This window comes from Gossypium hirsutum, chromosome D07 (assembly GCF_007990345.1).
Source record: "Gossypium hirsutum isolate 1008001.06 chromosome D07, Gossypium_hirsutum_v2.1, whole genome shotgun sequence".
Lineage (NCBI taxonomy): Eukaryota > Viridiplantae > Streptophyta > Magnoliopsida > Malvales > Malvaceae > Gossypium > Gossypium hirsutum.
Genome location: NC_053443.1, coordinates 39,712,702 through 39,856,880, shown reverse-complemented (window position 1 = coordinate 39,856,880; position 144,179 = coordinate 39,712,702). Strand labels below are relative to the sequence as shown.

Below are 144,179 nucleotides of genomic sequence, written 5' to 3'. Positions count from 1 at the left end.
ATAAAAGCAAGATTAAATACGATAACATTTCACCAAGAATTCATTAGTACTTCCATAAAACTAGAAATCAGAAAGTAATCACCAGTATTTAGAAAGAAATAAAAAAGACTCAAATAGAGAATACTATCCCTAGACAACTCGACTGAATCTCTCTATTCCCTCTTGTCGTGAACTTAGGTCTCCTCGTCAGGAGCTAGTCTGCATCTGGTTTTCACGTTGGCCACTAGCTTCAAGGTCAGATGATGAAGATGATAATGGAGAAAAACCACTCAATAAGGCATGTTTTTCTTATTTCTACGTTTTATGTCCTCCCCCACAGTACAGGTGTTCTTTCCCTAAAATTATTTTGTCATTTTTCGTACACGTTGGTTATACCAGACCGGACAACTCATGTAATTTTGGTTCTTACCCGGACAACTATCAGGTGCGACGACAATTCTGAACACAATCTGGAATTAACCCATGCAATGACATGTGGACATTTATCAGGTACATCAAAAATTCTGGATGCAATCTAGAATTAACTCATGCAGTGACATTAATGCAATAAGATAGAAAAATTAAGGATAAAATAGGCTAGTATTCATTGAGTTATAAAATGCAATTTTCTAAACTGAAAACGCTAAAATGTATGCTAAGGATAACTATTTGGGAACAATTTAACCAATAAGTAGAGGGAAAACCTCTGTTCTTTCTATTGCTATAACACCCCCAAACTTGAGTTTTTACTTGTCCTCAAGTAAAACAGAAACTAGCAAGGCTACAAAATTTTTTTTACTAAGGCAAATGATCATTCTAGCAACTTGAACCCTCTAAATTCTCAATGGATGAATCACTTTCAGATGAAAAAATATTGCATTGACAATTCATACACATGAATGAATAAGGTTACATCTTCATCAATGCCAGCATCATGCTTCAAACCCTAAGTTCTATCTACCATTACAACATTTATTGTATAATACTAAGTATATATATACATTTTTTTTAGAATAAGGGATATCGTTGCATTACTATACCCTTGTTCCTGAGATGTAACGATGGGGTGCAACAAACCCTTAGGGAGTACGTAATTGCGCCAACACACACTCATACAACAACAGCCTTTGGGCAGATTGATTTTTCTAACACTTGTATTGGAGTTTTCCCTTTTTAACATTCCATACTACAACCACTTTGGAGTGTCTCTAATTTACAACTATATATATATATAAGCAGCTGTACAAAGCAGATTCATTCAAGATTTAAAGAATGATAACGATCGTCCTTTACTAATGCAACCTAATCCATTCATCGAAGAATTGAAGCTACAATCTTCTATTAAATTTATCCAACTTATTCATTGCTAATTTACATGATTCAAGAATTAAGCATCGAATGTAACCAACAATTTTTTTGAACAATTTCCATTAACTATAATTAAACCTTGCATGCGTCATTTTTTAAAACAAAAATTTTGAAATGTGGGTGCATTTCCAAGCCCCATGTGCATTCCCTCAAACTTAAAGTTTGCATTGTCCCCAATGTAGTAACACTAAAAATGCAAGGATAATGAAAATGCAATGACAATGTATACTTATCAAAATAAAACCTATAGCTACATGCAATGCATGAATACTATAACTAAAGCTTAAAACAAACTAACTCAGTTATTCGCAGTCATTGATGTAGCTGCATGATGTTTCTTTCTCCTCATTTTATTCTCCTCATTCCTTTATTGTTTATTCTTAAAGCGCTTCCTTTTCCTTTCTTTGGGCTTTGCGCAATCTTCGAATTGCTTCTCAGTTCTTAGCTCAGCCCCGACATCAGCGACTGTTGTTTGTGTAGGAAATGCCACTTGGAGTGGTCTACTGTGAACCATTATTACCCATGAATTACATTTCTCCTTACTGGTGACTTCAATAACTTTCGCCGTTCTCGCTCCAGTTTACACCAAATTATCAATATTTTCACCTACAGACTCGGGTGTGGTGACAACCTTTTCAACGAAATCTTCTTTTTCTTTTTCTTTCTCATTTTCAATAACTTCCTCTTCTTCAGAAACAACTTCCTCTTCTGCAACAACTTCCTCTTCTGCAACATCAACTTCCTTCTCAACAACAATGTCTTCTTGATCAGCAAAAATACCATCCTCAAACAAGCTATCAATCTTTCACAAGCATTCTTCGATGTCCCTAGATTCCTCTTCTTTCCCATTAGAGACCTGCACAATGGGTAGGGATGCCACCAGTCTATCTCAATCTTTTAAGTCGTCATCCGAGGAAGAGAGGTCATAATTGTGAATGGTTGGTGGAAACACAGAGAATTTCGGTAGTAGGATGGGCTCAGTTGGCCTAATGTGGCTACAATAAAACTGTTCCAGTCTTTGGTATAAGCGTAAAACAAATTTTGGGATCTCTCCATATCTTCTACTGTAGCGACAAGTTTGATCTTCCTGTTGTTTTTGGAATTTACCATTTTTTTTGACATCCTTTAGTTTGTGCCATAAAGATGTCTCTGCATTCCGGTTAATTCTTTTACTGTTGGCTTTGGCTTTGACCTTTCTTATCTTGCTAGTCTCTACCTCCTTTAGTATCGGTGTGTCCTTACCTTGAGTCATTTTTTCTACAAAGGCTTCATTGATTGGGCCCTTATTTTCCAAGATTTCCTCAAAAGCACGGGGCACGATTCCTCTTTGCTGAGACAATAACATCACTAGTGATGGGAAAACTAAGATCCCAGTCTGCCTTGTCGTGCAGTCAGCTATTTTGTGGTAAAGTGTTACGCCCACATCAATTTTTCGACCCTTGACGATAGAATGTATCAGACACATTCTGTCTAGGGTGACTATGGTGATGTGAGTGGAGGGCTTTAGTTTGTAGTTGACAAAGTGAAACCAAATTTTACTTTGCAACATCAAGAAGAAACGGTGCATCGTATAGTTCTTTTGATGGGAACCCGTCCAAACTACTTCCTCGATACACAAGTCTCTCACCAGCATGTCTCGTTTTTCATCTATGATGTTATTCATGAACTCAGAGTGTTTGTCGACATTGACCATGGTTTTGTACAACTTGTGGATGTTTGCAGTATCCCATGGTATTAAGCCTTCTCGAACGAAAATAAATTCTAACTCATAATCGTAGAGATTAGTATAAAACTCACATACCAGTGAAGGCGAGTAGCTTTCAGGATGGTTGCAAAATGTTTCCCATTTTAACTTCGAGATGATTTTGGAGACTTGTTTACCCAAGTCTTGTTGTGGTGAAAGAGAAATGCCTTGCTTGGGATGAAAGTTGCACTTCAATATGTTATTGTGAAATCGTTCCTTTGCCGCTTTATTCAAAAAGACTACTGGCTCATTTGTCTGCACTAGCTTGGGGGTTTCTAATTCACAGACTGTGGGAGTAGAGGATGCATGTTCCCCAGTAGATTTGGTGGCTTTTTTAACTGAGTCTCTTGTTTTTGCCATTTTTTGTTGAGGAAAAACATTTTAAAGGTAAAAGGATAGGACCTTTAGAAAAGAAAAGAAATAAAAATGGTTGCTTGAATGCGTTACAGTTAGTACAGTGAGGGAGAATTTATAGTGAGTGAAAGAGGAAGATGGAGAGGCATGTTGTTTTGTTGAGAGATATAGGGCTAGCGGGAAGAGTTGTGTCCAATAGAAATTGTTCTCGCTTATAAGGATCAAACAGCTAAGTGAATTTTGATCCAACGGTGTAATCTGACTTTCCCTAAATTCTAAAGAACTATAAATGGTAGTTCAGACATATGTATTACGCTAACAGTAAGATTTCAATGCGTCGACAAACTTTAACAAACCATAAACAAAATAAAATAAACTAAAATCACAGAGTACTGATGAAAAAAATTAAAACTTTTCGACCAATTTAATAGTCTCTGCCTGCTTTTGATCATTGTTGCCAAAATAGTGTTTCAACCTCTGTCCATTTACTTTAAAGTGGTATCCATCACGTAAATCTCGAATTGTGACTGCACCATGAGGAAATATAGCGACAAATTCAAAAGGTCCAGACCAACGGAAATGCAATTTACTTGGGTGCAATTTGAGACAAGAATTGAATAATAAAACCTGTAAACCCGTGATAAATTATCGTTGAAAATAATCTTGTCATGCCATCTTTTGGTCTTTTCCTTGTAAATTGCAGCATTTTCATAAGCATTTCTCCTAATCTCCTCTAGTTCAGTGATATCCAACAATCTTTTCTTTCTAGCTGCTTCATAATCCATGCTCACTTGCTTAATTGCCCATATTGCTTTGTGTTCCAGTTCGACTAGAAAGTGGCATGCTTTTTCTAAAACCAATTAATACGGTGACATCCCTAAAGGAGTTTTCTTATGTTGTCTACAATGCCCATAAAGCGACATCCCTAAAGGGTTTACAACCTTCTCAAGAATGTTCTTAATTTGTCGATTCGATACTTCGGGATATCCATTGGTTTGCGGATGATAAGTAGTAGCCATTCTATGATTAACTCCATATCTCTTTAGTGCAGTCGCCACTTGGTTGTAATGAAAGTGAGTACCCTGATCACTAATCAATGCCTTTGGTGTGCCAAATCAGGTGTGTATATGCTTGTGAAAAATTTTAGCGCTATCTTTGCATCATCCTTTGGGACAGCAACAGCTTCTACCCACTTCGAGACGTAGTCAACAACTACTAATATATACAGCTTTCCAAATGAACTCGAAAATAGTCCCATAAAATCCATACCCCAAACATCGAATAATCCAACTTCTATAATTAGCTGATGTAAGATTTCATTGCGTCGAGATATAGAACTGGTGTGTTGACACCTATCACATTGATTCACAAAATTGTGGGCGTATTTGAATAATGTCTACCAGTAGAATCCTGATTGGAGAACTTTAGCAGTAGTTCTCATATCACCGAAATGACCTCCATAAGGAGCATCATGATAATGCTTCAAGATTGAAAGCATCACCTCTTCCAGAACACAACATCGAATAATGTTGTCATTGCATACCTTGAATAAATACAATTCGTTCCAATGATACTTCATTACGTCATGAAGAAATCTTTCATTTTTATGGCTTGTGAAACCCGATGGGAGTTTTCCACACACTAGATAATTAACAAAATCTGCATACCAAAAGGTAGCAAATAACTTCTCATCTGGGAATGCGTCGACAATTTGAAGTATGTTTCAATCTTTACTGCCAACTTTCAATCGAGATAGATGGTCTGCAACTTGATTTTTTGAACCCTTACGGTCTTTTATCTAATGTCAAATTCTTTCAACAGTAATATCCAATGTATCAGTATTGGTTTGGTATCCTTTTTCACAAATAGATATCTCAACATCGAATGATCAGTGAATACAGTAACCTTTGCACCGAAAAGATAAGAACGAAACTTGTTGAAAGCAAATACGACAACCGGCAATTCTTTCTCTGTGGTGGTATAATTGAATTGAGCCTCTGTAAGGGTTTTGCTAGCATAATAGATAGTGTGAAAATTTTCCCTGTCATTGTCCTAGCACTGCACCCACAGCAGAGTCATTTGCATCACACAAAACTTCAAAAGGTTGAGACCAACCGAGTGCAATGACAATGGGTGCATTCACTAGCTTCTTTTTTAACTAAATAAAGGCATCCAAACATATATCGTCAAATAAGAATTTTTTATTCAGTTCCAGTAATGAGCATAAGGGCTTTGCAATTTTTGAAAAATCTCTAATAAACCGTTGGTAAAGCCCCGCATGTCCCAAAAAACTGTGAATACCTTTCACGTTTGTTGGTGGAGGTAATTTCTCAATGATTTTCACCTTCACTTTGTCTAATTGAATTCCTTTACTAGAGACATGGTGCCGTAATACAATGCCTTCAGTTTCCATGAAATGTCATTTTTCCCAATTCAAGACAAGATGTGTGTCCTCACATTGCTTTAGTACTTTATCCAAATTGTCAGCGGAATGATCAAAATTATTCCCATAGACTGAGAAATCATCCATAAACACCTCTAAAGAGTCTTCGATCATATCTGAGAATATTGCCACCATGCACCATTGAAATATGGCTGGTGCGTTGCAAAGACTAAAAGGTATACTATGAAAAGCAAAAATACCAAAAGGGTAGGTGAAGGTTGTTTTCTCTCCGGTACAATAGCAATTTGATTATACCCAGAATAGCCGTCTAAAAAGAAATAATAGGCTTCTCTAGCAAGTTGATCCAGCATTTGGTCGATAAAAGGAAGTGGGAAGTGATCCTTCTTTGTGGCCGCATTCAATTTGCGATAATCCATACAAACTCGCTATCCTGTGAGAATGCATGTAGGAATTAATTCATCCTTATCATTGTGAACCACAGTGATGCCACTCTTTTTAGGCACGTATTGCATTGGACTTACCCAATTGTTATAAAAAATCAGGTAAATAATTCTAGTATCAAGCCATTTTATGATTTTCGTTTTGGCAACTTCCTTCATCTTCTCATTTAATCTTCTTTGTGCTCAATCGATTGCTTGCCTTCATCTTCCACCTTTATCTTGTACATGCAAAAAGAAGGACTAATATCTTGAATATCGACAATGCTCCAAGCAATAGCTCTTTTTATGTTGCTTAAGAATATGAACCAATTTCTTTTCTTGAGTTGCATCCAGTGTTGCAGAGACAATAATTAGGAGAGTATTATGATCACCTAGAAAAAAATTTAAGAAGAGGAGGTAGTAGTTTCAATTCTAGAGTAGGAGCTTCTTCAATAGATGGTTAGAAAATAGAGGTTGTTCTATTGGCTAGGTCTAAAGATTCAATCAGCCATCAATGCTTGAGTTCAAGATTATGAGCTTCAACCATGCTGTCACAATCAACTAAGATTTCGACATCAGATGTCACTGCAAACTCTTCAAAGAGTGTTGTGCTTTGGCTATTGAATTCTTCCTCAATTAGATCATCTAACACATCAACAGTATGGCATTCTTCTTTGCCTTTGCATTAAACAAATTCAAAAACACTGAAGGTGACTTCCTCATCATTAAGTTGCATGGTTAGTTCACCTTTATACACATCAATCAGAGTTCAAACGATGGCTAAAAATGGTCGTCCCAATATTATGGGAACCTACTTGTCTACCTCGCAGTCAAGTATGATAAAATCAGTCGAAAAAATGAATTTATCTACACGAATAATGACGTCTTTTATTTTCCCTTCAGGTTGATCCAAGGATCGATCGGCGAGTTTTAATGTCACTACAGTAGATTTCATGTAACCAATTCCCAACTTTAAGAAAGTAGATAGTGGCATTAGGTTAATGCTAGCTCCCAAGTCGCATAAAAACTTACCCAAATAATGATTGCCAAATGAAAATGGGATGGTAAAGGTCCCAAGATCCTTCAATTTAGGGGACAACTTGTTCATCAAAACAACACTATAGCCTTTTGTGAGTGCAATAGTTTCAATATCAGTGAGCTTTTTCTTCTTGGACAAGAGGTTTTTCATAAATTTCTCATAAATTGGAATTTGTACAAAAGCATCTACTAAAGTAATCTTGATCTGCAGTTGCTTCAGTGTGTCCAGGAATTGCTAATATTGCTTGTCATGCTCATTCTTCCTGAATCTTTATGGGAAAGTAAAGGTATGGATACATCTGCTTGTGCCGACACCTTCAATTACGTCGATAGTTTTGAAGGTCGGACAGTAGGCATTTAAGTTACAATTTTTGGAACTTCTTTGTTTGATACATTGACAAATTCTTCAGATTCAACCTTCTCACTAGTGATCACTCCATCCACGTCTTGAGGTGCTATAAGAGAGTCAATAAATGGTTAGCTAGTTTGTTTACCACTCCAAAGAGTGATAACCTTACAATGTTCTTTCCCCCTCGGACTAGGATTTTTCGTGTCACTATATAATAAACCTGGTGGTCGAGTAACTGTACCCCCAATGCTCGAATGGAAGGTGAATTCCCTTGGATGATAGCTTTCGTGCGAGTAATATGCTCTAGCATTAATGCCTCAAGATTTGCTAACAGGTTAGAAGTAGAAGCTTGAGTGTACAGTTGTAACATCCCGATTTTGGGCCTAGTCGAAACAATGGTTTCGAGACCACAAATCCAATGAGGAAAAATTTATTTTTACTATATTTTTATGGTTTACAATTTTACGGAATTATTTCGTGAAATTTTCGTTCAAAAATTTTGACGTTTGGGCACTCAATTTAGTCAAAAGGACTAAATTGTAAAAAGTGAAAAAGTTGAGTTCTACATGTTAGAGGTGTCCAATTGTTATGAAAATTTAAATTGGAGGTCTTTATATGGTAATTAGACCATTGGTTAAGTTGTGGACAAAACTGGACATGAGATAACTGAAATAGGAAATTTTTAAGTTAGGCGCATTTTGGTAATTTGGTAATTAAAAGGGAAAAAGATGGCAAATTGTGCTCATCTTCTTCATTTGGACGAAATTAATAAAGGGGGAAGCCATAGTTAGGGTTTCCAAACTTTCAAGCTCCATATTAAGTGATCCCAAGCCCCGTTCTTAATGTTTTTTACATTTTTGGAGTCCCGATAACTTGATTTAGCTTATTGTAACAATAATTTAACCTAGGGTTTATATTTGGAAAAATACCCATGGTTGAAATATGTTTATTTTTATGTTTTATGATAGAATATGAAGCTATAAATTATGTTAAACAACTTTTGCTAGTCGATTTTAAGTGAAAACGAGTAAATTGACATAATCGGTAAAATACCTAATGTTCATAAGTGTTAGAGTAAGAATTTGATGTTGTCATTGAAGGGAGAAATGTTCATCATGTTATAAAACATAAGAATAAGAGATGAAGTTTAATTTCCAAGCTTTGGGGAAAAAGTGTAATTATGTAAAAGTTTAGGGGCAAAATCATAATTTTTCCAAAGTTAGAGTCGAGGGAAATTTTGGTAAATGTGAGTATTAAATAAACTAAATTTTCTATTATAGATCAAGAAGAATGGAATTTGATGTTAGACAAAGGAAAGAATAAGTTTGAATACTAAGTGGGTGGATTTGGCTATATTTTGTACAGAGGTAAGTTTACGGTAAATAAATACAATATTTCAAAAATTATTATTAATGCTGCTATTTTCCAGAAATTATGTATTTATTGTATGAAATTATTTAATGTTGACTCAAGTATGAGACGATAGAGAATTAGTATTAAAAAGTCCCGTTGAAACATTAGGAATGTATTGGATACAAATGTCATGACATTTGGGGAAAGAGATCCCATGTAAGACCATGTCTGGGACATGGCATTAGCATCATTGAGGTTATGAGAGGTCCCATGTAAGACCATGTCTGGGACATAGCGTTGGCACCGAGATGAGAGTTCCCCCGTAAGACCATGTCTGGGACATGGCATGGGCACCAATATGAGAACTCCCATGTAAGACCATATCTGGGATATGGCATTGGCAGTACAAGAAACATCTCATGTAAGACCATGTCTGGGACATGGATTTGGCATGTTATTATCAGAAAAGAGACCCAAGTATCCTTATTATTCCAATGTGGCTCAACGGGCAAGTAAACAAATTATGTTCCATGAAAGTTCAGGTAAAAGCATAAATAGAAAATTCAGGTGAGTTATAAGAGTTAAGAACATATTATGTTATCAATTGAGAATCAACATTTCAGCAAGAGAAGAGTAAGTTATAATCATGAGTTAGCTAAGTAAACAAGCAAGAGAACGAGTAAGAGATTAAGTAAAGAGGAAATTAGGGATCATGTTACTTGAGTATAATTATTTGTGTTAAGTGTTGTTATTTATTTACTTGTAAACTTACTAAGCTTTATGCTTACTTATTTTCTTTTTCTTTCTTTTATAGTATTGCAAAGCTACTTCACAGATCTTAAAGACGTCAGAGAACGTCCACACTATCAACCACAACTCGGTATTTTATGATGATCAATGTTGAACTATGGCATGTATAGGGACTTAGCCAATTTGAATGTATGTCCTTATGATAATGCTAAAGGATGATGTGTAAATATGTGATAATTTTTAGCTATTAAAATGGCTAAGTAAGAATATGTTTGGTATTATGTATGCCTAGGTGATAGTTTATACCTAGAAATTGTGAAAAAGTAAAAATTTGCAATGAAACAGATTTCAGACAGCATCAGTGACGTGACTTTGAAAAATCATCAAGGATAGTATAAAATGAATTAAAGGGTGAATGATATATATAATTAAATCTTATTGAGTCTATTTTCATAGAAAAAAAACGGTGTAGAAAAAGGAATTCTATATTCTGAGATATGTGGATTTTAATTAGATATGGTCAGAACTGTTTTTGGAGTCCCCTATTTTGACTTTAGAAAAACATTAAAAATTGTACAAAAATATTTATGAGTTGTAATTTATATTTATATATTCCTTAATGAGTCTATTTTCTTTAGAAAGAAGTGAAAACACCATATTAAAATCATACAATGACAAAATTTAATTTTAGTGACGAGAGGTCAGAACAGTCAAACAGTGAAATGGGGAAGACTTTAACTAATAAACTGTACTAATTGGATAAACCAAAAATTCTGAAAATTTTATGGTAAGAAGATATATGAGTCTAGTTTCAGGTAAAATTTACAGATCTAAATTTTGAGTTTTGTATCTTGAGTTATAATTAATTTAGTAACTGCTATGCAATTGGACAGCTTTGTTGTAAATAGTGAAATTAATTTTAAAAGCAAATTTTTATGCCTCAAACTAGTAAGTTAAGTCAAGTAACGCCTCGTGCTCGACTCCAGAAACGGTCTCGGATAAGGGGTGTTACAACAGTTGCTGTCGATGGCCTTGAACTTGTTGATCTGGTATTGAAGTGTGTTGTCGCTACATCAGATTTTGGTGTGGATGTGTCTGGCCTTGTTGTGGATGCATCTGAGTTTGCTGATTGTAGTTCTACTACTGTTGATTGTAATTTCCTTGTCTGGGATTATAATTGCCCTGAGTAGATGTATTCCCATATCTGAATGTCGCGACTTTTTGTCCAGCATTATGAGTGGCCCAAAATGGTTGGTTGTGTGCAGAGTTGTTGTAAGAAATTCCATAAGAATTGTTGCAGATGTTACTAATATAACAGGTATTCTCTGCATGTTGTGGACAGTCTTCATAACTATGGTTGACATTACAAATCTCACAAGAAAAAGTAGGAACATCAATTTGTTGACCGACTTGTATAGGTGCAACACCACTTGTCCCTTGCATATTTTTAATCATGTTTGTGGGAGAAGAAACTTGAGCACTTAGTATGGTTATTGCATCTAATTCAATAACTCCTGGAGCAATTTTTGCTTGTGCAACTCTGGAGACAGGGTATTGATAATTATTCTGAGCAATTCTCTCAGGAATTCTCACAACATCATTATAAGTACAATCCAATAAAGGTCCATTGGCTGATGTGTCGACAAGATTTCCTATATGTGAATTCAGCCCATTATCAATTTGCATTTCTGGTTGTAAGTCATGCATGAAACGATGTCAGAGTAAAGTTTTATAATGTTCCCATGTTGTGTGAATATTTTCATCATCCAGCTGATGATAAGCAGTAATATCATTTCAAAGACGAGCATTCATTATCGGCAGGTTAAATCCCAAAACAAACTGTGTTGCTAGTGCTTCCCAAGAAGTAATTAATCTAGCAAGTAGTCTAAAAAACCAAGTACGTGCTCTTCCCTGTAAGGAATAAGAAAATAATTGCATCTTCAAGGTGTCATCAGGAACACCTTGTTGAAGGCAACATAGATCAATAAAAAGGATTTAAGATGTTCTCTCGTATCTTCATGTGGCATTCCAACATATTGTCTATTAGAATTCAACATTTGAAACATTACTAGCTTTAGTTCGAAATTCCCGACTTGGATTGTTGGCCTAACAACTCCTGGTTGCAAATCATCCAAGATAGGTACTACAAAATCTCGTATAGTCCTATTTTGTATTTGAGCATCTTGCGGCAATAATGGGTTATTAACATTTTGCTGCTGCAACGAAGGTGTGGCTGCATTGTTCCCTGGTAGAGCCATATTTCTTTGTTCTTGAAGTCTATTCTGAACAGTCCTTTTAATTTCTGGATCAATAGTAGCAAGAAAGTTCGAATTTCTTCGGGTAATAAAACACCTAAAATGACGTTAAAGAAATAACAATAAAGAAAAAAAAGTTAGTGAATACGAAAAATTTTATAAGGAAAATAAAGTGCAAAAACACACAAAAAAATAAACATCAAACAAACACCATCCCCGACAATAGCACCAAAAAATTGATCAACTGTTTAACGTCATAGCAATAATGTGCAAGTATACACTGTCGATGCAAGTATAATAGACAGATGTGAGTCTGTAAGATATCGATCCCACAGGGATGTGTGTCTTTTGTCTATTAATGTCGGTACAATAACTGGATATAAATGAGATGAATTGTGAGGATAGTTGTCGATGCAATAACTTTAAAAAGAACAAAATAAAATATGATGATAATAAACTGGGATCCCCAACATGAATCTTCAGCAGAATACTAAGTGCTAACAAGGTATAAAAGTATAGGTGATTATCAATGCAATAAAATTCAATGTATATCTTACTGAGAATTACTCCTCCATTTAATCTCAGACTTAACTATGCCTAATAACCTCACCTTCTGATGATGGCAGAATGGCACTATTAAGAACAAGTGGGCTAAATTCCTCTAATCCTCACTTAACTTCCATTGTAATACTTGTTGGCTCAAACTGTCACTACACTTTCCAGTGTCACTGACTGTAATAACATTCCATGTAAAAAAATTCAAACCCCAATATTAAACAATAAAAGAAAGATTAAATAAGATAACATTTCACAAAGAATTCATCAGTACTTCCATAAAACCAGAAATCAGAGAATAATCACCAGTATTTAGAAAGAAATAAGAAAGAATCGAATGGAGAATACTATCCCTAGACAACTCGACTGAATCTTTCTATTCCCTCTTTTCACGAACTTAGGTCTCCTCATCAGGAGCTAATCTGCATCTGGTTTTCACGTTAGCTCACCCGTGAGAGGTTTAAGCCACCATACCCACCAACTTCAAGGTCGAATGATGAAGATGATAATGGAGAAAAACCATTCAAGAAGGCCCATTTTTCTTCTCATGTCCACCTTTTATGTCCTCCCCTATAGTACAGGTGTCCTTTCCCTAAAATTATTCTATCCTTGTTCGTACAGGTTGGTTATACCAAACTGGACAACTCACGTAATTTTGGTTCTTATCCGAACAGCTGTCAGGTGCGACTAGAATTCTAAACGCATTCTGGAATTAACCCATGCAGCGACATGTGGACATCTGTCAGGTGTGGCGAAAATTCTAGATGCAATCTGGAATTAACTCATGCAGTGAAATTAATGCAATAAAATAGAAAAATTAAGGATAAAATAGGCTAGGGTTCACTAAGTTATAAAATGCAAATTACTAAACTGAAAATGTTAAAATGTATGCTAAGGATAACTATATGGGAACAATTTAACCAACAAGTAGAGGGAAAACCTATGTTCTTTCTAGTGATAGTGTTATCACTAAGCTAGGTTCTCATGTAACTGAAACCTTTAACATAACAAACTTAAAACTCAAATATATCCATCTATACTTATTTTTTTTTTTGCCTAAAACCAATTTCTCTCATCTTATTATTTACCTACGACTAATTCCCAACTTTTAAACTACACAGAAATACTTAGTTCATAATAAAGACTTTTTCGACATGTTTATGGTAATTTTTTGAAAATTTATTAAAACTCAAGAAATATTTAACAAAACTTCAAATTAAGTTTAGAAACCTCTTAATCATGTCAAAAAGAATTGAAAAATACTTTGAAACCATTTTTTACTCAAAATTTCGAAATCCACCATTAACAACCTAATTTTTTTCTATTATTTAAAATATGTGATTAAATGGCTAAAAACTTAGTTTTAAAGACTAAATAACATTTAAAACTAATGGGAAGATGTATCATTACCTTAGTTGGTGAAAAATTGAGTGTTTGATCAAAATCTTGGAAAACCCTACAAGCTTGACAATGGATGAATCTATGGTGTTTTTGGGTGTTTTTCTTGAAGTATTATGGAGGCTTAATGTTGTAAGGATGATGGAAAGGCATAGGTTTGGAATAAAAAATCGAATAGAGAGGGTGAAGAAAGGCATAGGGACAACAAAAAGAATAGAAGGGGAAGAAAATAACGTGAAATATATGTAGGTGGGGGAATTATTAGGTTGAATTTTAAAATTTGGTTTAATTACTTCATAAAGACTCAAACTTAGACCTTTTTACAAATTAGTCCTTTTTCTAAACTTATAAGTTTCTAAAACTTTTTTTAAAAAATTGATTTAATTTTCTAAAAACCATAGTAAAAAACATTACCGATAATCCATGCTGCAAAATTTTGAACACTCTAAAGCTAAAATCCCTAAAATACCCTTAAAACTCCTAGGCCCTATTTTGGGGTGTTACAATTCTCCCCCTCTAAAAAGAATTTTGTTATCAAAATTCCTTGCTAACAAGTTACTTACTTAATCAAAAAATATGCTATTTCTACTTTTAAACTAACTATCACACTTTCGCTACGCACTCTGATTCTTATTCTATCTAACTTTCTACTAATTTTCTTAACGACCACCTCGATTCGTGACCCGATTTTCGGGTCCAAGTTACAAGATGTCACATTCGTTGCTAGAGTAACTACGATCAATTTCATTCAATTTATATAATTAAACTTTCATTTACTAGTATTATAAAAACATGATGCAATACACAATCATTTTTGGGTCTTATATGAGTTTACAAAAGCTCTGGTACTAACACGAGGTAGAATTAGGACTAGATTGTAAAGATTTTAGGGAATCGAGTTGACGTCATGAATTTGGGGTCCTCGTTGTGACGCACTATTTACTAGATTCGTCACAACCTTGAGCATGAGTCATCGCTACGTAACTCTCTGGTTGATCTCATCGCGACATTGAGAATATGTTGTTGCGACATGACTTACTGCTACAAATGTTGAGAATATGTTAACGAAATAAGATTGTTGAGAACTTATGTATACATTGGTCTTCGAATAGATTGACAGTACAATATGGGTGCATGCACTGGTAATACTGCTACATACACACATTCATGCATATTTTGCTTGAGGAGAAGCAATAACTTAGGTTTAGGGGTGTGATAACTCTTGAAAAGAGTTGAATTTCATGCATTTAGAGCTAGCTAATTGTTTGTACTAAGGTACACTTAGTGGAACTTTAGGACATTTTATTAGTATTTTTATCATTTGCATTAGGAGCTTGGACTGTGTTTACATTTTAGATACTTTTAATTGTGTGTGGATGGGTTGTGTTTAGTGGTTTGGCAGGTGTAGGCTAAGGATAAAAAAATAAAGGAGTAAAGGTTTGTCGGGGCAAAATGCTGGACAGTTTGCAACCTTGAATGTCGTCACAATTTAGGAGGATGATTGAGCCAACATTCAACACATACCAGTCTCAACCCAACTTAACTTGTACCAGAAAAATCTACTTAAAAAAGAGGAGGGATATCGTGGGCTGTTGGAGATACCCTAAGATGAAATGCTTATAAAAAGCCAAAGAATGAAGCCCTAAGGTTAAGGCGAGAGAGAGTCGAAGGCAAGAATAGAGGGTAGCGGTAGAGTAGAGACAGAAAAGAGGAACTCGAAGGCAGTCCCTCTCAGCCACCATAGGACATTGTGCTGCTAGATTGCAGATTGATTTGGCGACAGACATCTGCCTAAGTTCTTACTTTATTTCTTAATCTATTCTCTCGTGAATTAATTTGAGCAAAATGATGTTGGATGTTATTTCGAACTTGAATTTTAATCACCAATCCATGAGCTAAATCTCATAGTGTTGGGATTACATGATGAAAACTTTTTATTTTCTGTAATGGTTGAAGCATATATTTTATTGAATCTACTATTTCATTAAATTATTTTTATTTTCTAAATGTATGCATATATTCTCTAGACATATATAAATGTGCAGCATGCCCATAAACTAAATCAAATTCTGAAAAGGATGGATTAGTTGAACCAAAATTGAATGACACAAGTGGGTATTTGATTGAATACTCACAATAGACTCTAGACATAGAGCAACGTTTGTATAGAATGAACATAAAACAGTGTAGGGTACCGTGATAAAGCCTATAGACATAGGCCAGGTAACTTGAGGCCTTACTCTCGAAAGAAGCAGGTCACTTTAGGTCTCTTTTGAGTAGTAGATTAAGTACAATTATGCTAAGGCATTACTGAAAGTAATGGCAGATTCTTAGTAATCCCAACCTTCCAAATCAACATCGTAGACCTTAAATCCAGTGCCACAACATCTTTTCCCCAACATTCTTAGTTATTTATTTATTCACTCAATTATTCTCGTAATTGCCATTGCATTTTTACTCTTGCTTTGCCTTAGCATTTTCCAATACTAGTCAGTATACATTTCACACTCATCCTTATTATTTTAATTTATCACTGTGTACTTAACTCGGTTTTGCCATAACATTAATCATATCATAACTTGACCATTTATATACCTAATCTAATCCCTGTGGAGACGATCTTACATATCACTTTATTATTTGATTCGACGTGTATACTTGCAAAATTCGCATATCATATTCGCATTCGACAATGCTTAATTGTAGGACGTTTCCAACAGAGTTCCATTAGCTAAGTGGAACGATGGAAATGTGACTGTGCAAACAAAATAATTATGAAATGCAAATTAAAACACTTTGGTGATTAAAAATTATTTTGATTTTAAGGAAGAGGTTAAAAACTAAGATTTAACTAAGTAAAATAAAAAAAATAAAAGTTCCAGTGCAAGATTTCAAAAGATGGTTTTAATCAAGATGACATAATTATGTTAGATTAATTACATTTCTTAACTTAGAATTACTAAACTCATGTTCATGTTGTTACAAATAAATTCATGACAACTTGGTAATTTGCTAACTACTGCTCATATGTACATATTAAATTAACTAATCTCTTGAACATTTTTAAATGCCAATTCAAACAATTAATTAATCTTCATAAGCACATAAAAGATTAAGTAAGGTAACAAATAATCCTAGATTGAAATAATTTAATCACAATAATCTTGCAAGTTAAGCAAGGCTAATGTACCATTTAATACTGTCACTAATTTAACCCTCAGCTACCTTAGAAGATTAAACATGAACTGATTAAGTATTGTGTCAATTAATTACAATTTCAACACGATTTAATAATTAATTCATTAGCTATGTTACAATTATAATGCAAGAATAGCTTAATCATGATTTTACTTAATCAAACAGTTTACCAAGACCTATAACAATACAAACATAATTTTAATAACTTAAGTGGACGAAATGCAATCAACCTAACACAAATTAAATTTAAGTCATATTAATTAATTTAAACATATCAACATAAGAAGTATTCATACACATGTTCATAACAATAACAGTAAAAATTAAAAGATAGGAAACTAGAATCAAATCTGATGTTTCTCTGAAGCATGACTAGTTTGCTCTACTCCTCCTTCTTTACTTGTTCTTATTGAACCAAGACTTCTATGAGCACTTGAATGCTTCTTCCAATGGTGGTTTAAGGGCTCTTTTCCAAAAAGGAAAATTGACAAGGGAATGGAAGGAAAAAAGAAGAACAAAGGAATGGGTTTGGAAGAGAGAAATTAAGAGAGAAGTGAAGAATGAAAGGATAAGAGGTGTAAGAGGTGTGCTTGAAATGAGCAGCCAATGGGGTATTTATAAGTTGGATAGGCTGCTAAAAATAGCAAAAATCAGTAGCCATAGGCTCCTCCCATGCTGGCCACACCTGTGGCAAGTTTGAAGCTTTCAAACTTGCTAAATTTAGCTAGGGGAAGTTCTACAAAAGCATGATAAGTTGAGGGGTTTGAATGGAATTTCAAAGAAGCTTCAAGGGTTATTTTGCAAGCCAAATAATCAACTAAACAAGCCGGTTGGGTTAGCAAGTGCTACAGTTTTGGGCAGCCCATTGCTCTGTTGGATCAGTTTTCTCAGTTTAGCACAAGTGGGTCTCCTCTCATAATTAATTCGCATCGGTGCTTCAAAATTGCTTCTTGGTTTTGTGCTTCTAGTTGTAACAACTATTTTTAGTGAAATCAGAATAGTGGTTTTGGGACTACAAGTCCAATGTGAAATATTTATGTTATTATTATTTTAATGTCTACAGCATGTTAGTATTACCGTATAAAAATTTCGTTAAGAAAATTTACCGTTTACATGCTAAATTTGATAAAAAGGACTAAATTAAAAAAGTTCAAAACTTGAGTGCTATAAGTTAAAGGGATTAAATAACTATGATATTTAATGGTTGGAGGGTTTATGATGTAAATAAACCATTAATATCATGAATGGGCTATTATGGACACTTTATTAGGTGATTTAATGGTTTTATAACAAGTTTAATTAAGTAATTTAATAAATAAATTAAGTAAAACAAAAACAAATTAATTAAGGTATCATCTTCCTAAGCTATACTTGACTAAAATTAGAGAAGAAAATTCCATTCTTAACACCTTGAAGATTTGACAATTGAAGTCTTTGAATGAGATCAATTTTGAGGTTAGTTTTTGATGATTTTTATGTTTTCAGGATCGTTGTAGCTTAATCTAGATAGGCTGAGGACTAGCTTGTAAAAGTATTAAAAGGTTAGGGTTTTTCCATGAATGAATATATATGAGTTTTGATGTTTTATGGAAGAAAATGGTTAGTTGTTGATAGATAAACAAATTTTGTTAACTGATTTTTGATGAAATTGTCAAATAGGGATTAAAGTGAAAAATAGAAAATATTCATGGTGAAATTGTGAAATAAATGAAATATAGTGCTTGCTAGGGACCTATATGAAATTCAGCTATGGTGGGTTTTGGCAAAATTGCATGAATTTTTATTTTGTGAGCTAGGGACTAAAGTGAAATGAAATCAAAATTGTAGGAGAAAAAAATGTAATTTTGCTAAAATAAGTGTTTGGGTTAAATTGAATAAGATAAGTACTGAATTGAGCTGAATAAATCAAGACAAACCTCGTACAACTTTAGATCGGGACAAAGATAAAGTTTTGGAATAGTCGCCTCCGTATTTATGTTTAATCGTCGAGGTAAGTTCATGCAATTATATTGTATTTATGTTCTTTTAATTGAATTATATATGTATTGTGAACTGCCATATATATATACCAATTGCATATACAATGATGTTACATCGACTACCAAGCCCTGTTTCAACCTTAGGAATTTGTAGGATACAAATGACATGTCATTAGGGTTTACATGATTCGGTTGCTAGTCTTAAACATCCTATATTGATGGCTGAGGTCCGGTATGTGTTACGGATACTCCACAGCTCGTGTGAGTAGCATCGTGTAGCTATGTTTTAACCCACAGCTTGTGTGAGCAGTATCGTGTAGCTACGTTTCGACCGACAGCTCGTGTGAGCATTGTGATTCACAGCTAGTGTGAGCATACATGTACAGGAATTGATGGATTATAGTTATACGAGTTAGCACACTATGTGTGAGCTATCCCGAGTATCAAACAGATTCTAAAGGGTTTAATGGGCATCATTTGAAAGAGATAGGTAAGAGTTTAATACGAACTAAGACATGAACACATGTGAATTTCATTGAATGGGTGATACATGGTACAATGGAAGTTGAGATAGATGATATATGCATATGATACATGATTAAATCTTGTGGTCATCCATGATTAAATTGTTTATGTTTTATGCTTATATGGCTAGCATGTTTGGTGTAAATGCTTAGGCTTTGGCCAAGTGTGGTTGGATTATGCCATGTTTAATTTACTTAATATGTGATGAAATGGTAAGTTGAGTTTTACATTATACAAACTTACTAAGCATTTATGCTTACTCTATGTTATTTTCCATGTTTTATAGTGAATCAGAAGCTCGTTCGGGTTGGAAGCTTGTTGGAGTTATATCACACTATCCATCGGCTAAATCGGTAGGTTTTGGTATTTCTAAGTTTTGGTTATAAAGGCATGTATAGGTATTTTGCTTGATGAAGTAGCCATTTGTTTTGGCTTGTGTTTATGGTATTATGGGTGATGAAATGGTACTAATTTTGGTATCTATATATTTGGTCTTAAAATGGTTGATATATTGGCTCATAATGCTTGAATAATTGAAGATGGAATGGTAGTTAAAAATGCATGTTATAAATGGTCTTGTGATATGTTTGAACGTGGTGATTTGGTATACCTGTTATAGATTATATATATGGATATTGGTGCTAAATGTTAAATGGTATATTTGGTACTTTTGGTGTGATATTTGATACGTAAACAAAGTGTAAGTTTTATATAAATTTAGTTATAAGTTAGTTAAACTTTTAGCCAAACTGTGCATATAATTATACATGTTTAATTGTCATGATTTAGGTGCCTTTTGGGCATATTGGTTGTATGTATATGTACCTTATTTGAATAGCTTATTATGGCATGGTTTGGTGCACTTTGGAGTACTTGATTATATGCGGAAAATTGGTTATAGGTGGATGCATGTTTGGGTGTGAAAAATGGCTTGGAAATGGTCTATTCTTGGTCCACATGGCCAGAGATACAGGCGTGTATCTCAGCCGTGTGACACAGCCATCTGTCCCCTATAGCTTACAAAAGGGTTGTAAGTCAGGTTGTTAAACAGCTAGGCACACAGTCTGGCACATGGGCCTGTGAGGCCATTTCGAAGGGTACACGGCCTAGTACATCGGCGTGTTACTTGGTCGTGTGACCCAAGTCAGTGAGTTACACGGGCATGGACACGGACAGGGACACAGTCGTGTGTCCCTACTTTAAATGTCCACATGGCCCAAGACACGAGCAGTTTGAAATTTTTCATCTTTTTCTGTAAAATTCTATATGTTTCTAATTTAGTCCCGACTTATTTCTAATGTGTTTTTTGGGCCTTGAGGACTTGTATAAGGGATAATATGTGTGTTAATGATTGACTTTGCTATGATTGATGTTGTGATATTAAATGTGTAAAGTTTTTGGATAGTTTTGAAGTGTAATCTCCGATAATACTCTGTAACCCTATTTTAGCGACAGATACGGGATAGGGTTGTAACATTTATTGGTATCAGAGTTGTATTTTAGTTGATTCTCAGACTGAATGTAGCATGTGTGAGTCTAGATATACATGCCAATATATAACTTGTGATAGTGTGATAACTCATGACCCCTTTTGGAACATGTTTTCTTATAGCAATGACATCCAACCAAGCAAACTCCGATGAAGTTGAGAGTAACGTTCAAGCCTCTGTTCACGGAGTAGCGTCAAGTGGTAGAAGACCCGTATCTGAGGACCAGGGAGGAGAGGCTAAGGAAGCCTTCTTCCAGATGATGAGTGAATAGTTTACCGGGTTTGTACGTACAAACCCGACTACTCAACAACCTCCACCCCACCTGTTCCCCAACCGGTCCCTGTTATTCCTAAAGGTTTCGAAACTTTATGAGTTAATAAGCAGCCTGTTGATAAGATTCGTAAGTACGGGGCTGAAGAATTCAGAGCCACTATTGAGGATGATCCTGAAAGAGTAGAATTCTAGTTAGAAAACACGAATAGGGTTTTCGGCAAACAATCTTGTTCACCGTCCGAATATGTTTAGAGTGCAGTATCTTTATTCAAACACTCAGCCTACTAGGGGTGGATGGAAACACGGAAATTTACACATTTTTACATACCTTTTTTAAATTAAAATCATACAGTTTTGATAAAAATCTTGTTGAAAAATAATTAATTTTTACAAAATAATTAAAGTGCACGTAAACTATGTAGGTATTTTGCTTGATGAAGTAGCCATTTGTTTTGGCTTGTGTTTATGGTATTATGGGTGATGAAATGGTACTAATTTTGGTATCTATATATTTGGTCTTGAAATGGTTGATATATTGGCTCATAATGCTTGAATAATTGAAGATGGAATGGTAGTTAAAAATGCATGTTATAAATGGTCTTGTGATATGTTTGAACGTGGTGATTTGGTATACCTATTATAGATTATATATATGGATATTGGTGCTAAATGTTAAATGGTATATTTGGTACTTTTGGTGTGATATCTGATACGTAAACAAAGTGTAAGTTTTATATAAATTTAGTTATAAGTTAGTTAAACTTTTAGCCAAACTGTGCATATAATTATACATGTTTAATTTTCATGATTTAGGTGCCTTTTGGGCATATTGGTTGTATGTATATGTACCTTATTTGAATAGCTTATTATGGCATGGTTTGGTGCACTTTGGAGTACTTGATTATATGCGGAAAATTGGTTATAGGTGGATGCATGTTTGGGTGTGAAAAATGGCTTGGAAATGGTCTATTTTTGGTCCACATGGCCAGAGATACAGGCGTGTATCTCAGCCGTGTGACACAGCCATCTGTCCCCTATAGCTTACAAAAGGGTTGTAAGTCAGGTTGTTAAACAGCTAGGCACACAGTCTGGCACATGGGCCTGTGAGGCCATTTCAAAGGGTACACGGCCTAGTACATCGGCGTGTTACTTGGTCGTGTGACCCAAGTCAGTGAGTTACACGGGCATGGACACGGACAGGGACACAGTCGTGTGTCCCTACTTTAAATGTCCACATGGCCCAAGACACGAGCAGTTTGAAATTTTTCATCTTTTTCTGTAAAATTCTATATGTTTCTAATTTAGTCCCGACTTATTTCTAATGTGTTTTTTGGGCCTTGAGGACTTGTATAAGGGATAATATGTGTGTTAATGATTGACTTTGCTATGATTGATGTTGTGATATTAAATGTGTAAAGTTTTTGGATAGTTTTGAAGTGTAATCTCCGATAATACTCTGTAACCCTACTTTAGCGACAGATACGGGATAGGGTTGTAACATTTATTGGTATCAGAGCTGTATTTTAGTTGATTCTCAGACTGAATGTAGCATGTGTGAGTCTAGATATACATGCCAATATATAACTTGTGATATTGTGATAACTCATGACCCCTTTTGGAACATGTTTTCTTATAGCAATGACATCCAACCAAGCAAACTCCGATGAAGTTGAGAGTAACGTTCAAGCCTCTGTTCACGGAGTAGTGTCAAGTGGTAGAAGACCCGTATCTGAGGACCAGGGAGGAGAGGCTAAGGAAGCCTTCTTCCAGATGATGAGTGAATAGTTTACCGGGTTTGTACGTACAAACCCGACTACTCAACAACCTCCACCCCACCTGTTCCCCAACCGGTCCCTGTTATTCCTAAAGGTTTCGAAACTTTATGAGTTAATAAGCAGCCTGTTGATAAGATTCGTAAGTACGGGGCTGAAGAATTCAGAGCCACTATTGAGGATGATCCTGAAAGAGTAGAATTCTGGTTAGAAAACACGATTAGGGTTTTCGGCAAACAATCTTGTTCACCGTCCGAATATGTTTAGAGTGCAGTATCTTTGTTCAAACACTCAGCCTACTAGGGGTGGATGGAAACACGGAAATTTACACATTTTTACATACATTTTTTAAATTAAAATCATACAGTTTTGATAAAAATCTTGTTGAAAAATAATTAATTTTTACAAAATAATTAAAGTGCACGTAAACTATGAACATGTTGAATTTTAGTAAATTTTATAATTGATTTTGATGAATTTTGGTTATTTATGACAGATTTGCACAAAGGGCGAAAAATGGCTCGGCAAACACTGCTAGAAACGCAAAACCGATAAGCAATTTGAAGTATCGAAGCGAACTAAATTTTAGCCTAAGATGGACCAAAATTATATGCATTAATTCATAATATAATTAATTTTAACTTATATCCAATTTAATTTGGGTTAATAAATTATTATTAATTAATTATGAAAAAGTGGTCCAGTTGAACTGAACCGAGTGAACCAAACCGACCAAGAAATGGACAGCCCAAAAACCGTCGCAAGAGTTGACCCAAATCAGCTTATTAGCTGATTATTTAAGCTTGCAAAAAGGCCCTTGAATACTTGTTCAAGTTGCATTGAAACCCCTCCACAATTGTTGGCTTTATAGATTTGCCCCAAGCCTAAATTAGCAAAGTAAAAACTATCAACCTTGCCACATGTGTGGTCGGCCAAGGGAGGGCTCTTTGGCTGATAATTTTAGCTATTTTTAGCAGCCCTCCTTAGCTATAAAAACCACGTTAGGCTAGTCATTTTAGAGACGCACCTCAAGCATTCACATTTTTCCTCTCCTCTTTCCACTTTCTCTCTTCTTTTCCATTCCAAAATTCCCTTGCTCTCTTGCTGATTTCTCCTCTTGGAAAAGGGGCATTCATCAACTATTTGGAGCACTAATTAAGTATTCATAGCAGCCTTGGTCAACGAGGACAACGGAGAAGGAAGAACGGAGCAACTAGTCAAGCCAGGAAAAAACACCGAATTTGATTCTTGTTCCCTATCTCTTTAATTTCTTTTGTTGTTATGCTAAACATATCTATGAATATTTAGGTAGTTGGAATGATTAATTTAATCATTTAGCTTGAATTTAATTCGTGTTAGGTTGATAGCATTTCGTTTGTTAAAATTATTGAAATTGTGTTTATATTTTTATAGGCCTCAGTAAGATGCTTGATTAAGTAAAATCATGAATAAGTTAGTCTTGCATTACAATTGTTAGGTAACTAATGAATTAATTATTTAAACGGATTCAAATTGTAATTAATGGACACAGTACTTAATTAGTGCATGTTTAATCATCTAAGGTAGCTGAGGGTTAGATTAGCAACGGTATCTGACAATACATTTTCCTCGCATAACTTGCAAGATTATTGTGATTAAACTATTTCAAGGTAAGGATACTTTGTTACCTCACATAGTCTTTTTTGTTCTTATCAAATCGAGTTAATTGTTTGAATTGACATAGGGATATGTACAAGAGATTATTTCAATTTAATAAGTATGTATGTGCAATAACATATTTTCCTATTAAGATTTGTTTAATCGGTTGAATTGACATAGTGATATAGTTAGGAGATAAATGGATTTTGGTAGGTGAGTATGTTCATAAGTTACCAAATTACCGAGTTGCCGTGAACTTATTCGTAACAATATAACCATGAGTTTAATAATTCTAAGTTAAGAAATGTAATTAATCTAACACAATTATGTCTTCTTGATTAAAATCATATTTTAAAATCATGCATTTGAGATTTATTTATTTAGTTCATTTAGTTTAAAATCTTAGTTTTTAATCACCCTCCTCAAACAAAATATTTTTCTTCACCAAAGTTTTTTAAATAGCATTCATAAATAATTCTTTTCACAGTCCCTGTGGGTACGATAACTCGACATTTACTTGTCACTTTATTACTTGTTGCGATTGTGTACACTTGCACATTTCCGTCGTTCCAAGTTTTTGGCTCCGTTGCTGGAGACTGTGTTTTAAAAAAGTCATTATTTGTGAACTTGTTAGTTTTGCATTTTGGTTTATTTTTCTGTTCAAATTTTAACTTAGTTAATTTTTCTGTGGTTATTTCAGGTGTTTATGAGTATTGACCGAATAATCGGTTTACTCCCTATAGACCTTGAGATTGAACGAACTTTTCGATAGCGAAGAAGACAAGTAAGTCAGAGAAGGACTGAAGAGATGAACTTCGAAAATTCGAATCAAGGAAACGGAGCAAACCTTGCTCAAAATCCTTTCCGTATTGCTAATGATAGGGATAGAGCTTTAAGACAATATTCCCTCCCAATATTTCATGATCTTAATCCGAGTATTAGGATACCCGAAATTGAGGCACAACAGTTCGAGTTGATGCCAGTCATGTTCCAGATGCTTCAGACAATGGGCCAATTCAGTGGAATGCCTACCGAAGATCCTCACTTACACTTAAGACTGTTTATGGAGATGAGCGATTCTTTCAAGTTAGTCGGAGTACCCGAAGATGCATTACGATTGAAGTTGTTCCCATATTCACTAGGGATAGAGCTCGAGCTTGGTTGAACTCATTACTACCAAACTCAATTTCAACATGGCAAGAGTTAGTAGAAAATTTCCTTATGAAGTATTTCTCGCCTAGCAAGAATGGTAAGTTGAGGAACGAGATCACTGCTTTCCAACAAACAGATGATGAGTCATTGTATGAGGCATGGGAAAGGTAAAAAGAATTGTTACGAAAGTGCCCTCATCACGGAATCCCACATTGCATACAACTTGAGACATTTTATAATTGTATCAATACTCACACGACGATGGTAGTGGATGCTTCTGCTAATGGTGTTCTTCTTTCTAAGTCTTATAATAAGGCTTATGAAATCATTGAGAGGATTGCCAGCAACAATTATCAATGGCCAACCAATCGAGCAATGTCAGGAAGACGAGTCACTGGAATAGTGAAGTAGACGCTCTTACTTCACTCGCATCTCAAGTATCATCAATATCCTCAATGTTAAAAAATATTACTACTAATGGGTGTAATATTTTTGCAGCACAGCCACTGAATCAATTTGAAAATGTAGCCTATGTTTATTATGGGGAAGGAAATTTGTTCAAAGAATGTCCATCAAACCCAGAATGAGTGTATTACATGGGTAACTAGAACCAAAATCGAGGAAGGCAAGGGCTGCAATCAAATTTCTATAACCCATCATGGCGAAACCACCCGAATGTTTCCTGGAGTAACCAAGGGGTAGGAACTAGTAACAATTATGTCCAAGCTAGATTGACCCAGCCACCTAGTTTTTCCCAACAAGCTCAGAAACTAACCCAAGTTGAACCATCCAATAGCCTAGAATATCTAATGATGGCATACATGGCGAAAAATGACGCCTCTCTAAGGAATTTGGAGAATCAAGTGGGCCAGCTTGCAACTGAACTCAGAAACTGACCACAAGGTGCTTTACCTAGTGATGCGAAGAATTTGAGGAATCCAAAGAAGGAGCATTGTAAAGCGTTAACATTGAGGAGCGGAAAGACTTTAGAGCCCAATTCCATCGAAGTTGAGAAGGAGCCAATTGATGATCAAGACTCAAAGAAAGTTCAACCGAGTGTTGAAATTCCAGTTTCATCAGAAATTGAATCTGTAAAATTCGACAAGGTAACTTCTGAACCAGCTAATTCTGATAAACTAATAACTCCGTTAGATGCAGAATTACCATAGAAAATGAATCAACCAGTTCTAGTAAAAAAACCTCCACCACCCTACCCTCAAAGACTTCAGAAGTAGAAGCAGGAAATTCAACTCAAGAAGTTCCTAGACGTACTCAAGCAAATTCATATCAACATCTCGTTGGTTCAAGCACTTGAACAAATGCCGAAGTACGTCAAATTCGTGAAGGATATCATGTCTAAAAAAATGAAGGCTTGGAGAATTTGAGACGGTAGCCCTAACGAAGGAATGCAGTGCATATCTTCAAGACAAACTACCCCCAAAATTGAAGGATCCTGGATGTTTTACCATACCTTGCAATATTGGAGCAACATATTGTAGTAAGGCACTATGTGACTTGGGTTCGAGTATCAACTTGATGCCCATGTCAATATTTAGGAAGTTGGGGATAGGTGAAGTTAGACCTACAAAGGTTACACTTCAATTAGCAAATTGATCCTTAGCACATCTAGAAGGAAAAATCGAGGACGTATTGATATGTGTAGACAAATTTATCTTTCCTGTTGACTTTGTGATTCTAGACTTTGAAGCAAACAAAAAGGTGCCAATCATCCTAGGAAGACCATTCTTAGCAACAGGAATGACCCTTATTGATGTGCAGAAGGGCGAGCTTACTATGCGTGTTCAGGATGATTAGGTAACATTTAATGTTTTTCAGTCCAAGCGATTTCCTGACACAATTGATGATTGTTCTGCAGTGTCCAATTTTGAGGATTTAATCATGGAGAAGGAACTCAATTATGTTGAGGACCCATTGGAACAAATTTTGACATCAGATCCTCCAAATGATGAAGAGGAGGATGAATACTTAGCTTTGTTAGAAGCTAATCAAAAAGGATTTAATCTGGAATCCCGCTTTGAATCTTTGGAGTTAGAGAAAATGGATTATGCCCAACCAAAAGCGTCAATTGAGGAGCCACCTAAATTAGAACTGAAGGTACTTCCCTCACATTTGAAATATGTTTATTTAGGTAACTCTTCTACTCTGCTTGTGATTATTTCAGCAGAATTAACTACTGAGCAAGAAGATAAACTCATCCTAGTGTTGAAATAATTCAAGAAGGCTATCGGATGGACTATAGTCAATATTCGTGGAATTAGTCTATCTATATGCATGCACAAGATTATCTTAGAAGATGGCGAAAAAAGGATGATTAATGGGCAACGAAGACTGAACCCCATTATGAAGGACGTAGTCAAGAAAGAAATCATCAAGTGGTGAGATGCGGGTATAATTTAGCCCATCTTATATAGTTCATGGGTAAGTCCGGTCCAGTGCGTGCCAAAGAAAGGAGGTATCAAGGTCACTGAAAATGAGAATAACGAGTTAATACCGACTAGAATGGTTACGGGATGGAGAATTTGCATCGATTACCGGAAGTTGAACAAGGTAACTAGGAAAGATCACTTTCCTTTTCCATTTTTTGACCAGATGCTGGATAAACTTGCAGGGCGAGATTATTACTATTTTCTCGATGGATACTCGAGGTATAATCAGATTACAGTAGCACCAAAAGATCAGCACAAGAAAACATTCACCTGCCCGTACGGTACATTTGCATTTAGGTGCATGCCATTTGGTTTATGTAATACACTTGCTATATTTCAAAGATGTATGATGTCTATTTTTACTGGCATGGTCGAGAAATATTTGGAAGTTTTTATGGATGATTTTTCAGTATTCGAAGATACATATGATGATTGCATAGCCAATCTAGCCGAGGTACTAAGGCGATGCGAAGAAACAAACCTTGTACTCAACTAGGAAAAGTGTCATTTCATGGTACGAGAAGGTATTGTTCTAGGGCATCGAATAACAAGAGATGGAATTGAGGTAGATAAAACAAAGGTAGATGTTATTGAGAAACTCCCACCTCCAATATCTATAAAGGATGTAGGAGCTTTTTGGGCCACACCGATTTCTATCGAAGATTCATCAAGGACTTCTCCAAAGTTGCTAAACCCTTATGCAAATTATTGGAGAAGGACAGGACGTTTAAATTTGATGAGGAGTACTTAAGAGCTTTCAACGATTTGAAGAGTCGGTTAGTCTCGGTATCCATAATAGTCACACCAGACTGGAATTTTCCATTTGAATTGATGTGTGACGCAAGTGACTTCGCGATCAGATCTGTCATTGGTCAGCGAAGGAACAAAGTTTTTCATCCTATCTACTATGCAAGTTGGAATCTGACAGGAGCTCAACTAAATTACACAGTAACAGAAAAATAGTTACTTGCTATTGTGTTTGCTTTTGACAAGTTTTGATCTTATCTTGTAGGTACCAAAGTGATTGTTTATACGGACCACTCGACAATTAAGTATTTAATTGCCAAGAAAGACACTAAGCCGAGACTGATCCGATGGGTACTTCTACTTTAAGAGTTCGATTTAGAAATTCAAGATCAAAAGGGAGTGGAAAACCAAGTAGCAGACCACTTGTCCAGATTGGAGTCGCAAGAAAGGAACTCTCCTCTTATACCAATTCGAGAGACGTTTCCAGATGAACACATACTGAAGGTAAATCATGTCCATAATACCCCTTGGATTGCTGATGTTGCTAACTTTTTAGCTTGTGGTTTGTTGCTGATTGATAAGACGTATCATCAAAAGAAAAAGTTTCTTCACAATGTAAAGTACTATTTTTGGGAAGAACTGTATTTGTTTAAAAGGTGTGTAGATCAAATGATCAGGAGATGCGTGGCAGAAGATGAAGTACATAAGATTTTATACCATTGTCACTTAGCTCCGAGTGGGGGACACTTCAGAGGTGCACGTACTACAGCCAAGGTATTGCAAGCCGGATTCTTTTGGTCAACACTATTCAAAGATGCAGGTGCTTACCTAAAGAGTTGTGATCGATGTCAAAGGGTTAAAAATGTCACCAACAAAAATGAGATGCCTCGAACAAACATCATTGAGGTAGAATTATTCGATGTTTGGGGTATTGACTTTCTCGGTCCTTTCCCTCTGTCTTTTGGTCACAAGTACATATTAGTAGCAGTAGACTATGTGTCTAAGTGGGTTGAGGTAGAGGCATATTTGAGAAACGATGCTAAGGTTATAATAAAGTTTTTGTAGAAACATGTGTTCACAAGGTTTGGAACCCCAAGAGCCATCATCAGTGATGAAGGGTCCCATTTTGTGAACAAGTGGTTGAAATGGTTATTAGATAAACATGGAGTGAAACACAAGGTCGCTATAGCTTACCATCCGCAGACGAATGGGCAAGCTGAACTGGTAAACAAGGAGATCAAAGGCATACTTGAGCAGGTAGTTTGCCTGAACCGATGAGATTGGTCCAAAAGACTGGATGATGCTTTATGGGATACAAGACACCTTTAGGGATATCGCCCTATAGGTTAGTCTTTGGGAAAGTCTGCCATCTACCCTTGGAGTTAGAGCACAAAGCTTACTGGGCTCTCCAATAACTTAACTTGAATCTTAAGCTTGCTAAAGAGAAATTGATGCTTCAACTGAATGAGTTAGAAGAATTCTGAATGTCTTCTTACGAGAATGTCAAATTACTTAAGGAGAGACTCGAGAAATAGCATGACAAGCACCTTTGAGTTCGAGAATTTGAAGCAGGTCAACAAGTCTTGTTATTCAATTCCAGATTAAGGTTCTTTCCAGGTAAGTTAAAATCACGTTGGTCCAGTCCATTTATGATTCATCATGTCTATCCATAAGGAGTTGTTGAACTTTAAGCTAAGGGAGGTAATTTTCGAGTTAATGCTCAACATTTGAAACATTATTGGGGAGATAAAATTGAACAGACTCAAATCTCAATCATTTTATCAGATATTTAATTTTTCTTGTTCTTCTATTTGAATAAATGATTTAGGGTATATTTTTGGGATTAGTATGTTTAAATAAATTCTGTCTAGGAGTTTGGAACTTAAGCAGAACCGCTTGTGACCTTTCCAATCTTTCCTCTGAATTGATTTTAACATAATTTCCCAAGAAATTATTCCCTAAATGACAAAATAAATTTTTAATTTTTCAAATAAAAAGGTCAATTTTGATCCAAGTTTTATGCTGCAACTAGTTTTGAATTTTCATTAAGTCTAGGAACTTAATTGAATTATTTTAAAAAAATTTGGTTACTCTTTTTGTAAATATTAAAAATTAGATGTCTCTTTTTGTAAATATTTTCAAAAAGCATCTAGAATAAATGTTTTTAGTTCAAAAAAAAGATGATAATTATTAATATATAATTATATCCATTATAATATATATTAATTCTTATCAGCTTTATTTAGAGTTAGAATTAATTTTAATTTAATCATATTTTATTCGATAAGTTTTTATCTTAATAAATTAATAGCAAATAATAATTTAATATGCATTATATTAATTATTAATTGTTATTTACTTTGAGTAGAATTAGAACTTAGAATTTTTAAGAATTCTACTCTAGGAAAAATCATCCTGAGGAAAATGCAGAATTGTTCCATTAGACGTTCACGTTCTAGCTCAGCTTACTTTCCCTTTATGATAACAATTCTGTGCTTGAAAGCTAAAATTCTTGCAAACGTAAATAAGACAGGCTATAGCCAGGGCACAATCACAGATTGGGACCTCTATCGAATAGCTAGAGACTCTGTTCTACAGCAATGAGTTGAAGAAAGTGAGGATCTCGAAAAAGAAGAAGAAGAAGATCCTACAGAGATTGAGCCAGTTTAATCGGCTAAAGTCCCTGATAAGGTCGAACCAATGGAACCAGAAGCTGAACCTGATATCGAGACGCCAATATTCAGTGCTCAACCACCTCGCCCAGATCTTCGAGATGAGCTATCAACGTTGATGGACATAATGTAACATATGTAGTGGCACCAACAAGCTTACTGGAAATACTCAAAAATAAGGGATGACTCGATGAGAAGTGCTCTTATGAAAATTTATAATGACCCATTTATTTTTGTGCCTTAGCTTCCAGATTACATATTTGAACCATGGAGCCCATTATCAAAAAAGAAGCGAAGCGATTCATGCAAAGACAATAATGATGGAGCAAAAGATGAGTCAAATTCGAAAGGATCTATAAATAAATAAAGGGGGATCTCGACTTTATTTTATTTATGTTCTTAGGTTATTTTAGGATAAAGTTAATTAGAAATTTTTGCATAATAAAACAAGAGATGAAAATCATTAATAAAATTAACAAGTTGCGAAGTATAAAGTGTGACAATAGATATATACATGTCTAGGATTGGATTTAGAAAGAGCTTGGTACTTAAGCAGTCAAATTGACTCACCTCCTCTTTTCTAGAATCCTACCTGGTGTATAGTATCTATTCACTTTAAACAATGAGGACATTGTTCATTTTAAGTGGGGGGATTGAAAAATTGAAATTATTTCCACTCAGAATAAATAGTTCTTTTAATTATGATTAGTATATATTTTGTTCAATAATTTGAAATTTTGTTAAGTATGTTAAACTTCAGTATAAATAAAGTTCTATTATTTCAATAAATTGTTATGTTAGCTGAATAATTATATAAATTTATTTTTTAATAAAGCATTCAGATCATACCATAAAAATTTTAGTTCCTTAAGAAAGGTAGGCATGCATGAAAGTTTAAGTCTCTAGAATTAACTTAGTAGTTTCTTAAGGTGAAATCCTAGGAAGCATGATATGTTGAAAATGATTTAGGCAACTCTTGTTTGGACCGTTTGAGCCTTTCAAGCCAACCATGATGAAATTTTATTCTTTGAAACCCAACTTTGAGACTATATGGCCTAATTTTATTTGAACCCTTGCAATATTTAGCCATCACTTCTCTCTTAATTATCTTTAAATTGTCTCAAACACTAGAACTATTTAGAATATTCTTTAAAAATAAGTTTGGTGGAGTTGAAAGAAGTATCTAATGCTCTAAAAATTGTAGTACATATATTAAAATGCTCAAAAAAAAAGAGCACATGTACTTGAAAGAAAATAGATATACAAAGGAGCACGTGAAAGTAAAGTAAGTTGGTGTATTAAGGGGAATTATTCCAAAGGTCCGGTTGAAGCTGATTCTAGGGTTTAAAAGCCTAAATTTATCTATCTTTTACCTACCTCTAGCCTAGCTACGTTAAAACCTTTTTAAAGACATTTTGATTTAAGTTTTCTATGCTACCTACATTAGTGGAGAGAAACTGCTATGTTCAACATATGAAGACATAAGTTAAACTTAATGATTGCAGCTTAATCTTGAATAAGGAAATAAAATCAAATTGGTAAGGGTTAACATGTCTTTTTAAGGAAGCATTTAGTCTAATTGTGCTATCATAATATTTGTTGAGATTAATTTGAACGATATGTATATTAGCATAACTATAAAATTTCTTGTTTTTGAGCGTAAGTATATTAAATTCATATTTCTGGGAAGAATGTTATTCTGAAGGAATTTTTCAAAGGTGTTTTCTAAGTAATTCTTTTTAATTTGTGCATTACTCGGGGTGAGCAATGAATTAAGTTTGGGGTGTGGAAACACGAAAATTTACACATTTTTACATACCTTTTTTAACTTAAAATCATACAATTTCAATAAAATTCTTGTCGAAAAAATAATTAATTTTTACAAAATAATTAAAGTGCACTTAAAGTATGAACATGTTGAATTTTATTTAATTTTATAATTAATTTTGATGAATTTTGGTTATTTTCGACAGATTTGCACAAAGGGTGAAAAATGGCTCGGCAGACACTACTAGAAGCGCAAAACCAAGAAGCAATTTGAAGTATCGAGGTGAACTAAAGTTCAGCCTAAGATGGTCCAAAATTATATGTATTAATTCATAATATAATTACTTTTAACTTATATCCAATTTAATTTGGGTTAATAAATTATTATTAATTAATTATGAAAAAGTGGTCCAGTTGAATTGAACCGAGTGAACCTAACCGACCAAGAAAAGGACAGCCCAAAAACCGTCCCAAGAGCTTACGCAAATCAGCTTATTAGCTGATTATTTAGACTTGCAAAAAGGCCCTTGAAGACTTGTTCAAGTTGCATTGAAACCCCTCCACAATTGCTGGCTTTATAGATTTGCCCCAATCCTAAATTAGCAGAGTTGAAACTATCAACCTTGCCACATGTGTGGCCGGCCAAGAGAGGGTTCTTTGGCTGATAATTTTAGCTATTTTTAGCAGCCCTCCTCAGCTATAAAAACCCCCTTAGGCTGGTCATTTTAGAGACACACCTCAAGCATTCACATCTTTCCTCTCTTCTCTCCATGTTCTCTCTTCTTTTCCATTCCAAAATTCCCTTTCTCTCTTGCTGATTTCTCCTCTTGGGAAAGAGGCATTCCTCAACTATTTGGAGCAGCAATTAAGTGTTCATAACAGCCTTGGTTGACGAGGACAACAGAGAAGGAAGAACGGAGCAACTAGTCAAGCCAGGAAAAAACACCGAATTTGATTCTTGTTCCTTATCTCTTTAATTTCTGTTGTTGTTATGTTGAACATATCTATGAATATTTATGTAGTTGGAATGATTAATTTAATCATTTAGCTTGAATTTAATTCGTGTTAGGTTGATTGCATTTCGTTTGTTAAAATTATTGAAATTGTGTTTATGTTGTTATAGGCCTCAGTAAGATGCTTGATTAAGTAAAATCATGACTAAGTTATTCTTGCATTAAAATTGTTAGGTAACTAATAAATTAATTATTTAAACGAATTGAATTTGTAATTAATGGACACAGTACTTAATCAGTGCATGTTTAATCATCTAAGGTAGTTGAGGGTTAGATTATTGTGATTAAACTGTTTCAATGTAAGGATGCTTTGTTACCTCACATAGTCTTTTATGTGCTTATTAAATCGAGTTAATTGTTTGAATTGACATAGGGATATGTAAAAGAGATTATTTCGATTTAATAAGTATGTATGTGCAATAACATATTTGCCTATTAAGATTTGTTTAATCGGTTGAATTGACATAGGGATATAGTCAAGAGATAAATGGATTTTGGTAGGTGAGTATGTTCATAAGTTACCAAATTACCGAGTTGCCGTGAACTTATTCGTAACAATATAAACATGAGTTTAATAATTTTAAGTTAAGAAATGTAATTAATCTAACACAATTATGTCATATTGATTAAAATCATATTTTGAAATCGTGCATTTGAGATTTATTTATTTAGTTCACTTAGTTTAAAATCTTAGTTTTTAATCACCCTCTTCAAACAAAATATTTTTCTTCACTAAAGTATTTTAAATAGCATTCATAAATAATTCTTTTCACAGTCTCTGTGGGTACGATAACTCGACATTTACTTGTTACTTTATTACTTGTTGCGATTGTGTACACTTGCACATTTCCGTCGTTCCAGCGGAACACGTTGATTTCAGTGGTGCCGAGGGAATGTATAAGCTGGGAATTCTTCCAAACCGAGTTTCGAAAGAAATACTTTAGTTAGAGATTTCTTGAGCTCAAACAAGGTCATATATTTGTGTCAGAGTATGAACAAGAGTTTGTCAAACTGAATAAAAATGCCCAGGAATGCATTCCAACCGAGACCGCCATGTGTAATTTGCGGAAGGGTTAAATGAAGATGTAAAGCTTTTAGTTGGGATTCTTGAGTTGAAAGAATTTTATATTTTAGTTGATCGGGCAAAGGAATATCACAACCGTTCTACAACTTCAGTTGAGTATTCTAGTAGAGACAGAGGTAATCGGTGTTCGAGCCCAAAGCCTTGAGCAACATCTATGGCGAGTGTGGGTAGTGTTAGAGATAACATGCCCGAATGCAAGTATTAAAGTGACAGCATCTATATATACAAATATCTCATATCTTACATTACTTAATAAAGCAAAGGAAATGAAAATTTTGGTCTATATAAATGTTTGTTTTGTAAGTTTTATTTTCACAATAATAGGTATCACCAAAAAATAAAAATAAAAATTTGATGTTGTTATTTTTAATACTGATGTGACGAAAGACATTTTCAGCTGAAAGTATTTTTTTTAACAGTATGTTACTTAAATCAGCCTATTCCTGTAAATTTCAAAAAAAAAAGGAGAGATTTTTTGGTATTTTAATAGTTTTTAACGTTAATGATAAAGTCACTAAATAGCCACATCACCTTGGCAGCATTAATAATTTCCAATAGCACGTTTTCTTTTCCAATTGAGAAGGCACAGGTACTACAATTATTGTTTTGGTAAATTATTAAGCAAATAATTAGTAAGCGGCACTTTTACCATTACCTTTGGCTTACAAAAAACAAAAATTTAAGGATTTATTTTGGTAAATTTTTAGATATTTTAGTAAAGTTTTAGAAATATTTTGATAAAAGTTTTTCCTAATTTTTTTTAAAAGTAAAGTTGACCCTAAAATTTCTGGGCATATAAGAATTTGTTTGATTCCTTATTAAAAAAGTTGACTGATCCACTTTTTCCAGAAGAAGATATCAATAATTGATTATTGAATCCTCTCCTGTGTATGGAGGATTAGGTTGCATTGACGCTTCCTTTTTTTTAAAAAAATTGTAGAACAAGGACCAGGTTTAGAGCCATCTATATAACCTTTGCAGTTAGTATCATAGATATAGGGACGTGAATTGAGATTTCAATAGAGTAATTTGAACTCTTATTTCAAATTTTGGTTTATCTCTAACAGAACCCATTTTGTCACCACATCCCTGCTATATAAGATTTACAAATTAATCATACTGAGTTTTATCTATATTTCTTTTTGAAACTAAGATATTCATCATCTATAATATTAATCAATTCTCTCGTCGGTATTTTTTTTAAAGAGATAAACAACTAACTACAAACCCCAAACACATAATTACAAAACTACCTCATGATTAGTTTTACCTATTTATTTATTACTAGTATTATGCAATGAAGGACCATTAATACCATATATTCATGGCTAAATATATCAAGCAAAAAGGGAGGAAAAGAAAACCAGCTAGGCCCGGCAATATAATCAGCGCAGTCTATTCATAATCAATTTATTTTGTTTTTGTACTTTTTTTAAAAAAGAATTTTGATAAATATTCACTATCAAAATATATATTTATGCACTCATTATTTATATTTAATATATTGTTATTAAAAATGAATTATGCAGAAACGAAACTAAACTCTCTTTATAATACCTTCATTTAAAATTTTATTTATATCTATTTATATCTATAATAACATTTGGATGCTATAAAAAGATTAGGTTATACATCTATTTTTTCACCTTATAATAAAGAAAACTATATTTAAATTAAAATTTTTAATTATATTCATATTTTATTAATAAATTAAATCAAGCTACTTAATTGTTAAAAGTAAAAAATTTTAATGATAATTTCTTCGGTAGATTTCATTCTCTTGGCGTTGATGAAGAATTTGATCCATATCATCACTAAGAGAGGCTTCAGAGGTGAATCTAAAGGGGTTGGTAGGCCCCGGCCCCCCTAAAACGAAAAATTACTATTTATGCCCTTTAAAAAAATTTAAATTTTAAATTAATAAAAGTAAAATTGCACTTTACCCCCTTAAAATTATAAAAAGTTGAATTAATCCTTTAAAAATTATAAAGATATAGACTATTAAAAATTAAAATTTCATTCGGACCTCCTAAAGAAATTTTCTGGCTTTGCCCCTAAGAGGCTTCAATAACTTTTCCTTATAGGCTATACATGATTAATTTTATTGAACTACCTATAACATTTTATTCAAATACCTATAAAATTTTATTGATAATTAATATCATTTATTAAAATACCTATAATAATTTTGGTTGTTATAAAGAAGAATGATTGTATTTCTAAGGAGAATCGAAGAATACACATATTATCACCAAATACTTTTATTCAAATACCTATAAAATTTTATTGATAATTAATATCATTTATTAAAATATCTATAATAATTTTGGTTGTTATAAAGAAGAATGATTGTATTTCTAAGGAGAATCGAAGAATACACATATTATCACCAAATACTTATAAAGTATATTTATTTCATTTTAATTCTAAAATATATTTAAAATTATAAAAAATTGAATATTGCCCAATAATGGAAGCTTGGTATGAATTTGTATATTGGGTGGGGTGTTTTTGATGATGGATCGAGATTGGCCCAAGTGGGTGCCGCTGACAAAGGGAAAGCTATAGTGATGGAAAAAGTGGAAATTTCGGCTAATTTAAATAAGAAGAAACATGCAGCGGTTCGTATTTTGGAGAAATAAAAAATGGGAGTTAATACTAACAAAAAGAATGAGATTTTTATGTTTGGTAAAATGATCTCTCCCGTAGCGCAACAATTGCGCGCTAACACTACTCGCTATAAACAGCGAGGGAAACCACCCAATGAGACTCTCGGGATCCAGGAGCAGCAATCGGTTCATCTCCAATTAGCAATGGAAAGGTTGATTTGTGATCTCAAAAGGAATCTAGACAAATATGTTATGGTGTCGAATCCTCAAGTTGTTGAGGAAGGTATGATTGTGGATGACATTGATGGTGTTGAGGTTAATTGTCAAAATTTATTGTAGTCTTATTTTGGGTTTGGCTTGTAAATTTCCTTATTTTTTATGAACACTAAAATAATTTGTTGGAATTGCCAAGGAGTGGGACATCATCATTTTTACAGTTTTGTTAAAGAATACAAGGAGTTTTTGACAGATTTGTTTTGTCTGCTTGAAACCCGGGTTAGTGGAGCTAGGGCCAATGGTATTATTGTGAAAATTGGATTTTCGAATTCTTTTAAGGTGGAAGCGAATGGTTTTGTTGTGGAATTTGGTTGTGAAGGAATGAGGATGTAATGGTGGATATCTTAAATATACATTCTCAAGTGATTCATGTTAAAATCCATAGTATGATGAGCTCCGATCATTTCTTTTGCTCTATTGTCTATGCAAATCCTCATGCTGCGAAGGGAAGTGAGTTGTGGCATTTTCTCAACTATCTGGCTGGTTCGGTGGAGGGACCTTGGATGCTTTCCATTGATTTCAATTCTATTCTTGATGGAGGTGAAAGACAAGGTGGGGCTTCTATCTCACGTGTAGGTTGCAAATGGTTTAGAGAGTTTTTATTCGACAATGCTTTGCAAGATTTTGGTGCTAATGGTACAAGTTTACATGGTGTAGGGGGTTTGTCACAGAGACTTGACAGGGGGCTATATGTAATCTGGAGTGGGATTCATTTTCACCAGAATGTTCAATGAGGAACTTTCGTGGATTGAAATCTGATCATAGATTGATATTAATTTCTCCTAAGCCGAGCGTTAGCAAAGGTTTAAGGCTATTCCGTTGTCTTGCTAGTTGGATGTCTCATGTGGATTTTGGAAACATTGTTAGTAGCAGCTGCAATAATGAGTTAGCAGTTGGTGATAATTTGGAACGCTTCCAAGAATCTGTTAAGGAATGGAACAAACAGGTTTATGGGAATATCTTTGTACGCAAAAGAAAGTTGATTTCTGAGTTGGAAAGGGTTCAAAAAGTCCTTGAGGTTCACTCCTCTCAATCACTTCATAGGTGGGAGTACGAACTGAGACAAGAAATTGAAGAAGCTTTAGCTCATGAGGACTAGTTGTGGTTTCAAAAATCTAGAGCAGAATGCTTAAAAGATGAGGATAGGAATACATCATATTTTCATAGTCGTACATTGGCAAGGCAAAAGCGGAATAAAGTCGAGGGTCTTCTAGTGGATAATGAATGGTGTTTTGAGAAGGATGTGTTGAAACAGCATGTGGTACAATTCTTTAAGGAAGTTTATACCATGGACTATCTGATTAGTAGTGTTTTCACTTGTCGAGGTAAATTTCCTAGATTTTCCTATGAGACGATGGCTCTTATTTCAATGGTTTCGGATGAAGAAGTATGTAGAGCAGTGTTTAGTATGGCTCCATTAAAGGCCCCCGGTGTGGATGGGTTTCAGGTTAGTTTCTTTCAGACTCAATGGGAGATTGTGGGATCGTCGGTGTTCTTTTAGGAGACATAGTTTGTGTGAACTGCGGTCGGATCCAAAATTGAACAGAACATTACTGTTTCTTATCCCGAAGACATCGAATTCGAAGAGAATTAATCAATTTCAGCCTATAAGCTTATGTTTAGTGTTGTATAAGATTCTTATGAAGATGATTGTTAACAGACTGCTACCTTTCAATAATTATTGTATGTCAATCAGGATAAAATTTGAACATCCTGTAGCTCATGTTCACACATAAAACGATATAGCCGAATCATTTATCAAATGCCTCTAACTAATAGCTAAACCATTACTTATGAGAACAAAACTTCCTATTTCAGCATGAGATTGTATTGACTTACACGCTGTACGCATCAAGCCAATAAATTATAAATACTCCCCATTATAATTGATTTTTGGTCAAAACTCAAATATTTCTCATCTTACAATTTTAGATGTGCGGTATATGTTCCAACTGTTCCACCACAACGCACAAAGATAGGTCATCATAAGAGATTGAGAATGTATATTTATATGAGTCTCCTTATAATATTTTTGAGCTATTAATTCGAGATTTAGTTATGACATAAGTTTTCAGTTTCCCAACATTAGGGGGAGAGAATAAAAACTTGGATTAATAAAGCACTTGAAATGAATTATCAATGTCTAATATCCTCGTACAAAGCAATGTGAACCAAAAGTTCAACAAATAATTCATTTTACAAATCAACCACCAGATTCATTAAATTTCACATACCAGCTGAAAATGCTCCAATACGAATTGATGTCATAATAAGGCAAACTATTAGTACAAAAGAAAGTAATTCATGTCTGAAGCGTGGAAGATTGGTCGGTTCCAAAGATAAAAATCCTCGTAAAAGTAAAGAAGCAAACATTTAAGATAGTCATATAGTGGAGGTGGGGGTTCCTGAAGAGACTCATGACATAACTAATTATAAAACTCAAGAAGAGATTCAGGTACCTAAAAGTAAAAATGAAAATGATAAAAATAAAGAGATCTCGATAAGTTATGCCAATACGAGAAAAAAGATGGAACCAAAAAAAAAATGTAGTTGTCAACAACAATTTTACTTATAATATTGCTATTGAAATAATAAAAGAAAATGAGGATTCTTAGCCTAAATCTATTGAGGAATGTAAAAATAGAAAAGATTGGCCAAAATGGAAAGATGCAATTCAAGCATAATTGAATTCACTTTCTAAACGTGAAGTTTTTGGACCTGTAGTCCAAACACGTAAAGGTGTAAAGCCGGTAGGATATAAATGGGTATTTGTGAAAAAATGAAATAAAAAAAATAAGTTGTAAGATATAAAGCACGACTTGTAGCACAAGAATTTTTGCAAAAGCCCAACATTGATTATGAAGAGACATATTCTCCTATGGTGGATGCAATCACATTTAGATATCTTATTAGTCTGGTAGTACATAAAAAAACTTGACATGCATCTAATGGATGTTGTTACAGTCTATTTATATGGTACACTTGATAGTGAAATTTATATAAAAAATCCCTGAAAGATTTAAAATCCCAAAAGGATATAGAGTTTCTCAAAAAAAATTCTCAATCAGATTAAAGAAAAGTTTATATGGATTAAAACAATTTGGATGATGTGGTACAATCGTCTTAGTGAATACTTGTTAAAAGAAGGTTACAAAAACGATCCAATTTATCCATGTGTCTTTATAAAAAGGTTTGGATCAGATTTTGTGATAATTGTTGTTTATGTTGATGATCTAAATATGATTGGAACTCCTGAAAAGCTTCAAAATACAATAAATTTTTTAAAGAAAGAATTTGAGATGAAAGATCTTGGGAAAACAAAGTTTTGTCTTGGCTCACAAATCGAGCATTTAAAAGATGGAATTCATGTTCATCAATAAACTTATACAGAAAAGATATTAAAGAAATTTTACATGGATAAAGCACACCCATTGAGTACTCTGATGGTTGTATGATCATTAGATGTGAATAAAGATCAATTTCGTCCTTGCGAGAATGATGAAGAGTTTCTTGATCCTAAAGTACCATATCTAAGTGCCATACACTACAGCAAAACAGGTTTTTAGCGGCGTTTTTTTAGGTCTTTAGCGGCGCTTTTTAACTCCACTAACTCCATTTCCGGCGCTTGTAGAAGCGCCACAAAAAATGCCGCTAACGACAACGTCGCTAACTTTTGCGGTGCTTACATAAAAAAACGCCGCTAAAGATCATGTTCTTTAGCGGCGCTTAGAAAAAAACTCCGCTAAAGATCATGTTCTTTAGCGGCGCTTAGAAAAAATCGCCGCTAAAGATCATGTTCTTTAGTGGCGCTTGCTCAAAAATGCCGCTAAAAGTAGTGTTCTTTAGCGGCGCCTATTTCACAAACGCCACTGTTTTGATATGACTTTTAGCGGCGCTTTTGTAAAAAACGCCACTAATTTTGGGATTTTTTAAAATAAAATTTTTTGTTTTTTTCAACCCTCCTGCAACAACAAATCAAAAGCAACCAAATCTAAACTAACCAAAAACAATAAATTTATATAATATTTCAAATTAAATGACTAAAATAATATTAATTGATAAATAAAAGTGAAATCATAATTTTCTTTACAAAAGCGTTAAAAGTATTTATGCAACATACACTATGACGGCGGAAGTTGCGACTGCTGAAACATCTTCATCATAATCTAAAGCTGCTGTTGAAGGTCGTCGTACCTTTTGCTCTGCTCTGCTTCTCTCGATGCCGCATCTTTTTGAAGTCGTAGCTGTAGTTCTTTATATTTCTTTTGAACCACTGCTTCTATTGCTGCTTCTCTCGCTGCTTCTCTCGCTGCGGCCTCTGCTTCTCTCGCTGTAGCCTCTGCTTCCCTTACTGCCGCATCTGCTTTAAGTTGCTGCTGAAGTTCTTCATATTTCCTTTGAACCTCAAATGTGGTCGCTTGCATCTGAGCCATCTGGTCTTTTAACCTCTGAACTTCAGCTTGAGATTAACTCCCCGAAGCCATGTATTGGTGCGAGCTAGATCCAAAATATTGGGTTGGGCTGATAAAAGATCCTTGAAATCGAACCCGACCATACTTTTCAGGACCCAAAACTTCAGTAATAATCCGGTTATCAATGTCTTCAAGATGAACCGAACTATCACTAGAAGCAATCGCTTCGTACTCCGTCTTTTTTTCCTTTAGTTTTTCCTAATAAATAAATCACATAGTTAGGAACGCAATATATAGTAAAAAAAACAAATGCAATATAACAATAGTCGCATTACATGCAATGAATTAAACCATTAGAAAATAAACACTATAAATAACTAAAACAAGTGAAATCGTATTAAGTAAACGTACCATAATTTCACCAGCTTCAGGAGTCATAGCAGATCCATCTTTCTTCTTATGTGTAATTTCAAAAAGTTGTAGGCGTCCAACTTTTTGACCGGACGACCGTTCCTACAATATAGTAGTAAAAATATTATTTAATAGAAAGTTATACATATTTGAGAATATTAAAAAATTAAAAATACCTCCGCCTCAGCTACACATGCAAAACTTCTCGACCCGGCTGTGTGAGTGAATTTTTGTTGCTGCCGGCTGCTTTTTCCAACTCGTTCACGATCCTACATTATAAAATTTTTAGTACGTAAATAGTAAATACTATAAACCAAAATAATTACAATAGTTTGGAAGTACGTCGTACCTCGCCTTTCTGAGAATGCCAAAATCTAACCGCATCTTCCCATTGGTACCTCAACATACCCGGCGGGACATTTTGCAATTTCTAATCGAGGGTTGTTTTTGTCTTATAATAAATTTTCTTCAAAGTACTTTTATTGTCTCTCCATCTTTTTCCCAATGCCTTCTTTACATAAGCATCGGAGACCTCTAAAGCAAACCTCGCCTACAAAAAACACAAGTTAATAAAGTAAATATAAATGAAACTATTTCCCAAGCATTACAAATGACATTAACATTTTGTTACCTTAATATTATCGAGGGCTTGGTTTTTGTTGCTATCGGGCATTTGACGCCATGACTTGTAGTTGATAGGCAACATATTCCCATTTCGATAACCGTTGCTAACCCTTGACAAATTCATCCAAGAACGGTCCATTTCTTAATTCTTGAAGTCTGACATTGACAATAAATTGCACGGGTTTAGGATTTAGGAATAAGTTATTTATTATCTAAGTTATGTAACTTGTGTAAGTTATGTAAGCTGTGTAAGTTGTGTATTATGAAACTTATGTAAGTTGTGTATTATGTAAGTTATGTCTTATGTAAGTGATGTAAAATATGTATTATGTAAGTTATGTCAGGTGTGTATTATGTAAATTATGTATTATGTAAGTTATGTAATTTGTGTATTATGTAACTTATTTAATTTATGTAAGTATGTATTATTCACTAATTTATTATGTAGGATATTATCTAAGTTATGTAAGTTTTTTTTTTGGTGTATCATGTAACTTATTTAATTTATGTACGGTATGTGTTATTATGTAAGTTATTTATTATGTTTGTTATGTAGTTATGTATTATGTAAGATATATAAGCTTATATATAATTATTTAGAAAACTTAAAAATTTAATACTAATAAATTTAATATTAAAACAATATTTATAATTATTTTGAAAACTTTTAAATTTTATAGGTTATATTAAAACAATATTTATAAAATTTTATAAATTTAATACTAATAAATTTAATACTAATATAGAAACCTTATAAATTTAGAAAATTTATATAGATATTAAAACAATATTTATAATTATTTAGAAAACTTTTAAATTTTATAGGTTATATTAAAACAATATTTATAATACTAATATAGATATTAAAACAATATTTATAAAATTTTATAAATTTAATAGTAATAAATTTAATACTAATATAGAAACCTTATAAATTTAGAAAACTTATATAGATATTAAAACAATATTTATAATTGTTTAGAAAATGTTATCATTACAAAAAATTGAAATATAGGTTATATATCCATATTAATATATGTAATATATAAAAAGAATCTAAATTTACTGCGTTTTTGGCACGAATGATTTCGTTTTTTGCACGAACGGTCCAAATCATATTCCTTTCAAAGTTGCTGCTGGAAAATATTAACATGCTAGATGGACTATGACAATTATGTGTTCATTTTCTAAGCATTGCAAATTGTTACCAATTAATTAAAATATTTCATTTCAAATAATTAAAACTGAATTCATAAATGAATCAGGTTACAAACCATAAATGAGTAGTTTATAAACCGAATTCATAATTTACAAACTACAAACCGAATAGATAGTAATTGGTAACACGGATTCTAGAACACATTGACCCATTTTCAATTGGCTAATTAAATTTTAGGTTTTTTACTAATGTATCACTTATATAATCACAAATTGCAATAAGAATCTGCCGGAAAAACAATTTTAACAAACAAACAAAGATGATATATTTTCGGGTTAAAATCTGACTAAAAAGCATGGCCTAATAAATTTCAACTTAAAAATCATCTTCGTTACCTGGACATGTTTAAAGCAAAATTATAAATTACGAGAACAGTTATATAATCACCAACCAATATAAAATAAAATAAAAATCTAACAAATACGAGAACACCCAATCTATAAAATACGCAGCATTGATTTAAATACCCAGATGCAATTGCCGATTGCCTTAGGCCACATGTTGGGGGTTTTCCGAAAATTAGAAAACCCAAGCACTCAGAATCCAAAATAATTAAAACCCAAAATAGTTCAAAATTTTTAAATTTTGATGACCTACTCAAATTAAACAATCAAACGTTATGCATGCGATTAGCTCATGCGTTTCAAAATCTAGGGTCCACAAAACCGGACCCATGTGGAAGTAACGGAGCTACCATAAAGGTGGCTTTTTATCTTCGTGATTTTCAAGCAACTGTTTCTTTTTACAGTGTTGCTCCATGGTTGCTTTTAAGAATTCTAATGGTGCACGAAGCTGAAGAATACTAAGGACCGTTTATGTTCTTCAACTTTAGAACATATCCACCATTTCCACATGCATCAATACCCTTTGAACCACAAGTGTGGCTACAGTGGTAAAGCAGATTTTACAAAAAACTCAAGTTTAAATACTAAAAATAACATTGCTGGAAGGAATAAGGCCAACTCTATAAAAATTAATGTTTATAAATTATAAAACAAATACAGGAAAAACCTTTGGTAAAAGTTCCTTAGCTTAACTGAAACCGTCCCTTCAAAACAAGCTTAATTCCATTTCAGCATCAATCCAAGTCCAACCAAACTTTATCACCGCACCTTACATGACACTGAGAATCCTCTTTACCCATCACGTTTCAAAGGAGTGCTTTGTTAAAGAGATTTTTTTATTTTTGCATTTTCACACTCGAGTATTTTTTTTAATCAAACCATGCAAGGCAAGCACTAGGAAATGTTCGGCCTAAATTAAGCAGAATAAGCTCGGAAAACCCCCGACATCTGGCCTAATACAAAATTTTTAAAGCAAAATTAAAAATCCCCTAATCTTCTTGTCTATGAATTCAATAGTTTAACGCAAATCAAATTTTGAACCCCCAAATCAATAACTTGCCCTTGCAGCAGATGAACAACTCCCCAAGCCTTAATCCTCCACTAGAATAGTTGCTCTGTGACCTTGAACAAAATAATCCAAAATATTAATATCGAAAACATGCACCCAATTCAACAAGGTAACAAATATTACGGAATAATGGGCTTTAATGCGAAGAAATATAACCTTAACCGAATAGAAGAAACACTGAATAGAAGAAGTAGATGACTGCGAAAGCGGGTTATAGAGCGACCGCCGGAGTGGAGCCGACTGCAATGACAAGGGGGATTTGGGAATTTGGGGATTTAGGGAAATTAAATCGGGGAAACTGGGGGAATAGGAATTGGGGGGAAATGAAATCGGGGAATTGGGGGAATACGAAATGGGAAATTAGGGAATGAATTTGGGGAAATCAAAGAGGGGGTGAACTAAGGAAATTCTGCACGACAAAAACGACGTTGTTTACGATAGTTCAGTACCAAATTTGCGGCGTTTATAAATAGCGCCACTAACGCATTAAAATTTCAAAGATACAAAACAACAACCTTTAGGAAACACTTATAGCATAATTGCGGCGTTTGTAATAAAACGCCACTGAAATATTACATAAAAACGACAACGTTTAATAGAGGCTAATACCAAAATTGTGGCATTCTCTGAAAAAACGCCACTAACATAACTCCTTTTGCTGCGTTTTTACTAAAACGCCACTAAAAATCAGACAAAACGACACAGTTTTGCTATCTTTCAATAAATATTTGTGGCGTTTTCACGCAAAACGCCACTACTGGTTAAACTTATTTTCAAATTATTTAAAATAATACTATTTCACTTTTTTCTATTTTTAACATATATTTTCCAATGTTTTTAGCATATCCCTTAAATGTGGAAAAAAGAAATTTAAACCCTAAACCATAGGCCCCTAACTTTAACCCGTAACCTTTAAACTTTAAACCCGTAACCTTTAAACTTTAAACTCTTAAACCCTAAACTACAAACCTTACATTCTAAACCCGTAACCTTACACTCAAAACCATGCATTGTAAGCCTTAAATTATAAACTACAAACCGTTAACCAGAAGCATCAAGCCCTAAAATACTAATTAATCCCAAACCCCAAAACTTAAACCCCAAACTACTAACCCTAAACCCAAGACACCAAAACCTACATCATAAACCCTAAACTCAAAACTCTAATATTCATAAAATAATAAACTTTATACAATGATTAACCTTAAAACCCTCAACTATATACGATAAACTTTTTTAACTTATAATAATCACTGAACCTTAATCATCAAACTCTTAAACCCTAAACTAAAAACACTAAACCTACATCGTAGACCTTAAACCCTAAACTATAATCTAAAAATACTAAACATTATATAATGAACTCTAATAACCTAAACCTAAACCAAATATGATAAACTAAATATATAATAACCTACATTATATAATGCATGGTTAAGACCAAATTACTGTTAACATATTTTGCGGCGCTTTCAGGAAAGCGCCACTAATTTTAGTATACATAACGACAAAAAGGCTACGTTTTGTTTAAGGTATTTTGCTTTTTTGCGGCGTTTTAACGTTAGCACCACTAATTGAAGTATACATCAAGACCAAAACGGTGCATTTTGGTTCAGATATTTTGCGGCGTTTTCCTATAAGTGCCACTAAATGTAACATAGCTTAAGACAAAACACTGCGTTTTGTTAAGATACGTTGCGGCGCTTGATCCAAAGTGCCGCTAAAGCTATTTTTTAACGGCGTTTTCTAATAAGCGCCACTAATATAAGTATACATCAAAATTAAAACTACGCGTTTTAGTTAAGATATTTTTGCGGCGTTTCAACGTCAGCGCCACTAATTGAAGTATACATTGAGACCAAAACGGTGCGTTTTGCTTCAGATATTTTGCGGCGTTTTACTATACGCGCCACTAAATGTAACATAGCTTAAGACCAAACACTGCGTTTTGTTAAGATACTTTGCGGCGCTTTGGCTCAAGCGCCGCTAATGATATTCTTTAACGGCGTTTTCTAGTAAGCGCCACTAATATAATCAAAATTAAAACTACGCGTTTTAGTTAAGATATTTTTGCGGCGTTTTAACGTCAACGCCACTAATTAAAGTATACATCGAGACCAAAACGGTGCGTTTTGGTTCAGATTTTTTACGGCTTTTTCCTATAAGCGCCACTAAATGTAACATAGCTTAAGACCAAACACTGTGTTTTGTTAAGATATGTTGCGGCGCTTTGGCTCAAGCGCCGCTAAATCTATTCTTTAACAGCGTTTTCTAGTAAGCGCCACTAATATAAGTATACATCAAAATTAAAACTACGTGTTTTAGTAAAGATATTTTGCGGCGCTTTCTACGAAACACCGCTAATACGGTGCCTTAGCGGCGCATATCACAAAGCGCCACTAAATCTAGTATACATCAACACCAAAAACGATGCGTTTTGGTTAAGATATTTTACGGCGCATATCGCAAAACGCCGCTAAGACGCTTTTACGGCGTTTTTTGAGAAGCGCCACTAATTCTAGGATACATCAACACTAAAAACGATGCGTTTTGGTTAGGAGAAATTACGACGCGTTGTTGTAAAACGCTGCTAAGACACTTTAGCGGCGTGTTTTTTGAAGCGCCACTAATTCTTGCATACATAAAGACGAAAACGTTGCATTTTGGATAGGAGATTTTGCGGCGTGTGGTTGTAAACGCCGCTAATGATTTTCTTTTACGGCGTTTAGTTCACTGTGCCGCTAATACTCGAATTTTAGCGGCATTTGTCATGCAAACGCCACAAAATATGCCGCTAAAAGCATATTTTGGTGTAGTGATAGGGGAATTGATGTATCTTGCAAACAACACAAGACCTAATACAGTTTTCGTTGTAAACATGTTAGCAAGATTTAGTTCTTCTCCAACACGTATACATTGGAATGAAATTAAACATGTGTTTAGATATCTTAGAGAGACCATTGATATAGGGTTATTTTATTCAAATGATTCAAAATCCCTATTAGTCGGCTATGCTGATGCTAGATACTTATCAGATCCACATAAAGGTCGATCTCAAACAGGCTATTTATTTACATGTGGGGGTACTGCCATATCATGGCATTCAAAAAAGCAAACATTACTTGGCACTTCTTCAAATCATGCAGAAATAATTACAATGCATGAGGCAAGTCGAGAGTGTGTTTGGCTAATGTTATTGACCCATTTCCAAAAGATATGTAATTTGCATTTACAGGAAAAGATGCCAACTATCTTATGTGAAGATAATGCAACACGTATAGCTCAATTGAAGGGTGGTTACATCAAAGGTTATAAAACGAAACATATTTCACCAAAATTATTCTTCACCGATGATCTTGAGAAAAGAGGTGATATAAATGTTCAACAAATTCGTTCTAGTGATAATTTAACAGATGTTTTTACTAAGGCATTGCTAACTTCAACATTTGAAAGACTACTACACAAGATTGGCATGCGTCAAATCAAAGATGTAATGCAATATTAACATTAGGGGAGTTTAAAACAAGTTGTAATCTTTTCCTTTAACTAAGGTTTTGTCCCATTGTGTTTTCCTAGTAAAGGATTTTAATGAGGCAACTTGTAATAGAAGATTGTGTACACTTTTTCCTTCATTAGGTTTTTATTACATAGGGGTTTTCCTAATAAGATTTTAACGAGACATATTATCTACCAATGGACATCCAAGGGGGAGTGTTATGAATATCTTATTAAGTGGATGTTCATCATGATCAAGATAAAGTTTTGATGTACTTTAAATTCTAATAGTTATTAGAATTAGATCTCTACTTTCTTTATATTTCTTACGTCTATAAATAGAGACTCTGATAAAGCATGGTAATCATCCCATTGATCAATAAAATACATTCTCTATTACTTCCAATATTTTCTTTATTCCTTAGTCTCTCTATATCTATTTATTTTATAACATTATGAAAGTTATTAGACACTTTATAAAAACTTTTGATATAAAAACTATATATCATAAATTATATATTATTTTTTACTTATATTATATAATATAAAAAACGTTATAACCTAACAGAAGTATTTCTCCAAATTAATTTTATATAAGTTTTTACAATTAAAGTTACAAACTATTTGTCCCATGAACCAAAATATTATATGGTAGATGATAATTATACAAATACAATAAGTTTTCTTGCACTATACCGTATGATGTGATACCATTTGAGAGAATGGAGCTATACATAAGTACCAAAGATGGCTTGCAAACTCTTTAATTTTAGACATTTAAGGCCTCGAAATATGGTTGAGAGAACATTTGTTGTTTTAAGAAAAATATTTATCATATTAACAACATCACCTTAGTATAAAATAAAAAAAGGTTAGGTCGTACTAGTATGTTGCATACTTCATAACTTCATTCATATGTGGTACTTCAAAGAGTATATGGAATAATGAGATCTTGAAAATCTTAATGATACAGATTCAAATACAGATGATGATGAACTTGGTCAAGGACCAACATATAATGAAAATGAGTTTATGTTAAATATTAAAGAGGGAATAACCTCAAAATATGTAACACTAGAACAATCAGATAAAATTGCATATGATGTATTTTTTTTATTAGTAATCATATTATGACTTACTTTTTTTGAACTAACATAATACATAAGATGATTTGTTTTTAATTTTTGCTACTTGTTTAGAAAAAAATAAATTTTTATAGTAATTAATATTTTTTAAAAATATAAATTATGTAACTGTGTAATTACGATTTGTATCTACCAAACATGACATAGAGAATTATGATGTAATTACGTCAAACGCGTTACAAAATTAAAATTTGTCATAATTAATTATTATCCTAACAATTACACTTTCATTTAATTGCTCTATAGTATAATTTTAGTAAAACTTGATAGATTTTATCAAGAAATTAAAGTGGATAGAAGAAACGTTATGATAATTATATAGACACTGATATTTGTATAGCAAGTATGAGTTATGTTTTAAATTAATAATTTTCTGTGTATATATATTAGTGGCGTCACCAGATAAATTGATAACACTGGTTTAAAAGTGTGATTATATAAAATGTTCAAGGACATGACGAAGCAATTACCCTATAACAGCCCGATTTTAGGCCTAGTCAGAATAGTGGTTTTCGGACCACAAATTCGACAAGGAAAATTTTATTTTTTATTATTATATTTTTATGGTCTACAATTTCATAGAATGAATTCGTAAAAATTTCATACAAAAATTTCGACGTTTGGGCACTCAATTTAGCCAAAAGGACTAAATTGTAAAAAGTGCAAAAGTTGACTTCTACATGTTAGAAGTGTCCAATTGTTATGAAATTTTAAATTGGAGGTCCTTAAATGGTAATTAGACCATTGGTTAACCTGTTGGACAAAAATGGACAAGAGATAAGTGAAATAGGATATTTTTAAGTTGGGGGCATTTTGGTCATTTAGTAATTAAAAGAATTAAAAAGGCCAAAATAGCAAAAAAATTGTCCATCTTCTCCATGATGAACGAAAATAGAAAGGGGGAAGCCATGGTTAGGGTTTTCAAGCTTCCAAGCTCCATAGTAAGTGATTCCAAGCCCCGTTTTTAATGTTCTTTACGTTTTTGAAGTCCCGATAGCTTAATTTAGCTTATTCTATCAATAATTTAACCTAGGGTTTATATTTGGAAAAATACCCATAAGTTAAATGTGTTTATTTTGATGTTTTATGGTAGAATATCAAGCTTGAAATTGTGTTAAACAATTTTTGCTAAGCGATTTTCAATGAAAACAAGTGAAACGGCATAATCGGTAAAAATTATTATTGTTCATAAGTGCATGTTAGAGCAAGAATTTGATGTTTCTATAGAAGCGAAAAATGCTCAGCATGTTATAAAACATAAGAAAACGGAATAGAGTTTAATTTCCGAGCCTAGGGGCAAAATCATAATTTTGTGAAATTTTAGGGGAAAAATGTAATTTTGTCAAAATGTGATTTTTTGAATTGGATTGAATAATGTGAATGTTATATAAGCTAAATATGCTACAATAAATCGAGAAAGACGAGAAACTGACATTGATTGGTAAAAAAATTGAGAAAAAGTGAAAATTCCCGGTTGAACCTTTAGAATGAAAGAGATACGAGTGAAGTTGCTAGGTCACGTGTGTAGTACCATGTGCAGGCTACTACATGTACCGGAATGATAGGTCGCATGTGTAGTATTATGTGCAGGCTATTAAGCGTACCGGATAGCTTCGATCATGTGTGTAGTACTATGTGCAGGCTACTACGTGTATCGGATGAAAATGGTCACATGTGTAGTACTATGTGCAGGCTACTATGTGAACCGGGTACCATTTATTATAAAGTGGTTGCTATGTGTTGATTCCACCGTGTATCTGTTATTATTTCGAAGTGTTCATCGGGAACTTTACTAAGTGTAATTGAGTGGTGAATATATATGTGGAATTGAATTGAAAATTGACTTGAAATTGGAAATGAGAAATTGGATTGCTTTGAATATAGTGATAAACTGAATGAATTGTATATTAATTGAAATTAACTATTGGAATGAGATGTGAAAAATTCAATGGAATTGAGATAGTGAAAAAGTGAAATTATGAAAGAATACATTTTACAACAAAACAGTTTGAACAGCAACAGTTGTGTGACTTTTAAAAATCACCAAAAATGGTGAAAATTGAATTAGAGATTGAATAAGAGATGAAATGAAAGCTTAGTGAGTCTATATTTACATAAAAGAAACATAGAAAGTAAAAGAGTTAAATATTATGAGGTATTCGAATTTTAGAGAGGTAAGGTCGGATTGATTTTAGAATCCCCTATTCTAAATTTGGAAAATAATTAAAAATTGTTAAAAATAATTATGAGTTATAATTTATATGCTTAGAATCATTAATGAGTCTATTTTCAAAGGAAATAAACAAAAATATCATCTGAATTCTGTACAATGAGATAATTCATTTTGAGTGAAGAGAGGTCAGAGATCTTGAGCAGTGAAACAGGGGTGAATTTAAAGAATAAAATATACTAATTGGCCAAGTTAAAAATTCTTAAAATGTTATGGTAAGAAGATATGTGAGTCTAGTTTCTGGGAAAATTAACGTATCTTAATTTGGAGCTCTTTAGCTCCGGATAAAAATGATTTAGTGACTCTGACTCAAATAGACAGCTTTGAATTTAAATATAAGTGAATAGTGAAATTATGTATAATGCTATTTAAGCATGTTATATACATAAAGGATGTGGGATGGAGAGGAGGATGAGGACAATAAAGTATATGAATAAATTGTGTATAATTGGTTATATGCTTTATTATAATCGATAAACGTTGAAATAGGAGTGATGTTTATATTGGTGCATTACTGGCCATGGTAAGCTCATGAGAGAAAATAAAGTTTCATAACATATGTGTGTGGTATATTTGGCATGAAGTGATGTCATGAGTGACTCATGAATTAACTCATGTTGATAAGTTGATGCATAATTATAGTATTCAAATATATACATATTTGTAATATTTTGCTATGTGATTCGAAAAAAGGGTAATAAATAGCATAATGAAAATTCGGCCATGGTGCTAGTTTATGTTAAATGAGTGTTTTATGGCATATCTTAAGTAATGGAATGGTATAAATTTTGACGTTAATTTTCTAGTCAAATAAATGACAAATGAATTGACTGCATATTCGTAATTTTGACATATGCTTGGTATATGAAACGTAATAATATATGCTTGAATAAACTTTAAGTATTCGAATGACATGGATTTGATGGTGATAAGAATCGAATATTGAATTCATGAAGCACAGGTGATGTATTATTGTTGTGTGATAGCTTGGTTCGAGAAATTGATTAGGTAAATGGTAAGTGGAAGCATTTATGGATTTAGAAGAAAATTTGGAATGAACATGAAATTTAGCTCAATTAAATGATTTCATCGATTAAACATTGTGTATACCAGAATGTGTTAGTGAATTACATATTTGTAAATTAACATTCGAAGTTCGGTAAGTGATATATGAAATTAACATGAAAAGATTTATGATTGTTATTAATATTGATTCTGACATAAAGTAGATTCTTCAATATTGGATTGATTTAACGAATATATTGAGCATATGAATGGGTATGTATTGGGTCTCGCATACCCTAATTAGCGACTCGAAGATAATAATTTGAAAGTTTTTAATTTGGATGAAATTTTATAACTCGGTTTAATATTTCTATAAGTGTATTTTTTCTGGTAATGCCTTGTACCCTATTCCAACGTTGAATATGGGTAAGAGGTGTTACAATGTGACATCACCAGATTCGGCCCTAATGTTTTGGCCGGGTTTGGGGTGTTACATACCCTTTTTAGATTGGCTGAAAAAGGGGTCCTGCCTGGGACCAAATTAAATGCTTTTCAACTTGTAGTCTATTTGTATTTTAGGTCTGTCCCAATTTAAAATTAAATTTAAATAACTCTTAAAAAATATAAGAATAATAAAAATAATCCATTCTCATTTTTTTTTATTTTTTTAAAAACAATAAACTTAAAAAATTATATAAAATTCTTATTTAAATTATCCAAATATATCCCTCAAAAAATTTCTTTGAGAAATTTTTTGAGGGAGAAATTTTTTGAAGAAATTTTTTGAGGGAGAAATTTTTTGAGGGATATATTTGGGTAATTAAAATAAGAATTTTATATAAATTTTTTAAGTTTTTTTTTTTAAATGGTAAGGGTTTATTTTTGTTATTCTTATATATTTTAAGGGCTATTTAAATTTAATTTTAAAATAGGATAGACCTAACATACAAATAGACTAAAATTTTAAGAACATCTAATTTGGTGTCGCCATGTTAAGGCGGTGCCCTTCTTTAACAAATCTAAAAATGATAATTGCTTCATCATGTCCCTGAGTGTTTTATATAATTACACTTCAATTTGATACCGCCAATTTATCAAGTGACACCATTAAAATTTTTTTTAGAAAAAGTAATCATTAGTTAATGATGGGGGTTGATGTCGTCGATGTATCTGACAGCACGACAAATACTGTAAAAAATAGATCATTTACGTTTATAATTTTTTTTAAAATTGATAAGGGTTTAATCATTTTCATAATTAATCAAAAAATTTAGGTATCATTTTCTTCCCTCAATATCACAGCCTTAGGATATAAGTTTGTTTGAATTTTAGATTCTCTTCTATCCTTTTTGGTGAGTTAACTCCTCCAATCATCAAATTTTGATTTATTCTTATTTCCCATCAATATTTTTACAAGTTAGACCTGTAAATGGGTCGTGTTGAGTCAAGGCTCGGTTCTATAAAAACTTTTCAAGTTTAAGCCTATTTTTGAGTTGATCTATTCAAAAAGTCCATTTTACTATTCAAAAAATAATAAAATATTAAAAAGTATATATTTAATTAATTTTTATAATTAAATTTAAATTTAAAAATATTTTTTACTATTTGAATTGAATTCAAGCCGAACTAGTCCGAAGTGTGAAAATCCTTATCCAAGCTTGGCCAAATTGGACTGAGACTATTGGGACGGACGGGCTACTCGACCCTTAGATAGATCTAGCACAGGTAAATATGTATTTGAAATATAAAAATGAATTATTTAGTATTTTGAAAAATATTTTTAAATTTTGCAATTTTTAAGATTTGGAAATTTTATTAATTTTTAACTTTATTTTTTTGAATTTTTAAATAATATTTAAAATTTTAATTTTATAATGTTTAACTTTTTTCAATTTTTTTATTTTTATTTTTTTGGATTTTTAGAATTTTTTAAAGAAATTTTTGTTTATTATATAGATTTTTTAAAAATTTTAAATTCAGTTAATTATATTTGGGCACATGGTATTAACAGAAATAGTTAACACTTTTTTTAGATGGACCAAATTTTCTAAAATCGAAATGAAGTTGTAGAGGTGTTTTATTTTTTTGATGAAATACAATAATAAGACAAAGCCCGAATAACAAACGCGATTAGCGATATTTGAACCCAAGCTACAACTTAAGGCAGCGAACACCTTCGACCATCAAGTTATCACATAAGGTTTAGTTGTAGAGGTGTTTTTAATAAATCTTTTACAAATTATTATGTTTTTATCTAGTTGCCGAGGAATTAGGGGTTTTTGTTATCTAATTGACTCAATAAAATTAATTATTTACGAAAATAACCCAAGTCAAAATTTATGTATGTAAATGACTTGTTTTCCACCGTGACCGCCAATGCCGCCTAACATACCGGTGACACTATCCCCTCATAATTAGCCAATCATCGGCTTTTTTAAAAAAATACTTTTTTTGTGTGTGCCATAATTTAATGTTTTATGGAAAATCTTCATTTTGCATATTTGTTATTCTCTTTCCTTTTCCATACTTAATTATTTATTTTCCATAAAATATTCAATTCCATTTTATATCTCTATTTTACATATATGTTATTTTTTTCTTTCACATATTTGACTTTCCCTCTTTCGTCTCTTATCTTCTCCCATATATATTTCTTTCTCATTCTCATCTTATCTAATATTATTTTTTTGAAACATTATTTCACTCACTAATGGTGACATTCACAAGCTAAAAAGACAAGAACCACATATGAAACAAACATCGGTCACATATTTCCCCTTTATTTTTTTGTTTTCTTTTTTTTTTCTATTTCAACTGTTTCTTTTCAGGTATTAGAATATATATTTTTCTTTCTTCTTTTCTTCCTGAATACTCATTAACAGGTATTTTAAAAAATACATACGTATGTCGCCTGACACAATAATAACAATAAAAAAACTATTTTTAAAAAAAATCAATAATTAGCTTATGATAAGTGGACGATACTATCAATATATCAAGCTGACATTAATAACCATTATGAAGAATGAATCATTTACGTAAATAATTTTCTACTTGAATCATTTTCATAAATAATTAATTCTTTTAACTTTGGTAGAAAAAATAGCCGGAATTAGGAGTAATTAAAGCAATTAATTGACACTCGATAGATAACAGCAAGCGACCATTTTTCATTTATGTTGGCTTACGTATCATAAAAAGCGTCCTTTTAGCTAACTTTATTTTTTAGGTAAATTGTACAATTGCTCACTAAATTATAGGTAAAATTTTATTTTGGTGATTTAATTAAAAAAAATTACAATTTGATCATTGAATTATTCGAAAGTTTTTATTTAAGTCATTAAACTATTTAAAAGTTTTAATTTAAGTTACCGGGCTATTAATTTAGAGAAAAAAAAGTTCCACCAATGAGCTCCAAGCAATAATTTGATGATCAGTATGGTGGATCAGTACTCATCGGCGAGTAGAAGAACGTACCGTACCTTAGATCCAAATTGATCTGTTGGTCAATGTCATCGAGGAAAAAAGCTATTTGAGTTTTATTTATAAATTCGTAACGTCCAAAATTATTTAATGAAAGAAAAATAGTATAGAAGAAGAGAAAGAAAATTTCGATTGGTGCAGGTAGTATAAACAGAGAAAGCCATATATAGCATCAATTGAACAACTTTTTGAATATTTCAATGATCAAATTGTAACTTTTTTAGTTTAGTGACCAATAGTATAATTTACCCTATTTTGTGGGTACCATCCTTTTGGTTAACTTTACATTAAGATGCGGTATGATGCTTGCTCACCTCACCCTTTAATCATGTAATTGAGGATTCGATCTTACTCATGGGATGGAGCACATTTATAAAATAATTACTATTACATATCGTCGATATCCTGGTTTTGAAAAAAAAAAGTAAAAGAAAAATTTAGGACATTGTTTGTCCATGATTATGTAATCTTATCCTATCTATCATTGATCTTCACGCTGTTTCCAGGTACTATCATATTTGTATTATTGCTCCTGACTATCCAGCATTAATAGGACCTACCTTGAACCATAGCTCTTATCCTTACTATTGGTCCTGACTATCCAGCATTAATATGGTAAAATATTATAAGATACTTCCCTTGAACCATAGCTCTTATCCTTTCTCCAGGCCATTTTTACTTTCTTTCATCTCCTTCCTCTACAATCTTGTTAGATTGACATAACAATCCGCCTCCGACCTTACCTTCATCTTGTTGTAAGAACTAAAAGCATCCAAACCTATTTAGCAATCCCATAGCAACGACACAATTACACAAAGAGAAAAGGGTAAGCAGGGCAGGCAGCTAAATTACAATCAGTTGTGACCTTCACCGATCTTTCCTCCACATTGGTTCATATGTCTTTTACTTTAACTCCAATTTCATTCTCTATTACCCTACACCAACAAATCAAATCAAAATACCTTTCTTTCATTTATCTCCCCAACTTAATTTTTTGTTTTCTTTTTTAACGTCATTGTTACCGTACATCTCCACTTAATGTAATCTCGCATCCCATTTCATTATTGCATTGCACTGTATCTATCTGTATGTGCCCTCCCTACCTTTTCCTCCTCTTCTGTTGTTTTAGCCTCACATATATTCATTTGTGCAAACCTGATGCTACACAAACCATACTCATCATCATTGAAAGAGGGCTGCTGCACTGCACCAAATACATTTTCTGTCTCACTCATTCTCATCTATCATATATAAACAAATTAAAAATATGGGTTTCTGGACATTGTTCGAGGTTGCTGCCATGCCTATCTTGCAAGTACTTATAATCAGTTTGTTAGGCGCTTTCCTGGCGACTGATTACTGCAAGCTTTTCCCAGAAGATACGCGCAGATCCTTGAATAAGGTGTTAATTACTTGACTATTTTCATGAATAATCGTTTCTATAGGTGATTAAAGGCTGCATAAGTAGGCTTTTTTCATGCTAATTAGTTAACTTGACTGTAACATCATCATAATATCTTCTTCAGTTCTTAGATTTGTTTATGTTGTGTAATTAAACGCAGCTTGTGTTCGTTGTGTTTACACCCTCGCTCATGTTTGCAAGTCTGGCCAAGACCGTCACGCTCCAAGACATTATTTCATGGTAGGATACTTACATACATGCATATAGACTTTTTTGACTTGGTTTCAATGTGTTTGATCATCTATCAACTCACAGGTGGTTTATGCCTGTAAACATGGGAATCACCTTTCTAGTGGGAGGAATGGTGGGATGGTTTGTGGTTAAGATACTGAGACCAAAGCCCCATCTGGAAGGTCTTATTATTGCGACATGTTCAGCTGGTAAGGTCGAAACTTGAAAGAGCTTTCAAGGCCCCCTTTTCCCCTACATGTGACTAAGTTGTAGTTGAAATTATTTCTAGGGAACGTGGGAAATCTTCTCCTTATACTTGTCCCTGCAGTCTGCAATGAAGATAGAAGCCCATTTGGGAACCGTGATGTTTGCAACTCAGTTGGACTCTCCTATGCATCTTTCTCCATGGCGGTAATTACACGTGGTTATTTCAAGCCTACAGAAGGACTGATTAATCATATTCACATATGCTTTAATTCGGGTAATTAATGCAGCTTGGTGGTTTCTACATATGGACAATCAGTTACCAAATGGTAAAATCTTCAGCAGTGAAATCCAAAGCACTTGAAGCAGCTGAGGAATTCGTTTCAAAAGTAGAAGCCAACAACAACTTGGATGCCACCGCCCAAACTCAGCTTCTGAAAGAAAGAAAAGAGGAAGGTGCTATAACAACAGTTGCAACAAAGGAAGTTGAAGATCCAGAGCAACATGCAGTGGGTAGCCTTGCCTTTTTATACAAATAATTAAGATATAAAGTAAAAAGTAGAGAGGATATAATTAAAAAGAGGTAGCACTACTTATTCATTAACTCTCTCTAGTCTTGACCTTACAAATGATTGTTGTTGCAGAATGTATCACAAGAAAGTAGACCAAAGCAAGAAGGGAAGGGATTGTTGTGGGTTAATGTGGTGGCCTTTCTTCGTCAGATCTTAAAAGAGCTGATGGCGCCGCCGACACTTGGTGCAGTAAGTTTTTATATTGATTTGCCAAAAACCATCACACAAGTTAGTAATTAGTAGGAGGTGGGCATATCTAATAAATAGTTAATGTTTTTGAGGGATAAAATAGTGATTTACATATATTATGTATGAGTAACAGATAGCGGGATTCGTTTTTGGAGCGACGGTGTGGTTGAGAAAGCTTATAATAGGCGAGGGGGCTCCGTTACGAGTGATGCAAGACTCAACAAAACTGCTAGGGTACGCCCTCTTCTCTCTTAATAAAATGTGAATAAGAAAGGGTAATTAAGAAAACAAAAAATGTGCATTGCAGAGATGCAACAATCCCTTGTATCACCCTCATAATAGGAGGCAACTTGATAGGAGGATTACGATCGTCCAAAATAAAACCATTGGTACTCGTAGGAGTGGTGTGTGCTCGATACATTATACTGCCGGTTATTGGTATTTGGGTTGTTAAAGCTGCTGCCAAGCTTGGGTTCCTACCCTCCGACCCTTTGTTCAGCTACGTCTTGATGCTTCAGTTTACTGTCCCACCAGCCTCCAATATTGGTCAGTAACCTAAGCCCTTATTTGCATTTGATGATGACATGTTAATAACACAAATTATATATTGCAGGCACCATGACCCAGTTGTTTGATGTGGGTCAAGAGGAGTGTTCAGTTCTCTTCCTGTGGACATACTTGGTTGCAGCTTTTGCACTCACTACTTGGTCAACAATCTTCATGTGGATCTTGACCTGATCAACACTCTTTCATTTCATGTTTCGACATAGCATATATATATATAATAAGTATAATTAAATGTTATTGGTTACTATTATAAAATATTAGTCTTAAAAGTGATCTAATTTGGTTAAAGTTTATTAAAATTTAATTAATAAATAAAAGTATAGGTCAAATATGTGTAGATACTCTCGTAACTTATTTTTAATTGATGATGACCTGATTAAAAGTTAAGGTTAATGTGCAAAAGTTATATATTAGGGCTATGGTGTCAAAATTATACATAAGTAACTTTTTTGATATCTCATCTTCAGGAAAAGAGAGAGTTATCTTCTTTAAATTACTTGTGTATTAATTTGGAAGATCCAAATCGCAAGACAGGAAGATTTCAAGATATCAATGCATTCAGGTATACTTTTACATTTAATTTTGATCTTAATAATTTAACATAATAAAATCTTAATTTATTAACTTTTATATTAAATTTTTCGATTCTAACACCCATTAATACGACCCACAAAAACCCATCTCTACAATTTTATTTGTATGATGCATGTTGTGATACCTCAATTGTAATAATAAATTAAAAGATACAGATAGGTATACATTTTTTTTAGTGTTAGGAATAAGGGTGTGTTTGAATGAACAATATTTATTTGTGATTAATGTAAAAATAGTGATGGTGATGAAATTAAATATTATAACATGAGATAAAAAATAAATTAAATATATCACACCGTACAGCCTATCCAAACCCACGTTAACTCACAGTTTATTATGCTTCTGAATAACAAATACTTGGGTTTTTCTTCTTCTTAGTGGAACCCTTGAAACTTAAGCAAGAATGTTTAAAATTTGCATCTGTACTGTCAAAAAAAGTAAAAGATGGGGAAAATATTTAAATAAATATATCATGGGAGACACCGATTCCTCGCATAAAATAAATTAACCTTGAAATCATTAATTGCTGTGTTTGGCATTGAAAAGGTGGGTTTAATTAATTAGCAATGAAGGGCGTTTTTTGTTGTAAGTTAGAACCAATAAATAAATAAGAAAGAAGTTTTTAGAATTAATTAATTCCAAAATAAATAAAACTGAATGTCTTTTCTCCTAAGTTAGAATTTAATTGGATCCATGAAATAAAATGTGGTAAACTTGAGGCAATACATATTTACCTTTAGCTATATATATAAACCATGCTCTTTTCGTTTTCTTTTTCTTTTTATAAAAATAATTTATTTTTAATTTTGGTCTTTCTAATATACTTAATTTGAGATTTAATTCTTATACTTTATTTTTTAACATAATTTGGTCTTTATATTATTATAATTTTACTAATTAGTTCAAATAGTTAATGTAATAGGCCAAATTCATCCTACCCAAACCAAACCAAAATAAAAAAATAGTTAAAAATAATAATAGTCCATTAGTTAAAAGGGTCTAGTCTATTTACAAACCCAATGACCCAAATCCATCTACTAACCTAACCCTAAAAGCCCAAATATCCATCAGTCGAAAAGCTCAAAACTTAAAAACTTTTCAGAAACCCTAGCTCCCCCTAAAAGTCTCCAACTGCCGCTCCCCTCGCCATGTCAGCAGGTTTGCCATTTAAGGCCTAGCACCACCGCCTCGTCCTTGCCCCATGTAGAAGACAGAGAAATGGAAGCAAAAAAGTAGAAAAAGAAAAAAGGAAAAAGACAAAAGTAATATGCTATAATTCGACTATAAAAAGCCAAAGAAACATTTGTAACTTTTTTCTTTTACGAAGTAATTCAATAGAGAAATACAAAAAGGAAAAAAACCAAGTTTAAAAGAAGGTAGTTTTTTTTTTTATATTTTCCTTTTTGAATTTAAAAAAATATAAAAAAAATCACAACAAAAGATTCAATTTTTTTTTTTGGTTTACCTATTAAAGCGCCGTAGTGGAACTCCCCTTTTCTCCGACTTGAGAAGCTTAGGAACCCTTAGGGTTTCGTCGAGGGCCTCGTTGGAAAAGGGAGAAATTGAAGGGTTTCTTGTTCCATAGCCGAACTTTGGCTAGGTTTTTGGGGACTTTAACATCGGATCTGTGTTCCACATGAAAAAGGGGCAAGAAAGGGATTTTTTGGGAATTTTTTGGCCACAGGAGGCGGCGGTCATCGGCGCTGATGACCAGTGGCCATGGCAGATATGCGATGACCTTGTGGCTGGAGGAGAAGGGCTTGAGAGAAAAAAAATTGAAAAGAATTTTTTTAAAGGCTGTTAAAATGAATTTTTTTTTTAGATTTTTTAAAACTTAAATAGCCCCCCAAAACGACGTTGTTTTGGTCTTGCCTTCAGACGCCCAAAACGACACTATTTCGAGCACGACCCGAATGGTCCCAAGGTCCGTGTGTTTCGGAGGAAGGGGTTTAATTGCTGCCAAGTCCTTCCGCTTTTAGGCACTACTTAATATGGTCCTAATTTTGATTTTCTTTTCTTTTTAATTTCACCATTTAATTTTAATTTGTTTCCACTTTAGTCCTCAAACTATTGAACCCTTCCAGGAATGACACTATGCTGGGCTAGGGAAAATAACATCCTGGGCCTCTAAACATTTCTATTTTGTTTTAATTTAATCCTTTATTTGTTTTTTTATTTTCTTGCAATTTGGACTTCAAAATTTTTTAAGGTTTCAATTTAGTCCTATTTTTTTTAGATTCGGTCCCTTTACTTTTTTTATTTAAATTCCAACATGTTTAAAATTTTATTTATTATTTTTTCCCTTTAAATTATGAAATTTACAGTTTTACCCTCAAATTTCTCGATTATTTCCTTTAAGTCTTTTGTTTACTTCTTTTTAAAAAAAAAAGAAATTGCACTTTAAATTTCATTTAAATTTTAATTAGTCCTCTATTTATTTTATTCAGCATACTTATCTCTTTTTAATTCCCTGCACTTTTAATCTTTATTATTTATATTTCTACCCCTTTAAAATGTATAATTTGTTATTTGGTCATTAATTATTATTAATAGCACTAATTAACATTTTTTATAACATTAATTATTAGTTATGATATATATTACATTATTTATGTTCGTATGACATCATATAACATACTCATGTATCTCATATAATGTTTTATGATCAAATAAGTCCATAGTATGTCATATTAGAAGCTTCATTTTCATACATTGTATATTTAGCAATTTGAACTAAGGCGGCGTTCTTTAATTAGGGGATTCGAGAAATTGTGCCTCTAACTTATGGAGTACGATCATCTCTTTTAATCGAAATAATCAAACATCCCTCTTTTTTTAAAAAAAAAAGAATAATTTTTAAAAATATATAAGATTTGAGTAATAATTAAAAAGTGAACGTTCTTATTTTCGAGAATTTGACATTTTGTGCCCCAACTTGCGGGACATGATTTTTCGTCTTGATCGACCTGAAATGAGAAAACCTCCTCATTAAAAATTCAATTTAGATAGAGACTTTTTCAATACCATCAACTAACACCGAGCGAAAGGGATCGCATTTTAAATTCTCTTCAGATTTTCAAATTTTGACATCAAGACATTAAGTAATCAACTAGGTACCAATTTTGGGCATTATAAGGGTGTTAATCCTTCCTCATACGTAACCAAATCTCGAACCCTTTCCTGGATTTTGTTGACTGAAAATCATTATTTTAGTAAATCTAACAATTTTATTAAAATGACCAAGTTTTGAGGTGATCCAATCACACCTAATTAAAAAGGATTGGTGGCGACTCCATGTTTTTTATAATAAAAAGTCGAATTCAATAAAAGGTTTCAACAGCTTGGCGACTTCACTAGGGAGAAATAAAAAAGTCGAGTCGCGAGTTGATTACTTTTTGGTTTTTTGGTTGAAAATTGATAATTCGGTTTAAATTGATGATCCCTTCCTTGCATTTCATCCTTCATGTTTTATTTTGGTGGTAAATAATGTCTTTGTTATCTCGGGTTACATCTTGATCTAATACATCTTTTTTATTGGTTCGAGAGTTTCTCTTTGTATGTTTTCACAGATTGTATGGCATAATTGTTCCATTTTACCTTTCTTAAGTGGGAATGAGAAGCTATTCCTTTGTGAGGTCTTTACCTCCGTATAGGATAATAGATCACTTACAGGATACATCCATACCTATTTCTTCGTGAGGTCTTCATCTCCGTACAGACATAGGGAAATGTATTCTTCTGAATTGAACTAGGTTCGTATGAGCCTATAATGGGTAAGGATCGAGGAATCTGTCGGTTCAGATACCTTTACTTTAGAACCAAATCGCATGTAATAAACCCTAAGAGTCAACCATAAGAAGAACCATGTAAAATCTTTAGCGTTTACCCGAATATATTACAAAGAAAGAATGTTTTGATTGTTATTATTTACTTCATATTCAAGTTTTATACAAAAGTACCGACTTGTTTCGTTTTGTTTTAGCTGTGGTTGCATTGCATTTTCATCTTAGAGGAAAGGTGTTGATTCGTGTTCAATTGCTAAATATAGAGTTTGTCATAAAAAAGGGTTTCTTGATAAAGTTGAAGTATTCATTTTAAGTAAAGAAACTTGTTTTCTAGTAAAGTTGTTCTAATGGAATCGAACTAGAATCAATGCCTTTTTGTAGGCATCTTTTCCATTCATTAGCATTAAATTTCATTCCATGCATTAAATTTCATGAAAAATCCCTTAATCAATCAAAAAATATGACAGTTACCTTGGAAACTACAAAGAATTTGCCAACTGAATATCGCTACGATACCTACAGTAAAACTAAAGCCATGGATAAAAGGTTAGAAAGACTAGAACAAATGCAGAAGGACGTGCAAGCCTAGTTGCAAGCGCAGTTGCAGGATCAATTAGCTAAGGTGCAATAAGACATGAAGGACCAAATAAAGCAGTCCCTAAGAAACATAATAAGCCAGTTGACCTAGTTACTAGCCGGTGGAATTGAAAAAGGGAAGAGTATTGCAATAAACTCTGGGGACGATAACAAAGACCCTACATACCCCTCGGGCTTTACCCCAGTGAACACCCAAGCTCAACCAGAGACATATCTACGGAGAGTACTTGTCACCATAAGACCACAACAATACCATGCTGGCACCTCAGGACCGGTGAATTACCCAATGGGTTCAGGTTCTAACCCCGGAGATAATCCAACCAACCCCATTATTCCAAATTTATACGACAGAGTGAAAATGGAAAGGCCAAGAGTAGAACTTCCAAAAAAACTGGAAGATCATTACAAGTGGTTGGAGGAAAAATTCAGAGCTATGGAAAGTACCGACTACCTTTGTGGGGTCGATGTAAGGAGTTGAGTTTGGTCCCAGATCTAGTACTCCCACCAAAATTTAAAACTCCAGAACTTGAAAAATACAATGGGACTAATTGCCCTAAGGCCTATATCATAATGTTTTGCCGAAGAATGACTGGATACGTCAACAACGATAAATCATTAATACATTGTTTCCAGGATAGCTTGATTGGATCAGCTGCTAAATGGTACAATCAGTTGAGTCGTTTCAAGATTAATTCATGGAAGAATTTGGTACAGGCTTTCATGAAACAGTATAGCCATGTGACTTACATAACGCCCGATAGAATTACACTGTAAAACATGAAAAAGAAACCAAACAAAAGCTTTAGGCAGTACGCCCTACGGTCGAGAGATGTGGCAACACAGGTTTAGCCAACTCTACTAGAAAAAGAAACAACAATGCTTTTTGCCAATACCCTGAAAGATTTGTTCATCAATCACATACTAAGAAGTGCTACTAAAAGCTGCTCAGATATAGTTATGTCTGAAGAAATTATTGAGAACGCGATAAGGAGTGGGAAGATATATGGAAGAGAAAATGCTAAAAGGTCTGCCCCAAGAAAGAAAGAAAATAAAGTAAACACTACAAACGTATACAATAAGAGCTATTCAAAACCGGTCACAATGACGCAACCTCAGACTATGACGGCCAACCATCAGGGCCCTTCAATGCAAGAATCCAATTCAAGGCCGAACACAGAAAAACTCCAATTCATGCCTATCCCGATGACATATGGAGAATTATACTAGAATCTATTTAATGCTCATGTAGTTTCACCGTTTTACCTAAAGCCCATACAACCTCTATTCCCAAAGTGGTATGATGTGAATGCTCAGTACAAATACCACTCAGGGATAACGGGACACTCGATCGAGAATGCACTGCCTTCAAGAAGTTAATCGAGAGGTTTATCAAGAAGGGAATGGTAAGGTTTGATGATCCCTTAGGGCCTAATATGGCTAGAATGAGAGTAAGAGGACCAAAATCGATGTTGAGGAGGTAAAATCCCCTCTAAAATGGGATTGGAAAAAAAGATAAATGTGGACTTGATCATTTAAGATTCGGAGGAGGGACCAAAAGGAGTGAAGAGCTACTACAAGTTTCACGCTGCGGAAGGTCATGAAATCCAAGAGTGCGCCAAATTCAAAGCTCTAGTGTAAAGTCTGATGGACAACAAAGAGTTGGAATTCTTTGAAAATATCGAAGGTTTTGAGGGAAAAGATGTATTTTTCCTCTGAGGAGGGAGCTAAAGAAGAGAACCTATCAAGAATTTGTCCTTATATCCCCGAAAGTATTTTGAACAATTGGACTGCGGAAGAGATCCCTGTAGTTTTTAGGACTATTTCAGAGTAATGTTTAGAACGTACCCATTGCTCTAAGCCTAAGAGCAATAAGGATCCTTTTGTGAAAAACGCATGTCCATTATCTTTATTTCAATGAAAACAATGCATTTTTATGTCCCATTTGGAAAACACTTTACTATTTCCTTCATTCATACTCATACCACGTAGATAATCATCCTTAAATTTATTCTTTAGGTATTCTTTTATTCCTATGATAGGAAGATATCAATGATACGAGTGATGTTATTGCTGACTTGGGGTCTCCTTTTGAGCAGTATAAGTGTCTAGAGGAACCTTAAGGCTTTGAAGATGATCGAGATTGTAACTTGTCTCTTGATTTGTCAAGGATGATAGAGCAAGATGAGAAACAGATCCTACCTCACAAAAATTCGATGGAAATTGTGAGTTTAAGGATAAACAAGAAAAGAAAGAGGTGAAAATTAGAATTTGCATCACTGCAAAAACAAGGCGAGATACTTTTAAGTTCCTCCAAGAATTCAAAGATGTCTTCACATGGTCGTATCAAGACATGCATGGTCTAAGTACTGATATCGTGGTACACAGGCTTCCCATAAAGGAAGAATGCAAGCCAGATCAGTAGAAGCTTCGAAGGATGAGGCTAAACGTACTGTTGAAAATAAAAGAAGAGGTCAAGAAATTATTTGACGCTGGTTTCCTACAAGTGGTCAAATATCCAGACTGGTTAGCCAACATAGTCCACGTCCCTAAGAAAGATGTGAAGGTACGATGCGTGTAGATTACAGGAATTTAAACAAGGTCAACCCAAAGGATAATTTTCTGTTACTTTACATCGATACTTTACTGGACAACACGACAGGTCATTCGCTATTCTCTTTCATGGATGGTTTCTCCGAATACAACCAGATAAAGGTGCATCCTGAAGATATGGAGAAGACCACATTCGTAAAAATGTAGGGAACATTTTGTTATAAAGTGATGCCATTTGGGCTGAAAAATGTAGGTGCAACATATAAAAGAGCCATGGTGACTTTGTTACATAATATGATGCACAAATAAATTGAGGTTTTTGTTGATGATATCATCGCAAAATCCCAAACTGAGAAAGATCATGTGAAATTCTTGAGGAAACTATTTTTGAGGTTAAAAATATTCCAGCTAAAGCTAAATCAAGCCAAATGCACTTTCAGGGCCACGTTGAGTAAATTATTAGGATTTGTAGTCAGTGAGAAAGGAATTGAGATTAACATAGACAAAGTCAAGGTTTTATAGGAGTTACCACCGCCGAGTACCCAAAAGGAAGTTCGGGGTTTCTTTGGGAGATTAAATTACATTGCCCAGTTCATTTCACAACTAACCGAGAAATATGACATCATATTCCATCTCCTTAAGAAACATAATCCAGGTGTATGGGATGAGGAATGCCAGAAGACCTTCGACAAAATTAAACATTATTTGTCCAATGCCCCAGTGCTAATACCACCTAGCTGAGAAAAACCACTGATACTATACTTGGCAGTATTTTGGAAATTCTATGGGATGTGTACTAGGCCAACATAATGAGTTAGGAGGAAAGAAAGAGCAATCTATTACCTCAGTAAGAAGTTCACGGAATGCGAGACAAGATATTCGTCAATCGAGAAGTTGTGTTGCACCTTATGGAATGAAGGATATATGCAAGTGTACACAATCGCAACAAGTAATAAAGTGACAAGTAAATATCGAGTTATCGTACCCACAAGGACTGTGAAAAGAATTATTTATGAATGCTATTTAAAACACTTTGGTGAAGAAAAATACTATGTTTGAAGAGGATGGTTAAAAACTAAGATTTTAAACTAAGTAAACTAAATAAATAAATCTCAAACACACAATTTCAAAATACGATTTAAATCAAGATGACATAATTGTGTTAGATTAATTACATTTCATAACTTAGAATTATTAAACTCATATTTATATTGTTACGAATAAGTTCACAGTAACTGGGTAATTTTCTAACTTACGAACATACTCAACTACCAAAATCCATTTATCTCTTGACTATATCCCTATGTCAATTCAACCGATTAAACAAATCTTAATAGGCAAATATGTTATTGCACATACATACTTATTAAATCGAAATAATCTCTTGTACATATCCCTATGTCAATTCAAACAATTAACTCGATTTAATAAGCACATAAAGGACTATGTGAGGTAACAAAGTATCCTTACCTTGAAACAATTTAATCACAATAATATTGTAAGTTATGCAAGGAAAATGTATATCAAATATCATTGCTAATCTAACCCTCAGTTACCTTAGATGATTAAACATGCACTGATTAAGTACTGTGTCCATTAATTACAATTTCAATCCGTTTAAATAATTAATTCATTAGTTACCTAACAATTGTAATGCAAGAATAACTTCGTCATGATTTTACTTAATCAAGCATCTTACCAAGGCCTATAATAACATAAACACAATTTCAATAATTTTAACAAACGAAATGCAATCAACCTAACATGAATTAAATTCAAGCAAAATTGATTAAATTAACCATTCCAACAACATAAATATTCATAGATATGTTCAGCATAACAACAACAAAAATTAAAGAGATTGGGAACAAGAATCAAATTCGGTGTTTTTCCATGACTTGACTAGTTGCTCCGTTCTTCCTTCTCCATTGTCCTCGTCGATCAAGGCTGCTATGAACACTTAATTGCTGCTCCAAATAGCTGATGAATGCCCCTTTCCCAAGAAGAGAAATCGGCAAGAGAGCAAGGGAATTTTGGAATGGAAAAGAAGAGAGAAAGTGGAGAGAAGAGAGGAAAGATGTGAATGCTTAAGGTGTGTTTTTCAAATGACTAGCTTAAGGGGGTTTTTATAGCTGAGAAGGGTTGCTAAAAATAGCTAAAATTATCAGCCAAAGAGCCCTCCCTTGGCCGGCCACACATGTGGCAAGCTTGATATCAGCTTGGCAATACTGTGGCTAGGGAATTATTAGGAGGTTTCGGCACTTAAGGGTTTTGGTGTTTTTGGAGGGAATGGTGTTTGAATGAAAAAAAATAAGAATAGATGGGTGAAATTTATAGTGAAAGGAGTAGGAGCTAGAGTAGAATTCTTAAAAATTCTAAGTTCTAATTCTACTCAAAGTAAATAACAATTAATAATTAATATAATGCATATTAAATTATTATTTGCTATAAATTTATTAAGATAAAAACTTATCGAATAAAATATGATTAAATTAAAACTAATCCTAACTCTAAATAAAGCTGATAATAATTAATATATATTATAATGGATATAATTATATACTAATAATTATCATCTTTTCTTTTTTATTGAACTAAAAACATTTATTCTAGATGCTTTTTAAAAATATTAACAAAAAGAGCAACCAAATTTTTAAAAAATAATTCAATTAAGTTCCTAGACTTAATGAAAATTCAAAATTGTGTTGCAACATAAAACTTGGATCAAAATTAACCCTTTTATTTGAAAAACTAAAAATTTATTTTGTCATTTAGGGAATAATTTCTTGGGAAATTAATTTAAAATCAATTCCCAGGAAAGATTGGAGAGGTTACAAGCGGTCCCGCTTAAGTTCTAATCTCCAAGATAGAATTTATTTAAACATACCAATCTCGAAAATATACCCTAAATCATTTATTCAAACAGAAGAACAAGAAAAATTAAATATCTGATAAAATGAACGAGATTTGATTCTGTTCAATTTTATCTCCCTAGTAATGTTTCAAACGTTAGGCATTAACTCGAAAATTACCTCCCTTACCTTGAAGTTAATAACTCCATATGGATAGACTCGATGAATCATAAATGGACCGGACCAACGAGATTTTAACTTACTTGGAAAGAACCTTAATTTGGAATTGAATAACAGGACTTGCTAACCTACTTCAAATTCTCGAACTCGAATGTGCTTGTCATGCCATTTCTTGAGTCTTTCCTTAAGTAATTTGGCATTCTGGTATGAAGACATTCAGAATTCTTCTAACTCGTTAAATTTAAGCATTCATTTCTCTTTGGCACTTTTAAGATCCAAGTTGAGTCGTTGGAGAGCCTAGTAAGCTTTGTGTTCTGAATCCAAGGGTAGATGACATGCTTTCCCAAAGACTAACCTATAGGGTGACATCCCTAAAGGTGTCTTGTATGCTGTCCTGTAAGCCCATAAAGCATTATCCAGTCTTTTGGACCAATCTCGTCGGTTCGAGCAAACTACCTTCTCAAGTATGCCTTTGATCTCCTTATTTGCCAGTTCAGCTTGCCCATTTGTCTGCGGATGGTAAGCTGTAGCGACCTTGTGTTTCACTCCATGTTTATCTAATATCCATTTCAACTACTTGTTCACAAAATGGGACCATTCATCACTGATGGTGGCTTTTGGGATTCCAAACCTTGTGAACACATGTTTCTGTAAAAACTTAATTACAACCTTAGCATTATTTTTCGAATATGTCTTTGCCTCAACCTACTTAGACATATAGTCTACTGCTACTAATATGTACTTGTGACCAAAAGACGGAGGAAAAGGACCAAGAAAGTCAATACCCCAAACATCGAATAATTCTACCTCAAATATATTTGTTCGAGGCATCTCATTTCTATTGGTGACATTTTCGACCCTTTGACATCGATCACAACTCTTTACGTAAGCATATGCATCTTTGAATAGTGTTGGCCAAAAGAATCCAGCTTGCACTACCTTAGCTGCAGTACGTGTACCTCGAAGCTGAGTGACAATGGTATAAAATATTATGTACTTCATCTTCTGCCACGCATCTCTTGATCGTTTGATCCACACACTTTTTAAACAAATACGGTTCCTCCTAGAAATAGTACTTCACATCGTGAAGAAACTTTTTCTTTTGATGATACGTCTTATCAATCAGCATCAAACCACAAGCTAAAAAGTTAGCAATATCAGTAAACCAAGGGGTATTATGGACATGATTTACCTTAAGTATGTGTTCATCTGGAAACGTCTCTCGAATTGGTATAAGAGGAGAGTTCCCTTCTTGCGGCTCCAATCTAGATAAGTGGTCATCTACTTGGTTTTCCACTCCTTTTTGATCTTGAATTTCTAGATCGAACTCTTTAAGTAGAAGTACCCATCGGATCAGTCTCGGCTTAGCATCTTTCTTGGCAAGTAAATGCTTAATTGCAGAGTGGTTCGTATAAACAGCCACTTTGGTACCTACAAGATAAGATCGAAACTTGTCAAGAGCAAACACAATAGCAAGTAACTCTTTTTATGTTACCATGTAATTCAGTTGAGCTCCTGTCAAAGTTCGACTCGCATAGTAGATAGGATGAAAAACTTTGTTCCTTCGCTGACCCATGACAGCTCCGATCGCGAAGTCACTTGCATCACACATCAATTCAAATGGCAAATCCTAGTCTGGTGTGACTATTATGGGTGCCGAGACTAACCGACTCTTCAAATTGTTGAAAGCTCTTAAGCACTCCTCATCAAATTTAAGCGCCATGTCCTTCTCCAATAATTTGCATAAGGGTTTAGCAACTTTGGAGAAGTCCTTGATGAATCTTCGATAGAAATCAGCGTGGCCCAAAAAGCTTCAAACACCCTTTACATATATTGGAGGTGGGAGTTTCTCAATAACATCTACCTTTGCTTTATCTACCTCGATTCCATGTCTTGTTATCTGATGCCCTAGAACAATACCTTCTCGTACCATGAAATGACACTTTTCCCAGTTAAGTACAAGGTTTGTTTCTTCGCATCGCCTTAGTACCTTGGCTAGATTGGCTAGGAAGTATCTCCGAATACTGAAAAATCATCCATAAAAACTTCCAAATATTTCTCAACCATGTCAGTAAAAATAGACATCATACATCTTTGAAATGAAATAGGTGCATTACATAAACCAAATGGCATGTGCCTAAATGCAAATGTATCGTACGGGCAGGTGAATGATGTCCTGTGCTAATCTTTCGGTGCTACTGTAATCTAATTATACCCAATTATCCATTGAGAAAACAGTAATAGTCTCGCTCTGTGAGTCTATCTAGCATCTGGTCCAAAAACGACAAAGGAAAGTGATCTTTCCTTGTTGCCTTGTTCAGCTTCCGATAATCGATGCAAATGCTCCATCTGCTGAAACAATTACAGGCAGAGTAGAAAAGTTACCTAAATAAACATATTTCACATGTGAGGGAAGTACCTTCAGTTCTAATTTAGGTGGCTCCTCAATTGACGCTTTTTGTTGGGCATAATCCCTTTTCTCTAACTCTAAAGATTCAAAGCGGGATTGCAGATTAAATCTCCTTCGATTAGCTTTTAACAAAGCTTAGTATTCATCCTCCTCTTCATCATTTGAAGGATCTAATGTCAAAATTTGTTCCAATGGGTCCTCAACGTAATTGAGTTCCTTCTCCATGATTAAATCCTCTAAATCAGATACTGCAGAACAATCATCAATTGTGTCAGGAAATCACATGGACTTAAAAACGTTAAATGTTACCTGGTCATCCTGAACAGGCATAGTAAGCTCGCCCTTCTGCACATCAATAAAGGTCCTTCTGGTTGCTAAGAATGGTCTTCTCAGGATGATTGACACCTCTTTGTCTGCTTCAAAGTCTAGAATCACAAAGTCAACAGGAAAGATAAATTTATCTACACGTACCAATACGTCCTCGATTTTTCCTTCTGGATGTGCTAAGAATCGATCTGCTAATTGAAGTGTAATCGTAGTAAGTCTAACTTCACCTATCCCCAACTTCCTAAATATTGACATTATCATCAAGTTGATACTTTCACCCAAGTCACATAGTGCCTTACCACAATATGTTGCTCCAATATTGCAAGGTATGGTAAAAAATCTAGGATCCTTCAATTTTGGGGGTAGTTTGTCTTGAAGATATGAGTTGCATTCCTTCGTTAGGGCTACCATCTCAAATTCTCCAAGCCTTCATTTTTTAGACATGATATCCTTCATGAATTTGACGTAGTTCAACATTTGTTCAAGTGCTTCAACCAATGGGATGTTGATATGAAGTTGCTTGAGTACATCTAGGAACTTCTTGAATTGAATTTTCTACTTCTGCTTTTCAAGTCTTTGAGGGTAGGGTGGTGGAGGTTTCTTTACTGGAACTAGTTGATTCGTTTTATGTGGCAATTTTGCATCTAATGGAGTTATTAGTTTATCAGAATTAGCTGGTTCAGAAGTTACTTTGTCGGATTTTGCAGATTCAATTTCTGGTGAAACTGGAATTTTAACACTCGGTTGAACTTCCTCTAAGTCTTGAGCGTCAGCTGGCTCCTTCTCAACTTCGACGAAATTAGGCTCTAAAGTCTTTCCGCTCCTCAATGTCAACGCTTTATAATGCTCCTTCCCTGGATTCTTCAGATTCTTCGTATCACTAAGTAAAGCACCTTGTGGTCGGTTTCTAAGTTCAGTTGCAAGCTGGTCCACTTGATTCTCTAAATTCCTTAGAGAGGCATCATTTTTCACCGTGTATGCCTTCAATAGATTCTCTAGGCTATTGGATGGTTCAGCCTGGGTTGGTTTCTAAGCTTGTTGGGAAAAACTAGGTGGATGGGTCGACCTAGGTTGGACATAATTGCTACTGGTTCCTGCCTCCTGGTTACCCTAGGAAAAAATTCGGGTCGTTTCGCCATGATGGGTTATAGAAATTGGATTGCAGCCCTTGCCTTCCTCGATTTTGGTTCTGGTTACCCATGTAATACACAGATTCTAGGTTTGGTGGACATTCTTCGAACAAATGTCCTTCCCCACAATAAACACAGGCTACATTTTCAAATTGATTCAGTGGCTATGCTGTAAAACTATTACACCCATTAGTAGTAAGATTTTTTTAACATTGAGGATATTGATGAGACTTGAGATGCGAGTGAAGTAAGAGCATCTCCTTCATGTATTCCAGAGGCTCGTCTTCTTGACGCTGCTCAATTGGTTGGCCATTGATAATTGTTGCTAGCAATCCTCTCAATGATTTCATAAGCCTCATTATAAGACTTAGAAAGGAGAGCACCATTAGTAGAAGCGTCCACTACCATCCTCGTGTGAGCATTGAGACCATTATAAAATGTATCAAGTTGTACGCAATGTGAGATTCCGTGAAGAGGGCACTTTCGTAATAATTCTGTGTACCTTTCCCATGCCTCATACAATGACTCATCATCCATTTGTTGAAAAGCAGTGATCTCGTTCCTTAACTTAGCATTCTTGCTAGGTAGGAAATACTTCATAAGGAATTTTTTTGCTAACTCTTGCCAAGTTGAAATTGAGTTTGGTGGTAATGAGTTCAACCAACCTCGAGCTCTGTCCCTTAATAAATATGGGAACAACTTCAATCGTAATGCATCTTCGGGTAGTCCAGCTAACTTGAAAGAATCACTCACCCCCATAAACAGTCTTAAATGTATGTAAGGATCTTCAGTAGGCATTCCACTAAATTAGCCCACTGTCTGAAGCATCTGGAACATGACTGGCTTCAACTCGAACTATTGTGCCTCAATTTTGGGTCTCCTAATACCCAGATTAAGATCATGAAATACTGGCACGACATATTGTCTTAAAGCTCTATCCCTATCATCAGCAATAAGGATAGGATTTTGAGCAAGGTTTGCTCCATTTCCTTGCTTCAAATTTTCGAAGTTTATCTCTTCAGTCCTTCTCTGACTTGCTTGTCTTCTTCGCAGTCAAAAAGTTCGTTCAATCTCAAGGTCTGCAGGGAGTAAATCGATGATTCAGTCAATACTCACAAACACCTAAAATAATCACAGAAAAATTAACTAAGTTAAATTTTGAATCGAAAAATAAAACAAAATGCAAAACTAACAACTTCACAAATAATGACTTTTTTAAAACACAATCCTCGACAACGGCGCCAAAAACATGGAACGACGAAAACGTGCAAGTGTACACAATCGCAGCAAGTAATAAAGTGACAAGTAAATTTAAAGTTATCGTTCCAACAGAGAATGTGAAAATAATTATTTATGAATGCTATTTAAAACACTTAGGTGAAGAAAAATACTATGTTTGAGGAGGATGGTTAAAAACTAAGATTTTAAACTAAGTAAACTAAATAAATAAATCTCAAACACACAATTTCAAAATACGATTTAAATCAAGATGACATAATTGTGTTAGATTAATTACATTTCATAACTTAGAATTATTAAACTCATGTTTATATTGTTACGAATAAGTTCACAGTAACTGGGTAATTTTCTAACTTACGAACATACTCAACTACCAAAATCCATTTATCTCTTGACTATATCCCTATGTCAATTCAACCGATTAAACAAATCTTAATAGGCAAATATGTTATTGCACATACATACTTATTAAATCGAAATAATCTCTTGTACATATCCCTATGTCAACTCAAACAATTAACTCGATTTAATAAGCACATAAAGGACTATGTGAGGTAACAAAGTATCCTTACCTTGAAATAATTTAATCACAATAATCTTGTAAGTTATGCAAGGCAAATGTATATCAAATATCGTTGCTAATCTAACCCTCAGTTACCTTAGATGATTAAACATGCACTGATTAAGTACTATGTCCATTAATTACAATTTCAATCCGTTTAAATAATTAATTCATTAGTTACCTAACAATTGTAATGCAAGAATAACTTCGTCATGATTTTACTTAATCAAGCATATTACCGAGGCCTATAACAACATAAACATAATTTTAATAATTTTAACAAACGAAATGCAATCAACCTAAAATGAATTAAATTCTCAAGCTAAATTGATTAACTTAACCATTCCAAAAACATAAATATTCATAGATATGTTCAGCATAACAACAACAAAAATTAAAAAGATAGGGAACAAGAATCAAATCTGGTATTTTTCCGTGGCTTGACTAGTTGCTCCGTTCTTCCTTCTCCGTTGTCCTCGTCGACCAAGGCTGCTATGAACACTTAATTGCTACTCCAAATTGCTGATAAGTGCCCCCTTCACGAGAGGAGAAATTGGCAAGAGAGTAAGGGAATTTTGGAATGGAAAAGAAGAAAGAAAGTGGAGAGAAGAAAGGAAAGATGTGAATGCTTGAGGTGTGTTTTCCAAATGACCAGCCTAAGGGGGTTTTTATAGCTGAGGAGGGTTGCTAAAAATAGCTAAAATTATCAGCCAAAGAGCCCTCCCTTGGCCGGCCACACATGTGGCAAGGTTGATAGTTTCAACTTTGCTAATTTAGGTTTGGGGCAAATCTATAAAGCCACCAATTGTGGAGGAGTTTGAATGCAACTTGAACAAGTCTTCAAGGGCCTCTTTGCAAGCTTAAATAATCAGCTAATAAGCTGATTTGGGTCAACTCTTTGGATGGTTTTTGGGTTGTCCCTTTCTTGGTCAGTTCAGTTCACTCGGTTCAGTTCAACTGGACCACTTTTTCATAATTAATTAATAATAATTTATTAACCCAAATTAAATTGGATATAAATTAAAATTAATTATATTATAAATTAATACATATAATTTTAGACCGTCTTTGGCTGAAATTTAGTTCACCTCAATACTTCAAATTGCTTCTCGGTTTTGCGCTTCTAGTAGTGTTTGCCGAGCCATTTTTCGCCCATTGTGCAAATCTGTCAAAAATAACCAAAATTCATCAAAATTAATTATAAAATTAACTAAAATTCAACATGTTAATATTTTAAGCGCACTTTAATTATTTTGTAAAAACTAATTTTTTTTGACAAGAATTTTATCGAAACTGTATGATTTTAAGTTAAAAAGGGTATGTAAATATGTGTAAATTTTTGTGTTTCCACCTTATTCTGGACTACCCGAAGGCTGAGATTGTACATGTTGTACCATACGACTTGGCTCATTTCAAAAATGAACCCTCTAAAGTATATGATGGACTTGACCGCATTGAATGGAAGAATGACTCAATAGCAAATTTTGCTCTCCAAATTTGATATAATATATGTAAACTAGAATGCAGTAAAGGAGAGTGCAATAGCATATTTCCTAGCTAGCAGAGCTTTAGAAGATTACGAGCCTTTGAACTTCGATTTTCCAAATGAAGATCTGATGTATGTTACAACCACTGAAGAAGGTGTTCCAAGAGAACATCCTTGGAAATTGAATTTTGATGGCGCCTCAAACGTTATGGGTAACGGAATTGAGGCAGTCCTGGTATCTCCAGACGAAGATTACTATCCTTTCACTAGTAAACTTGATTTTGATTGTACAAATAATATGGCAGAATACGAAGCATGTATCATGGGTATCCGTGCGACTATAAACGTAAGATCAAAGTGTTTGAGGTATATAGAGATTCTGCACTAGTAATCTATCAACTTAAAGGTGAATGGAAGATGAGAGATCCTAAGTTAATTAATTATCGAAATCTAGTTCTCGAGTTAATTAAGGAGTTTGATGACATCACCTTCTCCTACTTCCAGCGAGATAAAAATCAGATGGCTGATGCTTTGGCTACCTTAGCCTCCATGGTCAAAGTGAACAAACAAGAGGATGTAAAACCTATCCAGATAAGCATTTATGAGGCCCCGGCCCATTGTTACAACATCGAGGAAGAAGAAAAGGATGATAACCCTTGGTACCATGACATAGTGTAATATGTAAAGAATCATGAATACCTTGAGCAGACAACTAAGAATGATAAAAGGACGCTAAGAAGGCTGGCCAATGAGTATGTCCTAGATGGGGAGATACTATACAAAAGAAGAAAAGATCAGGTGTTACTGAGATGTGTGGACGCTGTTGAAGCTCAAAAAATCCTAGAAGAAGGTCATGAAGGCATTTGCGGAATACAAGCTCATGGTTTTAAAATGACTAGACAAATCATGATATTCGAATATTATTGGTTCACCATGGAAGGGGATTGTATCAATTATGCCAAAAGGTGCCATAAATGCCAAATTTATGGGGACAAAATTCATGTACCTTCTTCACCTCTCCATGTGATGACTTCTCCATGGCCTTTCTCTATGTGGGGCATCGATGTCATTGGGCCAATCTTGTCAAAGGCTTCCAATAAGGATCGATTCATCTTTGTGGTCATTGATTACTTCACCAAGTAAGTAAAAGTCACTTCTTGTGCTAACATCACAAAATCAACAGTTAGCAAATTTTTGAAGAAAGAGATTGTATGTCAGTACGAGATGCCAGAAAGGATCATATCTGACAATACATTGAACTTAAACAACGACACGATGGCAGAGGTCTGTAATTAGTTCAAGATCAAACATCAAAACTCGTCAACATATCGCCCAAAAATGAATGGTGTAGTGGAGGCAGCTAATAAGAACATTAAGAAGATTATGGGGAAAATGAAAGACTTATAAAGATTGGTATGAGAAATCACCATTTGCCCTCTATGCTTATCGAACGTTTATCAGAACCTCTACCAGGGCAACACCTTTCTCATTGGTTTATGAAATGGAGATAGTTTTACCCATCAAAGTTGATATTCTTTCTCTCCGAGTTTTATCAGAATTAAAGTTAGATGAAGCAAGATAAAACTATAAATCCTATACCTCTGAAATTGTAGTGGGTTGGAGTGAAACTACAACAGCAAATCTTATCTCTTTGAAGTTGCAATGAAGTAAGATGTAACTGTGATACTAAATCTTACCTTCCTAAAGTTGTAGCAAAGTAGATATAGTGGAGTAGAGTAACCAATAAATTGAAAAAGTGAGTTATTTGAAAAGAGAAGCACCAGAGAAGTCGAGATTCAGCGAGACCGGACAAAATTGGTCCTCTTTAAAGGTCTTTGCTTCCTTCCTGTTACACGACAATGAGCAAAGAGAGACAGTTGTAATAGGCCAAATTCGTACGGCCCAAACCAAACCAAAAAAAAAAACAAAATAGTTAAAAATAATAATAATAGTCAATTAATTAAAAAGGGTCCAATCCATTTACAATCCCAATGACCCAAATCTATCTACTAACCTAACCCTAAATGCCCAAGATATAAAAACTTTTCAGAAACCCTAGCTCCCTCTACATGTTTCTAGCTGTTGCTCCCCTCGCCATGTCAGCAGGCGTGCCATCTGAGACTTGACTCCACCGCCTCGTCCTTGCCACCACCACTTGTAGAAGACATAGAAATGGAAGCAGAAAAGTAGAAAAAGAAAAAAGGAAAAGACAAGATAATATGCTGTAATTCGGCTATAAAAAGACAAGTTAAAAAGAAGGTAGTTTTTTTTATTTGTCTTTTTAAATTTCAAAAAAATATATAAAAAAATAAAAAATCACAAAAAAAGATTCAATTTTTTTGGTTTACCTATCATCGTGGAACTCCCCTTTTCTTCGACTTGAGAAGCCTCCGAACCCCTAGGGTTCTATCAAGGGCCTCGTCGAAAAAGGGAGAAACCGAAGGGTTTCTTGCTCCATAGCTGAACTTTGGCTAGGTTTTTGGGGACTTCAACCTTGAATCTGTGTTACACGTGTACAGAGGGCAAGAAAAGGATTTTTTTGGGAATTTTTCGGCCACCAGAGGCCGTGGTCGTCGACGTCGATAACCGGTGGGCGCAGCGAATGTGCAGCGACCTTGTGGCCGGAAGAGAAGGGGGCTTGAAAGAAAAAAGAAGAGGTAAAAGAGTTTTTTTTTAAAAGGCTGTTAAAATGAATTTTTTAAAAAAAATTTAGAAACTTAAATAGGCCCCCCAGAACGACGTCGTTTTGATCTTGGCAACGTCGTTTCGAGCACGACCCGAATGGTCCTAGGGTTCGCGTGTTTTCGAGGAAGGGGTTTAATTGCTGCCCAAGTCCTTCCGCTTTTAGGCACTATTTAATATGGTCCTAATTTTGATTTTCTCTTCTTTTTAATTTCGCCATTTAATTTTAATATGTTTCCACTTTAGTCCTCAGACTATTGACCCCTTCTGGGAATGACACGTGTGTTGGGTTGGGGAAAATAACATTCTGGGCCCCTGAACATATCTATTTTGCTTTAGTTTAATCCTTTTTTTTTGTTTTTTGTTTTCTTGTAATTTGGACTTCAAAATTTTTTAGGGTTTCTATTTAGTCCTATTTTTAGATGTGGTCCCTTTACTTTCTGTTATTTAAATTCCAGCATGTTTAAACTTTTATTTATTATTTTTTCCCTTTAAATTATGAAATTTACAGTTTTACCCTCAAATTTCTCGATTATTTCCTTTTAGTCTTTTATTTACTTCGTTTTTTTTAAAAAAAATTGTACTTTAAATTTTGTTTAAGTTTTAATTTAGTCCTCTATTTATTTTATTAAGCATACTTATCTCTTTATAATTCTCTGCACTTTTAATATTTGTTATTTATATTTTTTCCCTTTAAATTGTATAATTTGTTAGTTGGTCATTAATTATTATTAATAGCACTAATTAACATTTTTTATAACATTAATTATTAGTTATGATATATTGCATTATTTATGTTCCTATGACATCATATAACATACTCGTGTATCTCATATAATATTTTATGATCGAATAAGTCCATAGTATGTCATGTTAGAAGCTTCATTTTCATACATTGTATATTCAGCAATTTGAACCAAGACGGTGTTCTTTACTTAGGGCATTCAAGGAATTGTGTCTCTAACGTACGGAGTACGATCTTCTCTTTGAACCAAAATAATCGAACGTCTCCCCTTTTTTTAAAAAAAAGAATAATTTTTAAAAATATATAAGATTTGAGCAATAATTAAATGATGAGCATTCTTATTTTCAAGAATTCAAGATTTTGTGCCCCAACTTAAGGGACATGATTTTTCATCTTGATCGATCCGAAATGAGAAAATCTCCTAATTAAAAATTCAATTTAGATAGAGACTTTTTCAATACCATCAAATAACACCGCGCGAAAGGGATCGCATTTTAAATTCTCTTTGGATTCTCAATTTTTGACGTCAAGACATTAGGTAATCAACTAGATACCAATTCTGGGCGTTATGAGGGTGCTAATTCTTTCTCATACGTAATCGGCTCCCGAACCCATTTCTTGGGTTTTGTAGACCGAAAACCATCATTTTAGTAAATCTAACATTTTATTAAAATAATCAAATTTTGAGGTGATCCAATAATTTAAAAGGATTGGTGGCGACTCTATTTTCGTTTTTCTTACAATAAAAAGTCAAATTCAGAAAAAGGTTTCAACAACTAATATCATTAACTTTTCAATTAAAATGTTATGTGGTTATATATAATTTAAAAGTGATTTTTTAAATCCAAAAATTTGAGAGATTAAATTCTTAAAATAAAAATAAATGAACTAGATTTTAAATCTACGAAATGTAGAGACTTAGAATCATGGTTGTTTGAACCAGATTGGTCGGTCGAATTGAGAACTAACTAGGGTAATAGTCTGGAGAGGCATCCAATCAGTTGATCTGCGAATCGGTATGGATCGGTTGAATCAAGCTAAAAAATAGATTGAACTAATTTTTTTATTTTTATAATAGTTTATTTAATCCAACCGTACTAACCAATGACATGACTAGTTTAACTATTGGTCCAATTTTAAAATTTTGATTTAAAATATATATTTTATCTTTCAAATGTTTAACCCAAATAAATAATCAACCTAATGTAAAACAGGATTGAAAATAACAGTAAATTTTATTTTGGGGCATAATACATATTAAAAAGGAAGAGAAATTTTGGGGGAACCAGCCCCTCAACTTATATTTAGTGACGTCCGTGTTAGATAATAATTTATTTGGTTTTTCAATTTTACAAAAAAAATATTTTTATTTTTTATTTTAATATTTTTTATAGTTTTTAAATTTATATTGTTTGTCAAATCACCACAATAATTAATGTTTATTAACTTTGTTAACATGATATACACTTGAATTGCCACATCATTTCATGATAGCAATTAAATTTTAAAAATTAAATATATATAAATTAATTTAAAAAATATATAATATTTTTAATTTCAAGAAAATTAATTAATTATTTAAGTGGATTACTTCTATCTACTTTAAAGTGATTTGATAAATGATGCAAATTTAAAAGTTAAAAGAGACAGAAAAATTAAATAGAAACTAAAAATAAGTTATTGTACGTTTCTAGTTAGGCTATTATTCCATGAGATGCTATATGAACAGTAACAATACTCCAATCTCCATCATATTCCTATTCATGTTGTTGGTTGGATACTTAATCTTTCTCCTGTGCTCTACCTTTGTTTTTTGATTGAATATTTTGTAGTTATCCTTACGCCCAGGATCAGATATTCTTAGTCTGCCAGCCACATGCACCACCTGACATCTCGTGGTTTTTTTGGGGACCTATAAACCTTTGTTTTTTGATTGAATATTTTGTAGTTATCCTTACGCCCAGGATCAGATATTCTTAGTCTGCCAGCCACATGCACCACCTGACATCTCGTGGTTTTTTTGGGGACCTATAATCCTACATCGCCTATGTACTAGAGGTCATCTTGCAAGTTGAAAGGCCAAGATCAGGCATCAATAACAAGTTATTAGTCCGCAGCCAAGTGCTGTTAACGAACTGGAAGCTTTCCCAAAGAAGAAAAATCCTATTTTTATAAGTTGTATGATTCAAACTCTATAGCTCACTTCGGCAACGAATTGCCTGGAATCATGTATAGAATTTGCATAGATGCTTGCTAACCCAATCTCCATTAAAAAAAAATGGTCAGGCTTACTGTTTTAAGGTTAGGTCATGATGGTTTTAATGCTCTTGCAAAGAAAATGTCTACCCCTGCAATTCGTCAACATCCATTTCTTAGTCATTTGCAATCATGCTTTACTTACTTTCTCAAACTGTCCTACCATTCTCAACTCCAACTTAGGAGAGTAGTTGAAGAGATGTAAACAACAGGATCCTCAATATCCTATCAGAGTTAATGAATTGCTTCAACTTGCAAATCCTTTTTTATATATATTGCTATCTTTAATCATCTGAAATCATTGGCACGTGGGAAACTATAGCCAATTCCCAAGTGCAGTTCTACGCTTATTAGGTGGAAGGATGGGATGGTACTTGATTGATGATTCTCACCTTTTCTGAGACAAAAAGACAAGATGACAACTTTTGGGTTCCCCCAACCAGCCACCTCTAAGACAAAATGGAAACTTAAGATGCAATTTTTCCTTGTTTCACTCAATAATTCTAGACACACACCAAAAAAAAAAAAAAGCAAAGGGCTCAGAAGATCTCTTTTCAGCCTGCTTTTCCTCATTTTCAATCAATTAATCCTGTAGCCTTTTGCAACCCCAACATACATATCACCAAATCAAACATGCATGGAAATTTTTATTTTTAAATATTCCCAACACCACTCACAACTCCATCATAAATACTCCATGGATTCAGTAATGACCTGTTCTTTATTTCCTTTTTAATTTTCTTCCTTCGCTGTCAAATGAAAAATATTGATTTGAAACAAACAAGATATATTTATAACTAGAACTATGAGATTTCCACTGTAGGAACTTCTAAGTCTACATTCATGCTTTGTAGCAAGACATCATACCAAGCCTCCTATAACAGAATTTTAGCATGAATGGATACATTTTATGAATTACTTTTAGGTATAATGTTTACCTGTAGCTGGTCCGCAACAACACAGATAAAATTTCAGAAAATTGCGGTCGCTTTGACGGGCAACCATTCCAGCACTTGGTCATCAGAGATTTGAGGATTTGCGGGCAGTCCTTAGGGATATCAGGCCTTAGACCACACGCAGCTATTCCTACCGCTGCTTGCACTGGTGAACATGCAGAATAGGCTGCCTCACCTGTCACCATCTCCCAAATTACCATCCCAAAACTATAGGAATTACTCATCCATGTCTCCATAACATTCTCTGGGTCCCCAGCAATGATCTGGCATCCAAAAAAAGTTAGGGCCAGAAATGATCAACTACTGTAAGTTGTACAGAACTGGAATATGAAAAGAAAATTAGATAATGTAGATATAACATATTATTGTGCGTGCCACTCAAATCATGACATAATGCATTGAAACTCTTCTAAATTCTATTATCATGTTATTTTATGCCAAATTATCAACCGCTATAAACACTAAACATATTAATTATGGAAAATTTGGTATCCAAATAGCATAAATGTGAAACATCTGAGAACAGTAAAGAGATGCAACTTGCACGGATTAAAAGTTGGAACAAATTTTCATTGACAGAACTCTTCCTGTAAGGTGCCATGCATGTCAGAAATACAAACAATATAATATGGCATCACTATATGGTCACTGAAATATATAAAATAAATCATAATTTATTTCCTCTAGTTTTGTTCTAAAGATAATCACAACATCAATATCAATTAGGCAAAGTAATAATCACAGTGGCCTCAGGTAAGGAAACGGACTGTAATCATGCTAAAATTAAAGCTCCAATTAGGCTCCACAGACAATTTGGCAAATGTGGCACTTAAACAGTATTGATGCTTTGTTAATTGAGAATAAAGTAGTGCATAAATAAAGGTAAACACAATATTGAAGTGTAAAGCAAAAACAATAATTAAGACATGTTACGCATGCCCAAACAATGATATTCTCAATGGGTGACATAAAGTCTCTTTTAGCAAAGATTAACAGTAACAGCTGTACCCACATACACTAAACCATAAGAACATCACATAAAAACAAGGAAAATCAATCTGAATTCCGCATAAGTGATAAATCAACTGTTGAATAGGTCTGTTTAGGTGAACTAGTTTACTATAGCTGGACCGTGTGATTGATGAAGTAGACCGGGCATGATGGTTATGAGTTATGACCAACATTGGCAAATAGAATTTGTGCACTTGGGGAGGGGATGGTATGAGGTTATGACCACACAATGACATTAATTCAAAGAAAAGTAAGGTGATGCAAACCTCAGGAGCAAGCCAACGGTAGCCATCGGTTTCATACTCCATTGCTTCACTAACACTCTTGCAAGCAGTGACTATACCCATGTCCGCCAAGCATGCATTACCATGCTTATCTAGCAGAATCCTCTGTGTGTTAAGGTCTTTGTATGCAACACCATGATCATTCATAAACTTGATACCTTCTGCTACATCAGCAGCAATCCTCATTATCTCCTTAATCTGAAGCTTCTTGTTCTTCAGCATCAAATCATGGACTGATCCACCTTCCGTCAACTTGGTCACAACGCACAAACCATTATTCTCATCGACACAAACACCATAGAATTGCAAAATGTTCCTATGCCCACAAGTCATAAGCTCTAAGAGATCTTTTCGAAGTTCAAACTCGTAAGAATTCCCCTTGTCACATCCTTTAAGCTTTTCGATTCCAACACGTTTACCCTTGTAGATGCCTTTAAAAGAGTTGGGTGCAATCTGATCAATAAACTCAAGACTTTCGGAGTTCAATAGCCATTTCCCAATCTCATCTGCCCCTGATTGAATGGTTTGCCATTCATCAACCAATACGACCAACGATGAAGAGGGCAGAGGCATTGGAAGCTGAATCCTGGTATTTGGATTTTCAATCCCATTTCTGTGAGTTTGCTCACTTGGTTCTTCCTCAATTTCCCCAAAGTCTCTCCCTTTAGTACTCTCCTCCTGACATCCACAAAGTCCAAATGGTAGTTTAACAGTGGTCGTCTTGGGCTTCCGAAGAGCAGATTTAAGGGCACTCTCGACATGGGATTTAAAAAACTTGTCGTGGGCGGATTGAACCAAGAAGAGAATAATTCCAAGGGTGAACCCTTTCTTCTCAAATATCTGTATCTTCTTGCAACAGATGGAAGCAGAATCAAGAGCACCAGACATGGCAGACCAAGAAAAGGAAGAATTACAAGCAAATGTGAGCTTAAACACGCAACCTTGTACCTCATCATCAGATGTTTGCTGAATAAATATAGCAGGGTGATCATCCCCTGATGCCTGCTCTATCAATTTTATATGTAGAAATACTTCTTTCATATCAAATCCCGCCTGTGCATAACTGTCAACATAATACCCAATCAAAAGAAAATTACAAAAAAGAAAAGCATAATTGGGGGGGAGAAGAACTAGAACATTTCAGCAGTAACTAAGGCAAGGCCACTTTAAACATTTGAAGAAAATAATAATAGTAAAAATAATTATAAGAAACCCGAACTTTCACTGTTTGAAAGCCAAGGAAAAATAAAGATGAAAAACCCATGCTGATAGGAAACTGCTTTTAGGATCCTGTTGATTGTTGTTGCAATTTTCAGAGTACCCTAAACTGAGTAGGAAGAAGGAAGAGGCAAGGGAAGGGAAGGGGACCTGAGAGGCAAGGAATCATAATGCTTGCGGATATTGGAGACAAGCTTCTCAGGCAACTGGCTTCCAGGGTAAAGCTGAGTCAAGTTCCGTACAACGGTACCCCAGACCACTTTCCGGCAAACGTCGGCCTTGGAGGAAGATGAAGGGACAGAAGGAACAGGAGGAGGAAGCTGATCACGTGGGGAGGAAGTGTCGAGATTGAGAGAGTTCTTGAGAGAGGCAATGGCCTCAGAGACGTTCCTGCTCAACCTCTGGAACCGTTTGTTCTTGGCGGACGGGGCTTCAAGTTTGGCAGAAGCAGAGGAGGAGGAGGAGGTGTCCTCGGATCGGTCGTTGGAGCGCATCAAAACCTGCTCGACCATGTCGTCATCGGCGGTGGTGGCTCGGCTGGACCAGCACTCGAGGGCTGCAGCCATGGGCGGAGATCGGAGTGGCTGAGGTCTCCAAAAGGGGGATGGTAATGTAGATGGGAAATGGGTTCAAAGTGAAAGGTAGGGGAGGAGGCGAGGGCGGTGGTGTGTGATCTGCTACAGATGTCTGTCTCGTGCTCTACTCTGCTATGCTCGTCGTTGTCTTTTTTTTTTTTAATTTTATTTTTGAAAAAATTAATAGTATTTATATTAAATTAAAAGGGTGTGTGTGTTCGATTTCTGACAAAGGAGGGAAATGTGGGGGAGACATCGGAGTCGGAGGGAGGGAGGCTGAGGTGACACTGAAAGAGTTTGAGCCTTTGCCTATTAATTTGACTTCATTCCTTACTTCATACAATGGAATCACCACAAAAGGACACACTACATCCGTCCCTCTTTGGTCTTCATCTCCATGCCATCCATCATCATGCATGCATACTCACTTCATCATTATCCTCACTATTACCATTTTTACTTGCTAATAATACATCAATCATCTTATTATCTGAGTCCACTAAATTACAAATAAAAAAATAAAAATTTATGTTTCCAATTCATTAACGGTTCTTTTATCTATCTCTACCCTTATTTAAAATATATATACATGTACACTTTGCATTGCATTTCTTACTGCAATTTGAGATTGAAAATGGGGAAATGGGCTTTCCTGTAAATTGCAATAGGTGAGAGATGACATGGTATGATGATGGTAAAACGTTACAAGGGGGGTTCTCTGCCAATGCCATGTGACCCACATCCACGAATCATGTGAAATCAAAACCAATGAAAGAAAAGGGGGGGAGATGTATTTTAGGGGCGTTGATTAAGGTCACTTTAGGACATTTATTTCATTGCAGTTTCCTGGGTCCCACATGTTCCATGCATCAGCGCATAAAATAATCAAAATGCACATCCATCTGGTTAGGTCTACTTGTTTGTCGCCCACCCAATGCATTTTTTCTACTATCTAGCAGTAATAACAAGTTGTGTTAGTTTATTTATTCATTCTTTTTGTTATTGCAAAAATAACATATAGAAATAGGAACACGCACTCCATGAACAAAAATGTTTCTTGTGTCAATCCAACATCAATTAACCCAAACCAAAGGCCAGTTACTATAATTACCACAACAAGATTCATTCCATTTGCATCTTATATAATAATACAACACTATATAACCTAATAAAAGCTCCTCCTTTGTGCATGTTGATGTTATCTTCTACTTCTAGGAAATAAGAGTAAGCTGCAGTTTAGGGCGGTTGGGTTGGGGTTCCACAACCTCCATGTGGATCCTCACTGATTGCAGAACACTGTAGGAAAGGCTATTACTATTACTATTGTCCATCTTTACAATCTTCTGCTGCTGCTCGTCCACATGCCACTCCCCGCTTCCCTTCTCTCCTCTGCCTGTCAAGTACACCGGGCCTTCTATTCCATATCTGTTCGTTTTATATAACATAAACTCATGTTACTTTTTTCTCCACCCAACAAACACAAGTGCCAAAACATTATCTTTTCCTGCCTAGACACAGCAGATAGACAAAGAAAGACACGAGGAACATATACAGATAATCCAGCATAAAAGATCTAAGTTCATACTTGGGCACAAACACAATGAACCCGTTGGACCTTATCTTCACTATTCTGGCTTCTGTGTCAGTGGGCCTGCAGCATAAGATAAATAAATAAATTCAAAACATGTGCAATTATTCATTATGCTCTATAGAAGGCAGTTTCAATTCCATGAGAGAGGCCAAGGCAGTTACAGTTTTCTGAAGTAAATGAGAGTATGGAGCTCAACAGAGGCCCTGCTTGCCATTTGGGCATTCCTATGTCGATAATTCAGATCTGAAACAGGTAAAATGCATAGGAAGCTGAGAATGGATATCATGGGTATGTGAAGTTTGTTACCCAAATCCATGGAAGCCTCAAAAACAGTATGAAAGGAAAAAAAAACTTACTATCAGCAATGCTAGTTAGTTGAGATCTGTCCTGGAAAACTGGTGGAAGCTTATCGATCCCTAGAGATGCAGCAAGCAACCTGTGCACAATCACATCTGCAAGGAAGGTTCCATACTTGAGCAATAGTATCATCAAGTATACATCAGCAAGAAAAGGTAAAGTAACAAACAAATTTTTGTTCACAAACCTGCATATCTCCTAATAGGAGAAGTGAAATGAGTATATAGGGGCGCAGCAAGCCCATAATGATGATATTCTGGAGGGCTGAGATCCCCACTACAGAAATAAACAGCCTAATTTGAAACCAAGGCAAATTAGTACCAAGTTAAAAAGTGCGTAGGTCAAAACCATCTGGAGATTGAAAAAATTTCCTAGCTAACTTTACCTGAGTCATACACCTAGTTGCCAGTATCCGAATCAACTTATTAAAGTAAGGATCATCACGCTGCAAGGCAGTTTTTCTCAGATGTAAGAATCAACTATGAAAGAGAGAGGCCAAACAAATACATGAACATGTCCCAAGTAGCAAAGATGGAAAAAAAAGAAAAGAAGCCAGACAAGCAAGAAGTTGGATGAAGAAATGTCTAGAAAAGGAATCATCTGAGGTGGTAAGTCAGCTGAACTGTCAGACAAATATATAACGAATAGGAACCTTACCACAGCATGGTCAAGGGAATCAGCCAACGCCTTCGATGATGAAACATCCAAGTCGAGTCCAATGGCAGCAGCAGTGCACAACAAAGGTTCAAGCATTTCTCTGGTGGGAGTTGGATGCCGCCTGAACCAAAAATTAATGTCAGGGAGGCAAGGCCGAGTGTCAAACAACAGCAGTGTCAATGTCAAAGAAATAGCCACAACACTGGAATTTTCCAGTGATAATCTGGATTGTTGAAGAGATTACATGATGTATAGTAGTGACAATTATCATCCGCTAATGCTAATTTTATGATTAAACACCATCTTGGACCAAGTGACTCACATTAAAAATACTAACATGCAATCTTATTTATCCTATGATAAATAATTCCAGTGATATAAATTTACGCAGGATCATCAACTGGTTAGGATTTCTGCTGGCATTTACAAAAATAAAATAATTTTTTTGATGGGATAAACCTTATGGTTAAATCATAAGCACAAACCAGAACTAGACAGTGAATGAAAGAAGAGGTACAATAGAAATGCAAGTCCCACAAGAACATTATAGCAAAGAAGTACAGAAAAAACAAGTTTACCTTAGTAGTGAACAAGAAGGAAAACAATCACGGATTTGTTTGGCAACTGAAACATTGGCAGCAAGCATGAATTCCTCAACCATTTGGTTTGCTTCTCGAATCTGATACATGCCTGAATGAATAACTCAGATATCAGACAAAAATTGAGGCATGACCAAAAATGAAAAACATTCTTTCTGGATTTTGGGATCTCAAAACTATCTAATTTAATTAGTATTGTCTTGATCACAGTTCTTAATTACTACTGGTCACCATTGGACAAATGAAGAAAAGGCCAAATGCATAGGAATTAAAAGGACAGAAACAGTGAACTAATAGAAGAAAACCAGCGTTATGCAAACCTTTTATTAAACAAAAAAGGTTTAAACAGAGAATTTTCTAAAATATGGTTCCTAAAACATGACATCATGGTCTGCAGAACATATTCTGCTTGCAGCAATTTTTGAGATTACCTTTTTGTTTATTTTTATGAGAAACTATAAAATCATAATGAACCACAAATGAAATATTATAGATTCCATGTTCATGTATAGTTACTACCTTTAGCACCTCAAACATAGCCAACTACAGGAAGACCTTAATAATTTTTTAAAAAAGATCTAGGGTAAGTTATCATGTTGAAAAATTGGGTCAAGAGCAATAATTAGCATCATGATACAATTCCATTGTCTCACTGCAACAACTCATGGTTGTTGACAGACAGACAAAAAGGATCATTTTGTGGAAGGACTGATTTTTTCTTCTAATTGATGTTAAAATATCTTGATTCGTGTTCCAGATTAAGAGTAAAACAAATGGCATTAGGCAACAAACCAATATCAAGAGGATCATGAGTCTCAGTATCAATTTGAAATTTGACTTCGGCAGAAGCAAGAGTTAAGGCTCCTCTATCGATACGTCTCTGCCTCATTATCTGCAGTTTCACATGTGACAATAAACAAGGAGAAAATTAAATTAAAGGCTAATTAACCCCACTATACTGTGATTAAGAGCAGAAGCAGGCTCTTTGATATCAGACCTTAGCCAAAGCATTCATATTTCTCAAATCTGTAGTTAACGGGTCCATCAGTCGACTGCAAAAGTACAAAAGCAATCAGAATGCTCAGACACCAGCCACAACTCAAGACAAAACTACTAGGTCCTAGGAAACCAGATATCCGCAGCAGAATATGAATGACAAGTATATATTAGGAAGAAATAGAAAGAAATACATGAATGTGCTAAAATGAAAATTTCCAAGATTGTATTCACAATTTTTTTGGACCAACTGAGCAAGAAAGGAAATGGCAAATAACAGTTGAGAAACTTAGACAACTATCAACCTTTACCGTAGACAAAACCCTAAAAACCAGCATTCTCCCTATTAGAAGCAAAATAATAGAAGCTCTCTAGCAAATATGTAAACTAACATCTTGTAAGATCCAAACTCAACACCCTAAAGGGAATGATCCTTTTGTCTCCAAATTAACCCAACTAAAGAAATCTAGCTTAAGAGGGAAGCCATGCCCGAGTATTTAAGCAAAGACAAGAAATCACAATAACTGGACAAGAAGAAGAAAATGTAGCTCCATAAATCAGATAAGGGTGCAATAAATTAAAATGAGCTGATCTTTAAACAATTAGTCAAAAGGCTACATTAGAGCACCTATCATCCATCCTAGCCTGGGCTTCAACATAAGACAAAGCAGCACAAGATTTGATAACACTTTTTGTGAATCTTGTCGAGATAATCTCTGCGTCAGGCGTCATTTCCTGGAATTTATGTGAAAGTAAGTTTTTATTTATTTAAAAAGAATACAAGAACCTAACCTTAAAATTATTTGAATAATTTAGTAGCACATACCCAAATAACTGAAAAGGCTAGCCTTTCTACATCAGCCCTAAGTGAACATATATCTGCAAATAATGATCATTAGTACTTTAATATCAGAGAAACAATTAAAAAACCAAGTATAGAATCCAACAAAACCTTTTTATTACCGTATACAAGACTAAAACTTATTGGGAAGGGGAAAAAGAAATACAAAAAAGACCTTCTGTCAAAGGTTTAGGAAGCATGTCAATCCGGCGCTCAACAAGGTAGACAGATGTGCCCCTCTGGGAAGCTTCACCATCTAGCGGGGTGCCAGGGTGAACAAAATTTGTTACATCAGCAATGTCTGATCAGATATTATTAAAGAACATCCAACCACATGAAGAGACTTTAAATACATAAAAGCCCTTTTATAAGGAAAATATAATTGTTGCAAACCTGTTATCATCTTTATACCTTCATATGGAAATGCATCATAGAGGTAGAAAAGAAAAGGGCTCAACAGAGGAATTTCATTTTTAAGAAAACGAACATACTACAGTGGTAAAAAGCACATATTCTTACATAAGAAGAAATAGATTTCAGAGCACTAGATAATCTTTTGTGTATATATTTTTATTTGGAAAAATGGAATAAAAATCCTTCCAACAAACCCTAAAGTTTTATAAAAGGTAAATTGTAAAAGATGCATATCTGTGTCAACTCCATTCATCCCATCACATAAAATGCAAGTCTGATTTTATAAAAAAGAATAAATAGACAGTATATAGGATACGAACTCCAACTTCATAGTTCCCATTAGGAAGAGCTGTACAGTGTAGTGCATCATCAATGTCCTTGCAACCTGCACAAGCAAGAGGCATGTCTATCTGTACAGCATTTGCAAAATACATAATTCACTACAGTCCACTAAGAATACGCACCAGGTGGATCCACGCTAAAGACACGCAAAGATCGTAAATCCTGCCGGATTGAATTTGCCATATCTTCACTAGACACAGACCATGGTAATGGTGGCAGGCAAGCCAAAACTTGGGAAGAAAAGGGCCTTGAGTTTATGTCATTCTCGATCAACACCACCTGCAACACAATATACAAGTATTACTAAGCTAATTACCACCAAGACATATATAGAGAGAGAGAGAGATGAAGAAGCTATTATCACAGACCTCACTCTCGGTGTCTCTATCACCTATTTCTCCAATGACTCGTACATAATGACCAGAAGGATACCGAGACTGACGGTCCCAAGAATCAACTGCCACAATTATCCTCTTATCCAAAAGATTTTCAAGCTGTCGGGTTTGGATCCGAATCTTAGGAATTCTATGATCTTTGGAGACAAATAGGGCAGATGTAAAGCTTCCAGTCCCAGCAGGCATAGACATTGGTTCCAAAGACCCACAATAACTGCAAGTGATCATTTAGACTATAAGCAAAATAACAAGAAATAATCAACATCATTATGCAGGGAAAAATGAAGAACAATTCTTAAGAACATGTTTGATTCAAAAAGCAGTGAAGACACTGAACCCACAAAGATTAAAAGTTTACCACATGACCACACAATAGGATATAAGAAGAATACCTCTCAAATTCAATTACTTGAAATAACTTCACGAAAGATAAAACTTGAACAAACTGATAGAAATACACTAAATTAAAACTAGAACAGGCTGAACTAGGAGAAAGAAAACAAGTTACAATCATACTTATTTAGTTCATAACTGGGCCCTCACCCGGTTGAAGCAGTTACGAGGTATGCACCAGCAAAAGAAAACAGAAAAAACAGATATTAAGTGCATTATGTTAATTATGGTAGCAAGATAACTTACGAGTGCCAGTTCCTCTTTATAATACCAACAACACGGCCTGATGGCCGTGATGGAGTGGAGTTCATATCAGTGGCAGAATCTGACACCAGATTCGTAGTTCTAGGGGCATCATCAGCACTGCTTGGAGCTAAATGAACATCATCTTCTTCCTCATCCTCTGAAAGGGAAGAGAGAAAATACTAACTAACTAGATGCATGTGAAAGAGATAGCGGTATGTTTAGTATTTTGTACCCTTACGCAAGGGAGACCATGATAAAAGTATTTATTTATGGAAGAACCAATAAAGATACCAAGCATCGTGCTTAAAATGAAAACATGTAAGCACCCTTTTACAACATTAATGTGTACCGGCAGCATACTCATAATCACTTATAAACATGAAAAAGCATTAAACGTTTCCAATGAACCCAGAAAACACAAAAACCTTAATACCTTCATCCGCGATGGATAAGTTCTTCTCCTCATGCCATTGATCTGGGGGCAGAAGTTCTACAGCTACTATATCACCGTCAAAAGCTCGGTTCATGTTTTGACGTCCATATATAATTATTTCATCACCTATGCTCTCACTTCCAACATATGCTTGAAATGGATTGTAACGATTAACACGAAGCTTTCCTTGATGGTATATTCCACGATGCAAGCCCAACGTAATCTCAGACATGGGTTTATGCTAAACAAAGAAAAGATTAAGCCTTAGAGAACCAATTTGTTTCATGGGAACAAATCTTAACCAAATTCATTGTTTACAATTAACAATGGCAAACAGCATTAGCAAACATACTTCTTGATAAACAACTTGTCTCTTGGAAGGTCTCAAATCTTCAACTTCTACCATGACAGTATCTTCAGATTCGGATGCAGGTTGAACAAGCAGGTCAAGCAACTCCGGTTGACCCAATGATTTTACATAGGACTGAACTGAAACAAGTTGGCCATTGAACAGTTAGCATACCACATGAATAATCCTAATGATTTGCAAATAGAGGTGGTATTAAATAATTAGTGGTAACTGGTAAGCCAATATATAAAATATCAAGTTGATAGAAGTTCCTAAGCAAGTAGAGTGTGCATACTTGTGTCAGCAGAAATGCCCTCTTCGCCAGCCGTCCTCTTATTGTCTCTGTCATTGGTTATAAGTAAAACTGTTGCTGCAGTACCAAGATGAGTTTGATACCATCGAGTAGCCACCCGAATTGCTGAAGAACAACAGAACGTAGTAAACAAGCTGAATTTCAGAAGCAAATGCTTAGAGAGATATTAAAGTGCAAATCTAACCTCTGTCATTGTAATCATTTGGAGTTTCACCATCCATGCGCTTTACAAATGTGTCTCTGTTAACAAAAAGAAAGAAAATAGTGGATATAAGAGGCTGAAAATAAAATCATTTTATTTGCAGCTGTCAGTGAAAAGTAGAGAATTTGATAGGAAATGAATGGCGAGGAATGAGAAAACCAACTTATGGAACTGGTTACTGAAAACATAGAACTTGCGGAGAGGATTGGTGGAAAGAGCTCTAATTCTATTGTAAACGGCCATGTTCTTGTTCTTAACTTCATCCAGCACCACAGATAGCAGCACCGCATTGTCGATGGCAGAGTTCTCAAGCAAGTCGATCTTATAACATATATTAATAATAGTAATAGTAATAATGAAAATGAAACGTTAAAATTTGAGAACACAATTAAAGAATTCAGTATAATTATATTGAAGCCAAAAGAGAAAAAGAAAAAAACCTGATGAAGAAGGACATTGGTATCAAGAATGAGAAGGGGAGAAGCAACATCCAAAGGAGCACGTGACGTGGAAGTGTCACACGTTTTACAAGCAGCAGCTCCACAGTAAATGTCGTCTCTTAGATATATTTCTCTAACTTCCTGTCCCATCCCCATCCCCATGCCACAAGCAATTGAAATACATTCCATTATCATCATTATAAACTAAAGTAAATACCTCTGTTACTTAGTTAGGGTTTCAAAATCTTTTCCTTTTTTATATGTAATAAATTAAAACAAAAAGGAGGAGAGGAATCGGAACCTTCTTAATTCTGCCGGCCTTGGTCTTCCTGCTGAACGTGTTGCTCTTCAACATCTTCTCTTCTCTTCTTCGCTGAAGATTTCTGCCTCCAAATGCTTAGCCCTTATCTTTAAACTTGAAGTGGGAGTGTGGAGGCAGCAAAGAATCAAATTACTAGCTAAAGATATAAATTATTGAAAAATTAAACAGAACCGAGTGAACGCCTTCTTCTTCTTCAGTTCTTCTTCTGCCATTTAAAACCTAATAATTGCCCAACCCAGCCCAGCCCAATTACTTACCTATTCCTTTTTTGGTTAATTGCATCAAGACACCCCTAAATTATATTCTAAATTATACTTCAAATGTTATAATTAAGTCCTTAAAGTATTAATATCGTATCAATCAGGTACTTAGGCATTAAATGCTAGCTCGAATATAACATGTGAATTAAATATTGAATATATATGGCTTAGTTATTATAACTATTACAAAGAAAGAAATAGTCCTAAATTTTAATATTTAAATGTTTAAAATTTGATTTGTCTATTTAATATCATAAGTAAATAAAAGGACTTGATTGATATAATATGATACCATGAGCACTCAATTAGATGGGTTTAAAATTTGGAATCAAAGTAATTAACCAAAAGTAAAAATAATACCTTTCAATTTGCCATTTACTATTTGCACCCATTTATGTAATTTTTCCAAGCCCAACATCGTTGGGAAAGAGAAAAAACAGTAGGGTAAGCAAAATCAAAGAGAGGCATGTCGACCCTGAAAGAAATCCTAACCCGCCGTCCAGTGGCGGCCACCATCAGGCTGACTGTACCGGCGGGAGGAGCACGACCCGCACCCCCAGTAGGTCCAGCCCTGGGTCAGTACCGACTTAATCTAATGGCCTTCTGCAAGGACTTCAACGCCCGAACCCAAAAGTACAAGCCAGACACCCCCATGTCTGTCACTATCACCGCCTTCAAAGACAACACCTTTGAGTTCACTGTCAAGTCTCCATCCGTCACCTGGTACTTGAAGAAGGCAGCGGGTATCGAGTCCGGAAGCAGCCGGCCTGGCCACGTGGTCGCCACCACTTTGTCCGTCAGACATATTTACGAGATTGCCAAGATTAAGCAATCCGATCCCTATTGTCAGTACATGTCCCTGGAGAGTATTTGTAAGTCCATTATTGGGACTGCTAATACCATGGGGATTAAGGTGGTGAAGGACTTGGATTAGATTCTTCATTTACTCTTCAATCTAAAAAAAATGGTAATGTTCTTCTTAGCTTTTGGATATGATGCATCTTAGCTGTTCGACATATTGTCTGTGCTGAAAAACCTTGAAACGTTTTTGTTGGATGAATTTCTGCAACTTTCAAACATTATATTAATTCACTGCATCACTTCTCAGTTGTTGTTTTCAATATCCAAAATTTTCAAGTAAATTATATACTCCTAGTTGCATTATACTTTGATCATTACATGTCTGTACTCCTAAGCTAGGCTACTCGAATTTGGTGTAAATGTCAGATATATGTATTAGACATTTCTAAAGTTTTGGGACACAATGGCTTGTATGTATGATGAGAAAAATATAAAATTGGAGTCGTATGGTTACATTAAACTTGAGTTGGAGAGTTTCACCGTTGTCAACCATAGAAGCCAAACTTAATGTAAAATCGCTTCTTTCAAGACTTGCATCCTTATGCTCATGAGCAAATTCACTTTTTAACACTAGACCAGACCAGAAATCAGCCCAAGCAACCTTCCAGCCTTGAAAGCTCCTAAATTTCACTTCACCCACTCTCAATCCTCTTACAACTGCTCCAAAAATACCCATGTTCTTAAACAATTTTCTATTCGATGCTGCACCTTCTTGTTAAGGAAGATGATGATTTGGCTAGGGCTTTTATTGTTTGCCTATGTTTTTAAACTTTTGTAAGTCATCAAATCTAGCACTGTAGTGTAAAACCAGACACACTGGCCTATGACGCTTTGATTCATGCTCTATAAAAATTCTCTGCAATGCTGGTGTCATTTAGCTGAAGCCTTGTAAAGAAAGTTGAGAGCAAGGGAGGTGTTTGTTTGAGAAGGGTTATTATTGAATAGCTAAGGTGAAAGTGGAGCAAAACTGCCTCCCAAATGCTGACAGTTACAATATAATAATAATCTGTTAGTGTGGCATGTTCGATTGTGGTGTAGAGATATTCAATTAAATGAAGACAGATGGGATCAGTTAGAAGTTTTTTCACATGCATGAGGAAGGGAGGATGGAATGTTGTGTCAGCGCCGCATATGCGCCACATATTAGTCCTTGTAATTCTGTGTTGTGGTGTTATAGGAGAAATGTTTGGAGGGAGAGCTAGATTTTCTTTTCGATATGCAAACTCAACTTATTTCCAAGAAACGTTACTACGACTGAGCATTGGGGTTCTGTGAGTAAGGTCTTGAAATCATTCCACATTGATTACTCTAGGGTGTACTGAAGAAGGTTACTTTTCTCTCATGAGCTGACTGTTTTTGAAAGAAAACTCCAAGAATTGTTTTCACCTTTGAAATATATAATACTTCATCGTGGGCACAAATGGCCCGTAAAAGATGGGATGCGGACAGTGTTGCTGAGTTGATTATTGATGTGGTTGATTTGGCTGTGTTTATTGTTTTGAAGGAATAGGGCAATTGTAGTCAGTAACAAGATACAAAGAGTTTGGGAAAGTGTTGGGCTTTGTGCATGGCCCTCTTTTTTTTCTTTTGCTGTACGGAGAATTTGGAATTGCGGGATACCTTATTACCTGTGCTTGTGGTGAAGAAACTTTGTTTTGTTTTGTTTTTGTTTTGGCTATGCATATTACTACTACTGTACGTAGATTGTTGTAGAACAACCAAATATCAATCAGTTGATCAACTTTCAAATCTCCAAGGTAATATTAAAAAAAAAAATTACCACTAAGTGTAGGCCACATGAGATCTTTTGTGCTATCAAACCTAACACCATTAGCACAAAATCATCCTCTACTCCATGCCATCAGGAAGACAAACATTCAGCTAATACAAATATATACCAAAAAAGGAAACCAGAAACCATAACAAAAAAACGGAGTGCATGAGAAATGAGTTTATACAAATTTTACGTTCGATATCACGTACAATGATTATTACCAACTATTTTGAAACAACAACATTTCGTGAGTCCAGACCTGTCCATGAACAAGGATGATTGAAGCTTCTACAACTAAAAACAACCAGTTCAAAGAAAAGACAAAACGAACAACGGTATAAAGTTGCAGAAAAGAAAAAAAACAATAAAGACACTGCCACAACCACTCCATTACCAGTCGCTATTTATACTAATAAAAGAATCAAAGCCGCCACACAAATGACCAAAATCTTCTTCACCTACAAGGCTTAACATGATAACCACAACCCCATTAGTCCATTTAATCCAATTTATATTATATTATATACTTTTATATCTAAAACGCACTCCATTTATTGGCATCTCTCCTTGGTGTCTGACTCTCCAGTGATGTCCTAAATGGCCCCGTTGACCCAAATGGATCAGCATCATCGAACGATGAGAACTCGTGACCATGATCAAACCCTGTAGTGCTTCGCATAGAATCAAACCTCGTTAGCGAATGTCTTGGAGATTTGTTTAGCCCACTCTCAGGTTGATCACTTGCATTAAATGAATCAAACCTCAATGGGGGGAACCCATAACCCTGATCAAAGTCTGTTGAGCTGTGCATGGAATCAAACCTGTCAAAGGTGCGGGATTGAAACAATCCACCATCTTGCATGTTGAATGAATCAGACCTAGGGAAGCTGTCAAACGAGTAACCATCTGATCCTTCACCAAAACCCTGTTGGGAGCTCCCATAATGATAAGCAGGGGTGCTTGGAACAGAATCTGCAAAAATAGATGAGCTCTTCCCCTTGAACATGTTATCTGCATAGGCAGGAGTGCTTGGAACAGAATCTGCAAATATGGACGAACCCTTCCCCTTGAACAAGTTATCTGCATAGGCAGGAGTGCTTGGAACAGAATCTCCAAATATGGATGAACCCTGACCCTTAAACAAGTTATCTGCATAGGCAGGAGTGCTTGGAACAGAATCTGCAAACAAGGACGAACTCTTCCCCTTAAACATGCTATCTGCATAGGCCGGAGTGCTTGGAACAGAATCTGCAAAAACAGATGAGCCCTTCCCCTGGAACATGTTATCTGCATAAGCAGGGGTGCTTGGAACAGATTCCCCAAAAACAGATGAGCTCTTCCCTTGGAACATGTCACCTGCGTAGGCAGGGGTGCTTGGAACAGAATCTGCAAACAATGGACCTTTCCCTGGGAATAAGTTTTCAGACTGTGAGGACTGCGTTTTTATGGGCTTTATGTTGAAGCCGCCAAGACCAAATATAGAGTTATCATCATGCCTCTCAGGATCCATCTCCTGCAAGAAAAGTTCTCTTTAGACCAATTTGTGATTCTCAATAAAATTCTGACAAATCAATCGTTTCGGGTAGTGTTTGGGAATTAGGACTTTAATGGCAAATCCATGTTTTTTATACTTTTCTAATATATATTAGATTGAATCTCAACTAATTTGTCTATAATATATGCATTTCATTATTACCATTTACATAATAAATGAAATCCAAAATTTTCAAATCCAAGTTCCCAAAAGGGGCATCAAGAAACAAACATCCATCAAGAAAAATATTGAAATCAAGACGAGCAAAAGAAACTGGCATCCAAGAGAGAAAACAATACATGGTTTCCTTTGATAAACTAATTCGACACTAAATGTTCCTGAGATATTAAACTAGAAAATGTTGGCACTACTCAGCCTCGGCCAAAAAACCAAAAGAAGGAAAAATCATGATAACTGAAACATAATTCTTTTTCATTGGCAGTAGAACTGAAACAAATAAATGACCAAGAAAACCCAAGCCAAATAGAGAAATAGGTTTCATTCTCTTGATTTGACTTGAGAGAGAAAACAACATGCAGTTTAATCTGAATGAGTGCTGAAAGACAATCTGCTTACCGTGCCACGTTCACTGTCAAAGCCCCAAATTGCATCTGTATGCTGAGAATCAAATTTTCCCCAGCTAGGTTCATCAAAACCCTTGTCCTCAGAAAATAAAGATTTGGCACCACCCTGATCACTGTAGAGGTAAATCACCAGTCAGTCAAGACACCTTAAGCTAAACATCAAAGACTTAAGAAAGAAAAAAGGAAAAAGAAAACAAATCCCTACCGCACAACCACGTGTAGGTTCACTGCTTGCAGAAATTAGATGCAAGAGGAATGGTTGCTGGAGAACTACATAATATTGCAAACTAAACAACATACCTTCTAGACTCTTTAGCGAGAGCTGAGCTATCATTATCACCAGTTTTCTTGGCACGTGGAGATTCATAAGGATCACTCGCCTTCTGAGCATGGGGAGAACCTTCACCACCACTACTCGTCACATGGGAATCCTGGAATTCTTGAGATTGCATATCTGTTGTAACAGCAGGATTTCCAGATGAACTTTTTGCCACGCCATCCTCACTGTGGTCAACTGCAAAGTCTTTCTCAGGTATCCTTTCACTTGTATCTGGAACCTTGTCTGAGTTAGCATCAGCAGCTGTCTCTTTTTGAACTAATGAAGATTTTGGTTTTGGAGGGGCTATGACATTTTGAACATCAAGTGTGAGCTCCTTTACAAATGTGAATCCTAGAAGGAGAAGTATGATTCATCAGAATAGTATACGGCGTATTCAGAAGAAAGCACCATATCAAATTTTATGTAAAGGGGCATGCCAAATCATTCTTGAATGTGGTTCACCAAACGCTAGGTTGGACATCAAAGGAAAAGCCCTACAGGCACATACCTTCATCTTCAAACTTGTCCCAATCTTCATCCCAATCAGCTGTGCCTTCTTGGATTCCAGGTTGCCAGCCTAAGAAAAGTTGACAATAAAGTGAAAAATCTTTTAGGTATGTGTTTATAAAAAATAAACATGAGTTTAGTTGAATAATGAATTGTTTAAAAAAAACACAGCCTGATTTAGAAACCAAAATCAACTAAAGCTCTCTAGATATCTTAAATTTACAATATGAAAAAGGAAAAGAGGGGGGGGGGACTTGCAAGCATAGTCAGCTGAACGCAAATTAAAAGGCAAATAAAAAGTGACATGATTATATTAGTATCACATAATACTTCTTGAGGAGATTAAGAATGGTAGCATAAACAGAACAGAACAAACCACAAACTAAACCAACAAGTATTATTCCCAATATAGTTGGGATCGGCTAAAAGAACCAAGACATTGAAATATTTACATTTGAGTAAACGATTCCTCCTCCATAAATCATTCTAATCAACCACCACAGTGTCTTCAAGGTCTATTCATATCATTATTAACCTCCAACCATGTCTTTTATGTATTTATTTATCAATTCCAGTTCAACCTTTTACCCTGTTCATTGTCAGTTTTCTCCATCCTTCTAAGATATGCATTCTATGTGGCCATATCTTATCTTCTACAGGAATCATTCTAACTTAAAGACAAATATCCTCATTTCTATTATAATCCTTCCTAGTTTTCCTATACATCAATCTTAACATTTGAATCCCTTGATATGCATTCAACCTTTCTAACTTTGTTCTTTTTTATCTCACTTCAGCCTTTTACCCTTTGCAACAATTTGCATCCCCTCAATTTGCATCCTATGTGGCCATACCTTATCATCTACAGGAATCATCCCGATTTGGACAAAATACCATCATTTCTAGTGTTCATCTCCAAAAGATAGGGAAAAAGAGGTACTGGTACTGCAGATATAATTTCTGACAAAGAAGTCCCTTGGCAGGAACATCATAGAATATCCAGGAAGTACATTGCTCAACCAAATAAGCCCAGACATCATATAATAATATAACAAACATATATGAAGAGGAAATAATACCAAATGGAAGCTCAACAAGTGAAGTCGGTTTAGCACGTAATCCATATTGTTTGCAACGCTCATTAACAGATTTCACTAATTCCTCCAGACTTGATTGTATATGATTAGCGCGATCCTGCACAAGCCAACAGAAACCATGCTCTTACATACAAGTTTCAGTTTCCATGACCAAATCTAGTTAATTACAATTAGATAATACCTGGAGAGCACCATCCTTATTGTCTCCTTGTTCTAATTTGACAATTGCCTTATACAATTCCATTTTTTTCTCCTGCAAGTGGTTGAAGTCAATTTATCAGAAACTTCAAATAGAAACAAAGCACACGAAAATTTTCAGCACAAGGAAACTCAAGCATGGCTATCAAGCCAATCAACCATTAGCTATTACTCAAAGCATAGGACATTCCTAAATACCTGAATATCACGAAATGTGGACTCCTCAATGGTTAACCTAGAGGCTACATCTCCAGACAACCTGTATTTCTCTTCATACTTCTTTGACAACCCTTCAACCTGGAATACAGAATAATTCAACCAACCAATAGCAAAAAAACCACATGGAAAGTAGAATTAAATTGTGGAACATTGAAAAGAAAAAGCACAGTACCTCTCGTTTGTCAGCAGAGGCTCTTTCAGTAATCTCATTAAGTCGATTGTCACATCTGCTTTTATATAAAATCTATTTCCAAGTGGCAACAAAAGGGCAACAAATCAGTAGTCTGAAGATGCAACATCAAATACACCAAAAAGAAACATATGCATTTAGCAATAATATAGTTCAAAGATGATTCCCGCCTAAGGCATTCTTACATCTTTAGCAAACTAGCATTCTAGTAGATTAGGGTTTGTGTAATCCCAAAGAGGTCAACTATAGTTGAAAGATGTACAGACAAAAGGAGCATACTCACAAGTTCCTGCATCTTAGCACGGAAGAATTCAGTCTTTGCTCTTGAATCTTGTATCTCCTTTTCCAGCTCTTCAACCTTCAGAAGAAGGGAAAAAAAAATTGAGGCTGACTTGAACAAATTTCTAGAGAAGATAATACCAGGCATTTCGGAGAAAATAGATCCTCAAAAGAAATTAAATTAGAACAGTTTATTCTGTATCACATTTCACAAGAAATTTCCTAGACAGAGTTACTTCAGCCACCTCTCAAGAATAGTTAACAATAAGAGATGTACTAACCAACAAAGTGCAGGACAGCCCTAAACCTGAGATCAAATTTATAGCATTGATTGAGGAAAAAAGAATTAAAATATAAAGAAATTTCAAGGCAATTAAATACAAACAAATCAAAAATGGGAAAGGGTTGGGGGTGGGCGTTTCAATAAATTCCATATTAGCCACTTGAACATAGCAAGTAACGGAGAAAAAGAGGAAATGCCTTTTTATTTGCTTCTGTTGCCTCTTTGAACTTTGAGTTAAGAGCATCTTGCTCCTCTTGGCTAAGTTGATCTACAAGGTTCTTTTCCAGAACTGGAACCTTGGACTTTTGCTGAGTGGGCAGCGGCTGTGCATCAGTCTGAGGAACTGGCCCTGGCCTTGGCGGTCTTCCCCTAGCAGAAGGTAAAGGTGGCCGCGGAGCACTACTAGCTTGTGGTTGCTGGAAACCTATTGCAGATGTTTTCGTAAAAGGAGATGATCCATGAAGAAAACATGGAAAAGAAAAATACAGAATAAATATGACACAATAGGGAAAGAATACCATGAGCAGGCCTCCAAGCTACATTTCCGTATGAAGCTGGTGGATGACCTGAGGTGGACAGTAGAGTTTCATCAGATATGATGGTACTTGGGAGCACAGAAGGAAGAGGGCGGCCTTCTCTATAGCGTTCCATTAAATAAAGTGCAGTACAAAACTCTCTCAAAGAAAGCATGCTGTCATTATCTCGATCAGATAGGTCCCACACCTGCTTCAAGACCTCTGAAACACCAATAAGTAATATCAGAATGACCATCATGTCATAAAGTGGCACAAGTTTCCTTTCAAAAGAAACACAAAAATATTTCTGAATGTAAGCAATGTATAAGATTCTAAAAAAGAGGTGTAAGTGCTCATAAGAGAAAAAATAAATAAAGTGAAAAGAAGGGAGAAAAAGGTTAATGTACTAAAAATGAACTAATTTGGTTTCTACTATATGAATTTTTAAACAAATTTTACTGAAAATATTTTGTTAAAATGGTTTCCAAACTGAGTAAGCCAAAGCATATGAAAAGAATAAAAATCATTTAAGATCGATGTTCTCAATGATTTATCAAACAAGTCCTTACATCAATAACACCTCCAGTAATCAAATTGATTGATGTAAACCAAAGAAACTGGCTTATCTTTAGAATGAGGGAGAAGGCAAACCAGAAGGCAAAAGAACACATACACACAGAAAGAGAATATAATAAATCCATTAACTAAAACTGGTAATGAAAGAGAGAACAAAGGTCTTTGAACAGAAAACAAATCTTAATTTTCAATTTTGTTTCCCAAAATCTTACTTTGGCCTTCTTTTTAATTTTTCTTCCTTTTCTCTCCTTAAAATTACATATAACCTCAACAATTAACACTATACTTATTGAATACAGTGGCCTGACCATTTAAAATTAATGGCTCCAAATAAGAATGATTGATTAACATTTCATCAATCAATAGTAGAATTCATCATTTTACAACAACCCTACCTGCCTATCATGCATTTAAGAATTACTGCAAAGCAATTTTTAATATTTCTTTACTCATTCTGAAAGTTTCAAAAGAAACAAAGAAAACTTTACGCACAAACTCTACTTCTCTGACCTATTGGCTTGGGCCCTATCACTTCAAAATGAACTCTTGTTTTCCATTGATCTCAATATCATGATTTCATTTTTCATTTTTACTAAATTTCTGTTTCATCAAGGATTTTTGTTTATTTTGGCCATTAATACCAACCATAAGTTTTTCAAGATGCTAAAAGTTTTATGTTTCATGATTCCACAAGAAGATATTCACTCTAAATAAACTCAGATAGCAGTAACAAGAATAGAGGTACTTGTGTAGATGGAGCCTTGAAAGAAGTGATATCAACTGATCAGTTAAAATAATAAAAAAGAATCTCATCTTTAGACTTATAAGTAGGTAGTTAAAAAGATTTGTGAATAGCTGTTAAAAAGAAATATCTAAAAAACAAAATACAATATTAATGATCTGCCAGTTATGCCCATGCAGACTCCACATGATCTATTGCATTATCACCATAAGATTGCGAAAACAAAAGGAACTTAACCAATGCAACTGAGCTAGCAGATATAAACCAAAAGCTGACGATCACTTATAGCCTACCTCTTGGAAGCCTCCAGCTTAAGAACAGATTGCGAGCCTGATCACCAGTAATTTTTCCATCTCTATCAGCGTCAACTTGTACAAATACTTTTGTATACTTTTGTATATCAGATTGAGTCATCTTTGGCCATGGGGGTTGAGTCTGAGTTGACTGACCAGAAGCCAAGTTCCCAGGTCCAGTAGGAAACCCAGATGAACCAGGTGCAGCATTGCTTTGAACTGCAACCTGCTGGTACTGTCTTCCTGTTGGATGACCTGGGTGATACTGGCCACCCAGAGATTGTTGAGAAAGTGTACCCTGCAAAGGCTCAGCTGGGCTTGACTTAGCAGGAGGATGGGACCCAGAAGCTGGAACAGACGTTGAAACAGTGGAGCTAGTTGCAGACGACGTGGTTGCCAAAGAAATTTGCTTTGATTGCAATGAAGTTGCTGAGAAGACATCACCAAAAAGAGAGTCAGAGGCAAACCCATTTCCTGAAACAACCAATGCCTTGGGATTGTCTGCTCCTGACTGGCTGGATGGTATGGATGAATCTTTCGGGTTTGGAGCAGTAGAGGATATCTGCACAGGAGTTGCTTGTGGTCTTGGTTGCATAGAAGATGTCAACGCCGAAGCTGTAAGCCCAAATCCTTGGCTTGTAGAAGGACTACCACTTCGGTTATGAACTTGGTTACTGACACCGGTTGGGAATCCACTTCCACTTTGCCAATTAGTTGAGGAGTTTGATGTTGGAAGACAAGAAGGAGCCACCATGTTACTACCCCTCAGCATGCCTTCCGCAGGAAGTGCTACTTGGGTTTGTGATGCAGTGCTGGGAGGCATGGTTTGAGATGGCCTTGCAACCTGACTTTGTAGCGGTTGTACATACTGCTGATTCACACCGACATTGCCAAGGCCAGGTGCCCCTTTGAGGCCAAAATTTTGGGATGGTACAGATGCATTGCCACTGGCCTGTGAAGGAACTGTAGCTACCTTAGGCTGAGCTGCGGGTGTGGCTGCAATGTTTATCTGGGGAGCAGGAATCTTAGCAGAAGCATGGCCATACAGTGCAGCTTTGACAATATCTGGTGTCAGTTCTCGCTTACTTTGTGCCACAGTTACGAGTTTAAGGGCATTATAAAATTCTTGTCTACCAAGATAACCGAGTTTCTTCTGGTCAGCATACATCCACACCTGCACGGATCAGAAGAAAAATAAACAGTCAAGTAACTCCAACAAAAGCTATGTTTCTGCATACTAAGAGCTCCCTAAGTAAAGCAGAAACAAGAATTCTCCAAAAAAATCTCCAAACCCCTGCGTGTTTCAGATTTTTAAAAATCCGACAGTTAAAAAGAAAAACAAAATCAATAACATTTGCGAATTGAAATCAGATTGGGTTGTTAAGATTAATGTAAACCCTATGTCAATTATGTGTTTTCCGTCACCCTTTTCTCTCAATCGTTAGATATTTGCCAACATCCGAAAGCAACAAATATGAACGACTGAATCGGGGGAAAAACTCCAAAAAGAATCCACTGGCAGTTAGCCGATCCATTAGAGCCAAATCTGATATAGTCCAACATTTTCAATAACCAATAGAAGCTAACCCTAACTAAAGAGAAACATTGTAAAATTGGCGGAATGAAAAAAAAAATCAAAACTGATCTATGCCTCGGAGCCACCAAAGAAGAAAGGTAAGTTGTCAATATGTAGGAGAAATGTGAAAACAAAGAGGGAAATGACCTGAGCGAGAACGTGTTTGGGCAAATTGGAGCCTTGAAAAAATGCAACAGCCTCGGCTCCACTGATCTGGCCGTCGCCGTCCAAATCCGCTTTCCTAAAATAAGCATCGAACAGATCGGTCTGGTTTTGCGCCGCCATTCTTCAATTTCCAGTCAACCCGAATATTTATGCAGCGACCACCAAGCTGGGATTTGAATTTCAATTTGTATTCAAATCCACGAAAACATGGAACAAAAACGAAATCAGAATCAGACGGGAAATGGATCAATAACCATAGACCATCCAGTTCCTCACTTGAAACATTAAACACCAAACTTCAAAAGGCGATGCCAGAGACCAAGAGAGTGGCCTCCTTTTTTTTGTTTTTCCTTTTTATCTATATTTCTTCCCTTCGTTGATGGCTGTTTGTGCAGTGCACCGGAGGAGAAACAATAATAAAAATTTTAAAATAATAATAAGAAGAAGAAAAAATATTAAAAGCTAAAGGCCTAAGCCAGGCCCACGTTTCGACACGAGGATTGGCTTGGGTCGCAAGCGACGTCGTTTGTTTTGTATTACTGACTGCACGAGTAATTTTGGTTTTGGATGGCCATTTGCCAGCCAATTTGATCAGTGCCAACTGGTTCCTTTACGGATAGTGATATTCTGATATCTTAACTTAAAATTCTAATAGCAATTAATATTATTATAAGTTTGTATTTAATGCGTCAATCATATTAAAATGCAGAATTATTTTTCATTTTTCTTGAATTTGTATCATCAACTGATTAAATTCAATTAAAGAAATTACAAAATACTTTTTTTATAGTTAAAATAAATTATATTATTCAAAGACAATTTAATTATATAGAAAACATTTTTCTTAAGTTGATATCCTGCATGAGATGAAGGGCTTTAAAGCATTGTTCAGTTTTTTCAATTTTTTAATAAATGCATTAAGTATTTTATTTAAAAAAAGAACATAAAAATGTGCATATGATAAGATTTGAGTATACATCCAATTATATTAGTAAAATCTTTTTGTTTTAATATTTTTATTTTATTATTAATATTTTATTACTTCCATCTAATTGTATATATGATAAATAATTTTTTTTTATAAAAAAAGGTCATCAGTAGCCTTAAGACCAAGTGGTCCTTACATGAGGTTTTCCAAATTTATCTCCTAGCAACATCTTTCTAACAATAGACAAAGCGAAATCGAAAATAACTAACTCAAAATACTTTTAAACACATATTTGTGTTCTATATTTGCGGTTTTCACATACATACACGTGTGATAGGATTTCTAAAATTAATAATGTATTTGATTGAGTTGGTGTCACAAGCTAACTCCACACCAACTTAATATTGATGATAACACAGTGATAAATAATTTAAACAAACATGGTTTTCTATATGTGTAGTTTCCACGTGCATGTGTCACGGACTTGGAGTTTTCCCACGCGATCCGTGCGGCCTTAGGCAGTTTCTCTGCTCAAAACGCCTAAGTCAGCCTAACTTGTAACAAAAAAAAGATTCAGCAGCAAAAACGCCCAAGTCAACTTCACTTGCAACAATAAAGGATTCAATAGAATTCCCTTAAGATTTTCACGAAGAACAGCGGAAGAACGAAGTAAGAACGAGCCTTGAAAGATGAACAAAAGCAAGAACACTTGAGAGAAAAGTTTGAGTGAATACTCTCAAAATTCTTATTAATAACTCAATGAATCTACAATGAGCAAAGAGGTCTCTATTTATAGTTGAGCCTCACAGTATATCAATAGCTATAATTAAAAGCTGAATACAATTAGAACTCTAAGCTTACATAACCAGCTATGTACAAATAGAACTCTAAGATTCCATAATTATATCTTCTAGAACACTTCCCATTTCTATCAGGCTCTTGAGATGGGCTTTTAATCTTTCAAATCACCGGGCCAGTTTGGTTGGGCCAGTTTGGTTGGCCTAAATGACCTCCCTCGAACACGATGGATCGCACCAGTTTGTCATGGTTGCGAGCACCGACGCGCAACCCATGACATTCTCCCCCACTTGTTCTAGCGACGCCCTCGTCGCATCCTCCTTATGGAACTGGTCAATCTTCCCTTGGAACTGCCACAATGCCTCAGCAGGTTCCCAACTTGCTTCGCTATCAGGAAATCCCTTCCATCGAACTAAGTACTCGTGCTGTGGTCGATGGTACTTTCGTCTAATTACCCGATCTGCCTCAATGTTTTCTACTTCACGATCATACGAGACTTTTACCCCCATCGGTGCTCGTTCGGACTTGCCTCGATTCGGATCTTCTTGATCCTCATGAAACGGCTTAAGCATGCTTACATGGAAGACTGGGTGTACCTTAAGTTTTGGTGGCAACTCCAGCTTGTAGGCCACCTTGCCCACTCTCTTCACAACTTTAAATGGCCCTTCATACCTTCGCACAAGACCCTTGTGCAAACCAGTATATCGTAAAATCAAGTGTAGTTTAGCAAGGACTGAGTCACCCACTTGAAATTGTACATCCCTTCGGTTCTGATCGGCCCACTTCTTGCTACGCTTACTTGCCTTGTGTAAACAAGCTCTAGCCAAGTCATTCTTCTCTTGCCAATCTTTTGCGAATCTATAGGCTGCCGGATTTGGTCCTGTGTAATGTGTCACAACAGCGTTGGGTGTGAGTGGCTGTTGACCCGTCACTATTTCAAATGGACTTTGATTCGTGGTCCCACTTTGCTGCAAGTTATATGAAAATTGGGCCACATCCAGTAACTTTGGCCAATTCCTTTGTGTGGCACTCACATAGTGTCGAAGATACGTCTCCAACAGTGCATTTACTCGTTCAGTTTGCCCATCGGTTTGTGGATGCATGCTTGTGGAGAAGTTCAATTCTGAGCCCATTGACTTGAACAACTCCGTCCAGAACCGACCAGTAAATCGACCATCTCGATCGCTGATAATAGATAGTGGCACTCCCCAATATTTCACCACGTGTCTAAGGAATAACCGAGCTGCTTCCTCAGCAGGGCACTCTTTGGTCGCCGGAATAAAAGTCGCATACTTTGAAAACCTGTCCACCACCACAAGAATACTAGCAAACCCGTCAGACTTAGGCAAACCAATAATAAAATCCATGGATAAACTCTCCCATGGCCTTTCTGGGACTGGCAGGGGTTGAAGCAAGCCGGCTGGAGTCTTTAACTCAACCTTGTCTTGTTGGCACACTAGACAAGTTTTCACATAGGTTTCCACATCAGCACCCATGTGAGGCCAATAATAGCGATCCTCCAAAAGGGCCAAAGTGCGATGCATCCCTGGATGGCCTGCCCATTTCGAGTCATGACATTCCTTCATTACTTCCTTACGGAGTTTCCCATAATGGGGCACATAGAGGCGGTGTCCATGAGTGTATACTAGCTCCCCATCAAGCCAAAACCTTCTTGTTTTTCCCTCCTTGGCAATCTCAATCAAATTTTTGGCCGTAGGATCATGGGACAATCCCTCTCGAATGCGTTCCAACAAAGAGCCATCAGGTTGACTGATTGTTGCGAACTCCATCTTTCGACTAAGTGCATCAGCAACATTGTTGGCACTTCCTGGTTTATACTCCATTGTGAAATCAAACTCTGCTAGTAAAACCTGCCAACGAGCCTGCTTGGGAGACAACTTTTTCTGGGTTAGAAAGTAACTATTGGCAACATTGTCGGTAAGGACCACGAACCTGGAACCCAATAAATAATGTCTCCATGTGCGCAAGCAGTGTACTACCGCAGTCATCTCTTTCTCTTGGACCGTATATCTACGTTCCGTCTCGTTAAGCTTTCGACTCTCGAAAGCAATTGGGTGTCCATCTTGCATCAGTACTCCCCCAATAGCATAATTTGATGCATCTGTACGTACCTCATAAGGCTTCGTAAAATCTGGCAAGACAAGTACGGGCTCCCTCGTCATTTCTTGCTTCAATTGGTTGAAGGCCTTCTCACATTCTGGACTCCAATCCCATACCTTCCCCTTCTTCAACATGTCCGTCAAGGGAGTGGTAATTTTGGAGTAGCCTTTGACAAAGCGGCGATAGTAATTTGCCAATCCAAGGAAAGATCTCAACTCTGTTACCTTGGTTGGAGGCTCCCACTCTGAAATGGCTCGAATCTTATTTTTATCCATTCGGGTCTTACCGCCTCCCACAATGTGGCCTAAGAACGACACCTCTTGTTGGGCAAATGAGCATTTCTCCTCCTTGACGAACAGCTCATTTTCCCTCAAAGTCTGGAACACCTCCCTCAAGTGTCTTATGTGCTCTTCAAGCGACTTGCTATAGACCACAATATCGTCAAGGTAAACAACCACAAAACGATCAAGAAAGGGTTGAAGTACCTTATTCATTAGGGTGCAGAATGTAGCTGGAGCATTCGTGAGTCCGAAAGGCATCACAAGGAACTCATACGAACCGTACCGTGTCACACAAGCTGTCTTTGGTTCGTCCCCCTCGACTATCCGAACTTGATGATACCCCGATCTCAAATCTAACTTGGTAAACCATCTTGCACTACCAAGCTGGTCGAACAAATCTGCGATAAGAGGAATAGGATACCTATTCTTTACGGTGATCTTGTTTAGAGCTCGATAATCGATGCACATTCTTAAGGACCCATCGTGTTTCTTTTGGAACAACACTGGCGCACCATATGGGGATTTAGATGGTCTAATGAATCCCGCATCCAAAAGTTCCTTCAATTGTTTCCGCAACTCTTCTAATTCTGGCGGAGACATACGATAGGGGGCCCTTGCTGGCGGCACCACATTGGATACTAACTCGATTTTGTGGTCCACCTCCCTCTTGGGTGGCAAACTTTTTGGCAACTGAGCAGGCATTACATCTCGAAATGATTGTAGCAATTGTCCCACTTCTTTCGGGGTCTCACTAACAAACTCAGCGGTCTCTTCGATCTTCAAGGTGGCTAAATATGAGACTTCATTTCTCCGTACACCTTTAGCAAATTGAATTGCTGATAGTGTTTTTCCCTCAAAGCTTCTCTTCCTTGTCACTTTCACCATGCATTGATGTTTCGCATCTGAAATCACCATGTAATTGCTCGAAGGGGCAATAAGAGCTTTAACTTGATCAAGGAAGCTTAGTCCCACCACAAAATCATAGTCATCAAGTGGTATTACCTTAATGGATACCTTCCCTGACCAATCGCCGAGCTGAAGATCCACTCCCTTTGCAACCCCCTTGATTGGAATACTTTCCGAGTTCACTGTTTTGATCCGACCCCCTTCATTATCTATCTTGAGGCCCAGTTTACAAGCAGCCTCCTCAGACATGAATAAATCAGAAGCGCCTGTGTCAACGAGTGCATTCAATTTTCTGCCGGCCACAATGATGTCTACAAACATCAAACCATGGCTCATTCTATCTTCGACACCCCCTAGTATCGATCCAAGGTTGTTATCCTCCACATCGGACTCCCCCTTTGCTTCCATAGCCTTGAGAGCGGCCTTCTTTGGACAGTCCTTGATCATATGTGGACCCTCACAGTGGAAGCACTTTATAGGCCCACTCTTTCTCTTGTCCCAAGGTTTCTTACCATCGCCGTTCCTAGTGGGCCTTTCTTTATCTCCCCCACTATTACCCTTTAATCTGGGTTTAGAGGAATTGGAATTGTCTTTCCTCCCACCAAATTCAGCAAGTGATTCTGCTACTGACATAGCCTTGGTGAGCTCTTGAACTCCTCTGCGCTGCAACTCTTGCTTCGCCCACGGTTTTAATCCGTCCATAAAGGAAAAGAATGCCTCTTTCTCCCCCATATCTGAGATTTGGAGCATAAGCTCGCTAAACTCCTGTACATACTCCCTCACAGTGCCTTGTTGCGCAAGCCGACGCAACCTTGCCCGAGCCTCATCCTCGGCATACTCTGGGTAAAACTGTGCTTTGAACTCACATCGAAACTCCTCCCATGTTTCGATTTCAGACCCACCACGTCTCACATCAGTGGACCTACGACGCCACCACAACAAAGCAACGTCAGATAAATACATCGCAGCAGTAGTTACCTTAGTGACATCCTCCGTGATGCCTTTGGCACAGAAGTATTGTTCGATTCCCCACAAAAAGTTGTCCACATCTCTTGCGGACCTTGTTCCCTTAAACTCTTTTGGCTTGGGAACATCAATATTGGGCTTGGGTGCGGCAGCCGCTAACCCACCATTGCCCAAGGCAACCTTGTAGATTGTGAGTTCACCCTTGAGCTCCGCAATCTCTCCCTTCAAGGCCACCACCATAGCCTCAATGGCATCATCTCTACCAGTCAACTGTTTCATATTATCCGTCACATACTCTTTAAGCTGCTCTTGCATGGACTGCAGCCCATCATGGAGCCTATCATCAACGTCTTCCACCCTCTCCTTGATATCCCCCATTGAACTCTCGAGAGTGACGACGCGATCCTCTAAAGCAGACAATATGTCCCTTGAGCGACTGGCTTTCCTAGCCCTCCCACGGGTCTCCACTCCCTCAACTTCTTTTGACATCTTTCAACGGTGGCTTCGAACCTTAGCTCTGATACCAACTGTCACGGACTTGGAGTTTTCCCACGCGATCCGTGCGGCCTTAGGCAGTTTCTCTGCTCAAAACGCCTAAGTCAGCCTAACTTGTAACAAAAAAAAGATTCAGCAGCAAAAACGCCCAAGTCAACTTCACTTGCAACAATAAAGGATTCAATAGAATTCCCTTAAGATTTTCACGAAGAACAGCGGAAGAACGAAGTAAGAACGAGCCTTGAAAGATGAACAAAAGCAAGAACACTTGAGAGAAAAGTTTGAGTGAATACTCTCAAAATTCTTATTAATAACTCAATGAATCTACAATGAGCAAAGAGGTCTCTATTTATAGTTGAGCCTCACAGTATATCAATAGCTATAATTAAAAGCTGAATACAATTAGAACTCTAAGCTTACATAACCAGCTATGTACAAATAGAACTCTAAGATTCCATAATTATATCTTCTAGAACACTTCCCATTTCTATCAGGCTCTTGAGATGGGCTTTTAATCTTTCAAATCACCGGGCCAGTTTGGTTGGGCCAGTTTGGTTGGCCTAAATGACCTCCCTCGAACACGATGGATCGCACCAGTTTGTCATGGTTGCGAGCACCGACGCGCAACCCATGACACATGCACATGTGATAATATTTCTAGTACTATTTATTAAATGTTTTACTGAGTTGGTGTCACCCTCAACCGAGTCACTAACTCAATTAAGAAAATTACGGAAATGTTTTTTGTAATTAAAATAAGTTATATTATTCAAGGGTACTTTTAATCTTTTTATTTAAAAAATAAAAATATACATATGGTAAAATTTGAACCCGAACCAATTACCCAAGTAAAACTTTTAATTTACCTCTCAACTAAAACTTTATTTTAATATTTTTATTCTTTTTAATTTTTATACATGTGTGTTATATATTTGTGATTTCCACACGCATGTGCATCTAATAGGATTTCTAGTATAAATTAATTATAAAATTTAAAATTATTAATAATTTTTTTCATTCATGGTGTCTTGTGATTCATTAAAAGTGTTCTTCGTGCACAGCTATAAATTATAGGGATAAATCTCAAAATTACACGTAAATTTTGATTTAATGTGCAATACTATACAATAACTTTAATTTTATGCAATTTTTTACATTAAATTTTTTATTCAATTTCATAAACTACTAACACTATTATTAATATAGCATTATTTTAATTTTACATATTGCATACACAAGTAATTAATTTATTTATTTATTATAAAAATAAATTGATGTATTTATTTAAATGTATACTATTGATTCAAAATTAAAGTTCCATGTATGTTTTTAAAATACAATAAAAGTTTCACGTGTGTAATTACATCAAATCAATGTTCATATATCAAATTACACATCGTATCAAAGTTTAAATATAAAATTAAAATTTATCCCTAAACTTGCAATTCTCTTTGCATAGCAAGTACAAAACGAAAAGTTGAGTGAGAAAATAACTCAACAATGTTCCAATGAACCAAACCAAAAGAGGGAAAATCATGTTGTATTTCTTCTTCTCTAGCAGGAACCTTTTATCATTAGGAGCGGTGCAACATAACGCATTACTTTTATGTGTCGTTTGGTTACTAGTGTAATAATATGAGGAAAAATTTATCTATTACATAAGTATTACAATAGTTAGACATGAAATAACGAATAGTCAATACAAATTTAAACTTTAAATTGAAAAGAGGAGTAAAAACTCTTGTAAAAAATAAAATTTCTTAAAAATAAGCAAAAAAATTTCTCTTTGCTAAAAATAAGTGATAAGGCTGAGTATATATTACCAACTGAAATAGTTTATTGCTAACTTAAATATTAAAATATACATACAAAAATAATACTCCAATAAAGCGTAGCATTAGGGTTATATTTTGAAGCATATTTAAAGACAAAGTTTAAGGGATTATAGAAAAACAACTAGAGAACGATTCTCTTGGTATGAAGTTAGCTTTGGACAACACAGAAAAAAAGAGGGAACGATTTACTTGCAAAGACAAGAAAAGGGTGATGTAGAGTGTTTGATTTAAGTATTCCGTTGTTTTCTCTCTTGATTCTTTTTTTAATGGATTTTCAACTCGTTCTAGAGAAGTCTTTTAAGTATTATCCATTTGGAGTTGGTGAACCCCTCTACGAGTCGGTATCGTCTCCAATTGAAGTTTTGGTCTCTCTACTTTATAAATCACCTAAGTGCCTCTTTAGGTAGCCTTAATCACTCGTGCTTTTGTCAAAAAAGGGAAAAAACCCCATCGAAAACTATATTAGACATGTTGAGGGGTTTATTATACTCTAGACAAACGATACTTCGAATACTTCTCATGTAACATCCCAGAATAACGCCTAGGAGTTTAAGGCCTGGCGAGCTCGGGTTCGCTAATGGGCCTGGCGAGCTGTGATCGTTGTTTTGGGTTAAAAGTCAAAAGTAGAAGTAGTTAAAGGGTAATTATACCAAAATTAAGAAGTCGACTTACTTTTCTCTTCGTAACACCATCCATGCACGCAACTCTTTCCTACTTCTACTACGACTAGGGTTTCCTAAGGACATTGAAACACTTAATGCCTACAAATTAAACCCTTTTCATTGAAAATTCAAATTCTTTTGAATGATAAAACTCTCTAAAATTTCTTCATCTATTATCTTGTTGTCAAGTTTCCATGAAAACAAGAACCTATCACTTAGCTCTTAGGATTTAAGGTAATACTATGTTTCTCTATTCTGTAAGTAATTAAGAAAGGTTCGCAATGAAGGAAACTAGGTTCACCAAAAAACTAGCATGTGCGAACCTATGTTCGCTTGTGTTTATGTATGATTTTTAATGTGCTGTGACTGTTAGTGACTTGTGTATGTTTGTGAATTTGCTAACTTATAAATTAATCATATGAGTTGCTATATGAGTAAGATGATGCATGTATATATGCATGTGAAAGCAAATATGGAAGTGTATGAATTAGTCTGGGGAGTGAATGAATCTGGGTTAGTGTAATTGATGTTAACTGAGGAATTTGTCCATTTGTGATGCCTTTGGTATGGCAGGTACATTGCTAGCCGAACAGGCAGATCATGTTGATGATAAATATGCTCATGGTGTAACCTTCGATGAAATGAAAATCGAACTAGTAGAACACGACATGAGGATGTGTAAGCCCATGTGGCTAAGATCCATGGCACAATACAACAATAAAAATACTCATGATGATGCCTCTAGTAAAATATGGACTAGGCCGGTAGATCACGACATAAAGTTATGTATAAGACCATGTGGGAAAAACCCCATGACAACCTCTGAGATTGTCCAACTGGACAGTAAACACGTAATTCTTTGTGACACATTCGTGGTGTGTTCTGCAAGGTCTTTATGGCGTATTTGATGAAGCCTGTGTGGCTTATTCTATGATATCTGTGCTACGTAATCTGTAACACCCTTGTGGCGAAGTTTGGTCGAACGCTTTTGTGTCATGATCTGGGTAAACTTTGAGACTTCTTTGGTAACTAATGTGATGATAGAGAACTGATAAGTTTGATGACCTTTCTACTTGGTTAGTCTTAGGGCAGAATTTGAATATGATCCAAGTAAAACTTTTGAAAGAGTCTCCAACAGTGTTATTTAAAGGGTGAACCGCCATAGTAGTCTATCAGTATAGGAAATCTGGCATATTCGTAACTATGAACAAGTAAGTGTTCGACAGTCTCAAGTTTGTCAACGTTGTGTATTGAAGATATTTAAATTCTATCGTATCTACCAATTTGAGGCTTTACGCTATATAAAGGTTATCTAAAGTTTAAGTTGTCCTCCAAACTTTGCGTTCTCATGATATTTGATATGGTCGTCTGTAATTCTTCTAGATGATCTAAAACATTTCATCATCAATATAAGTTTTTATTTGGGGTTGATGCAATATATGATCTGATTGGTAATCTAATAGTTATCAAACTTAGTATGAGAATCTGCCAAATGTAAGATCAACTAGTTTAATTAAAATATTTAGTGTCCGTCTGAGTGAGAGTCTGTCGAAAAAAGTTCTATTTGGATATTCTTCTGAAGAGTACATTCATTTTCCAAGTAAGGAAATAAGGTCTGTATTGAGTGTTAAAGTCTGGAATCAGTTCAAAGAGTGACTTGTGAATAGATTGATCAAGCATGAAAATTGATGAATATGTATATGTCGTTATGGGAAAGTATCTGCCAAAGACAAATGGAACCCGAAGCTTTCAAGATGATTAATTCAATTAGAAATGCTTTAAGGTAATATGGAATCAAAGCTCACTAAGTTCGTTTGAACTTACAGGTGTTTGTTTATACTTCAGGTTCTGTTGTAATAATAGGTATGATAGGAGGGACCAAGCTAGGAGTGCGTTTAAGTAGCAACAAGTTGGGATATTATGCATACATAAGATATCTTAGGAGTATGATACATAGTACATTGCACCATAAGAGTATGCTTTTAGCAAAGTTTTATGTTGTAACATTTTTGCAAAGACTTAAATGTAATTATTAATTACCCTCTTTTATGTTAAATAATAGTTCAAAAGAAATAAGAAGTATGTTTTAAAATAGATTACGCCATATGTATAAATTTTTGTTAAGTGCTTTTGCATTGTAACATTCGATATTCGAATTTGATGATTTGGGTCGGGTTAAGGGTGTTACAGGAAATTTTCTCTCTTCTTCATGTGTGATTAATTTTTATAAGATGAGACATTCTTATAATTATTAGCATGTTTAGGGCTACATATGTGAATGAATGTATGATATTATTTTATTATTATATATAATACATAATTTTGCCAAAGTTGTGCTTCCTAAAAATTTGAATGTAATTATTATTAATTTTTGGGTATGTATAATTAAATTGTGAACTATCATCTCTATGCAGGATTTATTTTATTGTTATAGAAAAAAATTATGTGAGACAATAACAGGCATAGAACTTTATGTAACCTATAAAGGAACTCGGAGAACCGAGACACATCCAGGCTTATTGAGATGATGCAAACTCAACCTAACCAAACCGATAGTAGACGAATGGTGGTTTAACAACAAAGGCTTCTAATGGTCTAATGGTGATGATCGAAGGCAAGAGTTGATGGTGGAGGTCAATGGTGGTCGATGGCGGTGGTTCGACAGTGGCCCAAGGCGGTCTAGTAGTGGCTCGTGTTAGATCTGGTGTCCTAAATGTGGTATTTATTCGTTTGTAAACTTGTAATTTTTTCAAAAAAGATTGGTTAATAAAACGATTCATGGATTACATTAATATTCTTTGTATAATTTTCCTCATGTGGTTTTTGCATGTAAAGAAAAATAGAAGCAAATATTAGCTCACTGGTTGACTAATGTTTAAACTAATACTAAGTAGTATTACGTGGTTAGATTGTAATATGGAAAGACAACTTATATTATTTGATGAAACTAAACATGTCTTTAGTCTAATAGGAAATGAACAAATCGATTAAAAAACTAATATGTCATCTATCAAGTCCAATTGGGGAGATGCTTTATCTCGGGCATCGAAGCAAATGACTCCCAGAAAATAGAGTCATAGATGTGATTGATTGGACTGACAGTACATTGGACTGGACCTAAGAAGAATAGATCCTAAATCCATTTCTGGATTTATTCACTTGTGACGTTCATAGTGTGGCATACATAAATCCTAAGTGGATGACGGACTATGTATGTGTGACTCGTATAGTTTGATGCAAGTAAAAGCCCAAGTTCAAATAGATAAGGAACCGAAAGCTGGTGCGTTAGGTATACGACTTCTGTAGTATGTAGCATCATTCACAATAGTAGAATTCATAGCCCGAGACATAGGTAAATGAAAAGTAAACATGACCACGATTCGTTCGTCTTTGTGATGAATGACTTGATTACTATTTGATAATAATTAACTTTTCATGAAGGAAGAGGTAATGGTTGCCATGAGATAAAATAATATCATATTAGGAGAACATATTTATCCCAAAAATATTATGGATATCCTATAAGGGTAACAAAATTATGACAAGGTCATTACAAGAGCACTGATCAAGTTGCTTTTGAAATAGTATGTCGTTGGTTAGAGCTCAGTCATGATACTATACTGGAACGACTTCATGACTAAATGAGTTTATAATTAATAGGAAGCTAGAACTTAATTATAAATCATTTGATTCCTAATCACATATGTCCAATCGGTCCCTTCGCTAGCTCGTTGAAACCAGAATTGAATTACTGGTTGAATCAAATGAACAAAAATTGATAAAATGGTGAAAATGGAGAAATGGGAAACATTTGTAAATGAATGTGGTTTTCTTCAAAATGAAAATGAAAATTAAAGTGGAGAAATGGAAACATTTAGACATGAATGTAGTTTTCTCCAAAATGAAAATGGCCTACAAATAAATTTATGGTTTTTAAATTAAATGAAGTTCAAAAATGGAAATAAATCATTTGGTCATTGTAAAGTCGTTGAATGTACAAATATTAAATATATTTTCTCATAGATTATTATACAGTAAAGTCGTCACGATTTTAACGAAATTAGAATTGGTTGAGAAAAGTATTTAATTAGAAAATTAATTGAGATGTTTATTGTAGGAAATAGAAAAATAAATATCGGGTTGGATTGAATTATAAAGTATTAGATTAAAAGTCGAGAAAGTACTTCTAATTTGACTTGATATGAGAGAGGCCCCAAATTCCCTCATGTTAAAAGGGAGGGATGACAGACCGTAGTATTATTAACTAGGGTTGCCTGCCCCTATACTTCTAGTTAGACTAGGAGTTTGTTTTCAATTTGAAATAGACTTCTATAATTTAATAAGAGTTTTACTTCTTCTCTATATAAATAGATGGCATCGGTAAGGCAAAATACACAAATTTAAGATATTGTTATTTTGCCTAAAAATAGTGAGAGTTTATTCTCTAAGTATTAAATCTATTTTCTGGAATAACAATTCTGTCGATTTCTATTAAGAAGAGATTTTCATTTTCAAATTAAAAGTAAAGAAAACTATTTCTAGTTCTGTGTTTGATTCAAATCGTTTGAGCCATACTCGAAGTAGTTTGTGGTACGAGAATAATAGAGAAAGTCATTTAGTTGAAAACTAGGAACGATAAGGATTCATCTAGTCGAAACACAAGTGTGATTATAAATATTACAAATCGACTTGGTTTTCAAAATTTTTATTTTTATTTTGTGTAAGATAACCGTTTACGAACCGGATTTTATCCAACAATTGGTATCAAAGTGCCAGGTTGTGCTATGTTTATTGTAACACCCCTAACCCGTATCTATTGCCAATTTGAATGGCGGTCAACTGGTTCAAAGAGTAGAAGCAAACATAGCTATTGTTTCTTCCTCAAAACAGAAGGGAAAACATACTAAGAAATTCTGTGGGCCACTACAAGTGGAAAGGAAGAGAAAAAGGAATCCTAAAGACTTATCTAAGTTTAAAATACTTCTTCTGTAGTAAGAAAAGACACTTCAAGGCGAACTGTGAAGAGTGAAAGAAGTACCTAACCACCAAAGGCAAAGGTACAAAACTCTTTATGATAGAAGCTTGTTTAGTGGAAGATTCAATAGACCATTAGTTCATTGATTCGAGAGCTACTAATCACGTATGTGTTTCTTTATAGGGTTTTGAGGAGGTGAAAGATCCTAGAGATAATAGTCTATCATTGTGGATCGAAAATGGAACAACTATGGCAGCTGAAGTAGTGGGAGATATACATCTTTATTTTTATAATTTTAAGAATATTATTTTGAGATACATTTTCTTTGTACCAAGTTTCAAAAGAAACTTGATTTCTATTGCATGTTTATATAAAGAAAACTTGACCGTGACTTTTCCTAACCATTTTAAAACTCTTTTGTGCAGTAAAGTAGATATGATTTTGCCAAGGCATTATTGACAATAACGTTTGATTCTAGGTAATCCTAACCTTTTTAAATCAACATCACTCCATCCTTATTTTTTGTTATAGTAACTTTTCCACAACATATTTAGTTGTTTATTTCTTTGTTTACAGTTTATTCGGATAATCACTGTCGTTATTGCCATTACATTTCTGCTTTCATTGTTGCCATAGCATTTCCAGTTATTCATTAATTGCACGTATTGCTTACATCATCACTCCACTAATTGCCACTACATACTTATTATTGATTTTTCCATAACATTAATCGCATTTTATTATAATAACTTGCCCGCTTTTGTGCCTCAAATCGATCCTCGTGGTAACGATACTCACTCATCACTTGATTTCAGTTTTTGATGTCATTGTCGCGGATAAAAAATTTGGTGAAATTTGGTTTGGTTATTTTACTTAGTAGTTTTATTTAAATTAGTGTATTTACTTTTTACAAGTTTGCCATCGGTGCATGAGAAGAGACATTCCTGGTAACACATAATACATTTTTTATTAGGAGATTGAAAGAACCTTGTGGAGAAAGAGAAAAGAATTAAGAAAAATGGCTGGAAACATGAATGATCTTAATGATAATCCAAATGATTTCAATGAAAATCCTTCCGTTGGATGTGTGGTGCATGAACGAGATAGGCCAGTTAGAGAGCATGTGGTCCCAATATTAGATGATTTGAATTCAGGGATAGTCAAACCAACCATACAAGCTCAGTAATTCAAGTTGAAACCGATAATTTTCTAGATGTTACAAACAATAAGATAGTTTGGTGGACTACCCACTAAAGACCCACAATTACATTTAAGACTTTTTCTCAAAGTATGTGATTTATTCAAACAACAGGGTGTTCCTAAAGATGCCCTACAACTTAAACTATTTCCATATTATTTAAGAGCTCGTGCGAGAGCATAGCGGAACGCTTTGCCATCGAGAACAATGGCATCATGGAATGATCTTTGCCAGAGATTTTTTCTATGGTATAACCCGCCTACTATGAATGCCAAGTTGAGAAATGACATTACATCTTTTCAGTAAATGGAGGACAAGACATTATTTAAAGATTTAATTCGAAAATGCCCAATGCATGGATTCCAGCACTAGACTCAAATGGAGATGTTTTATTATGGGTTGAATGCACACACAAGAAATGTAGTTGATGCATTTGCCAATGGTAGTTTTTTGGGAAAAAACTTATAATGAAACATACGAGATCTTGGAAAAGATTGCCAATAACGATTATTAGTATCCAACCCTAGGAGTTGGGACAGGTAAGAGAGCTACTGGTACCATCAAGCTTTATGCAATCACTTGTTAATGACCTAGGTATCTTCTCTAGCTAATATGATTAAAACCATGAAAAATCAAACTGTAGTCCATGAGGTGAAATCAGTAGAGTTGTCATGTGTTTATTGTAGGGAAAAGCATGTGTTTGACGAATGCCCGTCAAATCCAGTGTTAGTATATTATATAGGTAATTCTAATTGAAATAGCAATCTGTATTCTAACACCTAAAATTCAGGGTGGGTCTAGCATCTGAATTTCTGTTGGGGTAATCAAAGTACAGGAAATTTCAACCATGCCGCAAGACAGAATATCAACAGTGCACCGCTCAATTATAATCATCTTATGCCGAGGCAAAATGCTTAACAAGGTCAGGTATCATTTTCTAATTCTATTGAAGACTTGTTAAAGGAATATATGGCCAAGAATGATGTTGTAATTCAAAGTCAGGCTGCATCTCTCCAAGCGCTTGAAAATCAAGTGGGGCAAATAGTGAATGCTCTAAATTCAAGGCCACAAGAAGTACTATTGAGTGATACTAAGAATTTAAGAACACAAGGTAATGAGCATTACAAAGTAATCATCCTTAGAAGCTTAGTTGAGTGATGTTGATCACGATGCCACGAAAAAAGAATATAGTGCAAGTAACAATCAGGTACAAATTCCAAAATCATCTGAAAAATATACAACATCTGGAAATGATAAGCAAAAAAATGTTGTGGTAGAACTAGATCAGGTTGCCAACAAAAATGCCACAGCAAAACAATATCAGCAACTTAAAAAATGACCACCTCTACCTTTTCCACAGCGATTCCATAAATCCAAACAAGATGTTCAGTTTAAAATATTTTTGGAGGTTTTGAAGCAACTCTATGTTAAGATACTACTAGTCGAAGCTTTGGAGCGAATGCCCAATTACGTGAATTTCAGGAAGGATATACTATTAAAAAAACATAGACTAGGAGAATTTAAGACTATTGCTCTCACTAAGGAGTGCACAACAATGTTCTTGAAGAAGTTGCCTTCCATGTTCAATTGGAAATCATTATGTAGGAATAGCATTATGTAATCTTGGCGCAAGTATAAATATATTACCTATGCTTATTTTTAGGAAGCTAGGAATGGGTAAAGCGAGACCTGCCATAGTAACGTTGCAACTGGTTAACTGATCTTACGCCCATCCAAAAGGTAAAGTTGAAGATGTATTGGTAAGGGTGGATAAATTTATCCTTCCTACAGATTTTCTTATTTTAGAATGTGAAGCTGACCATGATGTACCAATTATTCTTGGAAGATCGTTTCTTACTACTGGTAGAACCCTAATTTATGTACAAAAAGGCTAGCTAACTATGAGAGTGAATGACCAGCAGGTTACTTTTAATGTGTTTAATGTGTCACACCATTGGCTTAAAAGAAGTAATAGTGGACGAATTTGCAAAATTTTGCTATGACAATTCTGACAGTGAAGACAATTTGATAGAGCAAGGTGATAAAACAAGTTTTGAAGAGCTTGGTTAATTTATGGAAGCCCAACAGATAATGGATAGGCCGCGAAGAAATTTGAATCTTTGGATTGGACAAAAAAATCTTTTAACCCTCCTAAACCATCGGTAGAGGAATTTCTCATTCTAGAGTTAAAGTCTCTGCCACAACATTTGAAATATGTATATTTGGGAAATAACAATACTTTGCTAGTTATAATTTCTACTAAACTAACACCTGAGCAAGAGGATAGGTTGTTAGAAGTGTTACGACGAGCTAAAAGAGCGTTCAGTTGGACCTTTGCCAATATAAAGAGGATTAGCCTTGCATTTTGTATGCACAAAATTTTATTGGAAGATTGCCATAGCAAATCCATTGAATAGTTGGGATGACTGAATCCAATTATGAAGAACGTTGTCAAAAAGGAAATTATCAAGTGGCTTGATGCTGGCATTATTTACCTAATTTTTGACAGCTCTTAGGTAAGTCCTATGCAATGTGTACCTAAGAAAATGGGTGTCACGGTAGTAGTAAGTAATGACAACAATGATCTATTATTAAACGAATGATCTATTATTAAACAGTGACAACAATGTGTACCTATCCAATGACTTTTCTATGTTTGGAAATGATTTTGAAGATTTCTTAAGAAATTTAGAAATGGTTTTATGTCGTTGTGAAGAAACGATTCTATTATTAAACTGGGAGAAATTTCATTTCATGGTCCGTGAAGGCATTGTCCTGGGACATAGAGTGTCACAGCGAGGGATTGAAGTGGACAGGGCAAAGATAGAAGTGATCGAAAAGTTGCCACCACCAACCAGTGTTAAGGGTATTAGAAGTTTTGTAGGACACGCAGGATTTTACAGAATATTTATCCAAGATTTTTCAAAAATCTCTAAACCCTTGTGTACTTTAATTGAATAGAATAAAGCTTTTAATTTTGATGATCAATGTTTGCAGGCTTTTGAGGAGCTCAAGAAGCGACTTGTAGCAGCATTGATTGTGTTTGCTCCAGAATGGACATTTCCCTTTGAACTCATGTGCAAGGCTAGTGATTATGTTGTGGGAGCGGTTTTACGTCAAAGAAGAAAAAAGGTACTACATGCAATATATTATGCTTGTAGGATACTGACAGATACGCAACTAAATTATACCACTACGGAGAAGGAATTACTGGTAGTGGTCTTTGCATTCGACAAATTTCTTTCTTATTTAGTGGGAACAAAGGTTATAGTCTACACAGATCACTCGGCTATCAAGTACTTGGTATGAAAAAAAGATGCCAAGTCGAGATTGATTAGGTGGATACTCTTGTTACAAGAGTTTGATTTGGAAATTAGAGATCGGAAGGGAATCGAGAATCAAGTGGCTGACCATTTTTCAAGAATAGAATTGGGGAATGATGATGAAAGAAAGAAATATATTAAGGAAGAATTTCCATATGAACAGTTGCTCAATGCCAAGGCATTACCTTGGTACGCCGACATAGTAAACTTCTTAGTAAGTGGTGTATTGCCACCTGATTTCGATGCTTAGAGAAAACGAAAATTTCTTCATAATGCCAAACAGTACTATTGGGATGAACCATTCTTATTCAAGCATTGTGCAGATCAAATAATTCAGAAGTGTGTCCCTAAGACAAGATACATAGTGTCTTATACATTGTCACTCAGCCCCATATGGAGGACATTTTGGAGGGATGAAAATAGCTGCCAAGGTACTCTAGTCATGATTCTATTGGCCAAGTTTATTTAAAGATGCTCATGAATTCTATAAGTTGTGTAACCATTGTCAGAGAATAGGAAATGTCTAGGAGACAGGAAATGCTATTGCAAAGTATATTAGAGGTTGAACTATTTAATGTATGGGGAATAGACTTTATGGGTCCATTTCCACCCTTTGTAGGCAAGCTATACATACTTTTAGCAGTAGACTGTGTTTCTAAGTGGGTAGAAGTAGTAGCCCTAGCTTCAAATGATGCTAAGTAGGTATTGAAATTTTTACATAAGAATATTTTCATACGATTTGGTACACTGAGAGCAATTATTAGTGACGAGGGATCCCATTTTGATTGCAAATTGATAGCCAATACCTTGCCATAGTATAGGGTGAAACATAGAATTGCCACGACATATCACCCTCAGATGAATGACCAAGTTAAAATTTCTAGTAGAGAAATTAAACAAATTCTGGAAAAAATTTGGTAAATCCATCCTGAAAGGACTGGTCTACTAGATTGGATGAAGCTCTATGGGCATACCTAACTGCATTTAAAACACCACTAGGGATGTCACCTTTTAAACTTGTTTATGGTAAGCCATGTCATTTACCTATTGAACTTGAGCATAAAATGTTTTGGGCGATTAAAAAGCTGAACATGGATTGGTCTACTACTAGCAGCAAGAGTTTGCTAGAATTGAATGAGATGGAAGAGTTTTGAACACAAGCATATTAGAATGCTCATTTGTATAACGAAAAGACCAAGCGATGACATGACGCCAAAATTTTACCAAGGCAATTTGAACCTAGACAGTAGGTATTGTTGTTTAATTCTAGGCTCAAATTATTTCCTGGTAAGTTGAAATCTCGATGGTCAAAACCTTTTGAAGTAATTCAAGTGTATCTGCATGGTGCTGTTGTTGTTAAAGACCTAAAAACAGGGGCTATATTCAAGGTTAATAAACAATACTTGAAGTATTATTGGGGTGCTCCTATAGAGCGTAACAAGCAAAGCATTAGCCTTCGTAATGTTTGAATTTTTGTTTTAGTTAATAAGTAGTTTTTTCGTTTTATTACCTATTATTATTCTTATTAATGCAATTTCATTGCTGTTTTTTTATTATGAACAGGAGCAGGATAAATAAGCATAATTTGTTAAAGTGTATGCAAATCAATAGTTTGTGGCAGCATTACAAATAAACGTCATGCTATGACAAATTGAATGATGAAGTGTTAATAAAGTTGATCGATTAGAAAATTCCAAAGGAAATATTTTTTAGACAGTGAATTCAGTAAAAGTTAGGAAACCCAAAGTATGAGGCCCACAATGTAGGGCTCCGTTATTTCATCTTCCCCCCTAAAAAGTCTTGTTAGTTTTTAACCTTTCCTCCACATCATAACCCTTCTCCCTTACATTTCCGATTCCCTAAAAACTGTCATCATTATCCCTTTTTATTTTTTCCAACTAGTCCACATCTCCCACTTCTCACAAAGTTCACATTTTACAGTCCTCTTGTCTTCAACCTCTCTGCTATTTGTTTTTTTACTTCATTATTTTTCTTTTTCTATTTCACTGACCTTTTCTTCATGGCGAGTGTAAGAAGTACTTCTAAAGCAGCTGAATCTTCGCGTGCTGGCACCCCCCAACCAAAGATATTCTTCAATGCTGCCGTAGCCACAAGGTATTCCACTAAAGTGGCCATTTTGTTTTGAACAGGGATTTTTGCTGAAGGATGAACCCAACATGGGGTACATGAATCAGTATCATCGATTGTGGAAAAGCACAACTGGAGTAGATTTGGTCTACACCCAGGGGATATTTTGGGTAAAGTGGTAAGAGAGTTTTACGCTTATGTAAATTCCCCAGATTCTCCTTTCATTTTTGTGCGGGGTAAATCTGTGCCATTTGACGAAGACCATATTAATGCCCAGTTCGGCATCGAGGAGGTTAGAGATGAGCATTCTAAATTTTTTGAGAATATTACACCGAAGGGGTTGGAAAAAGTATTAGAGGATTTATGCATTGAAGGAACGCATCGGATTATTTCAAGCCAAGAGTATTACACAGTTGAAAGAGCTGCATTAAAACCAATTGGGAATGTGTGGTATCACTTTTTAAGGAGTCGTCTTATACCATCTACGCATAACACGACTATTTTAAAAGAAAGAATGTTGCTTTTGCATTCTATTATGCAAGGAAGACAGATAAATGTAGGGAAGATTATCTTCAAAAAAGTGCATAGGTGTGCTAATAAAAATGCTAGAATTTTGAATTTTCCTTCTTTTATTTCTGCCCTATGTACGACAGCAAATATGCCTTTTAGATGATGCTGAGGACGTTACACCCAATAAGGGTGGGATAACACTAACAATTTTTGCCAAGCTATGAGGAATTGAGTTTGCCGCAGCATCGAAGTACAGTCAAGCTTCCCCTACCACACGTATTCCCACAATAGCATCTTCCACCTCTCATGACTAGAAAATTTTGACTTTTCTAAAATAGTTAAAACATAGGTTGTCTCTATTTGAGGTGCAGCAATACCAGATGATGGAAGAGTTGGAAAAAAGTAATGAACGCCAGGCTATGTACTGGTCGTATGTGAAAGATAGGGATTTGAAATTAAGAAGATCACTTCAGAAAAATTTGTTGAGACCCATGCTAGAATTTCCTACTTTCTTAGTTACTTTGATATCGTCTATGGAGTGCAAAAAAGATCCAATTCCACCCGCTACCAGAACTGACCCAATGATTGTAGAAGTGACTACAGATAAGGGAAAAGCTATTGAGAAGGAAGTAGAAAAGTCAGACTCTGTCGACTAACAGAAGGAAGTAGAAGAAGGAAAGGAAAAAACAAGTGTCTCTACCACTACACCAACTACTGCCATTGGAAAAGGTAAAACTCCTGAACCAACCTTCTTCACCTATCTCCATGACTGCACAGGATAAAGTAATCGATCAACTGATTGAAGAACTAATAGAGACGGACAAAGAAACCTAAGAAAAAGGAAGATACGATACAAAGTCAGTGCTCGCAAGTCCACGACAAAGAATTAAATGAAGTACCAACGTTCTAGTCCAAGGAGGTTGTAACAGCCCGATTTTGACCCTATTCAGAACGGTGGTTTCGAGACCATGAATCCGAGTTAAAAAATATTTTAAAAAATATTTTTTGTGTTTATTATGTGTGAATTTGTGTGTGCTAAATTTTCGTTTAAAAATTTCATCGTTTGGATGCCCGATTGTTAAAGGTGTTTAATGGCTATTAAATGAAAATGTGGGGCACTTGCATGTCAATTATACCATTTATATTAGTGGTGGACAATATTGGACAAGGTTAGGTGAATTTTTATATTATGTTAATAAGGTTAAAATAGTAAAAAGTATAATAATACGTAATTAAATAAAAACAAACATAAAATAGCCATGCAATTTGTTCATCTTAGTCGAATGTTGAAAGAAAAAAAAAGAAAAGAAAAGAGAGTTATTAGGTTCGGCCTTGTCTAAGTTCAATTAAGGTATGTATTTAGCTCGGTTTTTGATGATTTTTACGTTTTTGAGATTGTTGCTATGTAAACTAGGAATCCCATGTTTCAATTTTTGAATTTGATGATGATTTTGTGTTTTGTCATTGTTGAAAGCTTGATGAATCTTGTGTTTGATGATAGAAAATAAATATATGTTGTTAGATTAATATGTTTTGTATTTGAATTTTTGGTGAATTTGAGTAATTTGGGCTAATTTGTGAAAATAATAAATTGAGGGACTAAAATGTGAAATAAATGAAATGTAAGGACTTATATAAGCTTAGTGAATATTCAGCCAAGAATGGTGAGATGAAATTTTGTTTATTTTGTATATTGTGAAATAGGGACTAATTTGTGAAAATGTGAAATGTTAGGGGGAAAAGTGTAATTTGCCTATACATGTATTTTTGGATGAATTTTATTGAATATGTGATTAAATAAGTTTAAATGTTACTAATTTAGATAAAAAAAGGGGGAAAACGAAATTGGATCGGGGGGAATCTAAAGTTGTTGAATAGTTGTCCTGGTTCGTTCGTCTTCGTCCGAGGTAAGTCTATAAGCACATAAAAGTTGTTAAATTTAAATATTTGTGAATTTTAAATGCTTAATTGAATTTATGTGTATTTATATGGGATAGCCGAAAGTATATGTATATAGAAATAATGTGTATAATTTGGATTTTATCGAAATATGACGTACAAAAGTCCTGAGTGAACCAAAGGAATTCCGATAAGTGTTATTATGTAAGACACTGTATGGGACAGTGGCATCAATTTATAATTGCGAGTAAAACCCTGTGCGGGACAACGACATCGCTATGAGATTACATGTAAGACCACGTGTGGGATGTTGGTATTGTACGATAAACATGACTATTTGAGCATCCTATTCAGTTTCGAGTGGTTCAATGGGCATTATTATGTTGTGTTTGAACGTGAAATCGAGCTAAAAAGGTCAGGTAAGTGCTAAGTTCAATGTTAATGAAAATAAGGTAAGCTTAGTATTTGAAATGATGATATAAATTATGTATGTTATATAGGGAATAATATGTATTTATATGAATGCTCATATTCAGCCAAATAAGGTATTTGTGATATTTTAAAAGTGTGAGTTATGTGTGCTTATGAGTATATGTGCATTCGGCCAAGTGATGTTTAATTGCTAACATATTTTTGTGAAGTTATATGAATTGGATACTATGATGAATGTATATGTGAATAAGGGTTGCTTGATTCGGCTTAGTTAAATTATATTACAAATGTTTTTTTAAATGGTTTATTTGCTTATAACTTGCTAAGCTATTCAAGCTTATTGTGTGTTTGTTTATTCGTTGTTTTATAAATTTTGGAGTCAAGTTACGATCTTGGGGATCGTTAGAGTAATCAGTCATACTATCAATCGCTATTTTGGTATTTTTAAAAGTTGAACTTTACTCTCATGGCATGTATAGGCTAGCTTGTGTTTGGGTTAGTTTTGAATTTGTAAATAGTAAGCCATGCGAAAATGGCTAGATATGATGCCTAAGTTTATGCAAATTTCGGTCATGATATAAATATATGTGTGATACGTTTGGTACATTGTTAATGGTTGTTTAATTTAGCTAGGGTTTAAGCCTATTTCGAAAGCAATATATATTATAGGTATATGACGTATTTGATATATGTAGGATGATATAGTCGTGAAAGTTGGCATGTTTAAAATTGACTATTAAACTTAGAAAAATGGTAAAGGATAGTTAAGTGGGTAGTGCATGAATTGGTTAGTTCTACAATTGAAATTTGATCATTTAGAAATGCTTGTATGTATTCGTATAATTTTTGTCCATTTTGCCGTGTGGTATGGTTTAACTTTAATTTATATGTACGTGTAACAAGCTTGTAAGTAATTTATATTGATATTAATTAACGTTATGAAATGATATGGTAATTATGGTTTAATTATGCGCAAATGGGTAAATTTATATAATGAATGCGTTGATGTAAGTTGAGTATATGGAAGTAATATATAATCGATTTTATTTAGGTGTTCAAATGCATTATTATTTATCCACAAGTTTCGGCTAATAGGATTATTATATATATGTATTATGATATAATGTTTTATGATAATAGTAAGATATGTTTGGTTAGTAGATTAAATGGTACACATGTATGATTATTATATCTTTATAACATATGGGTTGAATTTGGTTTTTGTGAGTTAGTTAGATTAAACATTGATGTGTTTTGGTTGTGGATTGTTAACAATGGTAGTTTAATCATGTGGATAATTGTTTAATTATGTGTAATATTGATATTGATTCGTATATGAATATTCATCGCTTATGATTATATGTTATTAAGATTGATTTATATAGGGATATAAGTTGTCGAATTTGACTTGTGAAATAATGTATATTAGTTGAGTCAAGTAGATGATTAAATAAATAGTATTGATGTGTTTAAATTTTTTTTAAAGCATGAATTGTTTATGCATTATATGTAGTAAAACATGCTTGGATTTTAGTTAGTTAAGTGATCCAATTGTGCAAATGTGGTTATTAATATTGGCTGCTAGTTACTATTCGAATTTAAAAATTTCTCGTGATTGAGTTATTAAAATTTGTGCATAATTTGAATTGAAAAGTTTTTTTTTCGAGTTGAGTTTTTGGTCGGTAATGCCTCGTAACCCTAATCTTGCGACTGATACGGGTTAGGGGTGTTACAGAGGTTAAGTTTTGTTTCTCTCTCATGCATTGCATAATTTTTTTCTTCTTGTTTATGTGCTTATTCATACTTGTTATATACTGTTCATGATTTTATATGCATTGAGGACAATGCATCCCTTAGGTTTGGGTTGTGCATCTAGGTTGCATTTTGTATGATCATTTTGTTGCATTTTGCATGTTCATTTGGTATAGTGGATATTTTTCCATGGCATAATAACTATTGAAATACTGGTTTGTCTATAAGAAGTATAATTTTTCTTTATGATGTTCGATGATGAGATTAAATTTTTTTCTCGATATACCAAGAATAGTAACAATGGATTGGGTGAAGTTAGCTTAGGCTAAGTTGCTTGGAAATTGATTTCTAAAAATGGGATGTCTTCTACTCTGTGTCTTATACTCTATGGTTTTTTTTTGTTTTTCAAAATATGCACACCAATGTTTAGAGTTGCTAAGTAGGTCAACATCACTTTGTTTGCTCCATCGTGCTATTAATTAGAATGGAGGATCTAAGTAAGAGTGTATGGTAATAACTTTAAGGGGCATTCCACTATAGCTGATAGGAGGGTTGCGCGCAGACCAAGATCGAGTCGTCAAGTCACGGGAAAGTCCTACGAGATCTATAAACAAATTGGCTGCAACGAAAACAGAAAACAGAGAACTAAACTTGTCAGATCAAGAAACCCAAATTGAATAGAATAAGAAATACTTGGGCAGCAAGAAATCTGGAAATTATGAATGAAGAACGTTTCTTGATGCCTAAGAACGAAGCCGAATCAGATCTTGAAGTTTGGAATGGCTGAAATGCAACAAGAACAATTAATCCCAAGTTAACCAATAAATAGGCACAAGCAGAAATTAATAAAGAAGAACGAACAACAAGAAAATAAAGAAAGTCCTAAGAAGCCTTGAAATCCCGAAAGATTTCACAACTCCCTTCAAACGGCTCTAATCTCCCCTCCAATGTATAACATGGCAAGAAGAAGGCTGAAGATGGCTCCCACAATCAAAAGATTGTTAAAAGTACTTCTAAAGAAAACTCAAGAGAGAATTCTTGGAGAAAACTGCAAGAGAATTTTTCACTCAATAAAATCTGATTTCAATGTGTTATGCAAGTGTATATTGTGTATAAGGGTGGCTGGCCAAGCCATACATATAGGCCTTCTAACTATTTTCCTAGTCATAATAGGAAAACTAAAAAAAAACTAATTTTTTTTTTACTTTCAAGGGGAAATTCAGCCAAGGACTTTAAATGGGCCTCTTGGACTGAATTTTTACTTAGAAATTTATTCATAAAGTCTAAAAATTAAAACTAAGTATTTAAAGAATTTAAACTTAACAAATTGGGCCACTTTGACAATTTGGCCTGATTTTCAACTAAGTCTAATTTAAATTTCTTGATTGGGCTTGGAACATCTTATTGGGCCGTTTCTTCAAACATTTGGGCTTGTAATCCGTTCTCTCCCAAAATTGGTTCGTTGATGCACGTAACTGAGATCCAATGCGCCTTAGCTGCAAGATTCGGTTTCTTGGACCAAGATTTCCAAGATTTGAAATCTTGATTTTCTTGATTATTGAAATCGCTCAAAACAGCAAAATTGGACCAAGATTCGGTTTCTTGATTTTCTTGAAAACAAGAAAGTGAATCTTGATTTTCCTTTTCCTTCGTGTACGCATCTAAGGCCTTGCTAATAAATTCTTGAATGGTTCCATTTAGTTTTGAACGCATTTGTTTAGCCTTTGACCTCGTTATTAGGCCTTGTGGCAATTTGAGCCCATCACATCCTTGAGCTTGAATTGGGCCTTTGTGACTCGTATCAATAGCAAAGGATTGAGTAGCTAAAGAGGTAGTTGTATGGTCCATCCATCCTTTTAGTTAAAATCCTTAGCTTCATGAGAGACTTTTGGTTTAAATTGTGACATGATTGAATACTCGGCAATCCGTTATATGCTCCATCGTGATTGTCAAGTCAAAGAATGTTGTGACATGATAAATTACCTAATAATAATTTAATTTGTTTAAAAATATATATAATATGAAAAAAACATATTTTGATATGGACTTAAAGCAAGTGACTTCTGTTTAGGTAACAAATGAACTAAGTAAGTAAAAAAGATATTTGTTATAGGATGAAAGAGAGAATGCATGGGTACTTAGAAAATTTTGTTTTTAGGGAGAAATTTTTGCACTGCTTTTGCTGAACAAACCTTTGACAATTGAATTAGTTTTAGGAAAAGAGAAGATTGCTGAGAACATAGGTATAAATTGGTTTTTCGAATAGCTAGGCAGTATAAGGAAGTATATTTTGCCACAGTAAGATGGGTGCATTAATACATTTAGGTGTATTTCGCTTGAGGACAAGCAATAACTCAGGTTTGGGGGTGTGGTAACTCTTGAAAAAAGTTATATTTCATATCTTTAAACCTATCTAATTGCTTGTACTTAAGTACATTTTGTTGCATTTTAGGACATTTTAGTTAGCATTTTTAATATTGCATTAGGACTTGAACTGTATGGGAATTGGGTGCTTTTAATCGCTTGTGGTGGAGTTTTTTTCTGTTGGTATGGCAAGAATAGGTTTTGAAGCAAAGAAATAAAGGAGTAAAGTTATGTCAGGGCAAAGTGTAGACAATTTCCCAGCACGGATGTTGTGACAATATTGGGAAGACCATGTCAATATTTTTCGCGTAGCAGATCAAATTCAAATTCAAACTTGCACTAGATAAACCCCTCTAAAAGAGGGGAAGATAATCATGAATTGTTAGCCAAACCTAGCCTAATCTATCTATAAAAACTGATGAAGGAGACCTTATAAAGGACGAAGCAAAAGTGAGAGAGATCCTTAGGCGTGAATAAGGGTTTGATTGCGCAAGGGACAGGAATTCGAAGGTAGTCCTTCTTAACCATCACAAGACACTGTGCTGCCAAAGTGTGGGTTGAGCAAGCAAAAGCTACTTCCCAAAGTTCTTCTGTTATTTCCTTCGAAATATTGAATTGTAGTAGTTGAACGCGATGTCAGATAATGGTTTGGAATTTTAATTCCCAGCCCATGAGTTAAATCTCATAGGATTGGGATTACTTCCGATGAAACCTTAACTGTTTTATGAATGCCGTATATATCTCATTTACTTTTCTATTTCATTTGATTGTTCTTATTTCTTAATTAAAATGCAACGATCTTTAGACATTTGAGGTTGTTCGCATGCTAAAAACTGAGTCTAATTCTAAAAGGGTTGGATTGGTTGGATTAAAGTTAAATGAATGAGCAAGTATTCGATTGACACTTGTAATTGAATCTAGACATAGAGTCACGATCATACAGAAGGAACCTATGCAAGATATCTAAAAAGCCTATAGACACGAGCAAGGTAACTTGAGGTTTTATCCTCGTGAGAGGTAGGCCATTTTAAAACTCTTCTATGCAGTAAAACGTATATGATTTTGCCAAGGCATTATTGACAGTAAAGGTTGCTTCTGGGTAATCCTAACCTTTCTGAATCAGCATCACTCCATATTCTTTGTCGTAGTAACTTTTCCATAACATATTTAGTTTTTTATTTCTTTGTTTACAGTTTATCTGGATAATTACTCTCGTTATTGCCATTACATTTCTGCTTTCACTGTTGCCATAGCATTTCCAATTATCATTAATTCCACGTATTGCTTACATCAATACTCCACTAATTGCCACTGCATACTTATCATTGTTTTTTCCATAACATTAATTGCATTTTATTATAATAACTTAACCACTTTTGTGCCTCAAACTGATCCTCGTGGAAACGACACTCATTCATCACTTTATTACTTGAGTCAATGTGTATACTTGCACAAAATCGCACATCATTTCACACACCACAATAATCCAAAAACTCTTCTTTTATCTCTTCGTATTATAAACTAATTAGAGTATTCATTAGATCTATTTATGTTTAAGTTAAGATTAATTTAGTGCTTGCCTCCCTTGGGTATGATCCTCAGAGTACTCACCTACTCTGCGTAACTATATTACAACTTGACCCATATACTTGCTAATACCATTTTTCTATATCTTCTATGTAGAATTTTTACCTTGGACATTGGTACGTCTGGAGGCGATCAAGTTGTGGGCACCGTTGTCATGGAGGCAACTTCACGATATTAATTTTAATTTTTTCATAATAATATAATAATTAGGAAATTTTTAGGTTATAGTTGCGAATTTAATTTTCTTTTGTACTAATTATTTTTTTGGGTTAGTGTATGACTCGTAGTAGGGGGTACCTATAGAGCCAGCCACCGATCTAGAAAGAATTATCTGAAGGAATCGCCGACAACACAGATGTAGAACCCACCACCTGCTATGGGAAATGTACCTCGTGAAAATCTGCTATTCAACGAAGCCAACGTTAACCCGTCAAACTTACCACCACCACCACCACAGTTACCTGTAAATCTAAACATGGCACGTAATGAAAGGACTCTTGGAGAATATGCACTACCAAATCTGGATATGGTTCAAGGGAGTATAACGAGGCCAATTATTATGACCAACAAATTTGATATTAGGCGAACTATGATCCAGATCATCTAAAACAATTTGTAGTTTCGTAGAACAATGACAGAGGATCCGAGTCAACATTAAAAATTTTTCTTTCAGCTTTGTGATACCTTCAAATGCAATATGGTCACTAATGACACTATTCATCTTTGATTGTTCCCCTTTTCATTAATTGATAACACCTTTTCTTGGCTAGATTTGTAGGCACCAAGATCAATCACGACATGGGACGAACTCGTAGGACAATTCCTACAAAAGTTCTCCCTATTAGTAAAATGGTCTTATTAAGAAGAGAAATTTTGATATTCAAGCAGTTAGAAGGAGAAAACCATTACGAAGCATGGGAGCGTTTCAAGATGTTAATTTAGAGGTTCCCACACCACGGATTACCTGATTGGTTACGACTGCAAACTTTTTACAATGGGTTGGATGTGTATTCGAGGTCAGGATTAGATGGAGTAATAGGAGGAGCCTTAATGAATAGAACGTACGAGGATGGATATGAATTAATAGAGAGCATGCCAACGAACTCCTACTAGTGGCCAACTGAACATCATACATATGGCCAAAGAGCATCTACTGTAAAGGCTGTCCAAGAAGATGACAGGTACTAATAATTATTGGCCAGAATCAACCGAGTAGATGCTGAAAAGGGTGCACCAAATATCTATAGAGGAGACAAACCACTCTTCCACTATATTAATAATCCTAACGAGGATGTGAACTACATACAAAATAGGTGTGGAAATCCCTCTTTAAATACATACAATCCCGGATAGAGAGATCATCCGAACCTGAGATGGGGAGGAAACCAAGGATGAGGTAGTAACTCGAATAAAGTTAAAAACACTAACTATTAACCTCCTTATTTGCAGAAACCTCAGGATAGGGCTAGCCCAAGTGACCATACAGTATGTGATCAACGTTTGGATAGAATCGAGGAGGAGATGCAATCCATGAAGACAGGCGTGAAGCAGGTGCAGTTTGAGTGCACCAACTAAACAAGAACATTGACTAAACTTGAAGATCAAATGAGCCAATTGATGTGCATGATGAGTGGCATCAAAATACAAATTGGCACAAGTATTCTCAACTATACAGAAAATAATCCTCGTAGGGAAGGAAAGGAGCATGTGAAAGCAATAGCGTTTTGATCAGGCAAAGTACTGAGTAGCCTAGAAAACCCCACTCAAGAGGTAAATACAGAGAATATTGATGATCTTCAGGAAAGACCCTAGAGGCTGAAGATGAATTGGAGTCAGATGAGGTAATTGCACCAGTAGCTGAGCCGGAAAAAGAAACTAAAGATTCTGTCATTGCAAAGATACCATTCCCTTCAAGACTAGAAGAAAAGTGAAAGCGAGATGAGGACAAATTTTTAAGTTTGCTGAACTTTTTCAAAGCGTTAAACATTAACCTGCCTTTAATTGAATTAATTGAGAAAGTTCCTAAATATGCCAATTTTTTAAAGGAAATTATGTCTAGGCATAGGAAAATTAAGGTAAGTGAACAAGTTAATATAAGCGTTTCCTGTAGTACTATTATTTTGTGACAGGTTCCCCAAAAATTGAAAGACTGGAGAAGTTTTACTATTCCCATAGAGATAGGGAGCATTCATTTTAATAGAGCTCTATGTGACCTAGGAACTAGTATTAATTTAATGCCTTTATCCATTTTTGAAAAACTCGAGTTAGGGGACCTAAAAAATTCTCATATAACACTACTGTTGGTCGACAGATCCTCAGTGCATCCGAAAGGAGTACTAGAAGATGTGTTAGTCAAAGTGATCATTTTTATCATCCCAATAGATTTCGTAGTTCTAAACTTTGAAGAGGATCGTGAAATACCTATCCTGCTAGGTGGGCCTTTCTTAGCTGCCTCAAGGTCCACTATTGATTTAGAAAAAAAATGAATTAACCATGAAAATCAATGGTGAGACTAAAAATTTTAACTGTGGTCACCAACTGAGCGAGGAATGTAGGAGGAAGTCAAGGGAGCATTACAAGGAATTATTTTTTTCTAACCCTCCCGAATCAAGGGACATACTTCCTTTAATCCATGCAGGTAAAAAAAACATGTGCAAGGAAAGATATAAGTAGAATAAGGTGGAATGTCATGATGGGTGATGGACTAACACTGACAAAACTAGAGAATTGTCCTTTTATGAAATAATGATGCTATTGAATGAACCTGAAAATAAAACTTGAAATTCTTAAATTAACACTTAAAATTTTGTAAATTATTATATATTTAGCTAGCTGTTTAGTCTAGATTTTAATTTTTATGAAACTTATGTTTCTTAGAAACCGTAACACTCTAGAAATTGGAGTTTTGAGTGAAAACAGAGCCAATGTTATAGCACAGCATCCCCGTGTTCCAACTCCAAAGGTAGAGTTGATGGAATTAAGAAAATCACTTCGATGTCATGACACAGACTTTGTGTGTCATGACACTGACCTAGTATACCCAGGAATCTAAAAAACTAGAGTGTGTCGCAACATCGAACCCCAATGTCGTAACAACGGCAAACTGTCAAGGATGTTGCGACATTGCTGTAATTTTTTGTAGGGTTGACCTGATCGGATTGCGCAACTTGATTTTTAACCCCCAAAACATTAGTTTTTATCATAAAACCCTCTTATCTCACATTCTAACCTTCCTTAACATCTTAAACTTCTTAAAACTCTCTAAAGCCCTAAAACCTATTTTCATTAAAACCCTAAATTTATAAAACCTTTTTTCCTATTTGGTATATTTGTGGATGCAGGATCAGTATAATTGATTGGGAACAAAGCAACAAAGGCTACAACATCGAGGTTAAGGGTTCTAAACTTTCTGTATACTATTACATTGGGAATATTGCTTGATATCTCATTCGTATTAGCGTAGATTATAGTAAAAAAATGCCACGTAGGAAGGTTAAAAAGATGATTATGCAATGACCACTGACGGTTTTGAATTCGTTAAAATTTCAAAACCAAAATGCCGAGAAGTACTACCTTAAAATTCAGGGCAAAAATTTTATTCAAGAAAGGGGATTCAAACCATCAATAGTTCTTTGTAATGAAATATGGTCCGTTATACGGTATCATAGATGGGACCAATTCTGTGTCACTCCCAAAGAAATAGTTGTTATTCCACTTGTACAAGAAATAGCTGTTATTCCACTTGTACAAGATAAGGAAACTCGGCGTCCTTGTGAACAAATGTGGAAAATAGCATCGGTGAGAAGAAAAGATGTACCATTCTCTCTGAAAAATATTTGCAAATATTATGATGCCACATACTATGAATCATATTATTTACAAACTATTGATTTAATGGAGTTGAAAGACAGATAGGGAGGGCATCATAAAATACTTAACTGAAAATTGAGGAGAATGGAAAGTTTGACGATATACTGGACTATCGACTAATTTCAATCAAGCTATAATGTTTCCGATAGCTAAAATGTGGTTACAATTTATTTGCACCAGAATTACACCTTCCCTTAACAGTTCTAATGTCAATACATTCCGAGTATTTTTGTTATATGGCATTTTATAGAAAAAGCAAATACGCATTGGAGAATGGATCTATCAAAATATGAAGCATTGCATTGTGGCCAGAAGGTTGAGATTTTCTTTCCCCATCTCGTGACGACTCTTTGTAAAAGCGTGAGGTTCCAATGGATGAAAATGAACTATTCATAAACCCAACAAGAAGCATAATTAGAGATTCGCTATACACGTAATATGTTGAGCTGCAAAGAAAAACAATTATCGATTAGAACCAGAGAATAAAAGAAAAGATGGATGTTCCAACATTGCTCAAATAATCGAAAGCTCGGAAAAGATTTATTAGAAGCATTGAAGAAAAACTCGATTGAATGATCAGATGGATGCAAGGGATAGGCCCGGTTCTCTAAGAATTTGCCCGGCTGAATGGGTTGAGAGCTTTAAATTATTCGCCAAATATGTTCGATCACACACATTATAGAGTCGAACAAAATGAGCCTACTTCATGAGATGACGGTGAAGGGGATGCACACAATCTCCTAAGAGAGGACAAAGACTATGAGGCGATATTCCAACCGCAATTCTCTACACCAAAATGGCCTGTCATCCAAAGTGCAACCTACCATGCACCTTCAATGAATGGGAGCTTCCATCAAGAATTTGATTTGGGAAAGAGAAAAGATCCAATGGAAAGGGTGAATTTGCCTCGATCTGATGTTCAGACTTAAAACTGAATGTTTATATTTTGGATTTGTATTAATTTTTGGATGATTTTAATTTAAATTTGTAGGAGTAGGATTAATAGTATATTATTAGATGTTTTGTGTTTTGTTCTAATTTTCTATGTAGGAACCCAAAATAAAGGAGGCACAAACAATTCGAGCTTGAAATAAGCAAAGTAGGAAGCACCCACCAATAGTCTATGGAACTATCTTGATCAATCGGGTAACTTCTTTAATTACCTTATTAGGGACTACACATTGAGGACAACGTGTTATCTAAAGTATAGGGGGTAACATAGAAATTTTATTTTAAATTTTTATGCTTTTCTTTGATTTTTCTCTTCATTTGTGTGCTTGAGCTTGTAGAAATACAAGTGATTAGTTTGGAGCATATACATAGGTTGCTTGTATTTACAATAAATTTGGCATGAGGATAGGTGATTTTAAATTCTAATTATTAGACTAGTAAGTTCTATATATTACACATTAAATAGGCATTAAAGCAATTGAATGCACCAAATGATATAGAGAATACAAGGAAATGAGCATGCTAGTATGAATGATATAGAGTTGTGAATATTGGGACTAGGGATGACCTAAGGCATTATTTGGAATACACCCAGAGCCAAAAAGCTAACCCTATTATTTATCTTTAGTACCTATTTTTGAGCCAGAAAACATTTCTTGATGAACCTTTAATACAAAACTCGAGCCAAAATATCAATTTGTACTTTCCCTTTTTCTTTGGTCCTAAA

General features: G+C 34.8%; 5 protein-coding genes and 3 non-coding genes across 8 annotated transcripts; 3 read left to right on the top strand and 5 right to left on the bottom strand.

The window, feature by feature from the left end:
• Positions 1–26,092: 26,092 nt before the first annotated feature.
• On the bottom strand, positions 26,093–26,199 carry LOC121219633 (small nucleolar RNA R71). Its single transcript, XR_005916523.1, has one exon. It is a non-coding gene; the product is annotated as a small nucleolar RNA R71 (small nucleolar RNA).
• Positions 26,200–58,627: 32,428 nt separating this feature from the next.
• On the top strand, positions 58,628–61,757 carry LOC107954780 (protein PIN-LIKES 7). The gene is made up of 9 exons (XM_016890451.2): positions 58,628–59,447; positions 59,608–59,687; positions 59,763–59,887; positions 59,968–60,089; positions 60,173–60,391; positions 60,527–60,643; positions 60,777–60,877; positions 60,951–61,189; positions 61,257–61,757. The coding sequence occupies exons 1-9, from the start codon at positions 59,313–59,315 to the stop codon at positions 61,379–61,381; spliced, it is 1,263 nt and encodes a 420-aa protein (XP_016745940.1). The 5' UTR covers positions 58,628–59,312; the 3' UTR covers positions 61,382–61,757.
• Positions 61,758–76,098: 14,341 nt separating this feature from the next.
• Positions 76,099–76,205, top strand: LOC121219675 (small nucleolar RNA R71). Its single transcript, XR_005916565.1, has one exon. It is a non-coding gene; the product is annotated as a small nucleolar RNA R71 (small nucleolar RNA).
• Positions 76,206–85,307: 9,102 nt separating this feature from the next.
• On the bottom strand, positions 85,308–89,408 carry LOC107954782 (receptor like protein kinase S.2). The gene is made up of 3 exons (XM_016890454.2): positions 88,225–89,408; positions 86,839–87,919; positions 85,308–85,824 (listed from the first exon to the last, which is right to left on the bottom strand). The coding sequence occupies exons 1-3, from the start codon at positions 88,638–88,640 to the stop codon at positions 85,540–85,542; spliced, it is 1,782 nt and encodes a 593-aa protein (XP_016745943.1). The 5' UTR covers positions 88,641–89,408; the 3' UTR covers positions 85,308–85,539.
• Positions 89,409–89,690: 282 nt separating this feature from the next.
• Positions 89,691–97,786, bottom strand: LOC107954781 (exosome complex exonuclease RRP44 homolog A). Its single transcript, XM_016890453.2, has 24 exons — positions 97,519–97,786; positions 97,218–97,358; positions 96,941–97,098; positions 96,760–96,815; positions 96,558–96,680; positions 96,266–96,402; positions 95,914–96,154; positions 95,481–95,637; positions 94,815–95,055; positions 94,569–94,725; positions 94,421–94,489; positions 93,866–93,991; positions 93,676–93,728; positions 93,478–93,584; positions 92,851–92,905; positions 92,646–92,745; positions 91,833–91,944; positions 91,255–91,375; positions 90,983–91,042; positions 90,785–90,890; positions 90,597–90,692; positions 90,402–90,483; positions 90,235–90,300; positions 89,691–90,074 (listed from the first exon to the last, which is right to left on the bottom strand). The coding sequence occupies exons 1-24, from the start codon at positions 97,570–97,572 to the stop codon at positions 89,861–89,863; spliced, it is 2,832 nt and encodes a 943-aa protein (XP_016745942.2). The 5' UTR covers positions 97,573–97,786; the 3' UTR covers positions 89,691–89,860.
• Positions 97,787–98,139: 353 nt separating this feature from the next.
• Positions 98,140–98,920, top strand: LOC107954784 (54S ribosomal protein L19, mitochondrial). The gene has a single exon (XM_016890456.2). It carries the CDS (start codon positions 98,266–98,268, stop codon positions 98,731–98,733), a length of 468 nt encoding a protein of 155 aa, XP_016745945.2. The 5' UTR covers positions 98,140–98,265; the 3' UTR covers positions 98,734–98,920.
• A 1,676-nt stretch (positions 98,921–100,596) lies between these two features.
• LOC107954783 (epidermal growth factor receptor substrate 15-like 1) lies at positions 100,597–110,095 on the bottom strand. The gene is made up of 13 exons (XM_016890455.2): positions 109,494–110,095; positions 107,771–108,944; positions 106,163–106,381; positions 105,842–106,068; positions 105,366–105,440; positions 105,065–105,136; positions 104,872–104,970; positions 104,657–104,728; positions 104,458–104,572; positions 103,380–103,448; positions 102,853–103,222; positions 102,545–102,665; positions 100,597–101,947 (listed from the first exon to the last, which is right to left on the bottom strand). The coding sequence occupies exons 1-13, from the start codon at positions 109,629–109,631 to the stop codon at positions 100,970–100,972; spliced, it is 3,729 nt and encodes a 1,242-aa protein (XP_016745944.2). The 5' UTR covers positions 109,632–110,095; the 3' UTR covers positions 100,597–100,969.
• A 29,387-nt stretch (positions 110,096–139,482) lies between these two features.
• Positions 139,483–139,593, bottom strand: LOC121219641 (small nucleolar RNA R71). Its single transcript, XR_005916531.1, has one exon. It is a non-coding gene; the product is annotated as a small nucleolar RNA R71 (small nucleolar RNA).
• Positions 139,594–144,179: the final 4,586 nt, after the last annotated feature.

Bases quoted from the DNA above. Each gene is read 5' to 3' on its own strand.
- LOC107954780 (XM_016890451.2), top strand. From the start codon at position 59,313: ATGGGTTTCTGGACATTGTTCGAGGTTGCTGCCATGCCTATCTTGCAA. The intron at 60,392-60,526 runs GTGGGTAGCCTT...TTGTTGTTGCAG, and splicing joins AAGATCCAGAGCAACATGCA to AATGTATCACAAGAAAGTAG. The intron at 60,878-60,950 runs GTACGCCCTCTT...TGTGCATTGCAG, and splicing joins GACTCAACAAAACTGCTAGG to AGATGCAACAATCCCTTGTA.
- LOC107954782 (XM_016890454.2), bottom strand. From the start codon at position 88,640: ATGGCTGCAGCCCTCGAGTGCTGGTCCAGCCGAGCCACCACCGCCGAT. The intron at 87,920-88,224 runs GTCCCCTTCCCT...TTATGTTGACAG, and splicing joins TATGATTCCTTGCCTCTCAG to TTATGCACAGGCGGGATTTG. The intron at 85,825-86,838 runs GTTTGCATCACC...TTTGGATGCCAG, and splicing joins ACCGTTGGCTTGCTCCTGAG to ATCATTGCTGGGGACCCAGA.
- LOC107954781 (XM_016890453.2), bottom strand. From the start codon at position 97,572: ATGTTGAAGAGCAACACGTTCAGCAGGAAGACCAAGGCCGGCAGAATT. The intron at 96,155-96,265 runs GTATGTTTGCTA...TTCTTTGTTTAG, and splicing joins GACAAGTTGTTTATCAAGAA to CATAAACCCATGTCTGAGAT. The intron at 91,043-91,254 runs GTAAGGTTCCTA...ACTGCCTTGCAG, and splicing joins ATTCCCTTGACCATGCTGTG to CGTGATGATCCTTACTTTAA.
- LOC107954784 (XM_016890456.2), top strand. From the start codon at position 98,266: ATGTCGACCCTGAAAGAAATCCTAACCCGCCGTCCAGTGGCGGCCACC.
- LOC107954783 (XM_016890455.2), bottom strand. From the start codon at position 109,631: ATGGCGGCGCAAAACCAGACCGATCTGTTCGATGCTTATTTTAGGAAA. The intron at 104,573-104,656 runs GTATTATCTAAT...TGGCTTGTGCAG, and splicing joins ATAAGGATGGTGCTCTCCAG to GATCGCGCTAATCATATACA. The intron at 103,449-104,457 runs GTATTATTTCCT...AACTTTTCTTAG, and splicing joins ACTTGTTGAGCTTCCATTTG to GCTGGCAACCTGGAATCCAA.